Here is a 126,298-nt window from a genome sequence, read left to right as displayed (position 1 = left end):
ATAAAAAACCAGTGTCTAAGTAGTGCCCTATCTACTCCTCTTCACTATTAACCTCAGTATCACCCTCCTCTATAATAAAGGCATAGTAGTCTATAATATACGAAAGTAGTACCTCTATATCGCCTAAATACTTTTGGATATTGGTTAGAACTATAGTCTATACCTCTAATAGAAGAGGAAGCTTAGGAGTAGTGCCTGAAAGTAAAGATAAAGAACCAGTAATAGTAGGGACAATAAGCGACAAACCTATAACAATACTACTATTATAGCAGAAGCATAGTATATAACCAGTGTAGTTAGTACTAGTATAGTAGACAACGACCTTGACAGACTGGGGCTGGGGGGCAGCAAAATCTTTAAAAGTATATAAAGCAGTATTACCAATTTTCTAGACCTTTTTCTCTAAACAAACAACCTAAAGAAAAGCATTGTAAATATGAGAAATATATAGCTAAAAGTCCCAAAAACATTTTTTACTTATATCCTTACTAGTAGAAGAGAACTCTATATAGTTAAAGGCTTTTATAAATTAGACTACTATATTCAGTATATCGGAAGGGATCTAAAAATAGTTAGATACTGCTAACAAGTACTATAGAAGTAGTATAAAAGAAAGGGGAGAGGAACTGCTAGTAGATAGATATAGTTGTAGTATATATAGCGGAAACAGCAAGTACTAAAGCTCTTTTAGTTCTTATAGCTAGTAGAAGGACCTTTCTTCAGTATATAGTGGAGGTATAAACGGCAACTATATATAATTAATAGGCAGTTAGTAGCTAAAAAGGAAATACTTATAGGATAATATAGTAGGTATCTTTAGTAAGCTTGTTATATGCCTTAGGGGTATTAGCGGCAGGTAGAGAGGACAGAGCGACATTGTCTTCAGCCTAGAGATATAGATTAGAACTAACGAAGGCGAGAAAGGAGAGGACTAGAAACCTACTAATGAGCTAGGAGATATAGAGATAGCCTTAGACTTCTTAGAAGGACTACAAGGCTCTTTATTATCTTTAGCTTAAAAAGGATCAGTATATATAAAGACTCTATAGAAGTAGTAAAGGTACTATTTACAAAGTATTTATCTGATATAGTAGACTAAGTAGAGAGAGGTAGAGTATAGAGAGTAGAGTAAAAAGAGTAGAATAAGAGTAGCGAAAGTAGGAACAATAACTATAATATACTGGATAGTTAGTAGACCGAACTATAAAAGTGTAAAATAAATAGTAGAGAAGTATAGGAGATATAGATAAAGAGATAGAGAGGTAAAGGAGTAAAAAAAGTATAACCCTATAAAAGCAAGACCATAAGGAAGAAAGAGAGAAAAGGAACTAGAGAGAAGAAAATCCTCTTTATACCTAGAACTAAAGAGACCTTACTTTTCCCGAAAATAAGACTAAAGACTAGTATAAAAAGAGATTTAAGATCGTTTAGCTAGAATAACTGTAAATAGTAAAAGCCGAGCTACCTTTATACTATAACTATATAACCTAAATGCAATTACCTTATATCACCAGCTCCAACTCCTTTTCCCTAGTAAAAACCGTCCTTTTCCCCTACTTCTAAGTTATTGAAACTATATATATACATTATTATTAAGACTAAAGGCAGGTAACAATATACAGCTAAACAATCACTATACTATACAACGTAATAACTCCGACACTTCTATACTTATAGCCTATAGTATATATATAACTACTAGTTCCTGTAGCTATAAATGCTTATATAGTAAGGAAGGCAAGGAAAGAGAGATAATACGGCAGTAACTTGAGGACTATAAGAAAGTACTATACACGGTATCCCAATAGCCAGTATCTCGAGCACTATATAGGACAAGCAACTATATAGCTAGTCTATATAAGGCCTATAGACAACATGTCGATAGCATCATCTATAGAAAGGTACATAGCTCAGATAGCTCCTAAAGGCAGGAGCCTAGAAGAAGGGAAGCTCTATATAGACTAGCTAAGTGGGGTCGGCGTTAACATAGGATAGAAGCTCCGAAACCGCAGCGTCGGTAGGGTCGTAAAAAGCAATAACAACGCTAAGCCAGAAGAGCATAGATATCACATCAGAAGAGCGTCGAAAAAGCGTACAAGCAAAGACGATAACATGGCAGCAAATAGGGTAAGTGAGCCTAGACACTGTCATCGTAGAGCATAAAGAGGAGGGCAGAAGACAGGGTTTAGGAGAGAGACAAAGTTCAATAAGACCACCATCCTACCCCTAACGAGTACTCTACTCCAACATTGCACGTATACTACTGTACCTAAGCACTCTGGTCCTACTACCTTAGATCCTCGATCCTCACAATCAACAAGTAATAGGAAATAAAAGTAATAGACGCTAGTAAGTTGCAAAGAAAAGGAAGAACTTATATAAGAATCTAAAGACTTCTAGTATTCGACATCAGATTCGTTTACTACCTCCACTTCCTCTTCTGTCTCTTCGACTCCCAATTCTATAAGAAATATTTAGAAAGAGATATCTATAAAATTTAGGTTCTTTAACTAATTAAGTGAGTTTGTAGTTAATTTAGCTACATTATAATATCTAATTTACCTAGTGTATTATCTTTATTAATCCTAGTGTTATAGCTAGTTTTTGATAAGATTGAGATAGTTTAAATGTAAGGGTAGCTGTCAGATCGAAAATTGGGATTGCTGTGAGAAAAGGAGAGTGAAAGGATGATTCGCATTGAAGGAGCGGCGTCTGCGCAGCTATCGCTTCTAAGGAGGTGGTAGGTGACAGTGTTGAACTCTGAACGTTCCAAAACTTCCGGCGAAGCCGGTAATTTATAGGCCCCTGACCCTGGCAGTGCCCCGCCTGCACCTGACACCCTCCTGCACCTGACAGTAGCTAGGAGTTAGATAGATTACATTATCTAGGCTATAGATCTTATTAACGCTTAATATCGAACTATCTCTATATTCTCGAATCTAGATAACATTTACCAAATTTGTATATACTATGTTAGTATATATAAAGTACCTATTCCAAAATTATCTATAATACTCTAGGAGTTATTGATTACGAATTATATAATAAAACTCTAGAACATATAGAAAATAATTCTCTAAGGATTATTCAATGGACTCTTGGAGTTAGTATAGTTCTAGCCTATTTTATATCACTTTAGCTTCTGAAGTTTTAAGAAGATTATAGTCTTAAATGTTTGATATATTAGCTCCTAGGTTAGAAAAAGTACTTAGCTTAAAGCTTTCTAGATACAGTTGATAAGGTAAATGCATTAGTAAGATCCCAATTACTTTATATATTTTAGAATACAACTTAGTATAGAAAATAATTATATTATACCTATTTTTTAAAAATCCATTATATTATACTTTAATTTACAGTTTCTTGGTTTATTTCTATATCCCTAGTGCTATTGGTTGAATAGCTCTAGTGACTTCTTCGGGTTTTTATTGCTACTCTCTGGCACTGCTAGGCTTCTCTCTGTAGCAGCTAATTCAACTGGTGGTCTAGGCGGCTCTATGAGCTCTGCCGTTTCACCAAAGGATGATGCATCGTAGACAAAACCTGGTGTATCCAGCGCGCCAAAATGGCTCTGGGGACCAACATTTTGTCAGTAGCGTTCGTAGATAGGAGAGTGGAACACAAAGTGGGGAACGTACCCTATACGCTACCGGTATCTTCTTAATCCAGCCCGTTGCCCTTGACGAGTCAGCCCATGCAATCACAACATGCTCTTCATCAGAGAAGCTCATGAATGACATGGCAAACGAATCCGACTTCGTTGTCAGCTCTTTGGATGATGCAATCCTACGCACGTCCATCGGGCTAGAATTAAGATTGGAGACCTGGAAGACGTGACCCTTGTCATTGACCATGACCAATTCATTCCCCGACTGAGAAAACGCCGCGCATTGTATCCGGTTGCCGAGTTTGCTCTGTTTGCTAGAGATGTCTGTTCTGACTTCGCTCCTGTGCCCATCCTGGGGCTGGATCAAAATGGGCGTGCCAGACTGTGTCCAAGTCGTTATGCAGACCAGGTTCTCTTCACCGTTGTGACCGGGTCGGAATATCGCTGACGAGACCCCATTGTCTTCGGATTCGTGAAGCGGGACGGGATATCGGCACAAGGTGAGTTCCTGGAATGTGTGAAAGGGGAAACGCCAGGAAAACGTTTGTATGAGGCCGGTCCTCGGATTTCTAGTGCTAGCAAGCAGAACGAGTCCGTCGTTAGAGAAGGACAGCGTGTCCACGGAAGGGCAGTTTTTGCATTCTTGGTGGTAAAAGGCGTGAAGGCGATCTTCCCGAGGTTGCTCTACGGTCCGTGCATTGAAGAAGCGGACTGTAGCGTTCTCGAACCCAACGACTACGTAATTCTCTTCCCTATCGATCGCAATGCTCTTGCACCAGAGGGAGGATGGTATGCGGTATTCGACCGCAGGCGCTGACGGCTGTAGCAAGTTCAAGATCCGCAACTGCAAAGTGCCTTGTCAATGAATGTAACCACAGACAGAAAATATGGTGCAGGATCCTATTCGATAAGCCCGGTGGAAGGGGGAAAAAAAGGGGGGGGAGGTAAACTTACCGTAAGTTTCTGGTCTCTGGTACCGATGATGTAAGCCAGGTGTACCTTAGCTACAGCAGCGAGAATGCATGTGCTCTCCGGTAAGATAGCTCGCACCATAGTGGGAGGTGAGGTCCCAACATCCCACACGTGAACCACGAGCTGGGTCCAAAACAAAGCGAGCGTGGAGCTCTGGGAGAGGTGAACATTGACACTCTTGGATGGTTTCCCTCTCGAATGTGACTTCTGTGTACCGAGGAGTGCAGAAAGTGACACCTCATCGAGCTTCTGGCCCTCCAACGTTGTGGATGACAGTGAACTCGAGTCCGCTGCAGTCACCGCGGGAGCCTTTTTAGAACCAGTAAACAGCCTCCATTTGGACTTTCCCTTCTCAGATGACGTGACTAACGGGACGGTTCTAGGGGTATGGATCAAATGTGTTTCCTCTGGAGCTAATTGCCTGCGGAAGCCCGGAGAGTCGTGCGAGAACGGCGGCGGCTCCGTCAAGAAACTCTGGTCCAGTGGGGCAAAGGTGGGTTCTGTTTCTTCCATGACTTTTCTCTTTTGATCGACGGATACATCGGGACGGGAGGGTTCGCTACGGAGATGTATGGATGGCTGATAAGGGTTGGGAGATTGGGGAGACACCGGCCCGGGATACGCAGAACCAGGCAAATCCATGAATGTGGGGCTTCCAAGCGCTGGTTTGGGAGGATGCGGAGGGGCAAAAACCACAGGCTCTCGCGATCTCTCAATCCCAGTGCCAGACATGCTGGTATAGCCAGGAGGGAGCAAGCCTGTGTTCTCCGGTTTCGGTGGGCCGAGTTGGAACTGGGTCGGGAGATGTCGTTCCACGTTGATTGTGTCTGCGTCTGGTTGAAGAGGCCCTAACAACTCCCACGTTTGCCTCGCGAGTGGCACCTCGCGAGCAAGAGTGATGATCTCATTGCAATATAGACACCTCGATTGTGGCGGAAGGCGCATCTCGGACTCGCCCGCGGGATCGGACTTGGAGGGGAACATTAGCACCACTTCGCCAACTTCGCGGTCCGCGGATTCGCCATTCCGAACCGCGCCACAAAGCCAAGAACGGGGAGAAAGAGACGCACCGGAAGCTTGAAGCCGGATGACCTGAGCTGTGAGGCTCCAGCCAGATGGCATCCGGGACAGTTCACTGCATACAGCCCCGGTTGGGCGGGAGCAAACCGGGCCCCGGGGTCGTCCTGCAGAAGAATGTTCCTGACTACTTGCGAGACGTTGTGCACCATTTCCCTATCGCTAAGGCGATGGATGACCTGGCGCTCTTTGAGTTTGGTACAGAGGGCGTCGAGAGCATCCAGTTCACACTCGTCAACACGGGGTCCGGACAAGTCGCGCCGTGAAAGATCGAGCGTATCAGGGAGTATAATACGGAAAATGGTGCTAAAGGCCGCCACCATGTCCACCTTGGACAAGTTAGGGGGCATACGTAGGTTGTCAAGGGCTGTCAGAACAGCATTCCGCGCCCGGGCGGACGAGGCCTGAAGGCGAACATCGCGAGTCTCTCTGTTTGCGGCATACTGTATGGAAGCGGCAACGACAAACTGTGACACGTCCCGGAGCGCCAGAAACTGGGCCAGCCAGTTGGCGAAGCCGCCGTAGGGCGCAAGCTCGGAGATGGAATCGGGCTGCAGGCAGGGGGCGAGGGGATACTAGTCATCGGGTCAGCTAGTGGCCGGGATGCGATTCGTGCACATGCCTGGCTAGAGGAAGCAGAAGAAAAAGGTGGCCCGCGTCGCGTACCAGTTCCGACGCCAGGTTCGGTAGTTCAGACCTCAGCTTCATAGGCAGGCCGAGCGTGTCGGGGTCGACGTGCAGCTGGTACGTCACCTCCTTACACACCTCGAGCAGGAACGACTTGGGCCCAGGGTAGCTATCGAACACCTGCTCTAGCGAGCCGTGGACACGCGCGAAGCGGTCACGACGGTCTCTCGCACGCTGGTTCGTGGGCGCCTTGGGATGGAGCGTGAGGACGCGGAGGGCCGAGAGGAGAAACTCGGCCAGGTACCTATCACGCAGCTGCCGATGTTCCCACAGGCTCTCGCGGCCTTCGGTCACGACCTGGAGGATAAACTCGACAGAGCGCAGCGCCACCTCCCAGCTGACGAGGAAGCCGAGATACCAGCCCACATGGGCGTTCTCGGCCGGGATGGTTAACCGCTGGAGATCGAAGATGGTCTTTAGCTGGGAGAGGAGAGCGATGACAAGGTTCTGGTAGGCCTCTCGGTCATTGGCGCAAGCATAGATCTTCTCGAGCGAGAAACGGCCGAGCAGCTCGAGCACAATGTCATCGACATCGCTGCGGAGGGCTAGATGCCTCCATGTGTTGGCTAGTCGCAGGAAGAGCGACGAGGGCGTCGGGGCGGCCATAGCACGCGACACCGGGGCGCGCCCCTGCGATAAGGTGCAGCGCTATGCTCGGTAGACACTGGGTTGGTTGCTGTGGCTTTCGCGTGTGGTCGAGGTGTCGATATGGGCTGCGGGGTTGCTGCGGGGCACCGCCTGTGTGGTGCTCCAGGCCCGATGATTGCTCCAGTCTCTTGTTATGTGTATTTCTTGCCTCCTCGTGTGAGTAACTTTTCTTCTAAATCGTCTTTTTGCCGGCTTTGTGGGTCAGTAGGCAGGTACCAGTAGCCCGCCAGTAGGGAGGGGCACAAAGGGTAGGCAGTGGTGGGCGGCGGTAATTTGGAGCGAATGGTGGCGCCCAGAACGCCCGGGACTCTGGTCTGCGTGTTTTTGTCGAGGGATGGATGCTGCGCGTGCCGACAAGCGGCAAGCGGTGCCAGGTTTGAGCAGCAACGCAAGTTACATCCATAATAAACCTCGTCCTCCCCCATCAATTCAGCCAAGTTGAACTAAAGGCACGCAGGCCCGGGAGGGGGACTGTTTTTATCGGCTCTCAGCCGCGCCAGCGGCAGCTTGGCCTGTTCGGCCAACGGTGGCTGAGTGCCGGTTGGCTTGCGAGAAGTGCTACTTAGAATCGCTAGGGCACGAGAAAGGAAAGAATCGGATCTCGAGCAGCGAGTGGCTGAGCCCCACAGGATCTCCGGGTAGCCGAGTCATAGGCACCGCATAGGTGCGTTTGCGGGACTAGCATGCACGGCACTCGATGAACGGTGCGGGATACGGTGGCTGTCGAAGGTGGGGTGCTGCCCGGGCCAATCGTGGAGAGGCATCGGGGAACGACAAGGGGAAGCCAAGCTTTGTGTCCAAAATAAGGTTACACTAGCGGTGGGGAAGGAAACCGTCAGAAAGTGCCCGCGCAGATCCGGGCCACCCTTCCCCCATGCCCGCCCAAGGTGGCTGCGGATTCCGATGGTTGTGCCGGCGTGGCTGTTTGGACTGGCCGCAGACGAGCAGCAGAATGAGCCATAACCTGAAATGCGTCGACCCTTTAATGATGGACTGCTTACCTGCCTCGTGCTCAGCCAAGGGCCAAAGCAGACCTCCTTTGCACGACACCCTTACACATGGAAGGTATGATTGTCTCATCGATGTCTTGGATCCCCTCTCGATGGGCAACCGCGTTACTCAAGCCCACTTCACACAGTAGACATTCTGGGATGAAGGCCCGATGCAAGCTGCAGTGTATGTCGGTGTATGCAGTGCGCGCACCGCATTCAGTCCAATGTCTTGCGTTTCTGACCAACCGTTGCCGCACATACCAGGCAACGTCCCTAATGTCTCTCCCTCCGCCAATGTCTGGCTTATCTGCCCGCCCGATACTGTGGTACATCTACTTGATCTAGTTTGCATATTGAAGCCATGCATGTGGCAGGCGCAGGGGTAAGAATGGGCCATTGTTCCGCCGATTGCCCTCGCCTTACCCGCACCACATCAACGGTAACGGCACGCGAGAAGTCGAGATGAGGGGTGGGCGCACCTTCCGCCACACTTTTCCATGCAAGGAGACGGCGAGCTGAACTCGGCAGTGAGGAGGGCCCCGCGTGGCTGGCCAAGTCGGACGGGCTGTCTCGCCATCTGATTAGCTATTATTTTTACCGCCGGTCTTGATCGCAGTGCAGTACCAGGTATCGCAGGGTTTCTCTCGAGGCAGCGCCGAGAGGCTGGCGGAGACCCATGCAGGAGGTCGCGATGCATATAATTATTATCTCTCCCCCAGCCCCGCCCCGGTCGGTGTGTGCCCCTTGTGCTGTTGTTGTCTGCCACTCTGCGGCTCCGTTAACCCACAACTCCGCACATGTCAATGTCGAGCTCGACAATGGATTACGAGAAGCCCGAAGCCTTACACCCGCAAATCTTTCCACACCCCGGCCACCAGAGCCCGCAGCCCGATGGCGAGGCAACTTTGCACGGATTCGACGAGTCGGTCGCTCCGGAAGACCGCCGCGAGTTCCGTGGAGATAGTCTATGGTAATGCGAATTTTCCATACGTCGCCTGCCACGCCTCGATCGCTGCAGTATGTTGCTAACTAGTGTGTTCGCATAACAACAGGCGAGTGTTGCATGAGCGGCACATCAACGTGAGATAATTATCCATTTACCGTGGGGAATGCAATTACTAATTGGACATTTCGCACGTGAAGATGATTGCATTCTCTGGGTGAGCACTCTACTTAGCGAGACTCGTCCACCTGCCTCGGCCTCTCTTGACTGACCGTTTCTCTTCCTCTCCAGAACCATCGGAAATGGTATGACCCATGCTGCATCCCTGGATATCGTCCAAACATTGGCTTATGCGCTGCGTGTAGGTTTGTTTCTAGGGTCCGGAAGATCGCTCGCCGGTGCCGGACCGGGCGGCGCAGTCGTCTGCTACGTGCTCATGGGAACAGGTGAGCCACTAGTTATCTAACCCCATATAATACGGCAGCCGGGTGCTGATGCCGCTATTTAATCTAGTCATCTCGTCGGTTATCAGCTGCCTGGGCGAGATGACTGCCCTCATGCCCGTCAACGCTCCAGTCATGGAGTTCTCCCGTCGCTTCGTCAGCCGTGGTGTCGGCTTCGCTGTCGGTTGGGTGTACTGGTTAGGATCCCGTTCTTTCTCTACTTATCCTTCGTCCCGGGTGCCTGGTGTCCACTACTGACTGTGTAAAAGGTTTGCATACGCCGTCCTCGCCGGTGAGCAGTTGGTCGCCGTGTCGAATGCGATCAAGTTCCGGTACGAAGATGGGACAACCTCCCTAAGTTGGGAAGTCGGCGAGCGCGTCGACAATGCCGTGTGGATCACTGTATTTCTCATTGTGGTGGTCTTGCTCAACATGCTCCCCGTTCGGGTACGTATGCTGGTTGGAGCGACATGGGGCATGAGGTTCGTCTCTCGCGTGATGCTGATTGTTACCTTCCGCAGGTATTTGGAGAGCTTGAGTACATATTCGGTTGTTTCAAGCTGATGTTCATCACAATGCTCATCATGGTACACTTCACTGGCTGCTAGACCAACCCAGGTACCCCTGCTGACACACTGGGTAGTTGATGTTCTTCTTATCGATTATCCAACGTTAGTGACCTTCCCCTCGGGTGTTTCAACGGCCCGGATAACTAATAAATCTTCCGCGTAGCGCTTGAAGGAGCATACTACACGGAGCCGCTTGGGACGCGCTGTGCGTACTCCTCCTTGTGCTGGGTGGCTAAACCAACATAAACTAATGTCATTTTGAAAGACTGGAACACGCCATTTTCGTTCTTCAACCAAGTTTACACTTCCAAGGACGAGAACCTCGAGGTCAAGCATATCATCACTGGCTCCCTTGGAACCCTTCTGGGTATCTGGTGCGTCGGCCGTCCTCTTCCGCAATGGCACTACCACCCCCGGCGAATCACCTTTCTGCTAACCTGCGCTTGCACACCAGGACAACATTCACAAATGTGCTATTCTCCTACATCGGCATGGATATTGTTGCTGCAACGGCGGCAGAAAGCAAGGCCCTTGCCGACGTTGAGAGCATGAAGATGGCGGCCCGCAAAATTAACCTGCGTGCCGTCACCCTATACTCCCTCGCCATGCTAACATCATCGTTCGTCGTGCCGATGGACCACCCTTTCATCAATGGCAAAGCGACGTCAGTGAGCGCACGCTCCGTCTTCATTATTGCCGTTGTCGAGGCAGGCTTGCCAAAGCTGGCCCACTTCTTCAACGCCGTCTTCGTATTCTCGGCCTTTACTTGTGCTATCAACTCCATGTACATCGCGACTAGGGTTTTGCATACACTTGCCTTGCGAGGCCAGACGGGGCCCGAATTCATCACGAGACGCCTGCGACAATGTCGCTCAGGCGTGCCGGTGAGGTCGGTCCTGGCCACAGGGGCTATCATGATGCTGGCTTATATGGGGCGCAATGGCGCACCAGGAGCGGTGAGTATAGTGTAGTCCTCTCATCTAGCGTCTCTGGTCGTACTGACTGTATCCTTTGCAGCGGCTGGACGAGCTTGCAAACAACTGTACCGTGTCATGCCTCATCGTCTATGCAACCATTTGTGCGACATATCTCTTCTTTTTCAGAACGTGGGTCTTGCTATCTTCCGCTGTACTCCTGGCAGCCGGGCGTCTAGCTGACAGCTTGTGGACGCGTAGACTCGAAAATGCTAAACTGTACGGGAACACCTCCGAGTCCCAGGCAGCGAGCTACGACCGAGACAACCCGCTGTACCCGTACAAGTCTCATGGCCAGTGGTTGAAGGCATCCTATGGCCTTGTTGCTTGCATAATCCTGATATTTTTCAATGGAGTCGGCGCGTTTGTTGATCCTTTCAACGTCCGCAAATTTGTGGCCGCGTACATCGGTGTAAGTCCCTCTCTTCTCCGGTGGCTGCTTTTCGCAGACTACGCCACCTTATATCTTCCACTCCCGCCCTTTCCGTTCAAAGAATTCATGAACAGGACCGGCCTAACATGTATCGGATGCAGATACCTGTCTTCGTGCTGCTTATCCTAGGTTATAATCTTCGCAAGCACAGATTGCGCTTCGCTGACTGGTGGGCCGATAAATCTGGCGACTTGAGCAACACAGTACAGGCGGGTAGTTTGAAGCGAAAGGGAAGGCTCGAATTCCCAGACAATGGGGTTACAAGGGAGAACTTGTATACTTTGGTCCAGTGGATTTGGGTATGGATGAAGTAAGGCGCTTGGGGCTCCGAGTTTCTATTCTTTGGTTTGGCATGGGCTGGCACGGTTTGCAATACCCAACTTGGCGGTAATGGCTTAATTTTTCTAATAACGGAGGTGGTTTGGATTTCCCTCGGGATGGTGGGGGTACTGCTGGGCGGGGTGAATAAATATGTACCCAAGGGGCACAGGGCTTGTAATTTAGCGTTTTAAAAGCATTGTTTTATTAGCGGTGGACTGGGCATCCTGCTGATTAACTTTGGTAGACGCTGCTGACCGTTAGGTATATTTCGCTTGTCTATGTATGGGAGTATTGAAAACGCTGTCGATATACGCTGGGGACGTTGTACTTTCCCGGGGCGGTTAGCTTAGCTTCATTTTGGTTAGCATGGAAAACTTCGCGGACATGCTTTACTGCTCTGTCTTTCAGGCGGTGATGGCGGCGAAAAAAAAAAAAAAAATTGAACGCATGGGACATGGGCGATGAACGGCCGTATAGCAGAAAGCTAGACGTTGGCCCAAGGCGTGCACCGGCGGCGGAGAGGTATTCGTAGCATAAGTTCTAGTGTGGCTTTGTTAGCTATGAATAACCTGTCGGTGGCGGCGGCAAATGTTAGTCCGGGTACCGTTTGTCACCGGGAATTATGACAGCGAGCTATTCCACATTCCAGGACCATTGACATGTAAAGATTGCGAATGGTTCACGTGCTCAGATGATACTCGAGGCACAATTAAGACGTTATGTCTCCACAGCGTGTAGTAAATCAAGGTCCAAGGTCCCAATATAAACGTCACGATATGCGTACTGCAGCATCGCGTGAGCCCGATCGCTGTAACCACCATATTGGTTTCTATTTGCTCTCAAACTCCGCCTTGAAGCGAGTGTCTCGGGGACAAAATGTTGGCCGCTGTGATGTATACAATGTCTGTAAGCAGGGCTTATTCTCATTGTGCTTCGTGCCCTAACCCCAAGTCATGCCCTGTTCGCCTACTTTCTCTGACCAGCTCCCTTGATATACCTATATGCTCCGCTCACCGGCGGCCTCTTTTATACGTTGCAACTTCACTATACAGCAACTACTGGTGCTCAAAGTGCTTTGGCATTCAAAGAGCCAACAAATACGAATACGTACCCAATAGCAACTACCCACTAGTTAGGTATGATGACATATATTGATTTGCTTGAGTAGGTAAGGTAGATCCTATGAACTCCGTGTACAACAAGTATATACCAATAGTGCGAGTTGTGGTAGCTGGTAAGGTAAGTCGGCGTTTGTGGCTATTCAACCAACTAGGACAAATGGGCCCAAATCACCGCTATAACCATGGACTTGTGATTACGGGCTAGCTTAGCTAGGAAATACGTCCCTATGCCTGTTCTAATACTGTCAGTTCCCAGCATGCTCAAGGAACCAGCTTCGGAGGACGGGTGTTCCGCTTGGTGGGAGGTCTGGAAGTTGTTGAGAGAGCCGACTAGTCCTGCAACTAACCTATGGCACTGCCCTCCCAGCGAGGATGCAGTAATTCATGCGCCCCATCATGAAATATTTCTACACAACCAATCCTGTTGTCCGTCTTCCGGACTGAAGTGCGCTTTTCTCCATCGACCTATTGGCTCAACCCATTTAGGAGTTGATGTTGCTCCAAGATACGTCATACGTCACTATCAACGGACCGACGACCGCATCTCGGATGAGGAACCGGGATGTCTTCAACACCGCAGCAAGCCCGGTGGAGATGCCATAACAAGTACCCCTAGGACGTACGGCCCCCACCAGCGACAACCAGATCCACACCTGCCTATGGCTGGCGTTATCAATAATGCAAGAAGGGACAATCAGGCAGAGAATAATAGCGTGGCGGTGAAAACTTTGCGCATCATTGGAAAACAACATGCCCATATCTAATTGGAAACGCCTTCAGGATGCACTGTGCCAGTGGAACGTTCTCGGTAATATACATTTAAACAGACGGGCGCGGCTACCCGCACCCCCCTTCCGTCGCTGGCTGCCGACCTGCTACGCCCCCCCTCCCGCCACGGAGACCCGGAGATGAAAAGATCCTTCACAGAAGCATCTTTCGCGGGTCCTCAATGTACTCCTTGACCTTGATCAAGAATTGGACTGCCTCCCTGCCGTCCAGAAGCCGATGGTCGTAGGTGAGTGCAAGGTACATCATGGGCCGAATCTCGATCTTGCCATTGACGGCGATGGGGCGTTCCTTGATGGCGTGGAGGCCAAGGACAGCGGTCTGCGGAAGGTTAATGATAGGAGTACCCATCAGGGAGCCAAACACGCCCCCATTGCTGATGGTGAAAGTTCCGCCAGCCATATCCTCTATTGTGAGCTTGCCGTCTCGGGCCTGTATTCAGTCGTTAGAACCAAAACATCGGGTCAAGCGTGGGTCCTGCGGAGCCATACCTTCTTGCCCATATCGGCAATAGCCTTCTCAATGCTGACCATGTCCAGGGACTCAACGTTGCGTACGACCGGGGTAACAAGGCCCTTCTCGGTCGCGACGGCAACGCTGATGTCAACGTAATCCCTGTAGACAATCGTGTCGCCGCCGTTCGGCCCCTCGATCGACGCGTTGACAATGGGAAGATCCCGCATGGCCAGCACGCAGGCGCGCGAGAAAGCACTCATGAAACCCAGTTTGACACCGCTCTTCTTGAGCACCTCATCCTTGTACTTGCTGCGGAACTCCATCAATGCCGACATGTCAACCTCGTTGAAGGTGGTCAGCGACGCGGCCGTGTTTTGGGACTGCTTGAGACGCTCGGCGATACGGAGGCGCATCCGGTTCATCTTGACCTGTAAAGCGAGTCAGTGCGAAGTGTGCTAGCCCAGAAAAGAATGCAAGACGTACTCTCCGCTCCTCCCGGCTGCCCAGGGTGGCGGGGGTGTCCGTAGCTGCCTTTGCGGGCTTGCTCTCCTGCTTGCTCTCCTGCTTAGGCGCGGGGGTCGCCTCCTTTGCAGGAGGGGCCGGTGAAACTGGCTTAGTCTCCTGGGACTTCGGCTCCGGCGCCGCCTGCGGTTCGGCATCTTTCTTTGGAGCGGGCTCCTTGGGTGCCTCCTTCTGCTCGGCTGCGGGCTTGTCCGCCGAGGGTGCTCCGCCGAGCTCGATGCGCAACAGATCCTGACCAACAGTAACGGTATCCTCTTCATTAACCAGAAATTCCTTGATTGTACCCGCTTCAGGGGCGTTCACGGCGACATCGATCTGACGTGCCACAGTGTGTTAGACCAGACTACTGAGGGACCATAATATCTCGCAGTGCAGGCGCTCGTTACCTTGTCGGTCTCGATAGTCGCGATCTCCTCGTCCTGCTCAACAAAGTCGCCGATAGACTTGCTCCACTGCTTTAACGTGCCCTCGCTGATCGACTCGGCCATTGGCGGCACCTTGATGACCTTGTCGGCGTAGGTCCGTACATGCTGGAATTGCACGGGCAACTGCCGCAGCGCCGAGTTGGTGTTGTAGAGCGCGAGTTTGGGAGTGGCGCGAGCCGCAAGGCGGAGTCCTCGATAGAGCATCTTGGCGGGGGTGTTGAATGCTCAAGGCGAGCTGTCAGAAAAGGGTGTTGCGGGAATTCGTGGGCGATGCGGGAAGGCTCGGCGGTAGGATCAGCAGGGAGAGGAGCGGCGCTGGAACACAGAGACGTCCCTCAAAATTACGCACAATTGATTGAGCCTTCAGGGTGGAAGGCCAATGAGGTTGGAATATGGATGCGAAAGGAGAAGGGACACGAGAAGCTATGCTGCGAATGCGCCGGTGTGACCGAGTTGGTCTCTAAAATCCAGATGGGAAAAAAATAGCCACAGCACCCCGTTGGGAGAATCCGAATCCTTGCACGGAGCACGCAGCTGGGAGCGGCGCATCGTGGTCTCCGCTGCAATTGTCTGGTGACCTCAGCTTGCAGCAGCTTTGACACACGGACGAAGGTACCTTGCCGAGCGTGCCAAGGATAAGTATGTAATGTACATGGGGCTTCGCCTGGCTCGGCAATATGGAACGGAACGCGAGAATCTTAGGCGGGTACCAGGAAATACCGCGACGGACACCCTCGCCACCTCACTGAGGCCGGGGCTCCCGCAGCCAAGGATGAAAGCTGATCCGTTCCGCTGCTCCAAGACGGGGACGGGACTGGACCCGGACGGGACCTGAACGCCTAACCTACTGTGTAGAATGGGATATTGAAGCCTGAGGCAGCAACTGCTCAGGCGAGGAAGCTCGCCAATCCACTTCGCCAATTGCAGTGAACTCAAAACCGACCCAAGCACCACCACGTCGCGACACCTGCCCAGATATCCTCCCGCGATTGGATCGGGACCTCCGCGAAATTCGGTATCCGGGGCTGAGCATCCTCACTCAACACGGTGATTGAAGCGGAGAGAGAGTTCAATAAGGGAGCGCACAACTGACCAGCCCGCCAACGATGTCGACGAGACAGGCTGCACTGTCAGTAACCACCTTGCCTATGCGGCATACATCCATACCGACGCACCAAGCAACTGCTGACGTCGCTCTAGGTCGCTCTACCGCCGCTCTTTGAAGCTCGCGCTCGACTGGGCGGTGCATCGGAACCTCTGGCGCGGCCAGGCGCTCTACATCCGCTCCCTCTTCGAGAAGAACCGAAATGTCTCCGATCCTAGATTACAACGGGTGCGCAGAAACTGCTCTGGTGATGGGGGGCATGAAGAAAATGGCGTGGTTGGGAGGCTGACATCGTGAGAATTGCTGCAGGCACTGCTGAAAGAGACGGAGAAGCTCTTGGAGAAGTGGAAGCATCCCGACCCATACTGCCACCCGACTGCTCCTGGAGGTGCGATATGCCATGAATATACCCGCTAACACAGTGGCCGATTGATCTTTGAAGCTAACAACCCGTTTAGGATCCAAGTACGAGAGAAACCTGCCGGCGCCCAATCTGGATCGTGAGTGCCATCCTCCCTTACCTGCTTCAATTTTGCTGGCTAACGTATTCACTCATAGCTCCTCCGCCGCTCAAATTCTGATAGGGTTCTGGGGATGGATACGGCCGGTATATGAACGGAGAACAGTCATTTTTGAAATGGCGCTATTTGGGACACCATCTGGTTTAACTGCACCCCAAACGTGAAAGTCACATGTGGACTGTTAGATGCCGAAAGTCCTGAGATGGGAAGTAGACCAAATTTGTGATTCTGTCAATATTGAGGTTAGACACGGAGGCTGCATGGACATAGATCACTGCAAGTTTGGCACCAGAGGTAGTTGTTCAGAAGGTATTCTCATTCGTGACCATGACCATGCCCATCATGGATTAATGTACAACCCAAACAGGAAAAGCAACCGTTGACCCTAGACCGTGACCCCAATATCATGAACCCAACGTGCCGACCGGAAAAAGCAAATGAACGAAACCGCCAAAATTAAAGCTCCTGCGACAAGTTCTTGCCGGTCTTGCCTGTCTTCTTGGGCAGCAGGTCTTGAAAAAGGTGTTAGCGAGATGTGAGCGATTCATGTCCAAGAAGCAACTTACTCTGGTGAATGTTGGGGAGGACACCACCCTGGGCGATGGTAACGTGGCCGAGGAGCTTGTTCAGCTCCTCGTCGTTCCGGATGGCAAGCTGAAGGTGGCGGGGGATGATACGGGTCTTCTTGTTGTCGCGAGCGGCGTTGCCAGCAAGCTCGAGGATTTCAGCCGCGAGGTACTCCAGGACAGCGGCCAGGTAGACGGGGGCACCGGCACCGACACGCTGCGCGTAGTTGCCCTTCCGGAGGAGACGGTGGACACGGCCGACAGGGAAAGCGAGACCAGCCTTGGATGAGCGACTGCAAAACAACAAGGTTAGCCAACTGCTTTGGATGACTATACGCGTCGAAGACGTGACGAGCAGCCGAGCACAAGACCTGAGTCCGGAGCCAGAGTGGACGGGAGTTGACGCGATCGGGGAAAACTCACGATTGCGCGTTCTTGGAACCGCTCGCCTTGCCACCGGACTTGCCGCCGCCAGTCATTTTGATGGATTTGGGGAGTGGGAAAATGGATCCGAATTAAAAGCGTAAGGAGACTCGAAGTCCTGAGTGCGGCGATTGATGGAAGAGCGGGAGTTTGTTGATGGAAAATGTGATGGAGCGGGAGAAGTTGAGCGCTGGTGGGGGAATGTGTGAGTTAAGTAGTTTTCGCGTAAGGGTGCAAGATCACGGATCACTCGCGCCTTCAACAATGTTGATCGGGGGTATATGGAGCTAGTCCCGAAGCGGCGATTGGAGGGTAGGCTGCCGCGTGCAGAGGGAAAAAAAAAGGCAGATAATACGCCGCGCCTCATAATTGGTTGGTTTTAGGTACCGCACCTCACCCGGCACCTCTGTTTAAAATCAGGCCCCTTCCCCAACGGAAAGGAAAAAAACAGGCCCAAATCGATCCATGGCCCCTGCCTGACTGTCGCCGCATTTTCTGAAATTCTGCACGGCGCGTCCGCCAGCCATCTCCGAGCTAGGCAACCTTTTTTTCCCTTTTTCTCCCTTCCTTACCGGCGTGGCCGGGTCAAGGGAAAAACGGACATGCCTCAGTGATTTGCATGTTGCAGTTGCATTCATTGTTCTTCGTCCACCTTGGTCAACACTTGATGGCTGACTGCTTCGATTAGCACCTGGATCTGATTCTATTCGACGCTCCCTCTACTCCCAGATGCCGAATGCAGCCAAAGCCTGATCACTGGATTGACCGGGTTGTCTTTCCAGCTTGGTCGGTGTGGGCTGGCTTGTCAGAAATATTCTGTCTACATGTGTGGGATGCGACCGCATTTCGGGTCCGACCCATTTTGCCCGATTGCCATGGGTGTTGGATGGTCTAGGCTACGTATTGGCCTAGTATCATCAAATACGATAGAGTTTTCTCTTCACAACATGCCCTGTCTGTTAATATTTCGGTTTCAGGACTCGAGGATGGAGTCTGGAAGGCGGTTTTAGGTTCATTTGACCAAGGTAAAGGCACCTGGGCACACGGAAGTCCAAAATCTGTATACGGATTTGGTTTGGGTATCGGGCCATATTCTATAGCTTCACTACTTGGGTGTCAGACCCCATGTCCCATCCAGATCGTGCGAAACCTAGTACATGATCTGCCACGGCATCCGTACCCTCGGGCCAAGCAGCCGGCGGCAGATCCGGAGTGTGCTAGGTACCTCTCCATGCGGCTCTTCCCGCCGTGACAGACCTTGAATCGTCCGTATTTGTCATCTGCCATCAGAAGCGAGTGGCTCTTCCCCAGATCTTGGGAGAGGATGGGGATGCAGTTCAGCTGCCATCGGCCAATCACATTGTGGAATTCGACATGGAGACTGTAAGGCTGATGGTGTTGAGACACGCCTCGGCGTGCTGAACCGATCTGCCCCAGAGTCTCCATCAGATACAGTACGACACTTACAATTCCAGTTCAAGATCGCATTATCTCCGCTGTGTGTAGCCAGCCATGCCCTAGGTTTCTTGGCTATCTGTGTCCCTCAAATGTGCTTCCTCAAAGGGATGCTCTTGAAAATTTACTGAGGGCCGGAAGTCTGGTCTATACTACTACGTGGGGAACTCAAGAGGCCCTTCTCTCGCGAGCGGAGGAGAGAAGACCTGAGCTGTGCCCTGCGGGTCCTGAGAGGGGTTCCCCCGGGCGGCGGATGCTGATTATGATGGATCAGTATTTTGATAGTGCCAATCCCCCCCCCCCCCCCCCCCACCCAAAAAAAAAACCAGCCACCAAAAAATACCGAACGCGGGTCTTGGGTTCGCGGGTGAAACTCTCTGATAACAAGAGTTCCCGTTTCGGACGTGTTGTGGCGCTTGGGCCATCGCGTCACCTCGCTGGTCTATTCGTGCCGTAATTTTTCGCCAAATCATGTCGCAGCCCGGCAGAGTCCCCACTTTTCGCGCAGTCGGCCCAAGATCAATCGTCAAATCAGCAGGACCACTCTTGCCTGTCGCGTCCAGCTACAAAAAGGCCATTCCCCCTCGCCGACTGCAATTCTCCCTCCATCAACAACTTCTCTCCCGCAACATCAAGGTCATTTCTCATTGTCGGATCCATCTCTGACTCTCGAGTCGTATCGCATTTTTTCATCGTCACTTCTCAATTCAAACCGCAAAAATGCCCCCCAAGGCCGCTGACAAGAAGCCCGCCTCCAAGGCCCCTGCGACTGCCTCCAAGGCGCCCGAAAAGAAGGATGCCGGCAAGAAGACTGCTCCCTCGGGCGACAAGAAGAAGCGCACCAAGGCGCGCAAGGAGACCTACTCCAGCTACATCTACAAGGGTGAGTTTTCTTGGGTGTTCCAACGCGGTTGGGTCGCGTCAGGCGATATGTTTTGCCTGGCCGCACACGCAGCACCATTCCCCGTCCAGTTCAGCATCGCTAACCCACGTGGCAGTCCTGAAGCAGGTCCACCCTGACACCGGTATCTCTAATCGGGCCATGTCCATCCTCAACTCTTTCGTCAACGGTGAGTTCCAATCCGATCCCATCCGGCACGTGCTGCCTTAATAACTGCCTTTACTGACTCGCCTTCAGACATCTTCGAGCGCGTCGCGACCGAAGCCTCCAAGCTCGCCGCCTACAACAAGAAGTCCACCATCTCTTCCCGCGAGATCCAGACCTCGGTCCGCCTCATCCTGCCGGGTGAGCTGGCCAAGCACGCTGTGTCTGAAGGCACCAAGGCCGTCACCAAGTACTCCTCGAGCACGAAATAAGCAGTCTAGTTTTGGGTTTTCTTGTTTTTCTCTAGGGCATAGGGTTTGCTTGGCATTTGGGAGTCATGACGAGGCTGGCCAAGGCACGTGCGCCCCTTGGAGTCTCTTAATGCAACGCGTTACGGATGGTCTGCTTTACTGGGGGCAAATGTTTTTCACGGTTTACGGGGTTTTGCGGTTGTACAATACATGCCTTGATATCAGGGTTTCGGGCGAAATGAAATCGTGCATATGATCACTTCTGGTGCCTTCGAACCGTGATAGACAAGGAGAATTGCAATCGACTCCGCTGCGAATGCCAAAAGCATTAACGAAAACCATTGACCAAGTCCGAATAAAACCGGCCTCGATCCTGAAATGCCAGCGCGACTATCAAAAGTATTTTCAGCAAGGTGACAGGATGCAGCAGAATCATCTCGATTAGCGCCCGTCTCAGAGAGGTGGACAATGGCGACAAGGCGATCGGGACTCTGGGTATCGCATTTTATCCCAGGCCGGCCTTGGAATGCTTCACAACCTGTGCCACGGGTTCCAGGATGCCTGGATTATCCGTAGCGCCGAGCGACATTCCCTTGGTCCAACCCATCTTCTCCAGCATTGCCCGTCCTTTATTCTCGTGGCTGAGCTCGGGGACCGACGCTCCCACGATTTCTCCTTCACGAAGTCTCAGACCCTTTACACCCCTGCCGCCTCCGGCCGTCGTCCTCGGCGACGCAGTCCTCTTGTTATTCATATCAACACGGTGGAAGTATTTACGGTGGATGCGCAATGCCGCCTCCTCAACATGGCTGGTTGCCTCTTGAACCCGGGTCGCGGCGTAGCGGACAGTGCGGCTTGTACGATAAAGCACAGGCCGGCGTTGGTCGCCTTTGCCTGTGGATTGTGACTTGATGTTGAACTTGCTGGCGAGTTCGTGGAGGACCTTGCGCGCATGTTTGTCGAGCGGAGGGAAATCGAGGCTGGATAACGTCAGTTTGCCATCGTTGCAGTAGCAAGACCCAGAGCTACTCACCGTTCCCCGGTGCCGAGAAGAAACGAAGTTATCTCCGTCTTGAAATCATCTAGAGTCATGGCCGAAGGATACTTGATGCGTAAGTCGTCCCGGTCGACATTCTTGCCCAGCAGTCCCTCAGAGCGGAGCGTTTCACGGTCCATTTTGCGTTTCTTCTTCCGCTCTCTGTCTCGTCGCCAGGCAGATTTTAGCGCTGCTTCAATCTCTGAGTCGGACACGTTAAAGTTAGGGGGCTGTTTGCTGCGCCTCTTGCGAACGGGTTGGCCGATATCCAGACCATCGAATGCGTCGGCGACCGAGATAGCATTGGCAAGCTCATTGAGGGGCCGGTTACGTTCCGCACGCGTCTTTCTACTGCCAACTTTTGTGTATGGACTGTTGGAAGCGAGCAGAAGCTCATCGCCTCCAATGCCCAGTTCCCCTTGTTTGGCGAATAGCCGGGCAAGGATTTCATCGTCCATGTCTGCGTCCATGGTCTGCTCATCTTCATCCCTCTCCACCAAGTCATCTTCGTTAGAATCACTAATGGCAGAGCCCTCTGAATCCGTCCTTTTGTTGTCCGTTGAGTCGCTATTACCGGGACACTTCTCGTCTGCGGAACCGAAATTAACAGCGAAGTCATCGCCGCCGAGATCCCGACGGCCAGAGAGCGACTGGAGATGACGGTCGATGAAATCATCATCAGAGTTTGCAGCCATATTTGCAATGTAGTCCGCCAGTATTTCATCCTCATCATCGTCTTTCACAGCCTTTGCACGCCCAGAGCGACTGCGATGTGGTCTCGACAGCTCTTGGAGAGGCTGAGACGGGGCCGTTATGCGCCGGGATATTGGACTCTTTGAGGCCACGTCCGGCGCCTTCCTTCCGCTTCCAACCGACGTCGCCGGTGCCTGGGTTGGGACGCTCTGGCGAGCAATTTCAGGTTTCTGAACAGCACTTCGAGTATTGGCGGACCGGCCCCTGAAGAGAATAACTTCCTCGCTCGAATCAGAAGCACCAAACGAAGATCTGGGACTTGGGATCTTTGGTGGGGTAATAGAAGGACCATCCATAGCTTGATCGCCTTCGAGGTCATAGAAGAAAAGCTCCTTCGTGTCGTTCCCTTGCGCCTCTGTGAGTTGATTGAGAGCGTCACCAGATTGGCCCTGAGAAGACGGCTCGGAGGCGGCGGGGATGTCTTGTTCCACGGTTGTCACAACGCTGATGACTTCAGTTGTCTGCACGCTGACTTCCTTGGCGACGCTCCCCTCGACTTCAGTGTTGTCAGCGCGACTCTCCAAAGCGCCCTCAGCGGGCTCTCCGACGATGGTGGCGTCGCCGGCGTCAGAAAGCTTCAAGTCCTTGAGAGGCTCGAAAAAGCCGGCCCTCACGAATGCGACTGGCTTCTCCCTGAGTTTTGAACCCCAAGCCAAAGTCGACTGATGGGAAGCTGTGTTTCTGGCCTCGTCCTTCATTGAGAATCCTGCCAGAGTTAGATATTGGGGGTCCATGGATATTAGGGCTCAACAGCGGCCCGTACCATCTGAGGCAGCTCTAGTGGGGAGATTTGTGGATGACCAGTATCCGAATATTTCTTGGGCCACTGCGGGCCGAACTCGAACTGAATTCTGGCCTGCAGTTGGCCGCTTGCCCCGTCTAGGCGGCATGATAGCTGCTGCTTGCAAATAGCTAAAGAAAGGTTGAAAAGGACTTCGCCCAGACCGACGGGAGCGCTCGGGGAAGATAGAGCGCGGGTTACATCTGTAATACGTAAGAAGCCTTCTGTTGGTAACCGACCGAATCTTCGATCTTAAGCTCGTAACAACTGGCGGAATGTATGTGGTTTGCCTGATGGCAGCGCTTTCCCGCGTTTCACATGGATCTGCTTGTGTTGTGTTGTGTTGTGTTGTTAGGAGTGGCGACTGAGGCTCTAAGGTGAGAAAAGTCTCTGACTGCCCAGAGCGGGAAGGACCCAAAGGCAGGCCTCAATGTCTCCTAGCGGGTTAGGGTTACCACACAGAAGCAACAGGCCAGAGGCGCCTCGTTCCAGGGCTGCCTTGGCCTCGTGGACAAGGGGGACGCCATGCCACTCATATGACATACTTGCATAGTTAGCTCCGTCCCTCTTAACAACAGACACTTCCGCCAACAATCAAGCAATTAGGCCGCTTCGTATCAACGGCGATCTCCCTACAATCGAAACATCGAATACCGCGCGTCCGTCCTGGATTGCCGTATCTGCACTCGCTGAACCTGCATATTGATCTGAAGCATCGCCGCAGCCGGGCGTTGCCTCGTCGTGAGCCTCGCACGCGCCCTCTCGTCAGAGCAACTCATTCTCCACGCAGCATCTGCAACCGGTCCACTTCAACTACCACTAACTGAACGGATTCTGATGACGCCGACAAGGCCAGGTAACAATCCCTGGCAGTCCGCCGTCTCGGGAACATCTCCCAAGCTTGCGAATGCCGTCGAAGTTGCCATGGCTGCCAGCGCAGAAGTTGGCCGCGTAGGTCGCCGCATCTTCCAGAGGATCTGGGATCGAGAACCGATCAATGACCGGAGCTCCAACGAACCGGTCTGGTGTCTGGGCTGCTCATATACACTCGGCACCAAATCATACGGATCATCATCACCGCCCCTCACCGCTAGCACCCCACCTGCCGACACCACCATCGATGCAGCCGCAGCAACGGCAGAAACGGCAGCAACAGCAGCAACAACAACACCCCCGATACCCACCGGGGGCGGCGGCCGCCAGCAGGTTCTCAACACACCGCCGGATTCGGTCGCGAGCAGCTTCGACTCGTCGCTCGCCTACGATGATCCCGGCCAAGACAGCGGCTGGCCACCTGCCTTCCTCGACGATTTCGAGTCGCGCATATGGATGACGTACCGCACTGGATTTGAGGTGATTCCTAAGTCGACGGATCCAAAAGCCGCCGCAGCCCTGTCGTTTGCCATGCGGCTCAAGTCGTCGTTTGGGGACCAGACGGGCTTCTCGTCTGATACAGGGTGGGGATGCATGATCAGGTCGGGCCAGAGCCTGCTGGCCAACGCGATATTGATCGCTCGGCTTGGGCGCGGTATGTGTCCAACTCAGTTTCTCGTGGATGTTCTATGCTGATCTCCGTGTTTGCCAGATTGGAGACGGGCCACGGACCCTGATGCCGAGCGCGAGGTACTGGCGCTGTTCGCTGATGATCCTCGCGCCCCTTACTCGCTGCACAACTTTGTCAAACATGGAGCAGTTGCGTGTGGGAAATACCCTGGAGAGTGGTTCGGGCCATCGGCTACGGCACGGTGCATTCAGTAGGCATCAGCTTATTCTCGAGCCTAACTGCGACGTTGGAGCTAACTCTTGCAGGGCTTTGGCGAACCAGCATGACGGTTCATTGCGCGTATATTCAACCGGCGATCTTCCTGACGTCTATGAAGACAGCTTCATGGCTATTGCGAAGCCTAGCGGCGAGCAGTTCCACCCGACCTTGATATTAGTGTGCACGAGGTTGGGCATTGACAGGATCAATCAAGTCTACGAGGAGGCTTTAATATCCACATTGCAGATGGAACAATCCATAGGTATTGCAGGGTAAGCACCCTTCTCCCAAGTGTCCAGTCGAGCCTTGTCTGTCAACTGACATGCTTCAGCGGCCGCCCCGCATCATCCCACTACTTTATTGGTGTGCAGGGGCAATGGCTGTTCTACCTCGATCCTCATCACCCTAGGCCAGCGCTTCCGTATCGTGAAGTTCTAGAAGACTATACGGCCGAGGAACTGGATTCCTGCCACACTCGGCGGCTACGGCACCTCCATGTCGAGGACATGGACCCCAGCATGTTAATCGGCTTCCTGATCAAAGATGAAGATGACTGGGAAATGTGGAAGAGTTCTGTCAAGCACGTGCAGGGCAAGGCAATTATTACCGTCTCGCCACACGACCCTGCGCGGGGCATGGGTTCTGGCCGGGCCGAGGCCATTGACGAAGTAGAGACGTTGAGCGACGATGATGACGACACAGTGCTCGAGGCATAGGGCCATGCAAGGAAAAGCATTCTGCGTGCATCAGATGTTTGGGGGCGGCAGGCTGCGATCTGTAGTTCTCGAGTACCGCTGTTCCCCGGAGACGAGAGATGGGATTACTCTCTGCGCCCCTAGGTGAGGCGCATCGTGCTGCATCGAACCATGCTGTTTCGTTGTGACCTTCCATCGAAAGCTAGGGTGCAAGGAAGGCCGGGAAACTGACACTACAGTTGGGACTATAAAGATACTTTGGTCCACTTGCCTGTGGGCGCCAGCGTTGTGCTCATAAGTCGCCATCAGAGCCTTTCAGTGCCGTTTCTTCTTGCCAGCCTTGGCGTTGGGTACAGGAGTAGCATGGTTAAACTCCTTGATATGGGAAAAGAGTTTGGTCCGGGACATGAACGTCTCCTTGCATACGGCGCATTTATGCTAGAGTTCCGAGAGTAAGAAAGTTGGATCCAACACGGCGTGTATACAAGTAGGAAACTATGAGCAAACTTACAGGACCTGGCGCCTCGGCCTCAGCGGCTTGGCGGGCAGCCTTCTTCTCCCGTTTCAATTTGGCTTTGCCAATCTTTTTGCCGTCCCCTTTCCCCTCGCCAAGTGCCAAATCGCTTATACTGGCAGCTGCGGAGTCCATGGTACCGGTCTCTTCGTCTCGTTCCGATAACGTCGTCTCTGGGTCTTTGCCTTTCCCACTCAAAATGCGTTCTTCGACTGCCGAGCGCGGAGCGTACTCATCGTCCTCCGTGTCGGATGGAGACAGTGCGCCATTGCCTATGCTGTCCTCTTCGATTGGAGACCGAGTTTCCTGCTTTTCCACGCCATTCCCTCGGGAAGTGGCGTCCGGGTCTACACGCGCGCCATCCTCCTCGTCTTCCGATTCTTTACTAGCAGGCAGAGCCGGTGAAGAGGCGGCTTCTGTCTCTTCGAGGTCAAAATTGGCATTTTCCTTTCTCATCTGCCTCTGTAGCTGCTGGACTGCCTTGACGTGCTTCTTGCTCTTCTCGTGCGCTTCGAATTGCTTTTCACTCTTGAAAGTCTTGTTGCACACTACGCACTCGATCTGCTCGACTTCGGACTCCTCTTCCGACAGGGAGAATTCATCGTTTTGTTCCTCATCATCTCGGGCTTGCGCCCAGTCGGGCACCACATATTCAGCCAACTTTTCCTGATTTGCGGCCCGTGATCTTGCTGCCTGAGCTGCCGCCGAGTTCCGCAGAACCCGCTGCCTCTCGGCTTCGGATTGCTTGTTGGGCACGTAGCGCGGGTCTCGTTTCTTGACAAAGGCAACCAGGGACAGGACGGCGTCGTTGAACTCCCGGATACCCTCGTCACGGAACTTCTTGTTCTCCTTCTCCATCAGGCGGCGGATCCGACGATCCGGCGCCTCCTGGAGACGGTACTTGTCCCTCCAGCTGAATATCTTTTTGGTCGAGAAACTCGCCCATACGTTGTAGAAGGGTTTTGCGACTGCATTGTAGTCATCCTTGGCCCGGCCAAAGGCGGGGTATTCTGTCGGCGCAATGCCGGCCCACTCACAAGCAGCAGTCTCCTCTGCCGCGAGCTGATCGAAGAACTCGTTGAGAATACCGAAGAAGCCTCTTGGGCTATCGTCCATCGCTACGCTCGAGTTGAAGCGGCTCATCAGGGCGAAGATAGCCTTAGCCGAGGTGTGGCCGCTGCGGGACTGCTCGGCGGGTTCGGCGCCCGCAACCTCCTCTTCGCCGCTGAGGATCGCATCTCGATGGGTGTCGTACCAGGCGCGTTCCTGGGGGTCGGACAGGATCTCGTACGCGGTTTGTACCTCTGCGAATTTCCTCGTTGCATTCTCGATGTCGTTGAGATTGCGGTCCGGATGCAGCTCGAGCGCCTTTTTCTTGTAGGCTTTGCGGATTCTGGCACGAGATCAACATTGGGCCGAAGGAGAGAAGTCCTTGAGGGGAACACAACTTACTCTTCATCGGGCACCTGGCGATCTACTCCAAGTAATTCGTAGTAGCATGTCTTCCGCGTGGCCGCAGCTGCAGCTTGATTGCCGCTGCCTCGCGGAGCTGACTGCTCTGCTCCCATCTATGAGCCCTTTTTGGATTAAAAGTTTTGTGGTTTTCCAGGAACCGTATCTGTAGGTAATCAATGTCGTAGGTGGCTGATGTTTCTGCTGCCGACGTTCGAGATCGGGTAATTTCAATACAAACTATAGCTCTATTCCTTGGCAGCGCGTTTGACAGGCCCGGTAGATCGGCTGCCTTCTGCCGGTATTTCGACGGTTGCGAGTCAGAAGAGAGAATTCTGGAGGCGGCGAAACCGGGAGAGTACGACCGTAAAATTTACTGTATTTGGATAGCAAAACATTTAAAGTCGTGGATATGTCAGTGCGTTTGTGGAAATAAACTTAAAAACTACGATCTTTGGCGGGGGTTTGGCGGGGCTCTGTTCAAGGGTGGCGGGGCATATTCCCTCATGTGGGGCACTGTACATAGTCAGCTGGTTCTGTTAGCAATCGGAAAGTCTTGCCACTGGCGCGCAGTGGGAGAGTGCAGAACCAATAACCAAGAGAACTTTTCCGATAGTGCATGTCTTGCAAGGACCTGCTTTACCAAGTGGGCCAACCGAGAGAACGAAATCGGCATCCAGTCGCGTGTGACAGGGGCACGGCTTCTCGGGGCTCGTCATTAAGTGCTCCATCTCCAAATAAGGGCAGCGGTCTGGCCATTTACGTAACTGGGCGCGGCCTGGACTCTTGAAAACCTGGAATAGGAACTTGGTTCTGGGTGCTACCTGTTGTCAAGACTGCTGGACCAAAGACCCAACGAAGGGAGTTGTTATGTAAAGGGCTCATTGCCGCTAAATTAAGGGTGGCTTGAGTATTTAATCACATATGAGTCCCAAGAGCGCCACTGTTCGGACGTGCTTAGCGCAAACAACTTCACCGAAGAACCTAATAAACCTCAACTCCCTTATCGGGATATTTTCCGCCCGTGACCTTCGCGCCAGGCTTTCCTGTGTTCGGCACAGTGAATAAATCCCTTACGTCCGGCCCAGGCGCTCGATTCACTCGACTCCGGCTACAGTTTCTCGGTTCGGCGACACATGCAATCGCCTCACGCCATGCACACGCCCTCTTCGGCTCATGAACCTGTCTGGTCGGTGTTCCTGTTGCGATGAAATTCGGCCACGCGTTCCAAGAGGCCCTGAAGGCGGACAGCTATCCGCGGCACTGGGTCGAGAAGGCCGTCCCCTACCGCCAGCTTAAGAAGATCCTGGGGAGGGTCCGAGAGGAGCTCGTTGAGAATGGCTACGGCCCCGACACGCTCCACCGGCTCCTAGCCGACCACAACGCCGAATATCGCCTTGAGTCTGACGATTTTCGCCTGCTACGGCCCAAGCTAGTTGTGCGCCCACGACTTAGTGCTATATCATTAGCACAAGGAGCGGAGTCCGGGACGCCGGCAGAGCTGACTTGCTCGGCACCGGATGGCGCTAACCACGGGCTGCTCCGACGATGCCATGATCCGGATGTGCTAGATGACGACGAATGGGTCAGGATTCCCCTAGATTCTGATGCCAGGTTTTTCAAAGTCCTCCAGACCGACGTCAGTGAACTCGATACGCTCCAGGAGCAAGAGAGGCACTCGATGCAGGGCAAAATCCACGCCCTCGGAGCCGAGATTTCGGGGCTGGCCCGGCCGCGCAGAAGCTTCGTCACCTTCTCCAAGTCGGACCTCTACCGCTGGCGCGAGATCTTCGAGCTATACCTGGCGGCCCAGGTATTCTTCTCGACAGCTGAGGCCTCGGGGGGTTTGCAGGGCAGCGCGAAGGCGCGGAAGCAGCTTGTCTGGTTCCAGGACGAGGTGGCCAAGCGGCAACTCCTGCAAAAGTTCAAGGTCCAGTCCAGCGCAACCGCGTACGCGAGCTTCCTGGCTCTGAATGCGACGCTGCTGCAGAATCTCCAGTTTCAAGAGTTGAACCAGACCGCCATCACCAAGATTATCAAGAGTATGATTGACCTTCCATTCCCCCTTTCTCTGTTCAGCCCCTTAATTCATCTACTAACCTGGTGGAACCAGAATTCGACAAGCAAACTTCGCTCGGTGTAAAGACGACCTTTCCAAAGCTCATGTACTCGGCCCAGTTTATCTCGGAGAGTATCTCCAAGGACATTTGCGCCCAGCTCGCGCGCGAGGTGGTCAGTCTTGTTCCGCAAGTCGTGGACTTCAGCTGCTCTATATGTGAGTGTACCCTCTTTAAACACCAACCAACGCAGCACGACCCGCTGTGGGCTGACGCTCTTTGCTCCAACCCACAAGGCCTCTCAATATGTTGGCTGCCCGTCCGACTAGACTGCGACCACCTTTTCTGCATCCGGTGCATGATCAAGATGCAGCATGCGAACAAGCGGTATTGCCCGTTGTGCCGCGCCGACGTAGTTCAGCGCGCCAACGAGAGTAAGTTTTTACCGTTACTCCGCATCGTCTCTCTCTTCCTCCTGACTGAACGCTTTGTGTTGACTACGTCTAGATCATATCGACAATAACCTAGTGCGCTTCCTCGAGAAGTGGTTTCCCAAAGAGACCAGAGAAAAGCAGGTGTACAACGAACTCGAACGTCGCAAGGAGTTGTTGGGTGAAGCTTACGTGGATAATACGACGGATGGGTGCGTGGTGATGTAAGTTCTATGGCATGAGAGCGAACGAATGGACGGGCCGATGGATGGATGGATGGATGGACGCGCTCCGAGTTACGGATCTCCCCGACTGTGCACAAATAGGAGGAAACACCCAGAAACGAATAATGATACCTCGTATAGTAACTTGATAATCCTCAGCAACAATCCCGAAGCTACTCCGACTTGCCACTACCTTTCTCGGCCATACTGAGTGCATCCGTGAACACGCTTACGATGTGCTCCGTCTCCTCCAGGCCGACGCTGATTCGGATCAAGTCACGGTCGACACCAAACTCCTCAGCCCAGTCAAGTTCCTGGTAGTGAGCCAGTAGCACATAGGGCGAGGTGAGGGTAAAGTTGGTGCCCAGACTCGGCCCCTTGGCCGTGTCGACAGCGTCGTAAAATGCCACAGCATGCTCGCGGCGGTGGAAAACCACCGACAGCAAACCGCCGTATCCCGCGCCCGGCACTTTGCATGTCTCGTAGTTGGCCCTTGATTCGTTGCATTTCGGGTAGAAGACAGCTCGAATCAGGGGGCTATTCAGGAACACGTCGCAGATAGCCTCGGCGTTGGTGTTGATCCTGTCGATGCGTGACGCAAAATCGCGGCTATTTCGTTCCATGAACATGACGTCCTCGGGCCAGTACGTGTCTTCATACTCTGCTTGCGCAAACTCCTTTAGCACCTTGTAGTAGCGGCCGTTGGGGTTGAAGATGGCACTGCCGCCCATGACATTGCAATCGCCCGAGAAGATCTTGGTCAGGCTGCTGACAACAACGTCGGCGAACGGCAGTACATTGATGTTGGCAAAGGTGCCGATTGTCTCGTCCACCACCACGGCGAAGTCGTGCCGGTCCGCCAGCTGCCGGATGCGCATCATGTTCGGGCATGTCAGCAGGGGGTTGCCTGGGAACTCACAGAAGAGGGCGAGGAATCGCTCGCCGCCTTCGAGACGCTTCTCTAGATCATCGAGGTCCGATTCCGATCCGTGCCCGTAGAAGACGGCGCCCGGTCCAAACTTTTGCAGGATCTTGAGCGTGTCAACGTACGGAAAACCAAAATTGATGCTCTTCAAATTGCCGCGGGCACCGAGCAGTGCGCGGTGGGTGTTGAAGATGGCGCTCATGCCACATGGGAACAGATGGATGTCCTCCTCCTGGAGGTTTACGATGCCCCGTGTGTTTGACTCCATCTCGCTGTCCGGGAGGGGCGTCGTGCTGAGTTCACGGTCGCTCCGCAGCGCGCCGGCAATCCGCCTTTTGATGGCCGACTTGGCAGGTTGGACAAAGGAGACGTCCAGATTCCTGCCGAAGCGCTCCTCTAAGTATCGCGACGTCTCGTGGATGTCGGGCCCAATACCTGAGTCTCTGCCCGGGCTGATCTTTGGCGTTGATGAGGGCGTCACTTTGGGTGTGTCGAATGATGACAGTCGCTGGTAGCGCCTGGGACCCCTACACGGCTTTGGGCTGGCGGGGGTTGGACTCGCAGGGACCGAGTTCTTCGTCCCATCGTCTAGGCGGAGCAGGCCCTCCTTGAGCAGGGTATGGCAGAACTCGGCCCGGCGGCTGGAGGCGCCATCGCCCGTGTGTTGCCAATACTGCTTCACGAGCGGGAAGGCCTCCTGTGGGAAAAGCACGGCAGAGATGGCGGGGGACAGGGACGCTAGGGCTTCAGTAGCTGGTTTCGTCGTGTCAAGGACAAGGTGGACAGTGTCAAGCAAGTCTGCAACTGCGGGAGGAGCACGGGCCTTAACAAAGTCGACGCACCGCGCAGCGATTTGGCGGGTCGGGAAAAGCAGAGCCTTGAAGTCCTTGATCCCATACCTCGCCACAATGTCATTGGCCAGGCCCTGGATGCTCTTGTGAATGAAGAAGCTGTCATGAGTGTTAGTTGCCGAGCAGCTTCGATAGAGTTGACATAAAACATAGCTCACCGAGGATACCCGGTTGACATGCGGCCAATTACCCAATCCGCGCCCTCTTCGTAGCCAATGTTCGCTTTCCATGTCGGTAGCGATACGCTCACGGCCTGGGAAGCCAGGTGTTAGTCATGGCACTAGAGGTGTATGGGGCAAGGACATCCGATTCTACGCGAGGGGAGAGGAGTAGAAGGGTAGTAGTCACTTACATGGGCTGTATCCGGGGGGATGGACTCCCCGATGTCGAAATTAGGCATTGGATGGGGTCGACGTGTAGAGATGCGGTCTTAGCTTTCGACTCACACTGGTCTCTCCTCTTGTGTGTGCTCTATAAGGCGTGATGACGCTGGCGTACTCCGCAAATTCAGGAATTGGCTGAAACTCTCGGCTGGAAATGCAAAAGAGCTGGCAATGGTTGGCTGGCTAGGCCGCCGCAGGATTCCAGGGCACGCTGGTTTCCGTGTGTCGTCTTGTCCCGGCACGCACGTCTTGACTGGGTTACCGCCACATACTGTATTCGGGGAGGGGGCAGAGAGTGGGTTGAACCGAGATGTCGAAGGAGGACATTCCGACCATCGGAGGCAAAAAAATCGCTTGTGGAAAATTGGAGTTAACTTCTGTGGTTACCTACCAACGCGATATTGGTGCAAAACATGGGCAACCGCACAGTTATCCTACTACACACGAACACACATACAGGCAGAAATCCATGACATATGGGCATTGTCGGTCTGATGGAAGAAGAGAGGTGCATCTGGAGTGCCAAGCATTCCTATTACGGAACACGATTGAACCTCAGCTGGAGGGGTAACAATCCCGCGCCAAGTATCCCACGTGGTGTGTGCCTAGGAAACCTCCGATTGCGCGGGGTGCATGCCGGTGAACACATTTTAATCCTCCCGGTATGTCAGACGGCTATATCCCCGCGTCCTCTGATCAGGCCCGTGTGCGCCGGAACAGGACCTTGGAGCTCCATCTCGGAAACGGTCAAGGGCGGGAGCCCAACCAGTCAGAAAGTCGGCCCTCTACATCTATTGCTTTTCGCAGTTCTCCCTATGTTCCCACGAAATTCGGAGCTGTTGGAATGCCATGGCAGATGCTTGGATGGATTTCGTCGTAAAAGAGTTTAAAGACATATATGGCGTATATATACATAACACAGCCGTCTTCCGTGCCACCAGAGATTCGTAGCTATCATGCAACCCAATACCCATCCATTAACCATGTCACTTTCCTCCTCATAAGACGTCAACCCAGCCAGTAGCTTTCACCCAGGGAAGAACAGGCCCGACCAATTCTCAACCATCCCGAGACCCGTGCACCTCCTAGATCCCATTACTTGATGATATGCCCACTCACCAAGTGCCAACCATAAAAAACAAACCAAAAAAATAAAAAAAAATAAAACGAAATGGATCACAGATCGCTCTGTCATAAACCAGATCTCTTACCGCTCGTTCACCTCAACCCCCAAGCGAATCGTCCCCGTTGACCGTTGCTCCTTGCCAAACAAACCTATCATCGTGCACAGTTCACCACAAGCAAACCCAGAAATTCCCCTCAACTCCGGCACTCCTATCAGTACCGCGACCGCCCAGCCCTCCGACTGCCTACACAGCTGATACTGTCACTGGGCGCCAAACTATCCGCATCATCATCATCGACGTCATCGTCGTCATAGACAACGACCTCGTCCTCATCCCACCGCGCATGGCTGCTGCCAGCCCCGCTCCCCGGCAGCGGGACGTGCCGCGCAGAGAAATACGTGCCCGGCCGGCTCTCCGGCAGGGGGATGTCCCGCGCCGATAGGTACGTCGGCGCTCTGCTGTCGGGAAGCGGCACGTTGCGCGGGGATATGTAGCTGCCCTCTCGGCTTGTGTACACCCGGGGGCTTTCGCGGACCTTGTAGGTTGTCGTCGTCGTCGTCACGCGGGTGGTGGTTGGCCTTGAGTGCGACAGGTACGACGTCGACGACGGCGTGAGGGGTTCGGCCGGGGATGGTGTGGCGCGGAGGGTGCTGTTGGATCGGTGGCTTCTGGCTGAGACATAGCTGTCTCGGTCCGGGGTGTCGTACGTGTAGCTGCGTTGGACGAGCGGGGGGTGTCTTGAGCTGCGCGAGCTCGTATAGCTGCGGTGTTCGGGCTCCAGGGCAGGGTAGGGGTCCCTGTTGCTGGCGGCTTCGCTGCGGGTGCGTGTAGAGGTCCGCGGTCTGGAGGAGGCGTAGCGGCCCCGGGAATCCTCGTAGATGTCGTCCACCTCCCTACTCCGTGGCGAGCTGACCTGGCTGTACCGCGCAATATACTCGGGAGGAGGGCGACGGTAGTCAGAGATGGGCGGATAGTCGTCTAGGTAGCGCACCTTCTCGACAGCCCGCTCCACGTCGACGTAACGGGGCTTGCGGTCTGAGTACGAGTCGTACTTCTCCGGGTAGGTGGATCGGCGCGTGAAGGACGGCATGTCGTACTCCTGGCGTGGAGCGCGGCCCCGGTCGCTCTTGACCATGTTGTACGTGAAGGCTGCGCCGGCAGCAACACCAAGGAGAGTACCGACGACGGCGCCGGCGCTTAGGCCGTTGGAATTCTCTCTGGCAGACGCTGCGGGTTCGTAGACGGAGGATCCAGCGGTTGTGACACTCCGTCTAAGAGCGGGATACCGCTGGTCGTCGTCGTCCTCGGGATACGATGCGTGTGAGCGGCGGGGGCCGGCGCGGGCGGACCCACTGGATGCGGAACTGGGGCCGGCGTAGGACGGGAGTGACGAGGTCGCAACGTCGTAGTTCCAACCTAGGATACGGCTTGCCTCGTCGCTAGTTGACTTGGTAAGGCGCACCGTTGAGCCGTTGTAGTGCGAGGGATATTCGGGAGGCGGGCGGTAGACAATTTCCATCATGTTGCCGTCAAAGTCAATTATAGTTACCCGAGTCCCGCCACTGCTCGTGCCTGTCCGGTTGGCGGACACGCCACTGGCCGCAGTGTACGTCTCGGTCGGGTGGCGCAGCCGCGAGTCCCGAACGCTGGGATTGGCCCGTAGTGCAAACTCGTAGGCGTCGTCGGCCGCGGCCGCCGAAGGAGCGCTGAGCACAATGCGGGAAGCTTTCAGGGGACGGCCTCTGCTGGCGACCACCTGTCGGATCTGAAAAACTGGGGTAGTTCGTAAAGAATCTCCGTAGGTGATGGACGGGAATGGGCCGTCCTCAGTCGACAGGTAACGCAACCCAAGAGGCTGAATGACGGCCAAATAGAAGGACGAAGACGAGGGGAGGTGCTCGACCTCCAGAAACGGGAGCATTAGTACGATATAAGCCCGGGTTTGCCAAAGAGAGGCGTAGCCTTGGGCAGGGGGAAAGCAGTGCGGTCGCGCTACACGGGTTCGGGTGTGATGGGCCCGGAAGAGTCGAGGCAAGAGCCTGAAGAGCCTTGAGGAAAGTCAAGCGCAGTGTGGCGTGACGAGGCGGGCGGGCAGGGGTATTCTTGTGAGCTGAGGACCAAGCAAGCGGCGCCACGAGGGCCAAGGAAAACAAAGCCCAACTTTAACGTGTGGGTGCCGTCCCTTTACGGCCGCCGAGGGGAAAGAGAAGGAAAGTTCTCGCTGGGCGCGTTTGCAGAATGTTTGGCTGGGCCGCTCGTTCGCCTGATACCAGAAACAAGGAAACGCCGGTTCCGTTGCCCGCCTCAGGTAAGGTAGATATGCAACGTCTTTAGGGCCAGTTGGATCCCAGTGTTCGGGGCACCTTGGAAGACGCAAGAAGCGACTTGTGCAACAAAAGGCCAAGGGGAAATATGGGGAAAGGGGTAGCAGGCCGTTTGAGTGCGTCCCAACCTCCAGGCAGAGAACGGTGGTGCCCAACCTGGAAGCCCAGGCTATTGATACCCTGGGCCCCGCAGCAATCCAAATCCAAATCGTCCATCGCAGCGATGCAGAGCACCTGACAAGGCGCTCGGATGACTAGAGTACAGAGCCGATCTTGTCTGAAGTGCATCATCGTCATCATCATCATCATCATCATCATCATCAACAACAACAACAACACACCTCGGCAGTCGGCACCTGAGCTCGCGGGACTGGTCCGGGACACCAGCGTTGCAGAGGCCGCGGGAGAGGCCATCTGTGCAATGTGATCTGCAAGGATCCGTAATGGGAGAACCGGGGAGAATGTCGGGAGTCCAGCGCCTCGCCCTCGCGGGCATGGGGCTCAGCCGGCAGGCTATGGTTCCATTTCTGGGTGTCTGGGGGTGGCTCCCAATCGCTTAACAACTCCAGCTCTGCAGCATCTGCATGTCACAAAAGCTCGATCTGTGCTCAGAGCCTGAGAGCCTGCCACGTTGAAGTCGACGGCAAAATCTCAGGTCCAAACCGTCCCACTTTTTCCCTCACCTCGGTGCCGCTGGCCAATTGGTTTCAGCAGCTAAGCAGCCCTGCAACTCTCACCCGATAGAGCAGCCCGCTTTCCATGCACGTAACTCGAATGAAGCAGACTTTGGTGACCAAACCCACGGCCTCGGAAATATTAACAGGCCACTATGCCCCAGCGACGGTGACGAGAGCCGTTCACGAATTCGGGCAGGGAGGGCGGGCAAGAGGTGAAGGCGCCTGAGTTTCTTGCTAGAGCACGTATTCCTGAGATGTGATTGGTCGTACTGTTCCGAGACGTGATGGCTTGCAGGGCCGGTGCGAGGCCGCCTGCTGCGGGGCAGGTTCATCGAGGATTTGAGGACGCGATCAAGAGCGCTGTGGAACTAGCTTGCTCCGCTTCGAGTTTGAGGGCTGCTGGGGTAGGTCTCCTCCAATAGTCCTCCGTCACATCGCGAATGGCCGTTTACAAACATGCATGCATGCTCAGTAAACAGTAGATGTCGTGCAACTGACTTCAGTGTCACCTGATAATTGGATGACCTCAGAGTTGCCTTTGAACCCCCTTGGGTGTCTAAGCAACAGCCGCATGTCGTGTTTGAATGGAAGTTCACGAGCGCAACCGAGTTCTTTCTACATAGGATCTAGATAACCGCCTAACCCCAGTGCTTTCCTCCTTGATTCCTAACGATCCTCTAGGTCCACATGTCTCGTCCCGTCACTCCAGCTCAACACCAAACCGTTCTTGCCCTTCCCACGCTCACGCAGCCTCCGAGTACCCGAGTCCAAAGGATTCATTGTCGATGGTCAAAGATTGAGGTAGTGGTTGGTTAGTAGTATCGTCAAACAATGAAAGAAGAGAAAAGACACTCCAAAGGGAAAAGCAGAAAGAAAAGGAAATTAAGGAAAGGGGAAGGCGTGGACCAAGTTGAAGTGGCACCGCGCAGACGACGAAAGCGTCTTGGGATCCGTTGTTGAATGCCCTATGTTTTGGTTGCAAAAACACCGACAGCTCAAGCACAGAGGTCCCAAGTTCCGGAAGACAATGGCCGTTAGCCGCGATGTTGTATCACGCAACAGACCAAAGCAACCGCAGCTCCTCACATAAACAGAGAGAGGCTGACAGATCTTTCCATCTAATCCCCTTTCCTTTCCGACACAGGGAGTCGGCCCGCCGGTAGGAGCAGCCTTGTCGCAAAATGACAGTGGCGCGCGCCGCTACCGACTACAGGATATCCCAGGCATCCTCAGCGGCGTGACAGAACTTGCTACAGGCAACGCTCGCCGATAAGCTGTAGTTGCTGATCGAGATCTTTTCGTCCACGTAAGCGTCAGCGAAGTTGTCCGGACCCTTTGCCATGGCGCCGACAAAGACGCAGATGCTCTCGTTGGGGCCGAGCGTGTCAACGTAGTCGCGCACCCGCACAAGCGGAGCGTCGAAGCTGAGCGTGATCTTCCGGCAGTTGGGCGGTAAGTGGTCGGTGATGGGGTTCTGGATCACTTTCAAGAGCTTCTCCTGCGAATTGGCGCCCTTGATGGAGAGGCGGTGGAGGAGCTGGACCATCAGACCGGCGAACCGCTTGAATGTCCGCGGGATACGGACCGAGGGGGAGACCTCAATAAGCACCCCCTTTGCCGTCTGGATATAAATCTGCAGCCTTCCAGCCTTGTTGACCGGCGAGTCGAGAAGGGTGAGCAGGCACTGCGATAACAAACCCTGTTAGCAGTGGCACCGCGAGTGCCCGAGGCAGTGTCGGTCCATCCAAACCTGATGTGTGATATCCGGCCGCGCGTCGCTGATGTCCCGGTTCATTTTGCGCATGACGCCAATGTGCTCGTCGCTGTTGAGAAGCGAGTACTTCTCCTCCCTCTGCACACCCATGCGGCTAGGTCCTCCGTGCGATGCCTTGTAGGTTTCAAGGCTGGCATTAGACAGCACGACGATGAGTCGCTTTGTGTCCTTGTCAGTCGGTGGGATAGGCATATGCTGTTCGGCGACGAGCTGGGGCAGCGCCGGAGGGGGGAGCGATTGGGTTCCTGCCATTGGGTCGCAAAAGTCAGAGGACTACTGGCCAAGACGGTTGTTGAAAGCTTCTTGGGCTGTAGTCTGCAGCGTGTTTGCAAAAACTTATCAGGTGGTTCAACGGTGAAAAACCCAGCCACGATAGCTAATTCGAGAGCCGCCCATTTCAGCTTTGTTGGGAAGCGCTTGGGTTGGTTTTCAACGAAGGCGCCGAATGTGGGGGTTCCGTGACCAGACGGGAAAAATTTCCCCTCCAAAACTTTCCACTGGTGAGGTGGCTTGTGCTGACCCAGAATGTTCCACCAAACACAAGGGGAAAACGAGACATGTCCCTAACCAAAGAAAACCAGCAAGTTGTTGGAGAGACATTTGAATAGATTTCCCAGCTGCGCATGCGCTTGACAGGTAACATGGATTCCACCATCTTAACAAAGACGACAGCCGGGGAAAAGGGAGTAGTCTGCAGTCTTGCAACTTACTGGGCCGCTTGCCTGCCCGATATTCTGGTGAAGAGGACATATTGTAGCAGGGCTCGTATTAGGAGTGAATGTCGGTAGCGTTTCCGCGAGGAGGTTCACTCGGTGGATTTCTAGAGAGCCTTTGGGTGAGCAATGGGCAAGAGACAGGGTTGGTGAGTTTCGGGAAACTTTTCGCGGAACAAGCGGTGAGATCAGAGGGGAGGGATTGTGGTTTAAAGAAAAAGAACGACAAAGACCCAGCCCCTTCCTTCGGGTAATTTTTTTCGGTTACTGGCTTACCTCTCCGGACCAGAGTTTCTCTGCGGTTACGGAGCCCTGGCTTCGGGCTCCGAACCTGATGCAACCGGAGCGAGTCCCTGACTTTTCCGACCCTACAACGCCGAACCAGCTTCGGAACCCGATTTTACTTAGTGCGGGCTCTTTTCCATTTTGAGTTCATGTATTCGCGCCCCATGAGCCCGCCATGCAATGGAAGCCAGGAGACGGAAATCCTTTTAACCCGGAACGTTTCGCCAATATATGATTTCCTCTGACTTCTTATCCTTTGTATTTATTAATTATTCAAGGAGGTCTTACGAGTGTTTCGCCGTGCTAATAACCTGGAAGCCTCTCCGGTTGCTGAAGAATTATTGGTTGGCCTTCATAAGATATTCCCCTTATGTACCCAGGGTCACGTCCATCAGGATTCTGCAGGCGCGGGCGATCCGGCCACTCTCAAGTGATGGTTGAGGGCAGGCATGCTTAACGGCTGCGCTGATGAAAAATATACCTGACCTGACTCGTCTGACCGTGTAAGCAATAGATCATGGGACTTGCGGGGGATTTGTTGTCAAGACGCGGCGAGGGGTTCTTGTGCAACATTCGGTGAACACGATGATGACAAGAGAGGAAACGACAACGGGCTGAACCAGAGTAACACAAATCTGACTGGGATGAGCTCTACTAGAAGGTTCCCGAATTTGAAGTGTTATCATAGTGAGAGTGAATTGCCCAGGTGAGGTGCCATGTACTGGTGCTGACGGGTGCTGCCAGGGGAAGATTCGATCCCTTTCCAAGCCGGCAGAATCCTGATATTTGCAACCAAACAGCGACGTGAATTGTACCTATCAATCCCCACCTGTTAGCGGCCCGGCTTGACTGTGCCGCACTTACCTTCGGAAGTTACACCATCGGGAGCCGTCGTCCAGGAGCCCGTACGCCAGCGCAGCCGAATGATGCGAAGCGTTTGGTTGATGTCACCCCTTGTTCACTACCAGTCGTGGACGACACATACTGCGGTAGTCAACGTAGGTATCTAGTCATATTGTATGCAATTCTAGCCGTTTGTTCTCAAAAATTCACGGGAAGTTCTCGGAGTGAATTGACGGCGTCCAAAGCCCAAGAGAGGGTATCATGATGATACGAGGCAGCTCTGTCAGCCTCATCCGCTGAGCTGTGCTGTATACTCCCTCCGGATGGAAAATCCTAGCGCATCCAGCGGCAACTATTCTGGGTAGTGTATTTATGGGATGGTTGTGACGGCTCGCCCCGCTATGAATGGTTCGTGGACTTCGTGCTTTTCATTAAACCTCACGATAACCGTCTACGCTCATTGATGAATGAACTGTAGTTCCCTCTACTTACTCACGAACGGCTGCACGGCCACACATTTTTGTTGATCTAATTGAACCAGCTCCTCTTGAACACATCCTGTGCCTACTCCGACTTCACGAGCCTGTCTGATGTTTCTGTTGGGCTGACCGCAGCCGCCTCTTATATCTGATTGCACTAATGTCGCTCCCTACTCTGGTATTACTTTGTGTGGGTAGGAGGAAACAGCAGGGAACTGTAAACAAACTTTGACGTGATTCAGTTTCGCTCGTCCACGGATGGATTAGCGCTGACACGTTTGCAAGCACCTAATCTTAAGTGGAGGCAAAGGTAGAGGGCGATAAAGGTAAGGACAATAATAATACAAGGAGGTAAGGAAGGGGAAGTGAAAAGAGAAGCTCAAACACAACGGCAATAGAAAGAATACCGGCCAACAACAACAGCGGCAACAACTGGGGTGGGAATGATCTCCTAGGGAAGAGACGCTGGATGAGACTTCTGTGGTCTCAAGTATAGTGCTTGTGCATCGTGGCCAACAAAAGGATAAGAGAAGGGAAATGGAACGTAAAGGGGGTGAAAACACCAGTAACCTCCATCTGTCTCGCTACTGCTCTTGGGTAAGTTACCTGGACTATTAGGTCGTTAGAGAGAGAGGAATGAGAGCTTCGCTCGGCTAATGCCTCGATACTTGTTTCCTGCATCCATCCAGTATGGCACTAGAGTTGTACGTCACAAATATGTGCGAGCATTTAGCGGCAGCATGTCCTGTACGACGGACATCTTTGGGAAAATGGGAATGACGAGGTAAAGTGACAGACTTGGAGTCAGCCTGCCATGATGCCAATCTCCCGATTCACCAGTTGGGATATGCAGACCTGGTCCCACTCTTGACGTTTGGACGGTTGATGAGCAAAACATCAGACATCGCAAGCCCGGGGTTCGACTGGACGGTCTGTCATACATAGAGAACGCGACTTCTTGGCAAGCCACATGTCTGTCGTCCTCTGACCTCACCTCGAGTCCCTTAAAGGAGGGGTCTTCGTCGCCATACGTCATTTACCATGAGAACCCCCCTGTTTGTCCGCACTTTCGGGAAACAAAACTTTACGTCAAAACCATGTTCGTTTTTCCTTCTTTTCTGTGAACCTTTCGCATGATCCTCCCCTGCTCCATTTACAGCTTCGATGCACAAGTCCATTCGATATGCAAAGCACCTTCTACTCAGAACTTGCGCATTGCAGGTCGCCTCTTGAAGTTTGATCTAGGACACAACCGCCCGAACTCCCTTTGAGCAATTCCCATCATCTCCTTGATCGTATTATATTTTTAGCAGAGATCCTGATCAGCGCGCCAACGTACCCTGCCCCAGCCTGAGCACAAGGATCACAGGGTCCTAGCTTCTACGTTAAATCACCCTTAAAGGGAAATCCCCACCAAGAAACAGCGGCAGACAACAACTTCCGCATCACTACGAATCGTCGCAGCGCTATTCTGGCTCCCTCCTGCCGCCTGCCTCCGACGCTACTCCACTCTCAATAGCACGATCTTCTCGCTCCCCGCATCGCCTGCTGACGTCTTCAAATTGCTGAAACACACAAGTACGAAGAACGCGTCCTCCGCGTCCTAGAAGCAGCCGCCCACGTCGCATGTACGTCAACCTCACAGTCACCAGGTGCACGCCATCCAGTACCACGAGGACTAACAAGAAAACAAGCGAGTCGGCCCAAATTCAACAGGCGGTTGCCATTTATGACGTATCCCGACATTGGCCATGTTGTCTACTACTAAGACTACCATGACTGCCACACCTTCTCCGCAGCCCAACCACGAGCGCGGGTATGGCGTGACAGGCTACTTTCCCCAGCAGCAACAGCAGCCGAGCTATCATCCAACCGCCCATGAGGTCGAGACGCTGTCAAATCCATTTCCGAATCCGCAGGGTGACTATGGCAGTCACCTGGTTGCCCCAATTGCCACGCGCCCTGCGAGGTTCACCGAGGAGTGGGATGCCAGCCAACGAGGAAGCTCTATAATCGACGGTGCGGGGACGGGCGGCAACATGCAACGATCGAGCGTCATCTCCAATCCTACAACTGGCATCACGGGCGATGGGGCGGGATCGCTGTCCCGTGGGAACACACTGAGGAAGAAGGCATCGCTGCGGAGGAGCACAAGTTTGAGGCGTAGCGGTAGCCGTCGGAGCATGAAGGCTGGGAGCGTTAGGAGCCTGGCCCTTCAGTCAACCACAGATCAGGATGAGATGCACAGCGCCTTCTACTGCCCCGTCCCAACCGCAGGTAGCCCGACCGAAGTTCTTGCCAACCGGTTTCAAGGTTTGTCCTCCACTCCAAGCCTGAGTGCAATACCAGGTGATGTATCAACTGCGGGTCGTAACCGATAACTGACTACGTTGTTGCAGCTTGGCGCAAAATCCTAAAAGACCTTATCACATACTTCAGGGAGATCCAGACACATTACGAGCACCGGGCGAAATCACTCCTCAAACTCGCAAACGTGCTAAACAACACCGCAACACCCCCTGGGTTTCTTGCATCTGGTGGCCTGGACGACGCACTGCAGATTCTGCGGAACTACAATAAGCAGGCAATAGCAGAGGCAAACAAGGCGAGGGAAATTGAGGAAGACGTCATCCTGGCGCTTACCGGGCTGCGAAGCGATCTCCATCAGAAGATAAAGGAGATCAAAAACCTAGCCGGCGACTTTAAGAACTCGGTGGACAAGGAGATGGATAGCACGCGTAGGGCCGTGAACCAACTCCAGGACGTCCTGGGTCAGGCAGAGCTCGACACTGCCTTGACAACAGGAAAGCAGGATCCTTACCTCTTGAGAATTGCCGTGGACCGGCAGCTCGAGAGGCAGATCGATGAAGAGAACTATCTCCATCAGGTATGTTCCTCCGTGCCGAATCGCTTTGAACACCGGATGAGGGAATGTCTGACGGTATAAGGCCTACTTGAATCTGGAGAGTTCTGGGAAGGAGCTTGAGTCCATCGTCGTCGGCGAGATCCAGAAGGCATACAATGCCTACGCCGGCATCCTCAAGCGGGAATCGGATGCTGCCTACGGCGCCATCGAAGAGCTTCGTATCGGGCCTATCACCATGCCCAAGGACACCGAATGGGTATCATTTATCCAGCGTGACGATCGCTTTGTGGACCCGGATCTGCCCATGCGATCGGCCGAGTTCATACACTACCCCGGCCGCGACCATTATGCCTGCCAAGAGATACGAGCCGGCCTTCTGGAACGTAAGAGCAAGTACTTGAAGAGCTACACGGCCGGATGGTGAGTTCTCCCAGCCCACCCATGCTTGTCAGGTAACACGCGAGCCACACTCCGGCTAACAGAGTTAGGTATGTTCTTTCTCCTACTCATTTGCATGAGTACAAATCGGCGGATAAGACCCAAGCGCCCGTAATGTCACTCTATCTCCCGGAGCAGAAATTAGGATCCCACTCACAGGAGGGCGGTTCGTCGAATAAATTCGTCCTCAAGGGCCGGCAAACCGGAACCATGCACCGTGGCCATACCTGGGTCTTCCGTGCCGAGAGCCATGATACGATGATGGCCTGGTACGACGACATCAAAACCCTGACGGAGCGGACACCAGAGGAGCGCAGCAATCTCGTGAGGGGAAATAGCCGGAGCATCAGCCGAACGTCTCAGCGGTCATCCATCAGTAGCGACGGGGTCGCCGATGATGATGAGGATCCTCCGTTTGCGGCAACCGTGGCCTCAGTCAACCAGCAGCCAAAACAAGACGCACTCTCGCGACGTCCTTCAGGTGGGCGCTTCCCATCTGACCTCCAGGTGAACGCACAGAGAGGCTTACAGGTCCCAATTTCGCCCCTTAGTGTAAGCTCCGGATATGGTGAAACTCCTGATGATTACTTTACCACGGAAAGCGCTCCTCCGGGGAACCAGTTCGGCCGGCAACCACCGGGCACCCAGGAAGCAGGCCAGGCACCCAGGACCCAACGAAGTGATTTACAATATGCGACAAACATCGACGGTCACAGTGGCGGAACAAACCAGGTTCCTAGGACGGTCGGTTCCATTGACAACCCGGCGCTCACCGGCGCGAACACGTCTACGATGTACACGAACGGTGATGGGCTTGCCCGGGCCGGGCCTATACCCGTTCCAATACCGATAGCAAAACAACCACAAATCCCTCTGCAGGATGATGGCTTGGGCGCTAGGAAAGGGGAGGCTCAAGCGGCTCGGGACGGAGAGAAGGCAACAGAGTCTCAAATGAATGGCGACGCAACCGGGCAAGGGAAAAAAAACCGGCCAGGCGGCACGGCCCGAAATGATAGTGTCCCGACGATTTCACATCTTCATATACCTGGTGAATATCCGAGGGGCTCTAATGCCGGACTTTGACTGTATCAATACTCAGGCAATGACGTTGGTAATCCCACCGCCGTCATTTGATATAGCGCTGGTTTCACATTGTGGCCAATGGATTTGAGTGTCTTGTGCATCCACATCCTTTGATGTGGTTTCTTTGGGTGATCGAATGATTGGTTCTAATTATCTTGTGAGAACGAACATTCAGAGGTGCTAACAGAGATTGAGATTCTGGGCGACAAGCTGCCCAACTCCGACAACATGAGATCTTGAGGTCCCATTATGCCACTATCGTACAAACCCCCGGTCCAAAGGAGTACCCGTGCAATTCCGATAGATGCAAGTGTCCACGAGCAGCTTTTGCTCTCGTTTGAGTGTTCCTGATCCGTATCCACATCTCTCTCTTACCGCCCAAGCCTTTTCTACGGAATATGAAGAGGGATGCCAACAAACTGGCCATATAATCATTTAGTCCCTAATTTGCTAATCTCAGGGGTTGCGGTATGTACTATGCCGTCTAAGGCATCACAGCTCACCGCAAGGGTTTCTTGTCCCTGATGTCTGCCGTCTCCCAACAGACACCTGGTTCGGGCCCTGTCATGCCTCTTTTTCGTCCACATATGGGGAAACGAAAGGGAACCAAGAAAGCAATGACGACTAAACAGCATCAACACAGTTCCCAGCCTGCTGCATCCTCTTATGTACACAAGCCGAACTGCCCAATATTTTAGCGTAAAACAAAGCACTAAAGACCCAAATGCCCTCCCAGAAACGCCGGTGTAGCCAGTCCAAGTCCCAAGACAACTCCGCCTTGACATGGTGGCCTCGCCCACATCTGGGGCTAGCCCCTCCCTAGTGACACCTCGACAGCCGTGATATATTTCGCGGTGGCATCGGGTGTCTAATGTCGGCAAGAGCCCTGCGGTGGGATAAACGCCTTAAAACCTGCCTCGACCACCTCCCCTGCCGCCCCTCGAGAAACCGCCGCCACCTCTGCCACCCCGCGGTGTCCCCCCACGACCGCCTCCGAAACCGCCTCCGAAACCGCCTCTTGACCCGCTGAAGCCCCCCCTGCCGCCGCCCCTGCCGCCCCTCGCGGGACCTCCCCGACCACCACGGGACGCGCCGCCCCGGCTCGGCTTCTTGACCTTGCTAACGGTGCCCGGAGGGGGCTTGGGTTTGGGGAGGAACTTCTCGAGCGGGAGCAGCTTCTCGCCCGCAATATAGAACTTGTCGCCGTACTTGAAGGACGTCGCCTGGATGCCTTCGGAGGGCTTGATGGTGAAGTAGACCTGGTTGATGGGCCCGAGAACCTCGTCGACTTTGCCGACTGATGTCTGTGATGCGGGGCCAGTAGGTAAGTAGCCGTCTAGAGGAGGAAGGCGAAGAGGGCAAAGCTACCTTGTTCTCGAGGTAGATGGGCGCGTTGAAGTGGGGGATCTTGGGATTGGTCGATTCGACCACCATCTCACCCTCGCAAGCGTGGATGAACTTTCCCATCTCGAGAACGGTGGCCGGAGGGCCCATATCGCGCTGCTGGAACCCGCCACGTCCTGCAATTTTGCGGTGTCAGTTTTGAAGCATTTTTCTTTTCGGTGGTATTGATGCGAACGGCATCTTGATTGCTCACCTCCTCCTCGCCCGCCGAAGCCGCCACCGCGGCCGCGTGGAGCCCCTCTGAAAGACATGGTGGCTAGATATCCGCCGTGGGAATTGTTGACGGCGGCGCCTTTTGTAGGGAGGGGTGGTTGTCTCGGTGTGCGACCGTCAATTGGAGAGTCGACTTCCGAGGATCGCGAGCCAGCTTCGATTCGACAATATTTTTTTTTTTTTGGTTCGACATGCAAAAGCGGTCAAAAAGTTTTGCCGTTCGCTCGTCTGCCCCACATCCGACCGCCTGCTTGGAATCCAACCCCACGCCAGGGAAGCATCGTGCCGTGCACTGTGAAGCCGCACCGTGAGGGGCAGGTTGGCGGGATGGGCTTCGCTAATTCGGCAGCCATCCAGCGAGATTTCCGAAAACAGCAGTGGCCAGATTGCTTGCTTGCTCCCTCGCCGCTGTCCTTGAATTCCAGCGCCGACAATGGCTTGATCTCTTTGATTCCACGTTCTCTACCGGTCGGTGAGATCTTACAGCGCTGCAATCATATCTAGCAAACTGCGCCTCGGCAATCCAGTTTGGCTATTTACGCGCTCTTTATTTTTAAGCGGCATATCTCGCTGTCGCCGAGTAATCTTCAAGTTCCCGATAACACCTCCTAATTCACAGCGTCAGAACTCACATTCTCGTCATCTGCGCCGCCATGTTGGTCCGCCTATCGACGCTGGCGTTCGCGGCCGGCATTCTGTCTACCCCATCGCTAGTGGCCGGCCTATCTCCGTCTGACATACCCGCCGATACCCCCGTCTCGATTCTTCTCGAGTCGGCCCAATCCCACCTCTCCAAAGGCCAGACCGGCGATGCCCTCGTCTACTACGATGCCGCCATCGCCAAAGACCCCACCAACTACCTGACCTTCTTCAAGCGCGCCACCACGTACCTCTCGCTAGGCCGGACGTCGCAAGCCACCGACGACTTTGAGAAAGTGCTCTCACTCAAGCCTGGCTTCGAGGGTGCCCACGTCCAGTTGGGCAAGCTCAAGGCACGCTCCGCAGACTGGGACGCCGCAAAGGAACACTACGAGAAGGCCAAGAAGGTCGAGGAGCTCGCCAGTCTTGAGGAGGCCAAGGGGGCTGCGACGCTCGCCGAAGCGGCCGCGCAGGCTGAAAGTTGGGAGGAGTGCGTCAAGCAGGCCGACGATGCGATACTGACGGCCAACCGGGCTATACATCTCCGAGAGCTTCGCGCTCGGTGCGCGTTCGAGCGGGGAGCGGTGGAAAGGGGGATGGGCGATCTGCAACACATCTTGCAGATGAAGCCCGGCGATACGACGCCGCATGTTAAGATATCGGCCATTACATTCTATGCACTAGGTGATCTACAGGAGGGTATGGCGGCCATCCGGAAGTGCCTGCATTCTGACCCTGATTCCAAGGTGTGCAAGCGGCTACTTAAGGAGGAGAAGATGGTTGAGAAGGTAGTACAAAAGGTCACCAAGGCCCTCGAAAAGAACCAGCAGATGACGGCGGTACGGCAGCTCGTGCCGTCTGGGGAGAGCGAGGGTTTGATCAACGAGGTCAAGGATCAGGTGCGGATACTGAGGGAGGACGGCACGATACCCAAGGCGGCAGGAAATGTTCTACTCTCAAGATTGGTTGAGATGGCGTGCCAGGCATACTACGAGGTAAGTCAGGTGCCAGCTAGTAATCCACAATACGTGCCCATCTAACCCTCCGAAACAGTCAAATAGCAAGAAAGCCAAGGAGTACTGCGAAGAGTCCCTCGAACTAGACGAAAACTCCTTCTACGGCCTCCTCCAGCGCGCCAAGATCCAGCTTGAGGCGGAAGAGTTCGAAGCCAGCATTAACACGCTTCGCAAGGCCGCTGAAGCCCGCCCGGGCAAGGACGACATCGTCAACCCGCTCATGCAAAAGGCCCAGGTCGCCCTTAAGCGTAGCAAGACAAAGGACTACTACAAGGTCCTCGGCGTCGCCCACGACGCCGACGAGCGCCAGATTAAGTCGGCCTACCGCAAGCTGTCCAAGATCCATCACCCGGACAAGGCGATCAAGCAGGGTCTCACCAAGGAGCAAGCTGAGAAGAAGATGGCTAGCATCAACGAGGCGTACGAGGTGCTCAGCAACCCCGAGCTACGCGCTCGCTTCGACCGGGGCGACGACCCCAACTCACACGAGCAGCCCCAGTTCCACCACGGAAGTCCGTTTGGCCACGGGCACCCGTTTATGTTCCAGCAGGGCGGCGGGCAGCAATTCCAGTTCAAGTTTGGATCTGGGTTCCCCTTTGGTGCCTGAGAGAGGCTTTGTCTTCCTGCTTAGGCTTGTATCTATTTTTGGCATTGGAGGCGGGAGTTTCGGTGTTATTGCAAAAGGGGGAAAATGACCCGGTTTACGGAAAGATTTGGCTTTCGTGCTCAGCAAGCAGCAACAGCATATAAATTATGCGTTCCTTTTAGTGAGACTGGGGTTGGATCTGTATTTTGTGGGGAGAAGTAGGCTGCAAGAGAAAGCCTCATCTGATCCTGGAGTTCTGATACGTTGGGTTGCCTTGTAGTTCTTCACTATGAGAATTACAACGCAATCTTTACCGGGTCGAGCAGTCGCAGCAACGGCTAGCTTGTGCGAAGCGCTTTATCAGCATTGCCCTAAATATCCACGCACTGAAAGGACTTCATTTACTGTACATATGAACATTCAAGCGCAAGCGAAGACGCCACCTAGGTAGCCGGGCCCAAAACCCCGGAACATACCAACCGCCTCGCCAAAACCGTGTCCTTATGAAGCCTGCCATTTGAACCCTCCAAACCCCGATTCATTCCGTACATCGGCCCTCCCTCGTCACCCGACGTAACCCCCCGGAGAGGGAAGGGCACCGCAACCAACCAGCGTTTCCAGCTCTTCGGACCCGAGCCGTGATTCCCAAAGTGTCTAACGCCAAGCAGCCGTAACCAGAAAACGAGGCGCACAGCTAACAATCCAAAAGGACAGAGAGCTACTGCTGTGTCTGTATTAGCGCGTGGGGGTGGGAAGGGGGTGGGTTGCAGTTCAGGTCGCCCATCCGTAATCGGAACCAAGAGTCTCAATAAACCGGACCCCAAGAGGCAATGTTGATCGATAGAGGCAGACGGCACGCGCCGTCCAGTTGATACTATACATAGCAAAACATTTTGATGATGTCGAAAGCACATGACAGACAGCCAACTAATTCATGCATCCCCGTGTTTTTCGGTATGTGTGGTATTGCAAGGCATGGTTGTAGCTGTGTTGCTTTCAGCGCCCTCCCCCACTACAGAGCAAAATCTAAGAAAATAACCGGGGACGACGATGAATGACAACAAGAGATTATGTACACGATGCAATCATGTCCGGTTTCGGATTTACCCTCCGAGACAACACATTTGCATACAGCTTCCCCACCGTCCCCCTTGTTCATTGCCAGATGCATGCATGGCAAGAACGACAGGAGCTCTAGATTGGATCTCGCTTTTTGGTAGATAGGCCGAGCTATCCTAGCTGTCATGCGTGCACAAGTTTAGTGAGCATTGGGTAGTGTATGGATTGTGAGTGATGAGCATACCTTAATTTGAATTAAGCCCTCCGGTCATGATGACGACGAGCTGGAATTGTGGTGGATAAAGTAGGCCCTGGTAAAGAGAGAATGTTAGCACTCTTCTACGCTGGCTTAAGGCTATGACGGAAAATACGCACTTGGACGCCTCGTAGGCAGACCAGCAGATGGCGGTGCTCGGCATGGTGGTCAACACCCTCGGCCGCACGCCCTTGAAGAAGCCACGGGCGCCCTCCCTCTGGTACAATAACCGGCAGCCGGCCATGAAGCCATTGACCGACCTCAGCTCGGCATCGGCCGCGTTACCCCTCGTCTGCAGCATCGTCTTGATCACGTCCATGGGCGTTGTCAGGGCCGCGGCGAAACCGCCCGCCACGGCGCCCGCCAAGCAGTGCGTGAGCGGATCGTACTTCTTGGTCGGGTTCATCGACGTCGAGATGGACTCGTAGGCGAGGAACTGCAGCGCCGTGAACGGGACCGTCATGGAGAGTGTCGTCGGGTACGAGACGTAGAAGGCTGCGAGCCCCTCGTTCCTGTACACGTACTTGGCGCAGTCGAACATGGAGCGGTACATCTTGGCCGAGTTTTGGATCTGCATTCTTTGCTTGATGACTACCGAAAGGGGTTAGAGGATGGTGCGGAAAAAGGGAGGGTGACCGCATGTTGCCTACCATCAAAGGGGTTCATCAGCGCATCGCTGGCAATCGTCGCGCATGCCCCGCTGGTTGCGGCAGCTAGCGGATGGTGGACACCAGCCTTGTTCCCGCCCATAACGTGCTTGACAGCCTCATATGTGGCAAAGTAGACCGCATGAGCCGGGCCTAGAAGAACGCAATGTCAGCCGAGAGAGGCGTCCCCAATGAACCCCTCAAGCTCCCCGCGCCATTCACTCACCAGCCCCAACTATCACGCTGGACATGCCGCGCCATAAGCTTAGGATGCCTTCGGTGCTCGCCATCCGGTAGGTGCCTTGGATTACTCCATTGTAGACGGCCGAGGGGGTGGGGTTGACTATCTGCATCCGTGTCTACGCGTCAAGATCCAATCCGTCAGCGCCGCCGCTTCAAAAACCGATCCGAGGGGATGTCGGTAGGGGCAAGGAGACAGTGTGCCCGCTCACCTTGATCGCGTCAATAGGGTACACTATGTCTGGTCAGCGTCTGGTCGGGGCGGCGGGGGCGAACCCCCACATCCATGGGTTGGGGAGACCGGGCGCGACTCACTTGTGCAGTGCTCGGCGATACCGGCGAAAGCGCCGGCAGCCATGTTCTGCAACAATGAGAAGTTAGGCGGGAGGGATTCATAGCTGCCGTCTTGTCAGCGCCGCTGTCTTTGCCCCTGACAGAAGATGCCGGGGATCCGATATAAAAGCCCACAGCTGCGACGTACTCGTAGTCCTCGACCGGCTCGGCATTCGGCTGAGCCATTGGGGAAGCCACAGCTCCCGGCGCTCCTAGGTCGAGAGCCAGGGTGACGATTGATTTTGTTTCGGGGTATAGATGGGCGGGCGACGTGCGGTGAAGCTCCTGCGCTGCGATAGCAGAAGCAGCCAAGTGACGCAATGCAAGCAGAAAGAAGCTCGTTTGCCTCGCTGGCACTTAGACCACCTCGGAACCAACGTGTTGACCCGTCTAGACCAGGGTTGCGCCGGATTCGATGGCCGTGTCCTGTCGTCGCTCGCAGCTCAGGAAGGGCAAAGGGCGCGCAACGCAGGCTGCGAGCAATTGGTGATGGCGATGGTGATGGTCAAGCCGACTATGGGCCAGGCGGTCTCCGAATTTTTCTGCGACCGTTGTCGGCAAACTGCCCGCAATGCCTAGAAAAAAAAATGGAACCCGGTCGGCCGCCGTAGAGATGTCGGAGGTCGGGGATTTGAGAGTCTTGCAGGGGTGGCAAGTTGGCTTTCTGGGCACCCCGCAGCACAGTGGTTAGTGACTGGTTAGTGAGATGGAGAACGGGGGGCGCACCTCGGAGATGCCCAGACTGATCCCAGAGATAACTGCGTAATTCTGCACGCAACAAGAGCTCCTCGGCAAACAATCCTTGCAGCCGCTGCTTATCAGATCCGCGCGTCTCCGCCGGCGGCCGAGGCCATTCTCTTAACCCTTTCTCCGAGGCACCCGGCAAAGGCAGCTCAATCAAAATGGGACATTTTGCCCTGTCATTGATTCTTTGCATGCACGTTTGGCCAGCAGGGAGTTCGATAAGGAAATTGTAACCAAAACCCATGTGCGCTATATGTCAAGTGCTGTAAAGAGGAAGACGTGTTCCAACCGCGACGTTTCCCCTTCTCTCCGGTCCAAATCAACCAACTATTATATGTGCATGTCTGCTTAAGACCCAACAACCTGGTATGCCCGTCTACCTTGTCTTGCGTTCGCAACTGTCAGACCCTGAAGACCGTAAACGCCCAGAGACCCCACCCAAAACGCCTTTCCTCCGATGACTCCTGTGTATGAAAGGGATGCCCGCGACTTGCAAGCTTGATCCTGCGAGCGCCGTGACGCTCCTCGGGTTGCGACGGGTTGTCTGCCTTCCGCTTGCTCATCGCACACCTCCTGGCCTGCGGTTAAGGTGGGCCTGGTGGAGCTGGTATACCATGTGCACGACTCCAGCATCCGGCGCGCCGCCGCCTTCAGCAGCGCTGTTTTCTCTGCTAATTGTCCTCGCCGGCGATGTCTGCCATGCTGATTCGTCTAGGGCGCCACCGCTCCCATAGGCTTCCTCGTCGTCTTGCCGCCTCCCGGTATCGCTCACCTGGCCATCGTATTCCATAGACTCTTCGATGATGTTACTCTCTCCTTGATAGCCGCCCCGTTGTTGACGTGGTACGTGGGTCGTCCTGCTTCCCGGGTTTGGATTCGGTGGTTGGTGGTGCGGATCAAGCAGGATGGACGCCATGGGCGAGAATTGCGGCGCGACAGGGCCGTAACGAGGTGTTTTAGCGGGCGCATTGGTCCTCCCCCGCTCGCTTCGGCCCATCCGTGAAGCCTGTAAGTCGGTCGCCAGTGGCGGCTCGGTCATACCTGGCCACGCTGGCGGAGGGTGAAATTGATTCCGCATACCCGGGGGGAGGTGCGATGCCGCACCCGTCTTCGGGTTGAGGGCAAAATTGCCGTAGTTACCCATGAAACCATAGAAAGAGGCCTCCATCTTCCCATGCTTGGTCGCATAATAGTCATCCCGAACGTCTGCCGCGTTGTTGTGCTTCTTCCCAATGCCCTTCTTGAAGTCGAACTCGGCAAAGGAGCAGACATAACCCAGTCCATCGACGTGAATAGTGAATTCGCGGAAGAAGTCAATGATCTGGTCGCTGCACTTGGGGAGACTGGAGAAGAGGACGAATGGCGTGGTCAAGATGCTCAGGATCTCCTCGATGAAGATGACGATCTTGATCTTGTACAGTTCGGCAAACTCAAGTTTGACGTCGAAGCTGTGGAGCCTGTCCTTCCAATGATCCGGCTCATAATGTGTGTATTCAATGACATTACGCAGGGCATATTCCGGGTCAAAGACCGAGTTGTCCTCGGAGATACTGCCCCGAGCAAATGCCCAAACGCTACCAAAAACGGCCGTGTAGAAGAGAACTGTCCGGTCCGGCGTGATCTCAAAGCCTAGGAATAATTCGGGATCGACCACTGTGGCAACCGCCAGCACTGTGGCGAGAGCGCCGGAGATGAAAGCCACCGTCCGGGCAACCATCTCGGTCTTGGCTTTGGGGAACTGGTCCATGTAGTGGCTGGCGAACGGATGGGACATGTCTAATCGCTTCCGGAAAAGATGTGGCAGTTCGTTGAACTCGCGGAATTTCCACTCTGCAAGGGGGGTATAGGTCCGCGAGGACAAGACGGAAGGATTCTTTTGGATTTCCTGCAGATGGGTCAGCATGGGGGAAGCGCCACTCATTCAAGACGCCGGTGGTGATTAGCCTTACATGATAGTACATAAGGAAATAAACAATGAGGAGGTATCCGGCTACGAAGGGTGAGCAAATAAGGATCATGACGCCGGCGAAAACAAACCTCCCACGAAGCTTGAGGCTGAGTTCGCCTCGGCGGTCCGATTTCAAGAATTCTTGGTTGACCTGGCCTTTCTCATCAAAGACGAAGTCAAGAATGCTGAACATCAGCATCCACTCCAGAGTCCGGGATAGAAGTTGGCGACTGCGCAGGAAAGGCAGCGGAATCGTCAGGTCCAAGATGTCCTTGTTGATCAGAGCAATCAAGTAGTTCTCCCGCCTCATGAGACGGTTGGCGATATCAGATGCATCGAGTCTTTCCTTGGACTGGCTGCCGAGCCAGCGGCGTTGTGCCGGGGTCAAGCTGGTCGCTGTCTTAGGGTTCTGATCTCTCAGAGCCATGATACGGGCAACAACCTCTTGCCACGTGATAGTTTGCATATCTTGGTCTGGGATGTTGAGGAGGTAGAGGTAGAAGTCGCGGACGTGGACCAGCCGCCGGAGATCCAAGAGGTATTGAATCGACTTCCAAATGAAGTAAAAGGCAAACATCCACAGACCGAGGTTCCAGAGTCCCGACATATTCCTCGTGCATTGAGGGACGAGGATCTGAGAGAGCTTCTGGCTTCCACGAATTTTGTTGTAATCCACGCATTGTGTAAGGAATGTCAAAAGGAAGGCCACGAAGGCGACGTTACTAGGTCTAGTCAGCAGCCATGCATCTGCATGCCGGCAGCGCGGCCGTGGGACACAGAGCTTACACTAGGTGCAGAATCCTCTCGACCAATATACACCACATGCCGCAGCCAAGGTAGTAGTCGTAAACGTCCTTGATGAAGTTGTCGAGATTCGAGACATTAGCCCATCTCCACTCCGCCTTCTTCTTGGCGTTGCCCGACACCACACCAGTGAAAAGTGAGTTAGGCAACGCCGCGCCGCGCCGAGAAGGTCCAAAGACATCGTCGTTGTGTAGCCTCTGGTGGGCCTGGGCAGTTTCCCACTGGGCATGAGCCCTGGACGATCCTGGTATGGCGGCCGCGCGGCTCCCACCTTTGCTCCGTGGAGACCGCCCTGACGTGCCCTGTCCATCTCCCCCGTGATGTTCTACCAGCAGTGAAGCTGGGACGTCATTGTCCCCGTCATCTTCATGCGATGGCCATGCAGCCCGTGTGTAATCTCTTTGAACTCGGCCTCGAGAGGGTCGACGTCCTTGAAATGTCGGACTCGTCACTCCGCCCAGCGTGGTGCGGCTTTCCTCAACCCCAAGGCCCTCAGCATGATCTAAGTCATAATCTTGGAAATTCTGATTGAGATTTTGTTCATCCAGCAAGCCCGCGCGATCTTCAGCGTCATCCTCTCGGGTCCTCAGTTCTTCATAAAAGGATCTGCCAGTTCTTGTCGGGACGAGCCTTGAAAGCACGTTCGACGCCATTGCGTTAATGGCTCTAAGGTAAGGATTCGTCGGGAGCGTTTGCGGTCATCGAAGAGTTGGTCTGGGGAGCTGGTCAGCCACAGCTCGCTGAGCGCCGGTGACGCTTTCTTTTCCGGCGATCGCAGGGGGCGACTCGGTAGAAGAGAGAGGAGATACTTGGATAGATCACAAGGTTGTTGCGGCCGGAGAAATTGGTCAGGAGACACCGCCCTCAGGCAGACTGCTCGTGCGTGTCAAGGCACATGCTAGTGGAAGTATGTATGTGCAGTGTCGGTATCCGTACCTACGCTTGGTATTGGCTGCCTTGGATGCTGAATCCGATCTTGGTTCAGCTGACTGCGCCAGAATGACGAGAGGTCCGAGCTTCGGATGCTTGCGCTAGCTGCTCTTAGAAGGCGGTGTGAACTATATGGACCTGCCAAGACCATTATCTGTTATCGCAAGGTGGACTCCACTTGACTCGACATGTCTGTCCCGAAACACCAAGGATGGAAAGGGTTAGGGTTGGTAACGTTTCACCGAGCTCATGATTATTAACTCCTTAGGCAACTCTACAACACCATATTCACTATTTGCTCGTCCGCTCGGTATACTCGGCAACAATCCTAATCTGCAGTTCAATAATATTGTGCCAGACATCCCGTAAAACAGCTGCAGCGCCGAAACATAGAGTATCAGGTATCACTCTCTCTAAAGACAAATATAGTATGAATAAAGTACGGCAAGGTTTTCAGTTTTCTTGAGAGTAGTTGGTTGATTTTGATGTCTCAAATAAGAGGTCAACAGGCCTCCTGGTCCTCAGATCAGGCACCGGCAATCAAACAGAGACTGGATTGTACCGCTATGAGGGTATTCATACAGAGGCAAGGGTTCTGATCCTATTCTCGGTCCACCACTCAAGCTACAGTGTTGACGGCTTGAACCCACATATAGCCGCCTCTACACGTAAATGGTCAAAGGAATATGCAAAGTGCTTCGACGTTGCACTACAGAAACTGAGAGAGGCGCAGAATACAAGGGCCTAGGGTCCGGAACCATCAGAACTGAATAAGTGAGACGGCCAAGCGTGTAGTGGCTCTGGCTTCGTCCTGAAGGGTAAAACCACTCCCATTCCCAGTCGCTTTGTCGTGATTTGAATCTGCATTCCCCGTTCAATCCCGTCACTACCTCGCATGCTTGGAACCCTAGCGTAGCTCACGATGATGAGCGAGGCTCATCATCCGACAGACACGACCGCCTCATCCACATGGGATTTTGATTACACCGCGAGCAGAAACAACCGCGGCTCCGAAGCTGTGCTGTTTCAAAGACGGGACCTCACAAGTCAAGTGCGACAGCGGCTCAACGTGCAAGTTTAACACTGACATCTACGCCGTCGGCTGCTGCTCCGACGACGACTGCGACTGGCGCACAACTTGTTGTGAATACTTCCCCGAAACGGCGCGTATACCGACTTGGGGGACCTTCACCCCACGCTGCGGAGGCGCCAACCGTGACTTGGTTGGGGTTTGGTTAGTGTTGCACCCCCTGAGCCATAATTAGTAGGAATTTGTTTGGACTCACCACATCCCCCTCAGCAAGACACCCAGCAGACCCTATTGCGGCATGTATCGGTGGAGGAATGGATTTACATCGTATTTTTGCCACAGTGGTGCCGGCGGGTTCCATTCCAGCATGTACTTTATTTCGGCCGGAGAGACGGCGGCTAGGCTAGGGCTGCCGCGCTTGATGGGGAACAATGGTCCCGCCTCTGCTTCGTTGCAGACGACTCTGACAGTAGGAGTAGCGGAAACGGCAGGAGTCACGGAGACGGCGACGTCGACGCCCAACGGTAGCGTTTTAAGTCCGGCCGTGGTCGCAGGAGCGTCGTGGGCGGTGTGGCGGCCGGGGCGTTGTTGACGGTTCTAGCTTTCGTGCTGACGTGGTACTGGAAGCGCCGTACCAAGCTGGTTCCGCCACAGCCAGAGCCGAGTTACTCGAATCTGAGCGTATACCCTGAGTCGTCCGAGCCCCCGGCAACGCTGGCTTCGCCGCCGGTATTATCCCACTTGTATGGTGGGTACATCCTTGGTCCGTGGCGTGGCCAACACGAGCTGTTGATGGGAGTGGAAGGTGAGAGATGTCGGAAACACGGCACCTCTGAATCTTAGGAAATGACAGTTTAGGATTTTTGTGTGTCTTGTCTTGATTGTGTTGATTGTCCCTTGTTGTTCTGCCTTCTGTCCGTCTATCTTTGCTGGAGAGTTTGCTCCTTTTATAGACGAGATACGCGTACAGGATGACGTTCGTACCGTGGCGCAGTTAGCTGCCAGTCTTCCTTAGCTCAATAGAGTACATGGGCTTGGCTCCCACACTAGATCCTGTGATCCTGATCCTTTGGCACATGATCCTTTTGACAGCTAACATCGAAGTTGGAGAGCTATTTTGATGGTTAACAATGCGAGTCTTAATAAGCGTCGACTGCGACTCAGCTTCTCGGGGGTTGTATGGTGTCTGGAAGACCCAAGGTTGTGTTGTACTAGGCCGTGAGGTTGGGGGTGTTGGTGTATGAAGCTTTACATCCAGTGTAGAAAACACCCTCTCTGGATCGTATGGTATAAGGCCAGCCCCTGTAAAGCCATCCTGTATATTGCTCTATATTATAGAGGCAAACAAGGCGTCGCAGAAGGTATAGAGGAACTCGAGCTTGGTAATGTGGTTGATATATATACGTATCAGGTCCTCGATTTGGCGACTATACGCCTGCTTCAGTGGTCTAAGTAGCCAACATCGAGTGGCTGGCATTTATAGGAAGAGTGCGGAGGTATATAGAGTATAATGATGTTGTTCTGCTTACAATAGAGCTCGAACTCAGTTGAGTGGTGGCTTTCGTGGCCGTCGAGGATTAGCAACCGGTATATGCCTTTTGTACGAGATTTTGTATAGTAGTCGAAGTGCTTGATCCAATCTAGGCCTACCGCATTGGTAGTCCAGCCATTGTCAGTGGTTGCGATACACCAGGTAACTGGGAGATTGCATTCCCGGTACTAGTTAGCGAGGTAGTAATGCCCAGCTAGGATAATGAATGTGTTACGAGTCAGACGTGCTTGGCACGGTGGCACGTGACTAGACTGCCCCGTTGCGCAGAATGACCACTTCGCGGTCATTCTGCACTTAGTTAGAAATGGACAGACTTAACCACACTTTTGATGCTCATGCTAGGGTTCATGAAGTGTCCGCCACAGGGCAGTCAAGCCTGACCTCCCTGTGGTCTCCGCTAGCGAGTAGCGAGACACTCGTAGCAGAATGGTGGAATAACCCAGCTAAGGGCATTGACACCTTGGATCACCGTTGCCCACTCGCGGTTGCCAGGCTGGGCTAGCTTTACCTTGTTACGGCCATCCGAGGTCGTAACAACCATACCTGCAAAGATAATCCCCATCATAAACCTGGTCTCGTCGAAGTTATAGACATCGTCATCTACAATACCGTACTTGGCTCTAGTATTCCATACTAGTATAAACCACACGCCAATAACCTTTGGATCTTCGCACTTGGCCCTCTGGTAGTCATATCTACGTATATAACGCGTACGGAGCTCTGGCTGGCGTTTAACGAAGTTGTGAGCCCAGCGTTTACCGACAGGAGATATATTGTATTCGCGTAACAGATGGTTGGCCATATCTTCTACACCACTCAGTCTAGGTGGGAATGCGTGTGCAGATAGCTCAATTATATATTGAACTATCGTCTTCTCTTCCAGATCCGTAAGCTTACGCGAGTTGGCTGGAAGATCGCGTCGTGCAGGCTTGCCGGCGCGTCGGCGCGCTAGGGTCTTACGGTCGACCCCGTAGATCTCAGCTGAGGCTCGTTCGCTTAGATTCTTGTCGTTTTGGAGAGCTTGGAGGGCCAAGATTATCTGGCTTTCTTTTGAAGTAGAGGGCATCTTGGATAGTAGAGGAAATTCGTTGTTGAGTGCAAAGGTGTTGTGTCGCGTAGAAAGTGGGTCACTCGCTTGTCTGGGTCACTCGCTTATCATGTATGTTAATGTTATTGTCAGTAAAGATATAACGTATTTGTATAACGAGTGGGCCACTTTCTCCCAGCCCCACCACCTCTAGCACTGAATATCACTTTTCTCTGTCAAAAGAAGAAATGGAATTGTGACTTGGTAGGAGCCCAGATGGGCCAGAGGGTCAGGATTCCAGGGGTCATGTGATCCCAGGATTCTGGAACCTTCCCTGGGCACTGGCCCATTCCTGTCATATATTACTGGGCTCCCCGCACTCTCTGATATAGCAAGATAGAACAGAAGAAGATTTTGACTTTTCGCATTTTCCCACGCAACAAATATCTTATCCAATTACACTTGTACTGAAGACTTCCTTTTACCACACATCTCTCTTTGAATTCTAAGTTAAGTATTACCTATCTCTGATACCATTGATTCTTCAGCAGTGTGAAGAACAGCATGCTCTAATTAGCGTTAGCTGTCTTATAGATAGATGGGGCAGACGTCTGACATTTCGGGGAGTGTTGGAGTTCAAACTCAAACTATATAAAGAAACAGGAACGGACTTACATCCCCTAGGTCTAATACCTGCTGATAATGGAGATGAAGGTAGGCCCTCTTCGCAATTTGAGATGGGAACAACGCAAGAGAAGGAGGAGGAGGCATTTTTTTCAATGTCTTTGAAGTCAGTGGTGACATGACCGGCAAAGAAGATTGGATCCACATCCAAGGATCTCACCACGGAGACTAACCAGATGAGATCGGATGTTCTCCACAAACAAACTCGGGCATAGATCGTAGGGTTGGTGCTAGTTAGCTTGACCTAGGTCGACCTCAGTTATTGTACAGGAACTTACTGCGGATTGTTCGCTCCGAGAGTAGACGAGAGCCACGATAGTACTTGTGCTTCTGCTTTCACGCCCCAAATAGTCAACCAATCCATTAAGGCAGGGGCTGATTTGACACCGAGACCTGACAAAATCCTGGTACAACACTTTCAGCGGTCGATATGTCTTTGGGGCCGGTTTCGGTAAGCGGCCTTGAGGGGGGAAGGTGCGTACAAACAACTTTGGGGGAAAGCGAAAGAAAGAATAAAAAATTGTGCATCCGTTCGACACGCCGGAAGATGTCGACAGTCGGACGAGTGAAACATCGGTGCTGGTAAGAGTTGAATCCGTCCGGCTGTCTCACTTCAGATTTGGCGGGAGTCGAAGAGATGGCATTAGCGGTTCAACAGATTGAGGCTGGCTGGAAAGCAAGGCCGGTGACATATCTTTCGCGCCGCAGGACTCCTGTGCGACCCATGGCGAGTGCTTCCTCCCAGTTTCCATGGACAGAGGCCGCCAGCGTTTTCCTCCAACTTTACAACCAAGGACGAGGAGACAGAACTGTGCATTTTCCATGTCACGCTCAACGAACACAAGGAGTACGAAATACTAGACGGGTCGCTCAAGAGGATCGTCAGCTTGCCAGCCATATCGTCAGATATGCCTAGAGCATCCGACCGTGCCTTTACGGACTAATCCCCGCTTCTACCTGAATATTAAGGAAGTTCCGTCTCGCAAGCCAATTCTACTCGGCCAGACCCCTTCTTTACAATTTACGTCAAGAAGCACTCTAGGAATTTAGTCAATCAACAAATTAATCAATCAAGCTGTGATAATAATCAACTATTACATTGTCGCGTTTTCGCCCAATTTGTCCAACGCGGGTTAGGCAGAACCCAAGCTGTAGGCCTCAGCGCAGTAGCGGGACGCTGAGTGAAGTTTTCTGATACAACCTTGAATTATCACTGGAACAAGGAAAATAAATTATAGAGCCGCTAAGGCCAAACACGGCATCTATACCCTTTCATTCATTGAACCGCAAGCTAGCCACAAGCCTGACATTCAGATCAAAGCTTGATTTGCTCGATTAAGGCCTCTGATAAGCGGTGACAAGCCGCGAATACAAATACGCCGACTTCCCCGCCTTTTGCTTTCTCTCCAGGTTTCCGACCCCACGCCCTCACATTTGTTCTCGCAGGGAATCTCATGGCGTGGGAGGACTATGAATGCTACACCTGTGGAAAGCTCTTCCCAGCTGGTTGGCAAGCTCGGGAGAACCACTGCCGCGCAACGAATCATGAGCCGCCGCAATTCGAATGCGACACATGCCCTCGATGGTTTAACAGCCAACGGGCTTGCAACCAGCACATGAACGACACGAACCATTACCTGTATAAATGTCGAGTCTGTGATGAGACCTGGCAGACGGAACGGGATCGAATCGTTCATGAGAACGATTACCATTACTACCGCGCCGGTTCCAATAGCGGTTTTCGCGGAAATCGCATTAATACGGTTCGTACTATCTCCCATTATAGTTTAGCCTTTAGGCAGCTGAGTAATCTCTCCAGGTGGCCTATGAACAGTTTCAGGCTCAAGATTCCCGCGGTGTCATCTTAAACAGGGATTTGCCTAAGAAATCATGGCAGTGTACAATCCTGTAATTGGGATTGCGTGCTATGTAAGGTGGTGGCAAGTAGACCTGATCATAGTGTTACTGTTTGATGAAGTTCTCGGCATGCGTATTGCCCTCAATCTGCATGGTCCTTTCGTAGTTAGCAGTGGAATGCGTATGTGTCTGGCAGAGAAGCAATCTTGCAGGGGTGGATTAGCTGGCACGGGAGGTCGTGGTTGGAGTTTTTGTTGGCAGAGTGGTCGTCCGGGCGATTTCTTGTATCACCTGGGAATTGGTAGATTGTGTCTTGAGTGAAAGGAGAGGACGGAGACACCGAAGTCCCAGTCGATCTTCGACTGCCAATTGAGTGTTTGGTGGCTTCAAAAGTGTTAGTGGGGATGGGTGGAGGCAATTGCATTATGTGGCTGCGACATCTATAACATTGTAGTTACCCCTTTTCTTTTGAGCCTGCCTTTTCGGACTGTAGTGTAGTGTCCCAGGATACTATAGCCCCACATAAATGGCACGACACCGACATCTTCCATATATAACCCCAACCCTGACACGGCCAAATGGACACGACAATGGACGCAAGATGCCCATTTCAGCGCAAAAAGTCCACTAAATACTGCAATTGCAATTGACGCTGTTAAAGTACTTAATTCCCCTCAATTTGTTGATATCTTGTAAGGCCTATAAGTGCTGTTGTCCTACAGTTCGACGGCCTAGTTGTCTATCCGCCTGTCTATCTAACTATCTGACTAAGCGCCTCCCCTACTTCTACGCCCTCTTCTACGCCCTTGTCGCAATCGTTATAGCGCCGCTTGACTGGCGATACTCACGTTGTTGTTAACATTGTTGTTGTCGTTATTGTTGTCTTCCTAGGGACCTGCACCCAGACCTCCCCTGCTTCTACGCCCTCTTCTACGCCCTATTCGTTACGATCCTCGTTACCTGGCGTTGTCGTTCAAGTCTTCCTGCGCTAGGTCGATGCCCTCCATCGCGACGTGTACTGACGTTTAGATGGCAGTAATCCTGTCGCCTCAGAACGCTGGGTGCCGTGAACTGAGCTCGTCGTTACTCGCGACATCGAAGTCGAGGTTATCCGCATTAAAGGGGCTAGCGGGCTGCTCGCGTGTAGCCATATCTACCGCAAATTAGCACTAGAAGAGCGCGCGAAAGCGTATACTTACTGGACGTTTAAATTCGCTCTATTGTGTACGAGATTGAGGCGACTTCAAAGCTCTTGTCGACGTTGTGGTAGGTAGGATAGAAATGAAAGAGACGATGTATGGTGGCGGGATAGGAAAAAGAGGTGGTATGTGCCGACAGTATTCAAGTTGGGTGGGGCTACAGTATCCTGGGACACTACACTACAGTCCGAAAAGGCAGGCTCTTTCTTTTTGGGACATATTCTTTTGAAGGAAATCATTCGGCGGGCCAGACCGAAGACGACCTTAACTGGCCAACTTTGATATGCTCATTAGTACCGTTCGGTATGCTGCTTTCTGACTTGTGGGCGGCTTCATTAGACGTAGATTTAGTTTCTTCATATGCCCTATTAGCAAGATTTCTCACGGCGAGGTTTCGGTGCCTACCTGTCCCGAGTCCTGTGCCGAGCCCTCATCCGGCTCACAGGCAGTGTCATTAGTACCTTGCTGTTCCTAGGTGCCGTCTAAATTGTCGTGAGTGTTACGGAGGAGGTCTCAGCCTCCTTGAAATGGCGTATCAGACAAAGCGTTTGATATGCTGGTGCCAGTGCTCATTTGCTGCTCTGACTCTTCATCTGGCTTGTCCGCAGTATCATCTGTTGATGGTTCGGGTTCCGCCGAAGGTTTGGGCTTCCCACATCCCGTACGGGGTGCCGGTACTTCCTGAGCGATTGGGTTGCCAACCGGGCTTCTTACCTAATGTCATCGTAACAGTATGAATCTAAGGGGTGCCATAATCAGCCTTCGCTTTTTCAGGGTGCTAGATCGCGCGATCACTCCATCGCCGAAACAGTTGAGTAAATGAAACAATGGACGCGCTACCCAAGGCGTTGAAGCGGACAAATTCTTCTGCAGCGGGAGGAGGAAAGAGGCAAAAACCGCGCTCTATATTCAAGTTCCGATTTCTCGATAATTAACGCATAGGAGCGCCGATGAGAAAATCGATTACTTTCGTACAGAAATGGGACAGCGAAAATAGAAATGTATTTCTTTTGATGAACAGAGATGTCGTGGAGAAATTGATGGCAAAAGTCAACTGAGTGCGAGCTTTGCGGCAATCGAGAACCTCGAGCGAGTAATCGCCAACTGCCTAGACAGACAAGACAGACAAGACAGACAAGACAGACAAGACAGACAAGACAGACAAGACAGACAAGACAGACAAGACAGACAAGACAGACAAGACAGACAAGACAGACAAGACAGACAAGACAGACAAGACAGACAAGACAGACAAGACAGACAAGACAGACAAGACAGACAAGACAGACAAGGTCAAAATGACATTCGCAGATAGAGCCCCTTCTAGTCAGAGGGAGACCACTTTGCACGCAAAGATAGCTCCCGCGTTGAGCCTGCAATTGATGCGAAAGAAGGTGTGTAATTGTGTCCTGGCTAAGGAACGTTAGCGCAGACGACCCTACTTAAGGTGCGAGGAAAAAAGATCCCTGGGGCCAGTTTTCCCTAACTCACTGGAAGCTCATGGTTTCATGAGATCCCAACCTTCACGCTCGCAGACGGTTGTAGGTATGGAGCATAGAAACCTTGCAGCTTGGTTTAAGCCAACATTCTATATTATGGATTACAGAAGTAGATATCCTAATTGAAGATTCCATTGCTTGCGTGACACAGAAACCGCACGTGATGTACGGTTAGATAACGAGATAAGATAATAAGGTAGCACGTATTACAAGCTCTATCTACGGCCTGGTAGAGACCTCCACACGGAGTTCGGCATCATCCCCACTTCCACACCTTTCGTGATACCGTGCCTTATCAGCTGGATGTGCACTCGGCGCAGGAACACCGGGGCCATCTCAGAAACAACTACAGAGAATCCCCCCACTCGTTCCAGATATTTCGGGGTCGCCGATGGTATTTGCACCGGTTTGAGGACGAGCATCAATCTGTGGGCGGGGTTCGAAATGGAACCTTATCCAACGTCCAAGTTTGTCTCCCCCCCCCCCCCCCCAAACAGCCACTTTCTCGTCCCGCTTTCCGCCCATGGTGCCGTGCGGCGACACAATAGACCCGGAAGGCGATGCCATCCTCACCCTGGAAAATCCGAATTCGGAGTTCGACCATCTGGTACTGTACGAGGCGACAGCCCTACGAACCCCAGGCACTTCAGCACCGGAACCCGTGACATTCTGCGTCTCATCTCGCCACCTGAAACTAGCCTCCCCGGGATTTAAAGCGGCCCTTACGAGGGATTGGCTCGAGAATATTGTAGGAAAAGAAGGCTATCGTCAACTCAGCACCGATAGTTGGGATACCGAGGCACTCAGAATCGTCCTAGCAGTTATCCACGGCCACAATCACCGGGTCCCACAAAATCACCACGCTCGAAATGCTTTGCAATGTTACTGTTCTAGTCGACTACTACAAATGCCGCGAAGCCCCCAGCTTTTGCTGCAAAATCTGGGTTGACAACCTACGTAAATCGCTTCCCAGACTTACGGCAGAGATTTGATTCTTTGGCTGTGCATCGCCTGGGTGTTCCAGGTCGAAGGCCTGTTTGATACCATCACAAAGATCGCGATAGAGAAAAGCTATGAGAAGCTTCGATCGTTAAACAGCTTCATCTTCCTGAGATTCTAGCAAGTCCGTCGCGATAGATTGTCCGTAGGGACGCATATTGACTACATTTATAGGAAAAATTGATATACGAAGAGAAGAGACACTCAGTGTCATCAGTGAATCTTTGCACGCCTTCAAGTACGAATTGATCGAGGGTACCGAGGGATGCTCGTATGAGTGTCGATCGATGGCTCCCGGTGCTTTAGTCATATGCGCGGACAAGCATAAGTTGTTGGATACCAAGACATCATTCGAGGGGGTCTGTGTTCTAGATGCTGCTCAGACCCTTCGGGATATTAAACATCCAGGTTGTCGCTATCCTTGCTGCTTCTGTGAACGAGGGTATGAAGTATGCTCATTCGTTGCGATTGAAGGACTACCCCCTCTCTAGTAGGAAAACATGACAGCCAGTATGTACTAAGAATGGTCTGGCGGTAAATTGGCTTTCTAGGTGCACTAACCAACAGCCAGGTGAGTAGGATTTAATCTCCTACGGGGAGGAACTCAGGTTCCATACACTACAGTTACTTCAGGTGTGACTCAAGGTTCTCGCCGCTTAGCTGCTACCATACATGATGGAATGGAAGTTGTCATTAGTCAAAAGAGCACAGAGGGCCTGAGATCCTGGGGACAGTTTTCCCCGAATCACTGTCTTTCCAATTGCTTATTGATATAGGTTTTTCACCTGGCTTATATAGTGTAGTTTTCCTACGTACTTATATAGCAGTAGAAAGACTAGTACGCCATATTTTGTAGAGCGGTATTGGAAGAATAATAGCAATATATTAAAAAAAAAAAAAAAAAAAAAAACCGCAACAGTGGAGCCGACATCCTCTTCCTAACCGGTATAAGGGGAAGGACTGCCGCCGGCCCTGCTCTCGACCGTCTCAGCCGCGTAGCCAGAGACTGTGACTGCTTTTGAGCCTACGGCAAGACCGAGGATGACAGGAGAGGAGATGATCATGCCGGGACGAAGCCTAAACTTGAAGATCTATACCGAGAAAATGCGACGAATAAGTCTTACCATGATTGATCGATCCGGGCTCCCGGCAGTCCGTCCATTACCGCCAGCTTCGTTCCCCCGCAGGAAGTTGGGCGAAGTTGAGCCTAGCTGGGACATACCGATGGGCACACTATATTGGTGTCGCAGTGGCATGTACCAACGCCATCCAGCATTGGCAGTTGACCACGAAATTAACCAAGAATTAGTTCAGGGCTTGTTCTCGGACCGAAAACTCCATGAGATAGCCGATGGAGTCATTGGGAAGGTACCTGTTTGGATGTCGGGGCCGTCTCGGGGGTACTCCGTCGGAGCCGTCTCTGACTGAGACTCCTGGCTGAGCGGACCAAGAATAACTCGGGATATTCTGCTGCTTCCCAAACACATGGTTGGCCATGGCTTTGAGCAGCAGGAACAATTGATGTGAAGTATGGCCACGCACGACGCTAGTGCTATGCCAGCTGGAACCAATGTATAATTTGATGAGGTGGGCAGCCAACTTGTATGGGAAAGAGTACAAACTTGGGCATCGTGATACAAGGAGGTGTCTATCTTTGTGGGGCGAAACGAACAAGCGTGCAAGACAATACGACAATGGAGGTAGGGATGGACTCTATTTCGCAAGATAAAGGCCGCACGGATGTAGCTTTCCGCCAGGATGACTCACGCCATCATGAGGCCGCGTTGGGTGTTGTTGGCGACGTTATTCGCTAAGGATTCGGCATGGACGTTAAGAAACGGCAATACGGCGGCGATACGCCATTCTCCGGGCTAGGTACCACATGACGAGACAGAGGGACATCCACATGGCAGTCCTGGCTCGAGGATTCCTCGATACACTGGCAACACGTTGCCTGCAGAATCTGATGCCCGAACCATACAATCACGCCAGTAAGTAATGTGGTTGGAGTCTAACGGAGCAAGCTACGCACGGCATTATCCGAGCTCGGCGGATCCCGAAAACATCTGATAGGAGGGCCCCTGGGTAGAGCCTCACCTTGATCGAACGCCGATAAGTTGAGTTTCTGATAGGTGTAGGCAGCAATTCAGGTAGCCCTAGGTGCCAAAGAGGTTCGGCCTCAATTTTACCATTTCAACTCATCGACTATCGTTAAGGGGTGTTTCTCATTGGCCACGGAGCTGGAGTCGCTTCTATATTGTTGTGCACAGCCCAGCCTGTCTAGCCATTGGTAAGATGCTGGCCAAGGTGAGCCCTCCTCAACATCTGCCTGACCAACCGTACGGCTTAAAATTCTCGACACCGCTCAGACAGTATTGCTTCTGGGTGGCAGAGTAAGCTCTTACAAACACCACTACTTACCTTGACTCTGTGCATCGGACACGAATAAAGTGTTGGAAGAATCCGGCCATGGTACTAGTATTAATATACATGTCTCTCCATTCCACACGGTTTCCGAGGGTCCCTCCCACCACAAGGTTAGCACAACACGACTTTGGTCACACTTGCGTTCGAACATGGCACAAGAGGCTCCCGTTCCGTCCCCCAGTTACCACCCAGCCGGGTATCCGCCGACTGGCCAAGTATTGCGTTACACTGATCTCATCGGCTGCAACGGTAATCTCACCACCCCATGCAGTACTTCGGACCAGCACCGGTTTGTGACTAACAAATCCGGCCCTTGCAGGCAGTTTCTCGCCAGAGGATTTCACGGATGTGTGTCGGCGGCACAGCAGAGGTCTCACCGACGTGGCCTCGGCAAACTGGCTGACGACCACTAATTCGACATGTACCGGTCCGCCACGGTCCGTCCACCCCTCCGGCGGGCACGGGTATGCCGACATCCCGATTGACCTCCTCGGGGTTGGTTCATGGGCTAGATGATAGACCCCTTAGTTTCTGGGGGGTTGTCTCGTCGTTGCAGGACGGAGTTGATGCACATTCGCTTGCGTTATTGGACCGTGTGTGGATAAACGGATGGAGGTCATGGCAATGCGGCAGTTTTCTGCCCTTGGTGTACTGTGCCTTACTCTGTTTTTCCTTTGTGCGCAGTATTTAGACCATGAAAATATGTCGAAAACTCGGGGCAAAGCAATTGGGGTTCTCCACGTGTGTGACAAGGCTGTTGATGTGTCTCGAAATTCCCAAGCCACATGCTCATCGGCCCGCACGTTAAAACGTCGTCTAATTGGCCATTGATCCGGAGATGCAACCGAGGAACTAGGTGCAACCATAGGTGAAACTCGAAATGATGACACGACATTTCCGACTGTTTTAAGAGCCGACATTCCATCAAGCCGCCGTAGATATCTGCCATTATGGATAGCGCCGCCTCCGTCGCCAAATTCTCGCCTACAGTTCCAGGGCCGCGCAGCTGTCAAGTTATCGTCGCGGGACGGCGCACAACTAATGCTACTCACGGCCGCTGACATGTCGACCATTTCGCGGACCATCGCCTTCACTGTCTTCGCCGGATGCACCATGGCCCTTCTTCTCAAGTACGGCTTGGCCGTGCTGCCCATGGCGTCGGCGCCGTCGATTTCGGCGCGCTCCTGGAGAGAGGTTGTGGCCGCGAAGCTCTCCCTTGATCATGCCAAGATCCCGGAGCAGTGGAGGCTCGACGACCATGTCATTGCGAGGGCGAGGTCGAGGAAGCAGATTGCCGGCCCTTTTATCGAACGTCTCCTCGACCCCCAAACACGCCGCATCACCTCGTTCGACGTGCCCGACCTCGTCGCCGGCATGGCGAATGGCTCGCTCACCGCCGTGCAGGTCGTTAGTGCCTACTGCAAGCGAGCTGCCGTTGCCCATCAGCTTGTACGCCTTTCGCTGTCTAGCCGTCTTGGCTTCCACTGACTGGATCCTCCCCAATCAGAGCAACCTCTTGCTCGAGATTGGCTTCGATAGTGCCTTGGCGCGCGCAAAAGAGCTGGACGACTACTTCGAGGTAAATGGGAAGCTCATCGGACCCTTGCATGGTGTTCCCCTGACGCTCAAAGACCAGTTCCACGTCAAGGGACTCGAGACCTCCATGGGCTTTGTCGGCTGGATCGGCACTTTCGAGGGTAGGAAGGGCACCGGCAAAGAAAAGAATTTTGAGAGCGAACTAGTCCGAGAGCTCTGGAGTCTCGGAGCGGTCCCCATCGGCAAGGTGACACATCCCGCATGGCTCCTGCGACCCCACCGCGATGCTGACCGAGGATTGTAGACCACGCTGATGCAGACCCTCTGGGTGAGATGGCCTGCCTGCTTGATTTCACCGGGATGAGCCCTACGGCTTGACTAACCAAAGGCAACCAGGCCCCTGAAACAAACAATAATATCCTCGGATACCTCTGGAACCCCTTCAACCAAGGTCTCTCCAGCGGTGGCTCCTCAGGAGGTACAGCTTTGTCATGGTCCACCGGACTGTCCGGCTTTCACCGCTAACTTGTTCCCAGGAGAGGGCGTTATGCAGGCCTTGCGGGGGAGCGCTTTCGGTATCGGCACCGACGTCGGGGGTTCCGTATCCATGCCAGCAGCTTTTCAAGGATTATTCAGCATCAAGCCCTCCTCCGGCCGCATGTCATTCAAAGGCGTGGCTAATACCGTAGGAACCAGTCGTTTGTTGTGGCGTCCATGGATATATATGGTGTAACTGACGAGCGGCTCTGCGTTAGGGTCCGGGGCAACAAGTCATGCCAACGGTGGCGGGCATCATGGGTCACTCTGTGGCGACGCTCAAACTGGTCTTCAAATCGCTTCTGTCTGCCGAGCCTTGGCTTCATGACCCGTATACGCTGCCGATTCCCTGGAGGGTTGAGCGTGAGTATGACGCCAAAACCGAGCCAGACTACAAACCTGCGTTTGGGTTTATGCCGAACGATGGCATTGTTACACCCCACCCTCCAATCTCGCGTGCATTGAGCATCGTCCAAACAGCACTGGAAGAATCGGGCTACCAGGTTCGTGCTGGGTAGAACAAAATCCCGGATGCTGAGCTTGTATCTGATTTTGTTTGACTATTTAGCTTCTCGACTGGAACCCTCCGTCCAACAACGAATCTGCGCAGATCCACGCAAGTACCCGCAACTTTGGTTTTAAAGTCAATGGCGCTGAGCTTACAGATAGGGTCGCATCGCACGAGGAGACGGCTGTCCCGATGCCTACAATGCGATCAAGATGTCGGGCGAACCTTTCGTTCCTGAGATCGACAACGTGTTCCCCGATGGCAAGCTGCGCCCGCCAATCCCTCTACCAGAGTATGAGAAGGCTGTGATCCACATGAGAGAATACAGGGACCGCTACAACGATTATTGGATGTCGTCTGCCACGAAGACACACACAGGCAAGTGACAGTGACCGTGGGCTGATCGCAAGTACTTACTATGGCTTGATTTACCACCCATTAGGCCGGCCGGTTGAGGCAGTCATCGCGCCTGTGACCCCGTATGCTGCGGTGCTGCCGGGGAATTTCAAATACTCTCGTAATCTCTGCTCATATCTCCCACCCTTGAGACGCAACAAGCACTGACACCTCAGGATACACGAGCTTCCTCAATGTCCTTGACTTCGTCAACATTGTCATTCCCGTGACGTTTGCGAACAAGGATATCGATCAAGTCAGCTCCGACTATAGACCCCTGACTGATAAAGACAGAGTTAACATGGAATTATGTATGGTCTAGGTCCTAGATGCTTATGAAAGCCTATCTATGCGTATATTTGCTCACGGCGAGACAGACGATACGGCAGCACACGACGGCGCCCCTGCGGCCGTGCAGATCTTTGGGCGGCGATGGGACGAAGAACGATTGTTATCCATGGCGCAGCTTGTTGTAGATGCCCTGGAGAAATACACACAGAGGCACGGCGGGAGAATTCCATAAAGACCTGCGCGGCAAAGAAATGGAATAGCACTTCTATTTCTACCATCAAGTCTCGATCGTCCGGCTTACCTATCTAAGGTGTCTTAATTCAAGCGGTGACAATGCCTTCGGATAGTCCGGGCCTCTGTAATGGGTTGTTCTACCACACTAAAGACTAGGGCCTGGGCTGACGAAGCAGAGATCATCGCGAATAAAGTCAAACACAATATGTCATTACCCTCGCGATTACGTACATGAAATAGGCAGGTTTGGTCCTTTGCTGTCACTAACACCCTCAAGTTCACACCAGCCATCCCGCACAGCCAACGCCTCAGTCATTGGCTCCTGGAATCAAGTACTGTGTAATTGGTGAGCATACCCCGAGATAACCGGCCCATTTCCAGAGGCAGACCTCCCTGCCGCGATTGCCGCCTAACAGCAGCGGACGCCCGTGGGGAAACCGGTTGTGACACGCAAGATGCCTGAGTTTCTGTTTCTCGACATACCAGGCTGTTTTGCATGCGGTGAGTCATTGGAACTTACTCTCGACTTAACTAATCATCTCGAAGTGGCGCGCGCAGTCAGGCCTAATACGTGGTACGATAGGGACGTTCCACGACGACTGGAGGCGAGACGCATACGGCGAATGCAAATAAAGACTTCCCGAAGGAGGATACGTCGTGCCACAAAGGCGTGGCGGAGCCCGACACCATACTGGCAGGCCTTGCAGCGTCAGGTGCCCTCCGGCTGAGCATTGAGGCTCAACATCCTTCAGGTGGAGAAAGTGTCGCGGATCCAGAAGCCTAGTGAGCTCGGATATTAAGGAGTCTCCCGACATTTGGAGGAGAAGGCTCCGGAGTCTGGTGTGGTACCAGTATCCTTCTCACTTCCCGCCTGACATATTCTTACTGGAGTGATTCCGCGTGATCCTATCCACCTACTGAAACCTATGCCGAGTTGCCACAATGGCACCCACTGTTGCTGTTCTCCCATCCACGGATCTGTTCGCCGGCACCGCCCGCCTCGAGGATTACTATTCGCCGGGACTCCGCGCGCGCTTCCAACTCGACGCCGCCAAGGCCGCCGCGCCGTCTCCTCCCAAAGAGCCGTACGCCGACATCGGCTACCAGGTCGATGAAGATGCGTTCCGGCGGCGGACGGCAGCCCGCCTCGCGGCAGGCGGCCTAGCCAGCTCGGTGCCTGAGGGATGGCCCACCCAGGTGGAGGGACCCCTGGTCTGGACGGGCGCCGACTTTGACGGGGTAGACGAGTCCACCTACGTGTATTGCTTAACGGCGGAGGACAAACAAGAGATTGATAGCGCGCTGCAGCACTTCAACAGTATGGCCACCCCTCCGTTAGTTGAGCATTGATGTGGGCTGACTGCGTGTGGACGCCGGCGCTAGCACTGGGTCTTGAGAGCAACGAGGTGTCGCCTGCAACCTTCCCGCTGCCTACTCTAAGCGCGAGACTCTCACAAGTCTGCTCAGATGTGTACGAGGGTCGGGGTTTTGCCATAGTTCGCGGGCTAGACCCAGATGCCTACCCCTCCATCGAGGACCTGACCATTGTGTACCTCGGCATCTCGAGTTACGTCGGCGAGCGTCGAGGAAAGCAGGACCAACGTGGGTCAATGCTAAGTGAGTGGGTGCGGGATACGCTGGCCAGACAACTGCTGACCGTGGTTAGTGCATGTGATCAAGAGGGACGACCTGACGCTCGACAGCGAGGACAAAGTAAGCCAAGCCACAAAGAGAGAGAGAGAGAGAGAGAGACGTTCGGGTAGGGCTGACAATCTCCCCACCTTCTCGCCAGCCCTTCCACACCGACACCGTGACCGACTGCCTTTGCCTCTTCAGTCAAAACCTTGCCAAGACAGGGGGCCGGAGCGTCATGGCCTCGGCCTGGACCGTCTACAACGAGCTGGCGGCGACGCGACCGGACTTGATCCACGTCCTCTCCGCGCCCGACTGGCCGTTCGACACGTAAGCCTACCTCACATGAGATTCCAACCGTGCCTCTCTCGTCTCCTAATTCCCGATGTATTAACTCTCCCCAGCTTCTTCCGCAACCCAGACCACTACACCCGCCCGATCCTCTTCCACCACCACGGCAAGATCATCATGTCCTTCTCGCGCCGCCTCCTGGTCGGCCACCCGCCGCTGGAGCAGCGTACGCCGGGGATCCCCGGGCTCACCGAGGCGCAAGCCGAGGCCCTCGACGCGGTGCACTTTGTCGCGCGCCGGCACGAGTTCTCGCCGCGCATGGAGCGCGGCGACCTGCGCTTCATCAACAACATGGCCGTGCTGCACCGGCGCGAGGCTTTCACCAACAGCGACGACGGCAACGGCGACGGGGGGGCAGCAGCAGTAGCGGTCCGGCACCTGGTGCGCGTCTGGCTCAACAACGAGATGATGTGTTGGAAGCTGCCCCGGCCGCTGCGGATCGCGTGGGCGAGGATCTTTGAAGACGAGGAGAGAGAGGAACGGTGGGACCTCGTGCCACTGAGGGCGGAGGATGGCAAGATCCTTCGCGTGGCAGGGAGCTGTGACTGAAGCCTAGCGTAATTTAAATTTTTTTTATCTTTTTTCCCCCCTCTCCAATGATACTTCTGCTAGGCTCTACGATGACTTTTGCGACTGACAGGACCAGCGGCTGCCAAGGCTGATCTTATCCCCTCGTCTTTGCTCTGTTTCCTTTGCAGTTGATCGATGCACAGTCTGGGAAGGGTTCAACGAAAATAGTATTTTCAGGTTGTCGAGATATCTGGGCGTTGGAATGTATGCGCTATGACTTACCGAGATTGCAATGATACCACTACCCCCTTTCCAAGTGCAACGTAGATGTGCGTCAGGCCGCTCGCAGTTCAAGCGGTTGGGCCTGGCGCCCAGTTTTCGTCGTAGAGTTGTGCGACCCAGTACAGGTCATGGTTAAGATCCAGCTTGGATCTCACGGATTGGAATTCAGCCACTGCTAGACTCGTCAGGATCGAGACCAAAATTCCCATGGACGCATTTTTAGCCACGGACCTCTTGGGGGTTCCCTAAGGAGATGCGAGGTGGATTCGACAAAAGAGACTTGCTGCGGTTCGAGTTCGGCAGCCTTGGAGAGCTCGCGGATACCGGCGGCATCGTACGTCAACCGGAACGGCAGCACCCCTTTGTTGAGGTAGTGGAAATGAGCTAGCATCACATTCATTCCGGTCTAGTGCTTGGAGATACTTTCGTGGTTGCAATATTCCTCCTGTTTGGACTGAGCATTAGTACTAACAGGCGGGCGCATACACGTAGCTGCGTAAAGACAATCCCACCTGAAGGTTGTATTGCCGAGCGGTTTCCCAATCTCGCCGCGAGATCATAGAACAGCTATGAAGCAAAATGAACATTGTCAGGTAGATGGTCAGCCAGTACTGGCGTTTGTTCTCCTTCACAAGTTCGTTGAGTTGGCCCAGGAGCTTTCTGTGAACTGGTCGCAGCACTTTGCTGTAAAGGATGCACTCCATCTGAGCGATTATGATGACTGGCATGGGGACGCGGTTGTGGAAAACGCTGCCCGGATCGTCAACGGCGTTGCCCCCAAGCTTGTCTTCGCCGAGGATATGTTCAGGGTTGCTGGTCTTGCGGCAAGCGACCCAGAACCGGAAGGCATTGAGGACGAGGTCTCTCTCTGTGGATGTCTTGGCAGTGAGAGGATAGTTAGATGTGACTCGAGAAGATGTAGTGGAATGTTGAAGACACGCACCTTTGCCTTAAACGAGTGCTGGAAAGCAAAGGAGTAGGTTTTCCAGATCAGCTCATCCGACTCCCCCACGGTGCCACTGATATATGTGCCGATGCTTCGTTGAATGAAGGCTTGCAAGACCACGGCAGACTTCCCCATGTCGGCTAGGGCGTAGCGAGGGATTTTGTGGGTTTTGACGACGCCATTGCTTGTCCATTTCTCCTCGAGCATGTCGCCCTCCACCGGCACAAATTCCCTTACTTCGACCTCGTACGGAGCGTCAAGATATATCTGGGACAAACGAATATTCCTGGTCTCGGTCGACGCCCAGTCCTTGATGTCGACCAGATCCATGGTCTGCCACCTCCTGGAGAACATCTGATATGGCCTGCTCTGCTCCCGGTACAATGACGAGTCGGTGATGATCCAGCGAAGACACGGCAATTTGCACATGATAGGACCCGTCACTTGTTTGCATGTAAGGCATGAACCACCGAGATCGAACATGTCCGGAGAACACTTTGGTAAGTCAGTCAGATGGTTCAAGATGGGCGACGCGGATGGAACATAGTAGTTACCCTTATTCTGAGCATCCGACATCGAACGCAGGATTTCAACGCCCTTGTCAGCGCCGTCTCGGTGCGCTTCTCCACATCTTGGAAAGGGCCCCGGCGGCGGGGCGGTCTCTTCTCGGTAACCTTGGTGATTCCGTTTGGATTTTTGGGCTTCCGTTTCTTGCGCGTTTTCTGCATCCAAAACGATCAACGACTATGGCGCGTGGTAGAGAGGGTGGATCGAAGAAAGGAACCAACCTTCGGGACAACCCAAACTTTACTACAGGGACCGAGCAAGTTGACCATTCCCGTGGCGTCATTCTCCGGTGTTGACCGTGAGCCGCTGGGGAGTCGATTGGAAAAGGAGTCATCCTCACTCGAAACTGGCGTCAAGACAACCCGCGAGGATCCGGCACTCGACGTAGAATCCTCCGCAGGGCCGGCACAGGGATATGGGTGTTGCTTTCCGGACGCATTCTCGAGTGAAGGTGCGCCAACTAAGCCAAGCGCTGCCTGCAGATGCTCCGCCGCGGGTTGCGGTCTAGGAACATCCTGGCCTAGGGCGGTCGGGACGCCATCATCATTGAGCTCGACAATTCTGGGAGTGGTTGTATCGCCAGGCACGAGGGAGCCTACTTGACCGTAGTCGACGTCGTTCCACGAACCCTGCCAGAGCAGCCCGGCTTCGTCAATGCTCTGGGACCAACCGTGGCTCGTATAGTCAATGTCGATGTGTATGCCAGTCAAACCGTGAAGACTGTCGATGGGGAAGGGCTCGTCGCCGGGCGCGATGGATGTCGTCCCATCGAACTCATAGCCGGATGGCCCGAGGCCAAGCACGCCCGTGCTGTCGCCGGACGCCTAGGTAGGGAGATTTAGCGCTGGAACCGCCGTCGTTTTCCATAGGAGAGGTTGTGCAAGTCAAAAAAAGAATTCCCAACTTCAAGTCTCCCCGGATGTTGGATGGTCGTCCAGGAGCGCTTACCATCTTTTGTTGCGCAGAAGCTAGACTGCGCAACGAGGCAGCGAGGACCAGCTGAGACCCGCTCTGAGGCAGGGGTATCGCGTCCACTCGTCGACCCTTAGCCCTCTAGTTTGTTAGCGCGAGTCCTCGTACAAGGGGCCCTGGTCCGGAGATTCGCAAATCAGAGCCCCATAACCAAAACAGATATTCCAGCGTAGGAAAATTGTGTGCCATGGAAATACCTAGCAGGTGAGACTCATCTTGCCCGTCTCCCGTACGGTAGGGTTTTGTCGTCCTGCAGCCGCTAGTGCCGATATTCTCACCGTACCGTGGTACTCCGGTCTTTGAGACGCTAAACAAAACCGGGGGTGCCACAGTACGACTATTCCAGGATGTTAAAAGTCAGCGTGTCAAGGGACCCACTGTTTGGCGGCGCTATTGTTCTCAGTAAACACTAACAGTGGGTTTCATGCCGCGCTAAGTTTAATATATTGGAATACGTGGACCTGAGGGTCTGTACTAAGCAGAGGGAACTTTCACGGTGGGTGTTACAATATCGGACTTAGAAACATCCACTTCCACACTTCATCCGGGATACGTAACGTTAGCGCGGCAAGGGGCCCACTATTCGGCTGCACTATACTATTTCCAGTAAATACTAACAGTGGGTCCCTTACCGCGCTAACGTTACGTATCCCGGAGGAGGTATAGCTCCATTAGCGTAGTCAGCACTTCCATAGCATCACCAATCAATCAAGGATCAATCAGCTATTGACAGGCCATTTGTTGACAGTGGGAGCGGAGTCCGCCGTTCTCTTCCCGCATATGTGTTACCTCCTCACACGGACATCCATTTGGGCCGCAAGGCCACTAATCACGAACGATAGGAAGAGACCGGTGAAACTCGCTAGTATGCTGGCCATCACCCCCCCGACAACGAATGACCCCGAGGTTTGGGCCTCGATCACAAAGTAACCGGTGTCACGAACCGCGCCCGATCGGCAAACGCGCTTGAAATTAACTGAAGCTCTGTGTTGGCTCCCGCGCCTGGGAGGCTGTTGCCCTCGACCAGCACACCCGACGCAGTGACTGTATGCATTGCAAGCTTGCAGCCGTCCAGACGGTCTGGTATTTGCTTCAGAAGCAGATTGCAACAGCATTACCACGCGAAGTCATCGAGCTGAGCCACTCGCTTGTCGATGCCTCCTGAGACCAAAATTCCTGAGACCAAAATTCCTGCTCGGGTTAGAACGAGGCCACCTCGGTCATTGGCTCCATCGCTCCACCTGCCTCATTGGGTCTTCCTCATGGGAGATCTCGCACCTGAACCCGAAGAACCGGGTCAACTCGCTCGAGACTGTCGACTCGGGATGGCGAGTGGACGGCGGTACCATCTCCGGAACGCGTTTCTTCGCCGTACCCCTCGGTCTCCTACCTGATCTGCCGCCGCTGGGCATCTTCGTCCGGGTGCCAGACCAGACCAACTTCCCACCCGCGCTCCGGTCAACTCCCGATGCCGCAGCCAGCGTACCCTTGCGCAGCGGGCCTGTCATCGCCAGCCTGGGCATTTCACGACACATCTTGCCGTGCCCTCGGCCGCCAATGTGACAGGGACCGGAGCATCCAGCAGCGGGTACCAGAAATTGCTATTTGGATCAGAGCTCATCTTCAACCATGTCGTACCAGACCCATCGATATGTCCCTAGCCATGGTGCCCAACTACGACTTTGAGCGGAAGACTCCTTCTCTGGACGCGCTCCGCACGCGCTGGCCCGACATCTCCATCAACGGTTTACCAGACGCCTTTGACATCTCGTCACTACGCTTCGTGAGTCCACAACACTGTTTGTCCCGTAAAAGCCCCCGAATCTCATGGTGGCAAGCTCGTGGTCTTCAAGTCGGCCATCGGCTCTGTAGATCACACATACCACGAGTTGCGGTTTCTCCTCACCTTCCCGCCGCACCCGCACGTCATACCGCGGCCCGTAGACATCGTAACCAAGCGTAACACACTCGACGGCAAACGCGGCGTCATTAGCTTCCTACTTCTACTTCCCCGCTAGCTCCCTTCGTAATATCCTCCTGGCCCGACAGTAGGCTAGAACGCTGTCGGACTACCTTAAGATAAAACAGTGCTGCTAAATTGTAAGCAGTTATCTATATCTGCGAGGAAACGGTAACGTGACTCAGGGTCTCTCTGGTCAGAGGGACACAGTTGCTAGGATGGTGCCGCGAGGGCTGGAACTTGCTGTGGGCCTATTTTCCTTTCGTACCATAAGTAGGGCCGTCCTGGCCATTGCTCTTTAGATAGGACAATGAATTCAGCACTCTTTTCCACACCCGTTGCAAGGCTCAATTGGCGAGCTTTCTTTGCGTGCAAAGTGATCTCACTCTGATCAGAGGGAGCTCTATCTGCACATGTTGTTTTGACTTTGTTTAGGCTGCAGGGACCCAATATGTGGTGGTGTCGCCTGGCCTGTCTTGTCTACAGGTATCTTGTCTGTCTGGCATCTGGCCGTCTCTGCCCTCCCCTTTGTTTTGGTGGGTATGTGGGTGTAGATGTGTGTTTCTGCACCATTTCAGTACAAGCAGTATATATATAACGTAGAAGTAGAGTGCTCGTTAAGGGTATTATTGAACTCTATCTCCCTTCTAGGATCTATCTCCCGCCCTCCTTTTTATGCCCCGTGATGACAGTGCCTGGGCTTACTGATCTCGCTTGCTTCCCTGTCTTCCTTCTTGTTTGTACGCTCCTTCGACGCTTATCTGACGCGATATCTACGCCGTTCTGGTTTAGCTTAGTTGTTGCTTTTGAATCCCTGTCTGCGCTGCGGCTCTAGGGCTTCCGGCTAACACCAACGCCGACCCTACCCAGCCGGTTCTCACCACAACCCTCGATCGACGTTCAGGCGGACGCCGCCATCAAACTTACTTACCAGAACAGAAACAACATTCTAACGGCACTCATCCGCCTGATTATGAATAGTAGACTTATATAAATTAATAATGGTACCGATACATCTAACAAACCCCTGATAACTGCAGCAAGACTCCAGAGAGGATCGTACGCGCTACATCTCCTCCAGGAGTTTAGAGGTTATTGCGAACTAAGATTCCTGTTAACGTTTCTTTTAATCTCGCACTTTCTAGGCCTTACGCTTTCTATACCAGGAGGTACAATAATTTCTTGTCACCTTAACCTTTAAACCTCCAGAGGAGGTATGCAAGCAACACTATTTGGTCTTCGGTTGAGTATTAAATGCTCTGTTCCAGCAGCTCATGTTTCTCAGCAGCTCAGCGAAGAGCTTACGCCCCTTACCACATTGGGTGGTAAAGTGCCACCCATCTCTAACTCCAGCTCCATGATACACCCAAGACCTAGCCGTCGGTAGTACTTAACCCCCAGTCCTAAACCCGAAACCCCGGTATTGCGATAAAGACTCGATACATCTGGTACAGTCAAATCCCGTCACTCCTTGATCAGCCGAGCGGAGTATCGAAGCATGGTGCTTATCCCTTCTTGATAATGTCTAGCTTGCACTTGTCACACCTCTATTTTATCTGGACACAGATAGAGACATTTTCAAGATAATTGACAAAATAAGCAACATGACCGAATATATTGCAATCATTAGCAGCAGCAGCAGATTTTCTGGTGATTTTAACCCTCCAGGCAAGCTATGGGCACTCCTGAAAATCCATGTGGATCTCTTGACCGAAATCCCACATGGCCGGTTCAGTGCTACAGGGTTCTATCATGAGAATGCAGAGCACTTCGGAGTCGGCACGCCTGAAGCTCTCTTACACCATGACCACGGTTAACCCAGGATATACAACAATTGTGACGAAGGTCTGCCTCCTTGATGATGAACCATAGGCCTTTAAAAATGAACTTTTCACTATCAGTGCTAGAGAAGCTGAATTAATGGCCCGTAGTGGTGTATCATATAGAAATAGTCTATGGACCCATAAAATCTATTAGATGCTCGATCCCATAACTTAGAGACTCGATGACTAGCGTGTTTATATGTCAAATGTCAGATGATTATCGAGATCTTATATTCCGAGATGTGGATTGCCTCACTCAACATACAGGGATAGGCATTCCCCGTTCTGTACTGGCCAACCGCGTACTATTTGTCTATAACTGGAGAGATCGCTCCGCAAGACGACCTAAACAATTTCTTCAACTCCGCGAAGCAGATAATCACTTGGAACGTGTCTCCCATCTCAACTCCCGTCGAAATTTCGATTTGAGGCTGAGACATCGTCATCGAGGAAATGAGGTACGATCTAAACGATGAGGTTCAAAGTTAGCTCGAGTCCGTTTTAGGTTGTTCCTTCCTCGCTGTTCTGATATACTTGCTCAGATGGTGCTTAGCCTTTTTACATCTGTCTTAACTATTCAAACGACATAGACCAAAAGATTTCTGCCATCTCAACAACAAACGGCTTAGCTATCGCAGTGGCCTCTCACTATACCTTTATCTATAAGGGCATTGCAGGGGCCACCAAGACACTCCCACCTATATTGATAATCATAATGTGCGAAAGTATCTTCGACATGGTGATGAGGACTCGAGGAGGTCACACGATGCCGCCTTGGCTGCTGAGCTGCCAGTGGAGATCACAGTCGAGGACGATGAAGGTTAGCCCTTAACGTACGCATAGATGAGCACTAGAATAACGCAGATAACGAGCTAGACATAGTATAGATATATAAGGTAGGATAGGCAGTAGTTGTAAGGCAAGCTGAAGTCCTCCTTCTCTCTCTAAGTCAGATGTCAACCCCCACAATTTTATTAATATTACGTGCATTCAAATAGGGCCACTGCGTAAAGGTAGATCTTAAACAGTTGATTCTAGTCATATATGGGTGTAAAAGCTAGGATAAGTACTACATTAAGTGCAAGATCAGCCGAAGTCACTCTCTCGATAGAGGGAGAAAATTAACTCCCTAAAAATTAGTCAATACTCTCTATACTTTAATAAAGACCAGTGTCATTAGAAAGACCATAGAGAGAGCCATCTAACGGTATAATATTATCTATCATTCTAGATATCTTCTATCTTGCTGTGACGTGAGGGCCGATCTTGTGAGATTTGCCAATGCGATTTGATCGGTTTGTTGAAGTGGAGCTACAAAAGTGGGCGAAAGCTGAGGTACAAGAGGTACCTCACAGTGTTCGGTTAGTCAGCGCTACCCGAGGCCCGCACACCTCATCTCCCATCAAACGGATCAATTTAGATCACGCCCTGTTGTAAGCTTGTGCGATAAGGCATGAAGGATAGTGGACAGCGCCAACATCCACCCAGAATGTTAGTTGTTGTAGACTGCCCGAGATGACTTCGCCACCGTCAATACGGGACAGCGCTGGCCCTCTCCCATCGCAGAGCGCCGCAGCAGTACCATCACCAGCAGGCAAAACCGCGAACCCACTTTACTCAAAGGTCACAACCGTCCTCTCGTCGTCTTATGCGGACACAGAATTCCGGGAGGCCCTTGCGCTCCTGGACGAGCGGGGCGTGCTCAACACGCCAGAGACGCGCCGACAATTGCGCCTGGACCTACAGAAGGAGGTCATTGACAGCAATGGCGAGATCATCGATGAATTCGCCAAAGTTGCCGAGGTACCGTTCTGCCGCCATACATTGTCTGGGCTCATGGTTTGGCTAACACGAGCATAGCAACTTCGGCGCATTGGCACCACCATCACGAAGCTGAATGAGAGTTTTGACGAGATGAAGACGCAAGTTGGTGCCGCCCACCAGTCCACGTCATCGGCGCTCGTGGATGCCTCTCATCTCATGACCCAGCGGCGCCAGATCGAGCAGAAACAGGCCTTGCTCAGTGCTTTCAACGCTAATTTTATCCTTTCCGACGACGAGGCAGCGGTCCTGACGATGATCTCGGAACCCGTCAACGACCTCTTCTTTGCCGCCCTCGCAAAAGCGAAGCGCATCAGCAAAGATTGCGAGGTTCTCCTTGGCTTCGAAAACCAGACTCTCGGGCTAGAGATCATGGAGCAAGTGTCCAAGAACCTTAATCTGGGGTTTCAAAAGCTCTACAAGTGGGTCCAGAGGGAGTTCAAGACGCTCAATCTTGAGAACCCACAGATCGGTTCATCCATCCGACGCGCCCTCCGCGTGCTAGCGGAGAGGCCAAGTTTGTTCCAGAATTGTCTAGACTTCTTTGCCGAGGCGCGCGAAAACGTCTTGTCCGACTCCTTCTACACGGCATTAACGGGAAGTTCAGGTTCTGGGGTCGAAGATGCGTCGGTCAAGCCTATCGAACTCGTGGCTCATGATTCCTTGCGATATGTCGGGGACATGCTTGCCTGGGCACATTCGGCCGCTGTCGGGGAGCGAGAGGCGCTGGAAGGCTTGTTCATCGGCGAAGAGAACGAGATTGCCAAGGGTATCCAGGCTGGCCGGGAGAGCGAGGTGTGGCGGCTCGTCGCTGAGGACGGCGACGACTCGGCCGATTTTGACGCTGTCAAGACATTAAACGGGCTAGTCGACCGCGACATGTCTGGCGCAGTCCGCATCCTACGTCAGAGAGTCGAGCAGGTCATACAGACCAACGAGGAGACAATCCTGGCCTACAAGCTTGCAAACCTGCTCAATTTCTACAAGGGCACCTTCGCGAGAATGCTCGGCTCTGGTTCTACCCTTGTGGAATTGCTAGGAGCTCTCGAGTCCGAGGCATTACGGCAGTTCCGCTCCCTGGTGCGGGATCACGTTGCGGCGCTCCAGGGGGATTTCCAGCATACACCTGCCGACCTGCGTCCCCCGGAATTCCTCGTCGATGCCCTGGAGCAGCTAACAGCTATTATGAAGACATACGAGACGTCGCTAACATCTGCGAGCGACCCGGAAGCGGAATTTGAGCCCGTGCTAGCTGAAGCATTCGATCCTTTTATATCCGGATCATTCAACATGGCTAAAGCGCTGACACCCCCCTCCAACTCGATCTTCTTGATCAACTGCGTCCTGGCGGCCCGGAACAGTCTCTCACGATTCGACTTCACACGGACACGTGCAACCCAGCTACAAGCGAAAATCGATGAAGAGCGTGCCCGTCTGGCCGAGAGCCAGTACCGTTTCTTCCGCGCCGAGTCCGGTCTGGATGCATTGATCGCATCACTGGCGGAACTCGGTGAGAGCAACGAAGATGTGCGGAAGGTATCGTCGCTCGAGGCGATCCAAGCCCCCGCACTCACGCAGGCCAGCCAGATGCTTGACCACTTCTTGCCATCTGCGCTGATGGATGCGGTGGAGAAGCTGAAGCATCTGCAGGACTCGAAGCTGGCACAGGATATTACTGAAGAGGCGGCGGAGAGATTCTGCGTCGATTTCGAGCACGTTGAGGAGATGCTGATGAGGGCAGATGAGATGGCCGAACAGGAGCACAGCGAGTCGGACGAAGTCCAGAGCCTCCGGGCCCTGTTCCCCAGGACGTCGGGCGAAATCCGCGTCTTGCTGTCGTAGAGGTAAATATGCGCAGGTCCAACTCATGTGTTTACCCGATGACCGTGGACATCTCATAGCTGGTAATCGTCTGATGTGTTCTTTTCTCATTGCGTTGCCAACAACGCGTTACGGAGGTAGCATATGTGCTGCTGTACAACACAGTACTGCATCTGCTATGTAGTGTAGGAGTTGCAGGGGCTGCAGGCCTGTCTCGCATGCCATACTCCTTCGACGCCACAGCCCCACCTCAGAAGCTGAAAGAATCGCCCTGCGCACGATCACTGCAATATTGTGACATGTGTGTGTATTGCCGTGTAAATTACCGCCTTTAACCCACCCAGCAGGCCAACGGCAAGTGGGATCCTTGTCGGCTGCTACCAACAATCTTCAGCCTGCAGGGTCGCAACACCCCACTCCGAGGGGGTTCACCGTCACGCTGTTGCCGATAAGCTTGAACGTCGTTCGACCCGTTCGGTCTGATTGAACCCGCTGGTCGGCAATCCGAGTCTGCGTCGGGATGTTCACACGCATCGATAGCCACCATGTTTGGCAACAGGACCGCGACTGCCATGTCCGTCCTGCAAAAGACGTATGACGAGAGCTACCTGACATGCTCCACTGCCGTCTACTATGAGAGCCAGGTAGATAGCCTGTATAACCGCCGGCATTCGGCCAATACAGGGCAAAAGAATAGCTGCTGATCTGGGGATTCGCAGGGCAACGAGGTCGAGGCCATGCGGTGCTGGAAACAGGCACTCGAGCAGATATACGATCATCATGCCAGCAGAGTCCTTCCAGACTTCACTCCTCGGTCAGCAACAGAGAAAGCCCTGGTAGACAGCCTCCGGCAGTTGGAACTACAATGTAAAGAACGAATCGATCTCCTCGAAGCGCTCCGCCTCTCGCGCCACGAGGCACTCCAGCATAAGTCGTCCTTGCCAGCCGAATCCCAAGACACCGCGGTACGGGGACAGCAGGAACAGGGTTGGATTGGAGGCGGTACCATCCCTGCCGTTACATATACAGAACTATCACGGCCGGACCTGCCGAGGCGAGCGTCTGGACGCGCCAAGTCATCGCAACAGGCCGTCGCAAGAGATGTTCGGCCGCAGACGGACGATGTAATACCGCCTTCACCTTCACCAAACCCGCTTAGTTCGGCGCCCTCACTGCCCACGCCAGAGAAAAGGACATCGAGAGCGTCCAGTCCAGAGAGACATACAATGCGAACCACTCTACGGGCAGGTCGACTGGGGGAGAAGATGCCAAAAACTTCTTCGCGGCGACAGCCTGCGAAGCTAGACGACGGTCCCGGTGCCAGCAAAGCGGCGATACTAGCATGGAGCTCACTAGGCCAGCGAGACACAACGGATCAGGCATCGGGGGGCAGCCAGGGGGTGCAACGCCCGCTTCTGAATCCGCCAACTCAGTCCGAGCAGCCACGTACAAGTTTAGAAGCACTGCAAAAATGGGACAGTAACTCGCGAAGGCTAACTACGCCTCGGACGAGGAGCCCAGTCAAACAGTCTGACAGGAGGGCAAGTGCCGAGTTTCGGCCGGCTGACGGGTATTCTTACTCCCGGCCTTCTCCCATCTCGATTAGTGCTGCATCAAGCGCGCTCAGCTCGGTAGCGCTGAGAGAAAACACCGAGTGGCAGTCACCCCGTCGGGAGCACATTGCCCGCCAGAGGACTGCTCCGCCACAGACACCTAAAACGCGGCTATCGAGGGACTTTGCTGACGCAGACCTAAGCTTGTCGGGAACTGGAGAAAATAAGCTCCCGCGGAGAAAGACATCGTCAGATTCCGCCATGGTTTCACAGAGATCGATAGACAATACGTCCTCTGTGAACCTGGGCAAGACCACCCCTACTCCCTCTGGTAAAAGTGCCGGCGCGGGGCGGGTGAGAAGCAAGAAGAGGGAAAACAAGCACGCGCGGGCTTCCTCCCCGCCCAGCTCTGACACTTCGTCTTCATTCGAGACGCTGGCGAAGCCGTCCCGACACAAGGGGATAGTGACGCGGCAAGGGGAGGCCTCGCTCGTAGCAGACTCTCTGGCCCAGTTATCCGACAGCTCAACCGAGGACGAGCAGACCAAAACCGCAAAGTCATGGAAAAAGCGCAAGGCAGCAGTCCTCAAAAAGCTCCCACCAGGAGTCGACGAGCACGCGGCTAAGCAAATCCTCAACGAGATCATAGTCGAAGGCGACCAGGTCCATTGGAACGACATTGCGGGCCTCGAGGTGGCCAAGAATGCACTGCGCGAGACGGTCGTCTATCCTTTCCTCCGTCCAGACCTGTTCATGGGCCTGCGCGAGCCCGCACGCGGCATGCTGCTCTTCGGGCCACCGGGGACGGGCAAGACGATGTTAGCACGCGCTGTCGCCACCGAGTCCAAGTCAACCTTCTTCTCCATCTCGGCCAGCAGCCTGACCAGCAAGTACCTGGGCGAGTCGGAGAAGCTCGTACGCGCGCTCTTTGCGCTAGCCAAGGTGCTCGCACCGAGCATCATCTTTGTTGACGAGATTGACTCGCTGCTCTCGCAGCGGTCCGGCGCCGGCGAGCACGAGGCTACGCGCCGGATCAAGACTGAGTTTTTGATCCAATGGGGCGACCTCCAGCGCGCTGCGGCGGGAAGAGAGGCCGGTGAGAAGGATAAGGACCGGGGAGACGCCAACAGGGTGCTTGTCCTTGCCGCCACGAATCTGCCGTGGGCGATTGACGAGGCGGCGAGGCGGCGGTTTGTGAGGAGACAGTATATACCGCTACCCGAAGCTGAGACGAGGGCGGTGCAATTGAAAACGCTGCTCAAGCAGCAGAAACATACACTGACTGATGCCGACATTGAGAGGCTTGTCGGGCTGACTGATGGCAAGTCGTGGCCTCTCTCGTCCCTTATCGGAGACACTTCCATCTAACCTGATTTGGTAGGGTTCTCGGGATCGGATATCACGGCACTGGCAAAAGATGCGGCGATGGGACCGCTCCGCTCGCTGGGCGAGGCTTTGTTACATATGACTATGGATGAAATACGTCCCATTGAACTCTCGGATTTTATTGCAAGCTTAGCAACCATCAGACCCAGCGTTAGCAAATCAGGGCTCAAGGAATACGAGGACTGGGCCAGGGAGTTTGGGGAAAGAGGCGGATAGAGATGGCATTTATACCGGCGCATATCTCGTTGGGGTAAATGGTACCTCTGGAATATATAGCAATAGCCAAGCACACATGGTTAACCTTCCATCTCGGCCTCCGATTCTAGGATACAATTATCATGGCGTACAGCGGCGATCTCTCTGCTGAGTCGCGCCGAGTATATATATACACACAGTCCAACGACTGAAAAGGCTGCTCTGGGGCCTCGTTCTTTTCTTCCGGTGCTGTATGTTAGCGTATTGATTGCTCTTAAACGCCTAGCATTGCGCTTCTCGCATGCTACAAAGCTTAATTCAAGTATAGGTACAGGTGACACATTGGGTTATTCCACCCTCTTCAAGAAGATCCTACACGTACACTGGGTCAGGGGCGAGGTGCCGTAGTCCATCCCTTTGTTCGCCTCCCCTCCTCTCCCCTCCCCTCCCCTCCCTCCTCCCTTCCCACAACATACTCCAGACTTCCCCTTCTTTCCCCGTTCCTCAACTCATTGGCCCCCGTTAGTAGCAGTAGCAGCCGCCGCCGCCCTCCTCGCGATCCCGTCTAGCACCCTCTCCCTCATGCCCACCTCCCCCCGCGCCTCCTTCAGTAACCTCGCGACCGCGCCCACCTTGGCCTCGATGCGTCGCACCTCGGCCCGCAGGCCCCGCCGCTCGTCCTTGGCCGTCTTCTTGACCTCCTTGGCGCGCCAGAGCTCCTCCCACGACGGGATCGGCGGGCGCTCCTCGACGGGGACGCCCGACCCGGCCGCGATGATGTGCTTCACCACGTGCCGCTTGCTCCGGGAGACGCGGAAGCCTGGGGTAATGGCGACGACGTCGCCCTGGCGGAGGGAGTTGTTGGGGTCGTGGACGAGGTGCGTTTTGGGGTCGTTGAAGAACTAGAAGACGAAGAAGGTTCGTGTTCTTGTTAATATGGCTGGGTTGCGCAGACTGGGGGTATGGTGTCGGCCGGCTCGGTCGGTAGAGAGATAGATCGATAGGTAGGCAGGTAGGTAGGTAGGTAGGTAGGTAGGTAGGTAGGTAGGTAGGTAGGTAGGTAGGTAGGTAGGTAGGTAGGTAGGTAGGTAGGTAGGTAGGTAGGTAGGCTAGCTAGGGAGGGTTTGATCGTACCTTTTTCACAAAACCGTTCCACTTCTGCCCGCCCACCCGTACTTTCACGGTCCTGTCCATCAAGCCCGCGGATACTACTACGCCATGGAGCTCCCTGAATGTCTTGTACGTTTGCTTGGCCGCGTCGGCCGCGCGCTGCGTCATGGTTGCCATCTGGGTGCGTGACACTGTCTGATGAGGGTTGAAGGTCGACAGATGTGGATGGTGCAGCGTAGGGACTGCACCCCTAAAGTTATTTTTCCGCACAGATGCTCCTTTACTATCGTGACGCCCAATTGTACTCGTGGGGGTTATTTGCGGGGTGTTGGACGCCTAGGCGTGCTGGTTCAGTAGTCGAGTTGCGGTCGTTTGTCTGGACGCATTCCCAAAATTTTGGAACAGTGAACATGCGGCCAGGCCAAGAATTCAAGTGGGGACCTTTGCGGTTTCCCGGTGGGGTCACGGCCGGGGAACGGGGACCCACCCACCGATGTACCATGCGCCCCACCCGGCACCTTACCTCCCGGTATAGAGGAGGATCTAGTGTGACGGGAGAAGGAGTAGCCTAGACACTTCAGATCACGGGAAAGGGCTGAAGCGGACTGACGGGAAATTAATCTGTTCTGCAACCTAGCTCTCTCCTACGTTGTGATAAATTACAGAATAGCGATGCTGAAACGCCTTTGCCATGCCCGGTTCCCCATTGCCATTCGTTGCGGCTGCAAAGAATATTTCCGATGCCAATACTGCCATACATAGAATTCACCAAAACAAATGGACTGGGCAATTAAACCAGCCCCTCTCTGCTGACGCTCCAGCTTGACGCCGGTAATAGGATTAGACAATAGACAAACTCGGGGGTATCGACCCAATCATTCCAGTGCCCAACTTCTTGGGCCGTCGCAAAAGAATGATAGCTGACTATCGTCAGTCGTGTGGATGTTCACGGGCCTTAGGAAGCAGGCGTCGATTCAGCGGCGGGCAGCGCCTCGGCCGTAGCTCGGTTATCACCATTCCTCCCGACTAGAAGTTTCGCCTTCCTTCGAGGCGGGGGGATTTTCGGCGGCAGCTTCTTTTGCCCGGCTCCGTTGACATGTACGCTGGTGATTGTGGGATGAACCACAGGCACGCCGTGACGGTGTCTGGGAACTTCCGGTAGGCTCTTCTGTGGTCTTAGGGCCCTCGGTGGCGGGGGTCTCGGCGGGCTGCTCCCCGTGTGCGCCGGCCCGTGTATCTGCTCCTGCCTCATATCTGCCTTGCGGCTCGGCGTCTTGACACCCGGCTTCTCGGACACATTCGCAATGACACTTACGGCACTGCCGGTTTGCGAATGTGATAGGCTCCCTACGGGGCTCGTATCTGGGGACTCGTCCTCATCTGCCAGCCATGGCGTCCTTGCTACGCGCTCGACTAAGCGCAAAGTCGTGGGTTCGGGGGGCAAGAAATGGACACTTCCGGAGCCGCGTAGGATCTCCAAAAGACTGAGAATCTGATCCCGCTTGTAATGAGGCGGTTGGCTGAGTTGTGTATGTGCGAGTAGCGGGGCGAGCACTCTCAGGTAAGTGTGCCTCAACATGTTTGCCTCGGCCGGCAGATCCAGCAAGTTCCGGATAATGACATCCAGGAGAACTCGGAGGTCGTTGGTGTAGAAGTACTCGTATGTTGCCGATGTGGTGAAGAGTAGGTACAGGAGCTTGAGGATAAGGAGCTGCTGCGATGTCTCGGTTTCTCGGTTCAAAAGCAATATGATGTTTTCGCCAAAGGTCCGAAAAGACGGCCCAGAAACGCTGAGGACCTTCACCACGCGATTTGTCAAAGATGCCGAGGGGCCTGCTGGGTCTGCTGCTGCTGAAGTGGATGCAACCATGTACTGCTCGTTTAAAACCAACTGCGTGGTAGTTAGCGACGGTTGTCCCTACTTGGGAGCGAGCAAGGCGACAAACCAGGACTCGAATCACCGGGTAGTGGTATGGGTCGCTAGCATCGTCAGACAGAGCCTCGATGAGCTGGAACAGGTATGTGACGAAGCTATCATCCACTTGCATCAAATCCTCGGGACGCAGGTGTTCGATCCGAGACATCTCGTACATCAGCTGCAGCAATAGTCGGTGTAGACGCGGGTCCTTCGACCCACAGCCCTTGATGAGCTCGAGCAACCGCAGAAAGCATCCCTCGTCTATCATGCGCCGGAACGTGGATTCCTCGGTGCGGCCGTCGAGCAGCAAGAAGTTGGCAATGACGTGGAGCGGCGCAAACTCGTCTTCCTGCAGAAGACTGTAGATGATCTGTGTCCGCACATAGTCGCGGTTGTTGCCAAATATTTCGCTATCTAGGAGCTGTTGGGAGCAACTCGCGATATCATCTTCGTTGTCGAGGTACTCGTCCCTGGCCTTGGAGACTAGCTGAAGCCACGACCGCAATGTATTGTCGAGAAGCTCGTGGTTCGGGCAGGGCGCAGAGAGGATCTCGGCCAGAACTACAAGGCATGCATTGTCAGTATTCGAGATGGCTGCATTTGCGGTCGTCGGGGGAGTCCAGAGAGGCCTACCATCCCAGAACTGGTCCTCACTCTCAGCCGACCAGCCGGCCACGGGGTCAGCCATCTTCTCAGACGAACAACACCAGCGCTGAACGTAAATTACTGGGCATCACGAATGCCGGGATGCAATTCGACATATGACTGGAGAATCGCACTTGCAGCTGGGAAATGTCTGCGGGACCCGGCACATGCGCAATGGACGTCGCTGAACTGGGGAAGCCCGCCTGCGCATCTGCCAGCAGCTCTGCCTTGCACGCAGCAGTGTGGAGGGGCTGGATGACAGTGGCATTTGTCCGGATGGATCTCATTTGGTTTTGGCCTGCCGAGACGCTTGTTCCGTTTGGTCTGCGTTTCGAATGCACGGGCCAGTTTAGAACCCTACAGACGCCGAATGACGTCGCAGAGCGCCGGTTCAGCGGCATGAAGCCGTCAGAAGCCGAAAGCCTTCAGCTTCGCTTGTAATTTTCGAAAGATCTGTGTAATTAACCGAATTAACCACAGGCCTTGCTGAACCCAACCCCCTGAGACAGCTCATGGAGCTGGGGATGCTTCGGTGGAAGATTGTAAGCTTTGTAATGTCCTTCCGACGTATGGAGGCAGAACAATGGCGGGTAACAAAAGTGCCCGGGTTCTCCTATGATCATGCGGATAAACGAGCATTGTTAGTCAAGGTCCAGCTGGACAAAAGGGGGTATCGTACATGACAGGTCCAAGTCTAAGACGCCATTACCGCCGTTATTCTATGAGAAAGCCAGCCCTCAAAACGCCCCCCCCCCCCCCCCCCCCCCCCCCCCGGTGTACAAATTAAGCAGCCACCTCATAATACATCCCATCATACATTGCTCATTCGTCCTCTTCTTCGTACACCCTCGCCCTCGCCGCGTACTCGTGGATATTGCTCACAACATAATCATGGATGGTATCCCCCCGGCCCGCCGCAATCCTGAGGATGAACTCGTTAAGATTCTGTCTGCCCAAGATATCGACGTGGTCCGCGGTCCTGGGCCCGCCCCGGGGATTGAAGCGCTCCGGTTCATGGGGCATCTCGACGACGGTGATTTTGGCCCTTGCAGGATTATACCTCTTCATCTTCCATCCCCGACTGCACATATAGCCCGTGCTCATGAGGTTCACCGTCCCGTCTCCCTCGCCCATAATGACGCCGTGATCAACCATTCCCCGAGTCAAACCTGTATCGATCGTCATGTTCAGGCTAGTGAACGAGCCGGGCTCCGGTGATCGGTAGTAGTAACCTCGTTCAGTCGGCTTACCCACACCGTAAAAGCAGTAAATTTTGAGGCTCGGCGCCAGCGGGAGCCGTGTTTCCAGAGGATTGACCCACTTTCGCGGATCGCGCTCGTTTGCTTCGACTTCGGCCGTCGTGTGCGCAACACCTTGCGAGTAGCTCCTCTTCACTTGGTCTCTGTACCAGTCCTCTGTCGTGTTGAGCAGGTACTCCAGAGCACCCTCCACTGTCATGTTTTTGTCGGGAGTTGTCCAGTTCTGGCCAGCCCGGAAATTCAGAAACGAGCCGAAGCTGTGCTCTTGGCCGGGTTGGTCGTCAGGAGCCCAATCGATATCTCCCCAGATGGCGTTGCCTCCCATGGGCAACATGGACGACACGCCAGGCATGGCCCGAAAGATTTGGGCTCGCTCCGCCTTGCTCAGAAACTTCTCCAGACCGTACACAGCAAAGGCGTTCAGCTGCGCAGTGTCGCGCATCTCGCCAGAGAGAATGGCTGAGACATCCTTCACGGCTCCGAGCATGCACCCGCTAACATTGATCCACGATTCGATGTGTCTCTCGACCCAATCATCTCCGCCTCGGCCACCCTGGTCCGATGCGACCCAGTGGAAGAAGTAGAAGACAACCTGGCTGCCCATACTGTGAGAGGCGAGGACTGCCTTCCTGTTTTGAAGCAGCACCGCCGTTTCAATATATGACTTCAACCTCGTGAAGTAGTTGTCCCGTTTTTCGAGGTTTGCGTAGCCCAACCGCCAGTCGTAGGCTGCTGTGAATGAGTTTGTTGGGTCGTAACCTATGGACGCTAAGTTTTCGATGATCTTATTCCAGATCCAATAACCTGTGATGAAGAAGTCTGTAGCATCGAAACCCTGGGCGGCGCGGAGCTTGATCCCTGGAGGGTCTAACCCGGTCTTCTTGTCAAGCATGACGTGCTCCTTCCAGGTCTCCTTGTCCAAGACCAATGCCCTCATCATGGTCCAGCTACCCCACAGCCGCTTCCGGAAATACGGGAGAGAGATGTTTGAGGTTCCCCAGGACTCAAGGCCAGTCGATATTACCCCAGGGACCATGATAATGGGGTGGTGCGCAGTGAGTCCTTCGGATCGGAACTTGAGGCCTACTGCGAAGGCGTCGTGGCTCTCGAGAAAATCGCGCTCGCCATTCTGGAATGGGGGAAAAGAATATTAGCTACGAGTTCTTTTGGTTTGGCTACCGTTGCGACTTACAATTAGGTCCCGCATGTCTTTCACTAGGCCTGCTGGAAGGACATCGAATAGACTATCCATGCTCAGCTCCCCAATCTCCGGGAAGTCTATTAGATCATTGCTTTGCGCGAAGAAGCCCGCAGCTATGATACCAAAGAGACTGCCTAACAGGAAGATAGCCGTATTCCTGCGCTTGCGTGTTTTTGGCCGGTGGTGGACGATCTTCACCTTGTCCCCGGGTTTCACGGGACTATCGTCGCGGGGTGCTGGCGTTGGGGACTCGGACGTCGTGTCGCTGTCGAGCACTCGGCGGCGTAGGGTGCTCGCCATTTCGGATTGCGGCAGGTAGCGCTGGATATGGGCGCGCTCAACTGCAACGACTGTTCTGCCGCAGACTGAGGGTAGCTTGGTTCAGCTACAATCGCTGGCGCGAGTTACCGCAACTGGTGTCCCATGCGCGTGACGCGTATTAGTCGGGTCAATCAGGTATAGGGTGCAGGTGATCAGGAGCCCGCTCCAGTTCGGTTTTGCTATAGTCAACCCTCGTCGGCCGGCTTGTGATAGGCGACAAATTCCGCAGGCCTTGACGTCGGTCACCCCGCCCCTTGACAGGACCCCACTACGGTGACCTGCCCAGAAACGCCGGCCAGGATTGCTGGAGACCTCAGCCCTACGAGATGTACGCAATGGCTAAGGTAATGCGCTCCATCCTCAGTTCTAGCGGACGGCGTTCGGTTACCAGCACCATTCCAGTCTCTTTGCTTACATCTGCCTCAAGCCAAGAATTGTCTGTAAACAGGAGTTTTCGCCACTCAACCCTGTCAACCTTGGCCTTTTCGGGAAGCAGGCAGGGGTTCTCGCGCACGGTCTGCCCTCGCAGCCTGGATCGCATGGATTGCATGTGAAAGCGCCATGGCGGACCACACCACAACCAGAAAGCCCGATCTCCGATCTCCGATACCCACCCCGTCTTACACCGCAGGTCAACTTCAGCATCCGTCTTGCGCAACATCCTCAGCAGAATCTCGGTTATTTTACGGCCGTGGGTCCAGACGAAAAGACTTGACTCTGCGGTCGATTTTCCCCCCGCATCTGTCGCTAGAAACCAACGGGGAGACATGGCGCAGGCTCGTGTGGGACAGCTCCCCGGTGAACTCCAGTATATCCAATACCAACACTCTCTGGAGGCTCAATACCTGCCAGCGATCAGAGCTCTCATTTCGAAAGATTTGAGCGAGCCATACAGCATCTACGTCTACCGGTACTTCCTCTACCAATGGGGCCATTTGTGCTTCATGGTATGTATCCCCACCCCCTCCCGTCCCATGCCATCCCCTGCCATTCCCTGTTCTGACCCCTTTTCCCCCTTTCCAGGCACTCGACCCGTCCGATTCCTCCCTCATCGGCGTAATAATATGCAAGCTCGAGATGCACTCGTCCCACTCCCCGTCAACGCTGCGAGGTTATATCGCCATGCTCGCCGTCTCCGCTCCGTACCGCGGTCATGGTGTAGCCACGGCGCTTGTGAGGAAGGCCATCGATGCCATGGCGCAGCGCAACGCCGACGAGATTGTGTTGGAAACAGAGGAGACAAACGTACCGGCCATGAGGCTGTACGAACGCCTCGGCTTCCTGCGGTCGAAGAAGTTACACAGGTATTACCTCAACGGGAACAGCGCTTACCGGTTAGTCCTGCTTCTCAAACCGATCGATGTGGACGCTGCTACGGATTTGGCATTGGATGAGATCGATATCTCTCCCAGGTAGAAGGAGGGACGTTTCCGTTCCGCGGATGTATGTCACAAGGTTGGCGGCGCGGCGGGTAATTGAGAAGCCCCGGTTACGGATGATTCCGAAAAGCCGCCAACCTTTCGGTGACTGAGCCGCTTGATTTGGAGCTGTGCCATGGCTTCATGGAGTCTAATTAAACATCTCCGATCCCCGGTGATGGCCGTTGTGCCGTTACTCGCCCAGCGTACCACGCCACGGGTTAGAGGGACATGGCAGCTACTCATGTGGAGGTTATGCAAGTCGAGAGCATCGGGGATTGAGCCGTGCGCCATACCATGGATTGTCTGCAGTTACACGCGGGCGGGGCAATCACATGGGAGCAGATGTACCCCGATACAACGTTCACAACACACCCGCGTCTTGCTAGAAGAGAATTCGGAATAAGATTGGTGGTGTAAAGGGATCGATCACACGGACCCTAGATTTGTAGAGATGCTGTTGTAAGGGTATATGCATCTCAGCGTATGACAGCAACGAAGAAAGCAACTTCTAGTCCCGCGGATTCCAGCTGCTCACGCACGCTGTGAGCCAACATTCTTGATGTACGAAAATATCTCGTTCGAAGAGTACTGCCCGCTGTCAGTCTTCGCAATACACATATCCACGCAAGGAGCTTACCATTGACGCCCCGATGCCCCAAGGGTTTCCTCCATAAATTCCCAACTCCGTCCAAGCATCTGACCACCAGGATAAGTAAGAACTCTTAAACTATTCAACCAAAACACTGACGGAAGAAACTGACCTGACTTGTAGTAAATCTGCCTTCCGCCAGGCCTCACCAACTCCAGCTCCCTCATCCTCTTCAACACCCTCGCCACATCGTCCTTGTCCCTAAAGTCCCTCGTATAAACACAAATCAACCTCTCCTTGCCCGCCTCCGCCTTCGTCTCAACCTTTGCCGCAGTCCCAAGCTCGTTGTCGGCCGTCGCCCTCACCACCTTGGCCCAAACACTATTCACGTTCTCCGGCTCCGGGAACAGCATCCACTTCCCCGAGATCAGGTTGCACCCCGAGGCGAGCTGCAGTAGGTCCTCCACCGCCTCCATTCGCTCCTTGGCCACGTCCTGCTTGATCACGAACTGTGGCATGCCGCTGCGGTTGGCCATGGTGGTGAACCGGGAGAGCAGGGCGAGGCGCTCCTGGCCGCCCTCGCGAAAGTGGTGGAGGAGAGGAGGGGACGCGCCCGGACTTTGAGAGAAAGGGTTGGAGATCCAGATCCAGTCGAGCCCCGGGCACCATTCGGTTGTGGCGGGGGGCAGGCGGGAAAGGAAGGCCTCAATGGATTCGGAGGGGTGACGGGCACCGGGGGGTGATGGGTGATTGCTGTAGCATGGGGTTGGCGGGGTGGGGAGTTCCTTAGGGGTGGGGAAGGCACGGGGGCCGGTGTGGTGGTTGAGCCACCAAGCGGAAAGGTCAAAGTTGTCTACACGGGCCTGGAGGTCGGTGACAGTCTCTTCGTCCCCTGTGGTGGGAGGTCAGAGTCCGGTCTGTTGACTTAATTTGGAGGAAGGAGAGGGAAGTACCGTAGAAATCGGAATCCGAATCCATTGCGCGGAGGTGTTTTGGATGGTTTAGTTCCTACTAGGGTAGGCGATGACAACCTATCTGTGGGTGGATGTCTGGTTTGCTCGTCAACCCAGCAAAGTGTGCAATCTCGGGGGAGATGTCTAACGTCGGTGAGACACTCGTTTGTTATAAAGTGACAAGGGCCGTATAAACCCGGAGATGTGCGGGAACACAGTATTCCGTAAATGTGTATTTTTACACTGCGTGATTCATAGGAGATCCAATACTTAAAACTTCTTCAAAGGGATCTTTGTACGTCAGTGAAGTAAAAGTAGGTGTGAATCGGCCTGACGATGGTTTTGGATTGACCAATCCGGGAGAGCCAAAGAATTGTTAAGACACCAGAAAAAGCAACTGTGACCGATGCAATCCTCCACATGACAACAACCCCCCTTGTCCTCTGCAAGTGCCCAGCTTTCATTTGCTGAGCCAAGCCACCCAAAGCGTCGCCAAAAAGCTGGCCATAGAGACTGCAGGGAAGAGCATGGATAGCTTTAGCAAGCTGATCCGGTCGCGCAGGTCGTTGGAGCTGGAACTCCCGCCGAGCTGCGTGGAGTTTTGTCCAGCCCACCCATCGTACTTCTTGGTCGGAACATACAGCCTCCAACCAGAGAATTCCGGCCCAGTAAGCGAAGATGCAGGTGCAGATTTAGGGACTGGCAATGAAGAGTCTCAGCCTGCGCAGCCCAAGCAACCGCAGAGCCGCAATGGTAGCGTCGTTGCCTTTCAGCTCATGGACGGGGAAATGTATGTGGAATCGTAGAGTCATAAGTTGGGTAGAGCTGATTCAGTCCTTCATAGAATCCATATCCAGACCGAGCCTCAGCCATCTGCTCTTCTAGATCTTCGCTTTAACCCCAATGATGGCAGCCGGGATATTTGTGCTGTCGTCTCGAGCACTGCTACTCTTACTCTTTTCAAGCTCCGCCCCGACAGCGGCCCGCCCCTGAAGCACTTGGCAACAATGGACATTGCGGTAATGTCCGAAGGTGTCATCAGCGTGCCGCGTGGGACCGAGATCCTATTTCTCTCATTTTGCTGGCATCCCTCGCAGCCGGACATGGCGGCCATCACAACCTCGACGGGGCATGTGTACTTCGTGCACCTGCCGGGCATCGACGGAAACTGGGAACTGCATCCAGAACCTATCATCACGCATCTACTTGAGACTTGGACTGTCGCCATTTCTCCTATTCCGATTATCTCGGCGCAGTCCAGTGGTCAGCATGAGGCGGACGAGGTGGCTTTCAGAGTGTATTCGGGCGGTGATGATTCTATGCTGCGCTTCAGGACTTGCAACTGGAGTGGTGCTACTCTCACCGAACCTCTTCCTGCACTCGAGTTGCGAGGCCATGATGCTGGAGTCACGGCAATTTTGCCCCTGTTTGAGCTAGAGAACGGTCATGAGATTGTAGTTACGGGCAGCTATGACGAGCGCATCAGGTTGTTCTCAGTCCCTAGCTTTGGCAAGGCGAGGAATCTGGCTGAGAGCAGCCTTGGCGGCGGGGTTTGGCGCCTGAAGCTCATTGACTTGGACCGAAGTCCCCAACGAGACTACAGTTGGCGGGCGAGGATATTGGCTTCATGCATGCACGCAGGTGCTAGGGTTGTCGAGCTGGTCGAGACGGCGGCTTCCGAGTACCAGTTTAGAGTCCTTGGCCGCTTCGAAGAGCACAAGAGCATGAACTATGGAAGCGATTTCCAGCCGACGTGGAAGGATAAGCTGTCAGTTGTCTCGACTAGCTTCTATGACAAGTTGCTATGCTTTTGGGAACTTGATATGTCCTGAATTGAAGTCAGGATGCATAGATAGTAAAGGTATTTATTTCTGTCAGTCCGGAACAAAATCAGTGTCCGAGACCAACTTCGACACACACCAAAGGTGTGAGGTGTGACGCAATTTCAAGCCCCACGATAAGCTCACCGCCCTGCAGCACGGGCCAGGCCGGACCAAGCAGTTGCCCCGCGCTAGTCCCAAAAGTCCAAATCCGTCGCGCCTGAGCGCGCCTGACGTGGTCCGCAGTTTAACGCTGTCGCGGTCACTTCTCCGTGCTCGGTGGATCCCGAGCGACCTAACATTAATATTATTTCTCGTGAATCTGCCATTGTTTCGTCTCGGCGGCGACATGACAGCAAGACAAGTAGTAGTTGCCTGTGGTTCTCCAGCAGCTCTGTAAAATATTTTGTCGCGCGAACGCCCATCCCCAAATCCATTTATACCCCTCTGGCTTTGTCGACCCCTTCTGGCCCCCCGCCTATCGCTTTCCCTCTATATCACTAATAATACAGTTACCCGGTCACCCCATTGTGCGATCCGCGACATATGATCAACGCCTAAACCGCCTGTTGCAACCCGGCAGCCACACGACTTTCCTGGCGGCTCTGGCAGCTCACGCGTAGGTGCGCGACTTTCCCTGGTTTTCAGCATGGCAACTATGCCATTCAATGGAGCAGCGGGAGCTGCTGCCGTTGGCGGTGGCGGTGAGGCCATCCTGACGGAAATCCACGAAGCGCTCAAGGTTGTCCATAGCCCCTACTCGACCAACCAGTCCCGCCAGGATGCCCAGGCCTTCCTCGAGAAAGTCAAGACGCTCGGCGAAGCTCCCTCCCACGGGTTCAGTCTGGCATTCAACAAACCCCAGGAGCCCATCGTCCGCCATTACGGCCTGTCGCTCCTCGAGCACGCCGTGAAGCACAGGTGGGAGGAATATAGCCCAGAGCATCGCGAATACTTGCGCAGCTGGGTCCTGCAGCTGGCCGAGACGGTTTCCGCCGAAGACCCGACATATCTGAGAAACAAGATTGCCCAGCTCTGGGTCGAGGTAGCAAAGCGGTGTTGGGTCGCGAGTTGGATGGACATGGACTATTTGCTAGTTCGCCTGTGGCAGATTCCAGATTCGGCCGTACACAAGCAGTTCGTCCTCCAGATCCTTGAGACGCTCTCCGACGAGATCTTCAACGGAGACGACGTTGTGGTCGCCCTCCGCGAGGGAGCATTGAGCAAGGCATGCGTCGAGATTTTTACGCCTGCTGCTGTTCTGACGCAGTCCTTTCCCAATCGCCAGGCCGGTCCCGAGGTGCGGTTCGAGAGCGAAGGATGGCTCGGTAGAGTAACACAATTCATCGCTGAGTGTCTCAACAGCGGTTTGGAGCAGAACGAGGACGTCAAGACGTGTGCTGTCAAGGCCCTCAATGTCCTCAACTCGGTCGTTCCCTGGGCAATCCCAAAAGCTTTGAGTGCTGTCGACTGCCGAAACGTCATGTGCAGCTGTCTCGCTGCCCCAAGCGCCCCGGTCCAAAAGGTTCGGGCTCCTTTCCCTATCCGCCCACGGTTTGGTTATATTGACTGTCGAAAGGCTGCCCTAGAGTCTCTGCATTCTCTCTACAGTCGCTCGAGTTTCACCGACGAGGAGTTTGTCGAGTTGGTGGTGCCCATGTACAGTGAGGCCATGGTCGACCTTTTCAGACGCTTGTTCGAATGGTCGGTTGTGGATGCCCAAGATATTGACGACGACAAGTACCAGTTCGCAAAGAAATTCTCTGAAGCAAGTAGCTGTCGCTCCTCCTTACTCTTGGTATCTACTAACAATCTCAGATGGTGTGCTGCCTGGGAAATTACCTAGACCGGAAGTTTGCGGCCATACCTCGCCAGACCAACATTCAGGGATTTCTAGAGCTGCTGATGCTCGTGGTACAGAGTCAGAGTCTCGTCGTATCCATTCCAATCATGTTGACATGGACCCGCCTTTTGGGCCATCGAGCGCTCGGTCCGGCGGCTGCCGATATGCCCTTCATCGTCAACCTCCTAGAACTGTGCTGTGCCCGCTTGATCCGTTATGAGAGTCTTCCGGAGGACACGGAGGACCCCGTATATGTGCTGCTTATTGAGGACACAGACACGATTCCGGAACGGCATGCTTTCCTCGGCAACTACAGACGATATAGCTGTTCGGTTATTGAGAGCATCGTTCATCTGAAATTGTCCGAGGCATTCTCGCACATTCTGCGCCGCGCGGAACATGCACTCAACACTCTTTACGACGGGCAACCTCCCCTTAATCGTAAGTTCAATGCCAGATGATAAGCTTGAATGTAATGAACTAACATGGATTAGCCGCTGATTACTCGAGGAGCTCCATGCCGGTGTTGACAGTTGATGCCCATGCCACTGTCATCGAGACGGCTCTCAAAAGCTATGACAAATGGAGGATGTCTCGAAACCGGACCCCGGAGGAAGTAAGCTCGACTGAGGGGCTGCTCAAGATCTGGCCTCTAACCATGGCGTAGAAACAAAAGGCAGCGACTATTGAGGAGTATTTCGAGAAGTGGTGCGGCCAACTCTTGGTGATGAAGTTTGAGGTGTGTTCTCAACGACTGATCTTCGATTGCTACCTCGCTAAGCATGGAACAGGATCCGCTCATCCGCAAGCGTATCCTCCAACTACTCGTAACCTTTTCCACCCGGGCGCTCGATTCGAACCCCGCTTTCATGCTCAAGGTGCTTGAGCACATCCTGATGACATGGCCAGCTCCACACCCCGAGTATAGGCTCTACAATGACGCGATCAGAGACTTGCAGACTGAGAGCATGGTTGAGCTGCAGCGGCTTGCTTCTAAAATGCCGGACCCGCTCCTTGTGAGTTACGTCTCGCTCTGGCCGGGAAACCCACGCTGACGGAGTATTGTAGGATGTGTATGACCAGTTAGAGGCCAAGGTCAAGGAGATGATTGCATCTGGGACCCTTGACGAGAAGCGCCAGATTGCATACCAGAGCTTTCTGTTCATTATCATGTAAGGCAGACGGGACACGCTGGCGCATCAAGGGCTGACATATCGTAGCCACCGAGCTGCCCGCATCGACCCGTCGGTTCGCCTTTCCCGGCTCGCGGCATTCATCGATCCCGTCAAGAACCAGTGGAAAGACGAGTCGCTACAACAAGCGCTGGGCTCTTACGATGGCTTTTGCCAGCTCTTAGGCCTTGACAAGGCTCAGAAATATCTGGCCCAGCGCCGCATCCATGAGATTGCCGATTGGGGCTCGGCAGATCTCGATGCCGAAGGGCTGACCCTGCAGGCCGAGCTCGAGCAGAGACAATCGGTATATACATACTCAACCCCTTTCCCCCGCCACCTTTCGGGATAATCTAACGAATCCAGATGCTACCGCTGCGCGTGACTAAGTCATTCCTGACATACTCGGTGGAGAAGATTGAGAAAAACTCGGTCCCATACCAGGCATCTTGCGCGCTCTGGCAGGACGGGTTCCAGCTCATACTTCCGGAGCTGCTCAAGTTTCTAAGGTATGTCGCTCGAGAAACTGGTGACAAAACTATTGTTGCTGATTTATGTATCAGCTATGCGCATGCATCTCATAATCCGAATAACTGGAGCTTGCTTCCGGCAGAAATGCAGTCGGTAGTGGGGCGGCTGCTTTCTGATCGGTTTTGGCAAGCCGGCATTTCGGAAGGCAGCAAGGACGACTTTTATGCCAGAGTGCTCGGGAAGAAGAACACGCTTGAAGGGCTTGCGTCGACCATCCGTGGGGCTGTTCGGTTTGTGCGGGAGACGTGCTACGCCATAATCTACTGCATGACACGACTCGACGTGCAGTTCTACGGCTTCGGGGAACTGCCTGGACCCCTAGCGAACGCGTTGTTTGCCGACTCATTCTATTTGTCGTCCCACCAGGTCATCAACCTGCTCACGCTGGTTAGGTTTCTAGTAGACCACTGCCCCGTGGATCTCAGGGACCACTTCGTACCGCCCATTTTGGCCACTTGTTTTGAGCAAATGGATACCAAGATCAGTTCCGAATGGGAGAAGCTGGGGCGGCGGCAAACAGTACAGGCGACTGGAGATGAACTGACCGAGGAGATGAAAGTCGAAAGCATTCTGAGGCAACTTACCTATTCCGCCGTGCTCATGGTTGCCGATGTCCTTGATCCGGCAAGAATCAGTAAGTCGCCAGGCGAGTCCCGCGCTTTGGAGAGTCTGGGTCGCGCTAATCATGAAGTAGCACCTCCGGGCGTTCCCGACGAGTCCCAGGACGCTGAAACCGGCGCCAAGTATCCTTCTCTCCGCAAGTTCTGCCTGATGAATCCGTCTATTGCTGTTCCACTGCTCGTGTTCTGCAGTCACGCCATCAGTATGCGCGATAGCAGATGCTGCGGTGTGGTGCTTCGCGTCTTCCGGTCCATCGTGCCCGAATTCCACACCTCGGAACTTTCGAGGATGCCCAAAGATCCAAGTCATACAGCACCGCTTGACGACTTCCAGATTCCGGAGGAGACAGCTAGAGAGATTCGGGAATTCATTTCGACCGAGGTATTGAAGGCGGCCATTTCGTCACTCCACGATCCTTACTTTGTCGAATCGCAGAAGGAGTTAGGCTCACTTATTGCTCACATCCTCGTCTATTACTCCCCGTTGACACCCACTCCCCGGAGCATCCTCGCGTCTCTGCCGAACGTCAAGGAAGCTGATATCGACCGCACGATCGACTACATCTCTAGGCCGGGAGTGCATGCCCGTCAGCAACGCGCCTTCGTGTTAGACCTGCTCGAGGACCTGAAGGGTGTCAGCATCTCGGAGATGGGCAAGCTCAGTAAGAGTGTCGGAGCCATCCCCGGATCATCGCGCAACAAAAAATCCAATCGGAGCAAAATGGCGCAGGAATTCATGACACCAAATGCTGGCACGGAATCGGGCGCGGCGGGCGCAGACGGCCACGGGGGCCGCAACAAGAGCCCTGACCTGGAAGGCGTGGCCGGTATGTTCAATGAGGCCGGTTAGAAGTCACAGGACGTCGTGTACAGGAGATGCCGAGCTCGTACCCTTCCTCGTCGCCGCGTCTTTTTACTAGAGGGGTGATTTGCTCTGCCCGGTGTACTTTAGGTGTGTAAGCGCTTGAGCTTCGACTTCCTGGGCAGCGGCGGCCACCCGGGAGAGGCTGATGCGCCAACATTCATAGCTGGCTGTTTCGTTTTTTTGGCTTGTTGTGGAAGAGCGAGGTGTAGCGCACGGTTTGGGCAGGTGAATGGATACCTCGAATAGAGAAACAGATGGTTTAGCGAAGACCGCATGAATGGCCAAGACAGATGAAGCTTGTGGAAGCCATTCCACTCGACCAGTCCGCTCGAGAGCGATGGTGCTGAGTTGTAACATAGTGTTTCGGGAGTTGCGTTTCCGGTGTGCTTGCTGTTTCTACTGATACTACTACAGCTGCTGTCATTGGTGCCTTTCGTAAACAGTTTGGATTTGTTCTGGTGCATCGAACACCTTTATGGCCAGGGCGTCTCTCAATTGCTGCGCGCCTCAAGCCGAGGCAATCCCCACCAGCCCCTCATGATCCCCGTCATCAAACCGAAGCCGAGTGGCCGAGATGCTCTGTGCCAAGACCGCCTGGGGAGAGACCAACTTCTTAGACTAACTCGTCTTAGCTCCCATGTAGCCAGAAAATGGATGGAAAGGTGTTGGCAGTCCCAAAGTCGAGCCTGTGCGGTGGCTGACAGTTTCTCTCGACATCAATCATAGGGTGTGTTTGTTTCACCGAGGCACGGGAAAAGGGGAAGCCGAGTTACCGTAACATCACACAGAAGATCGTCCTTGGCTGGTGACTACTTTACCACACGCAGGCTTCTCGGCGGTGTATTGCGCCCTGTGACCTTGGCCCGTACGCCTGGCTCCAAGTTCCGCATTTCCTACGGTAGCCCGACACGAGCAATCCCTCGTCCAGCCAAGTCCCAGTTTGACGTTTCATGCCGGCAGATGCACACCGGGCAGCTGCTCGGCGTAGACAGCCCCTGGGACATGTCCCGGACGCTTCTATGATCTACTTGAACCTCGCAGATCAGCAGGCTATCGCCGACTACCGGCACGGGTAGATTTTGGAGATCTTCTCGGCCTTCAAATCTTGGTTCTCGTCCAGGTCTCCCGTCCCAAGATACGGTCACCATGGTGTACTGCGGGAAGCCCTCCAAGGGTTGCCAGATGTGCCGGATGCGGCGTATCAAAGTATGTAAAACGGCCGTTGCATTTCACCTCCAGACACATTATTGACAATACTGCTCAAGTGCGACGAAACCAAGCCGACATGCAACAAATGCGCCAAAGCCAGACGGCAGTGTCCAGGCTACAAGGACGAGTTCGACCTCGTCCTGCGCAACGAGAACCAAGCGGCCAAGCGGCGGGCACTGAAATCCAGCAGTAAAAAGTCCTCCTCGAGAATCTCCTCCCAGTCAGGATCAAGATTAGCGTCCAAGTCAGGGTCCATTTCCACTACCACCGGCGCTAGGACCGCTCTCCCCACCCCGGACCCGACTCCCAGCCCTCCCAGAGTCACCGGCAACATCGTCAAGTTCAAATCCCCCTTTGAACAAGCCCTCATCCCGGTCATCCCCCTCCCCACCGAGCAGGTAGCATCATGCCATTTCATCTCCAACTTTGTGCTGCTGCCCCAGCAGGGCAACACGCGTGGAGGTTTCATGGACTGGCTGCCTCCCTTGTTGACGGACACCGCCGCCGTCTCTTCCTCCTCCGCCGCCGTTTCTGCCGTCAGCCACAGTAGTAACAGCGCGGGGGAGGGAAGCCATCTTCGGCACGCCTTCAATGCCTGTGCGCTGGCATCGCTCTCGAATCGCGTTGCCGGCGGCGGTGGTGGTGGGAGAGAAGAACTCGGGCGGATGGCGTTTGCAGAGTACAACAAGGCGCTGAGGGCCACACAGGCGGCTCTGAGGGATGGGAGGGACGGGAGATGGAAAAGTGATGGCGTTTTGGCGGCGGTGTTGTTGTTGGGCATGTTTGAGGTTAGTTTGTCGGAATTTTTTTTTTTTTTTTTTCTTTTCTTTTCTTTCTTTCATGATTATGGACCCCCCTTGATGTTTGGAGTCGTTCTGAAGGCGTCTCTTCCCGTTGGAGGAAGAATTAGTTTGTTATGGGAGACAGGCGGCAGCTAACCTAGAGTTGAATCCCTAGAATATCACGGCCAAGCAGCTCGGCGATTCGGCCTGGGGGTCGCATATCGAAGGCGCGATACAGCTCGCCAAGGCTCGCGGGAGGGACCAACTGCGTACCAAGGTCGGGGTTCAGTTATTTATTGCCGTTAGGACGCAACTTGTAAGAGAAGCTCACCCAGTCTTCCTCTCGGTTGTTGGGCAATCGGACGACCACTTACTGACCTGACTTTATAGATCATTCACACCCTCACCTCGGCCACCTCGCCGGAAATGGGTGTAGATTGGTGGCTCCTTGACGCCGTTGTCGACTCGACCGCCGCGGAGTGCCAACGCCTCAATCTCCTGACCGCCGAGTTACGCGCCGAGGTGACCCGCGTCATGGCCGGGGTCACCCGCACCCCCGACAATGTCAAGCGCATACAGGATCTAATGTCCCGCACGCAGGCCGTCGACGACGAAATTACCGCCTGGATGCGCTCCCTCCCCGAGCCGTGGCAATTCAAGACGCTATGCTGGCAGACACACAACGATATCCTCCCCCGAGGCGGCAGCGACTATTCCAAGGCAGAGGTGTTTCCCGGCCGGGTGGATGTGTACAATGACTTTTGGATTGCGGCCGTGTGGAACATGGTGCGGACAACGAGACTGATCCTCATGTCCATCAAAGTACGCTGTATTGCCTTCGTTCGGTCCCCTGTGGATTATCGAACAACACCTGAATATGCGACAGCCGCGAGGTTGTGTGTCGATACGATTTCGGATATATTGGCATCTGTGCCGTACCATCTGGGGTGGCATGCCAAGAGAAAGGAATTGTTTGCGGGACGGGAGCCATTATGGAGTTTTGCATGCGGTAAGGAGGAGGGTGTGAAAGGGCTATCTGGATACTTCTTGACCTGGCCGTTGGCGTGTTGCATGTCGCAGGATTATGTGACAGACGCACGTACGTTCCTCTTAAAGCCCTTACCTGTACCACACGCGATGGACAAGAAAACTAACAGTTGTCTGTCCAGAACGAGTCTACATCAAAGGCAGACTCAAGTACATCGGCGACAGCCTTGGCATAAAATACTCACATATCCTGTCACAAGTAAGCTTCCGTTTATGCCTACCTGGCAGCTTCTCAACATCTCTCTGACACAGGCACCGCAGCTCCAAGTCCGCCTCCCGTCAATGCTCATCCGCCGCGACGGGTTGCTGGCCAACCCCTACCCGATGGCACACGACTTTGAGAAGCTCCTCTCGTCAGCCAGGCGGGCGCCTCCGGTCTCGGGAGGGTCCACGGTGAACCCCCTATTGGAGAGGGAGGCTATGCAGCGGCAGCAGTTTGAACAGGGCCGGGGTGAGTTGTTAGCGAAGGCAACAGGGGCAGCCGGGGAGGAAGTGCGGTATGTGGCGCAGAAGTGGCTCTCTGTGTGATTTCTAGGGGAAGTGGTTTTGTAATCTTCGATGTGCGCATGGAAGGAGTATGGGCGCTGAAGGAGGCTTGAAGTTGGATACCCTGATTACAATGATAATTTACCATGAGCCCATAACTGATCTTGGCCAAGAGCTAGAAGAGAGCAGCGTAGAGATGATGCCGTTCCCGATATCTTCTAGAGCGCTTCCATGCCCGGCCATGCGTGAACCGGTCCAACCGCCAGCTTATCACGACTCCGTTGACTTGTGTCGTCCATGACCATGCCTACTCATTGATTAGTGCTCTTACAGCTCCTAAGCTCTCTCACCAAGCGAAGCATACCTCTTCCGTTTCGCCTTCTCGTCGCTGGTAGTGCCTAAACTCCATGCCTTGACGACCCAGCTCTGCGTCGCATCTAGGTACGACTCATTTCCGACGTCTTGAACGTTGACACGCACGCCGTCTCGCGAAAAGACGACGTTGTTGTCGCCCATCTGCTTTCGTGCCTGGGCCTGTATCTTATACAGCGACACGTATATCTGGTAGCAGACCCAAGCCAGAACGCTCAGGAAGACGAGCGTGACGAACAGTGGCAGGAGTTGCCTGTGGGAGACATTAGCATGCTTTAGGAAAGAAGAAAACGGCGTAGATAGGGCAAACTTTATTGTCGAGGGCGACGACGAGCTCTTTTCTTTGCCCCAAACCATGGTTGTTGTCCAAGATTAGAATTGGATCTTGTGTTTGCCAGTGAGGCCTAGCAGTCCGAGGCGATGTTTTGTTATCACAGGCGACAAGGCAGCAAGCCGGTAATTGAGTATCCCTTTAGCTTTAAAAAAGAAGCACAGCGCAGATCAGGTCAATCCCCAGCGATGCTGCTTATCAAACGCTATCAGATGAATCGCCGCTGGGGTCGCGAGGGGCCGTTGGACTACGCAAGCCCGATGCAACTTGCGAGTTGTCACAACTTGACATCAGTCAGCTGTACTTATCGCGCAGGGCGAGAGGGTGTGATAGAGGGTGTGATAGAGGGTGTGATCGACGGTGGCCTCCAGACCAAGGCCATTGGGGCTGGGCTCCCTGCATTGTGCAAAGCTGCTTAGCGGCAGCACGATGCAATGGTTTCCGCTCGCAAGGCGCACGTCAGTGGCCTGCTTTGTTGCACAGCCCAATAACCCCGCCTGTGGCGCTAGCCCTAACTACGCGTTCAGGCCGCTGGAGTACGCGGCAGCCACCCACGCCTTGGCATATAAGATATGTACCCGTGAGTAGGGAGCGTCATGCTATTTTATATGCATATTATTGACGTATCGAATAACCGATGCGGTGGATCACCGCGATTCACGTGCCAGCTGATCGGTTCCAGGCTGCTGGTCGAAATCTCCCACAAAATTCCCCATGGTCCAAGCTTCCACTGTGTGAGCCGAAGTCATGGTCAAAGCACCCCTGTATCTCGGCGCCGCATCCCACCAAACTTAACTGGTAAACCCTCGCTGATTGAGGCCAGTCTGTCATCCCGCAGAGCAGCCCCTCGCCAAGTGTCATCAACGTTGGGTGAGCCAGCTCCAACCCTGGAAACTTTCAATTCGAAAGCTTGCTCCACCACCCGCCACCTTGCACCTCCTAGGTTATAACATCCGACCGCTGCCCCCCATCTCTCCGTCTCCCGATCGCGCGCGCCGCAACACATCAATAATCTATCGGCTACCGTCCCTCGTGTCGAGGCTGCATTGCCCACACATCGTCTCTAGCACAGACACGCGCTGCAGCATCACACGGCCAGGCGCCTCCCAACCATGTCTGCTCCCCACGAGGGCTACGGCCAGTATCCGCCCCAACAACCCGGCGAGCAGCCTCCGTACCCCGACCAAGGTTACTCGGCCACTCCTCCGCCCCCGGCTGGCGGCGCACATCCCGTCCCGGACCATGGTAGGAAAAAGAAAAGGGCATATGCCGCCGGCGCCTTCGACGTCGCCCAGGGGGGTAATGCGGCTATAGGTGGCCAGATGCAGGGAGGAGGCCAGTTTGGAGCTCTCCCACCCCCTATCCGGGAGTACGGGGGGTACCCGCAGCCGGAAGCCCAACCCGTCCCATACGGAGCTCAGCCGCAGCAGCCGTATGGCATGGGGCAGCCCGGCGCTGCAGGTGCATACCAAGCCCCGGAGCCGTACTACCCCTCAGCAGGAGCTCCTCCGGCCCCCGGAGGTGTCGCCGGCCTTACCACTGGGGTCGGGGCCATGAACCTCGGGCCTGGCGCGCAGCAACAACCCCAGCAATTTCCTCCCCAGCCTCGGCCTGGACCCCTAAATCAGCTCTATCCGACAGATCTCCTCACTCAGCCCTTCAACGTTTCTGAGCTGGATCTGCCGCCGCCACCTATCATCCTACCTCCGAATGTAAGTCGGCTTTGGCCGCTGGGTTTAGTTGTAGTCGTACTAACCTGCCGTGATAGAGCAGCGTCACTCCGTCCCCGGATGCTAATTGCCTGCCGAAGTACGTGCGGTCGACCTTGAACGCCGTTCCCACGACCCATTCGCTGCTTAAGAAGAGCAAGCTGCCTTTTGCGCTTGTCATTCAACCCTACGCGGCCCTTCACGATCTGGACGATCCCGTCCCCATTGTCCAAGACCAAGTCATATCGCGGTGCCGGAGATGCAGATCCTACATCAACCCCTTTGTAGCTTTCCTCGACCATGGCCATCGGTGGCGTTGCAACATGTGCAACCTCACCAACGACGTGCCCCAGGCCTTCGACTGGGACGCTGCCGCGCAGAAGAGTGTTGATCGGTGGCAGCGGCACGAGCTGAACCATGCTGTTGTCGAGTTCGTCGCCCCGCAGGAGTACATGGTGCGCCCGCCTCAGCCGCTCGTCTACCTTTTCCTATTTGACGTCAGTTATGCTGCCGTGTCAACTGGCCTCCTCGCTACCAGCGCCCGCACCATTCTAGACAGTCTTAACAGGATACCGAATGCTGATCGGCGCACCCGGCTTGGCTTCATCGCCGTTGACTCGAGCTTGCACTATTTCTCGGTCCCCAAGGACACCGACGAGAACGGCGAGACCAACATGCTTGTCGTTAGCGACTTGGACGAGCCGTTCCTTCCGGTCCCTCAGGAATTGCTCGTTCCGCTCACAGAGTGCCGCAACAGCATCGAGAACTTCCTGACTAAGCTTCCGGAGATGTTTGCCAACAATCAAAGCAACGGCTCGTGCATGGGCTCCGCCCTCAGAGCTGGTCACAAACTCATCGCGCCTCTCGGCGGCAAGCTCGTGGTTGTCAGTGCGTCCCTGCCCAACGTGGGTTACGGAAAGCTCGAGATGCGCGAGGACAAGAAGTTGCTGGGTACTTCCAAAGAGAGCAGCTTGCTTCAGACGGCCAACAGTTTCTACAAGAGCTTCGCCGTGGAGTGTTCCAAAAACCAGGTATCGATCGACATGTTCCTCTTCTCGTCTCAGTACCAGGATGTGGCGTCCCTGAGCAACTTGCCGAGATACACAGGCGGCCAGACCTGGTTCTATCCTGGATGGAATGCGGGCCGCGCCGAGGATGCTATCAAGTTTGCTTCCGAGTTCAGCGACTACCTCTCCTCCGAGATTGGCTTGGAGGCCGTTCTCCGTGTCAGAGCCACCACGGGCCTACGCATGAGCACATTCTACGGCAACTTCTTCAACCGGAGCTCTGACTTGTGTGCCTTTCCTGCATTCCCGCGCGACCAATGCTATGTGGTCGAAGTGGCCATCGATGAGAACATGTCCAAGAATGTGGTCTGCATGCAGACGGCTGTGCTGCACACGACGTGCAATGGCGAGCGCCGCATCCGCGTCATGACGCTCGCTCTACCGACGACAACCAACCTCGCAGATGTCTACGCGTCAGCCGACCAGTGTGCCATTACAACATATTACTCCCACAAAGCCGTGGAGAGAGCGCTCAGCAACGGCTTGGACTCGGCCAGGGACCTGCTGCAGAGCAAGGTTACCGAGCTACTGCAGACGTTCAGAAAGGAACTGGCGGGCGGCAGCATGGGCGGCGGTCTGCAGTTCCCCTCCAACCTCCGTGGTCTTCCGGCTCTCTTCCTGGGTCTGACAAAGCACGTGGGCCTGAGGAAGTCGGCGCAGATCCCATCTGATCTCCGATCTGCGGCCCTCTGCCTGCTGTCGACCCTACCCCTACCCCTCTTGATGCAGTACATCTACCCCCGGCTGTACTCTCTTCACGACATGCCCGACAACGCCGGCGTCCCGGATCCCGAGACGAGCCAAATCGTGCTACCGCCTCCGCTGAACCTGTCCACCGAACGGTTCGTGCCGTACGGCCTCTATCTCATCGACGACGGCCAGACGCAGTTCCTCTGGATTGGCCGCGATGCTGTCCCGCAACTGCTCGTCGACGTGTTTGGGGTAGCGGAGCGGACGCAGCTGCACGTGGGCAAGGCGTCATTGCCGGAACTTGACAACGATTTCAACGAGCGGGTGCGGGCAGTGATCCAGAAGAGCCGCGACCACAAGTCACGGGGGGTGGGGAGCATTACCGTCCCCCATCTGTACATTGTCCGTGAGGATGGCGAGCCGAGCCTCAAGCTGTGGGCCCAGACGCTCCTCGTTGAGGACCGGGCGGATCAGGGCATGAGCTACCAGCAATGGATGGGCACGCTGAGGGAAAAGGTGAGTACACGGAACGGTTGATAACTCGGACTGGGTGGAGTGCGATGCTGATTTCCCCCGTGCAGGTTGTTCAATAATGAAGCCTTGCGATGGCATCATCAGATGTATGCCCTCTGTTTTTGAAGGGTAATGCTTGCGGCGAATAGATTCATGTTGAGCAAAACGTCTGGAAAGGAGAGCAGCGGAATTACACGTGCTAGCCAATATTACACGTCGGCAGCTACCAGCCATCTTGCTGACAAATTGCCAGCCGGTATCAATCGATATCATCATTTAGCTTGTCTTGGTGTTTTTATTCTACTACGCACACCGTAAGATACCGACGTTAAAATGCAACCGGTTTCGCTGTACTACGGAAAGGGTGAGGCGAGACCTCAACACCGCGACCCACGAGCCCGTTGACAGGAAGGGCTCGTTTTCGGGAAGCTAAGCTCCTTCCCTGGCTCACATCGGATGTATCCACGCTCGTAAAACAACAGTCATCATTGTGAAGCGAGCCTCCGGTTACTACTATTGGTTTGTGCCGTCATCACGCCTCTTCGTCTCGGGTCCGGCCTCGTGGAGTCAAAATGATCATCTGTCAGCCTTATTAGGAGCAGCTTCGACGGTCGTGCACTCGGCCGGCCGGCCGGGCGACAAGCGAGAGAAACACGGCCTTTCCGGAGGGTCCCGGCTATCCCTCTGATTTGCACGAAGCGCTCAGCCCGGTTCATATGTCTCCAACAGAAGTCGGTGTTGTTGCCGCTTTGGCGCCCAGAATAGCACCCCAATCCTGAGTGGCCCCACCGGGCCGCCATTTCTGGCCTCTACGATCACCGTCATGCATGAACTCTTGGGGCTCTTCGGTTGCTCTGCTTCCCAACATCCGATGCAGGTTCAGGGTTTAATCAATTCTGCACACGGCGGCTTGGTGGTGTCTCGGGCAGATTGTCAGTGATGAATGGAGCAGCAGGCGGGCTTGCACTGCCCCCTTCCCCCCCAAATCCCAGGGGCAGCGAGCGCAACGCTCGTATTTACTTGCTGCAATTGGTTGTTTGGGTTGATAATGACGAGAACCGCCCTGTGTTCCCGTTCGTTCCCAGGCCGTGAAACGGCCCATGGGGTTGGCCCTTGAAACAGTGGCCTCGGCTGGTCAACCATTGGCGAAACATGGAGGCTTTTGAGACACGCGCCGAGAACGGAAAGAGACCCACCCCCTCCCCTGCGCCGCTGCAGGTTGGGAAAGTTGGGTCTCGGGCGCCTAATTTTGAGCTGGCTGGTTTGGTGTGTATCATGCAGACAGGTCACCCCCCATGGAATCTTGTGTATCCTGGGACGCTATATACGGATTCGGTAGGGCGGATGCAGTGTGATGGGCTTTTCATGGGCGCGAGGAGGGGTGCAGAGGAGCCATGATGACAATGTGCCTCGCAGCGGACAGAGCGTAGAACATCAAGATTGTCCTCTTGTTATGGGACGTTCCCTAAGCGCCAAGGGTTAACGAGCCGACCCCGTCCGTCCCTCCCCCCCCCCCCGCCACTGACAGACGAGATATGGCGGGCGTCCGAGGGAGTTCGAAGTCCTTTGGTTCTGTGCATTTAGACCCCAACACCCTCTGCGCCTGGGTCGAGATATCGGCCTCGGGAAGTACTGTAGGAGGTGCTTTTGTTTCCATGAACAGAACATGTCCATCGAAAGCGGGCCCGGGGCTGCCTCCGCTGTGACCCGGCGTTTGAAGCCAGCCGGATGACTGAGCGATGGAGTCGCAATCAAGCCTTCGAGGAAGGCCTGGCCTTGGTGGAATGGGCAACGACCAACAGAATTGGGCAGCCCACGGACCACTGAGATGCCCACTGCAGTGACAGCGCCCACCCAGCAGCGACAGCTTGAACCACCCAACACCCTCTTGACCCCACCCACAATCCCTGTTCCCTGTCGCTCCAAGTCCGGCAGGCCTGAAGAGGAGGGACCAGACCCAGCCATCAGGTCGGTGGCCGGCTGTCGAGCTCTGATCTCTCATTAATCAGTACTTCTCTGGTCTCCCTTCTCCCCATTGACGAGTTTGAATCTCTCTGCTCGCGCACCCGTCAAGGCATTCGTGGTATCGACGCAGGAAACACTCTGCTCGACGCAGCTTGAAGGCCGAGCCAAGACGTTTGGCTCCCCCCCCCGCCATTCACTCCTATCGCAGAAGCGGGGCAATCTATCGTGCCTCCATCGTCGCGAGATACCTCCGTCCCCTCCCTTCCCTCTCGTTTCCACCAGCTTGTCAGCGGTCCTGTCTTTGTCGAAGCTTCCACGCTGCATTAGAAGCCGAGCAAGGTACGTACGATTGTGTGTGCTTGTGCGCATTTCATCCAAACTTGGCCCCTGCCCCTTCTCCCGGGTAGATCATTCAGGCACACACTGGCAACTACCATCACCGGACGACGCCAAGCTCTCAAAGCTGGAGTGCGTTGAGCTTTGGGGCCGCGTCCGCAACTCCTTGGTCAGGGGATCCAAGCGAAGCGTCTGATCGCCCAGATCCACGGACCACGACTCGTCCGTGAGCATCCTCTACGGTTCCTCCCTTCGAGTGCTCGCCCGACAGCCGCTTCTAGAAGCACACTGACCGGGAATACCCGTCTCGATGCCCAACAGCTGTCCGCAACTCCCGCCGTGCCCGCGCTCCCCCCCCCCCCCTGGGACGTGCACCACTGTACCTGACGCCTGATCGCCGCCTTCTAGCACACTTCGTGGCTGTGGTGCTCGCATCGTCCCGTCTGGCCGATGTGTCTCGGCGGTGGCCTCCCTACATCTGGGTCCCGGGTGCTCGAAAGCGCTGCCACTTTGAGCGACCAGCGATCACCCGCAATCGGATCCTCCACCGCCCATTATTCCGTGGCTTTAGTTGTTGGCTCTTGTTATATTTTCACCTAGCTAACTCGCAATTATTGTTTCGTAACAGACAAAAACCTTGACCCCAACCCCTAGCGCCACCAGTCGTCGAACAAAGAACACCAGCTTCCTACACGGCTCCGTTTCGGTCAGCTAAGCGCGGAAAGCGATAGCCTACTTCACCTTTACAAGGAGAACATCAGACTCAGGAACAACGGGGGACCTGCCTGAACCAGCGCCTCTAAAAAATCCAGGTCTTATCTTGCCGATTGACCGCTATACGTCCCTCTCTCAACCTGAGTGCTTGCGGGAGAACTGCGCCACGATTACTTTTAGAGAGAGCTTGGCCGGCATTGATAGCGATACTACCTAGACGCCGGTTACCCCCTCGTTTGCTGGCATTGTCCAGCTGTCTGATCCGGAGGGAGTCACGCGAGCTCGAGAGACCTTGAGCAAACATGAGCAACGCACAGAACCGGGGCGGAGCCCGAAAGATTTCCTTCAACGTGAGCGAGCAGTATGATATCCAAGATGTCGTTGGTGAGGGCGCATATGGAGTCGTTTGGTAAGTCTAGTTGTGGGCCGTACAGGCTCCCGAGCCTGCGAGGGTCTGACCGTGGGAAACAGCTCCGCGGTCCATAAGCCTTCCGGGCAAAAAGTCGCTATCAAGAAGATCACGCCGTTTGACCACTCCATGTTCTGCTTGCGGACACTGCGCGAGATGAAGCTGCTGCGGTACTTCAACCATGAGAACATCATCTCCATTCTCGACATTCAGAAGCCCCGGAGCTACGAGACGTTCAACGAGGTTTACCTCATCCAGGTATGGCGACCTCGAAAGACCCTTGCGCCTACTCCGGCCACTGACGCTAAGGAAACCAGGAACTCATGGAAACAGACATGCATCGCGTCATCCGTACACAGGAGCTCTCGGACGATCACTGCCAGTACTTCATCTACCAGACGCTGCGTGCCCTAAAGGCGATGCACTCGGCCAATGTGCTCCACAGAGACTTGAAGCCCTCCAACCTGCTTCTCAACGCTAATTGCGACCTGAAGGTGTGCGACTTTGGTCTGGCGCGGTCGGCGGCGTCTCAGGAGGACAACTCTGGTTTCATGACCGAATACGTCGCCACCCGTTGGTACCGTGCTCCGGAGATCATGTTGACCTTTAAGGAGTACACCAAGGCCATCGATGTCTGGTCGGTGGGCTGCATTCTTGCAGAGATGCTCAGCGGCAAGCCTCTGTTCCCTGGCAAGGATTGTACGTATCAATTGTCCCCCTCATACCCCCCAGACTTCGACTGACCCTTGTTTGCCTACAAGACCATCACCAGCTCACGCTGATCCTGGACGTTCTCGGTACGCCCACGATGGAGGACTACTACGGCATCAAGTCACGCAGGGCTCGCGAGTACATCCGCTCGCTCCCATTCAAGAAGAAGGTGCCGTTCCGGACGCTCTTCCCCAACACGTCAGACCTCGCTCTAGACCTGTTAGAAAAGCTGCTCGCCTTCAACCCGGTCAAGCGCATCACGGTCGAGGAGGCGCTCAAGCACCCGTACCTGGAGCCGTACCACGACCCGGAGGACGAGCCGACGGCCCCACCCATCCCCGAGGAGTTCTTTGACTTTGACAAGCACAAGGATAACCTCAGCAAGGAGCAGCTGAAGCAGCTGATTTACCAGGAAATCATGAGGTAGAGCTTCGGCTTTGGGCTTTGAGTGTGGAATTTGGTGATGTGGTTGGATAGATGGATATTAGAGAGCAAGCCAAAGGGGGTGAGGGGGAGGCAGGTTTGGAGGTTATTGATCAGTGGAGCGATGGTCGGAGTGAGAAAGCGTTTCTCTTTTATATGTTTCCTTTTGAGTAGCGGGGAAATGCCGGGACATGGAAAGGGGAGAAAGAAGAGTTAACTACATGCCTGGCTAGCCGAATGGGATATGTATGGATGCCTTTCCGTATTAGACATCTATCCGGGTACGGCCATGACCTCCGGGGTTATGTGGCTGACTGGGTCGGCGGATTAAATGGGGTATTGTCATCTGATGAGTATTTCGTCTCGCATTGCTATTATATATATTTTGCCGCTCTTGCATGCTCTGAGAGTGACGGATAGTAACACTGCTTTGAGCAGTTAAAGTAGCATATAGCCGTAAAGATAGCTCCAGTATGTTCTACCGGTCGCGGATGACTCGCTGTAAGTTTACAGAGTAGTGTAAACAACCAAGCAGAATGTGTTAGGAAGTCGGCAATCACGGACACCTAGTACGGTCCCTACCTAGGTGCCTTGGGCAGTCTCGATGTTTAACAGACTTCACATCTTGGAAGCTTAACGGGGCCACCAGTCTCCGGCAATTTGTTTCAACTCTGTGTTTACATGTCATGAAACTGATCAATGCTCCCATACTCGGGGCTTCTGTTTGGATGAGTGGTGTAACTATCTCGTCTCCCACCATGACTCTCTTGGGTATCTCCAGATTCCTCTCCCTGGCCGGTTACCGTCTCTCCTCATCCTGTATGGATCCTTTCCCCTTCACCTTTCCTTCTTCTTCACGGCAAGTTTCAGCCGTCGGCCATTATGAAAGGGAGGGCAGTGAACCTAGCGCAATACATTCCTTTCGTTCCCGCCCCTTTCCTTTTCGCCATGCTCTGCTGTGCTGTGCTGTGCCGTCCTATTTCATTCCGTCGTTTCGTTTTCGCCGTCGGTATATTTTCCCTAAACCGAGCCAAAAGACAACATGATTTGACCCTCGCTGCGTAGTACAACAAAAACGCCACCCCCGCGCCCCTTCCATGATAGGAAAGAAAAAAAAAAAAAAATAAGAAATAGCCTAGCCAGATCCAAAACAAGTTTCACTTTCAGTCCTTCAATTCCTCGAGACGAAAGGTTACCTAGGCACCAATAACCCACACCTCGACACCTAGCACGTCAAACTTCTCGCCTTCGTCGCTCAGCGGCTCGTTGCCAAACGTCTGGCTCATGGCGCTCACGCCCTTTTCTAGCCCGTCGTCTAGCCACAGGCCAAACTTGCCGTCGCCGGCGCCGAGGCTAAGAAAGTGGGCCTCGCAGAGCATGTAGTAGTCGTTCACACCCGAGTAGGGGAAGGCCTTGAAGCGGATGGATGAGGGCTGGTTGGATGACGAGCGGGATGATAGTTTCTCGGCGGCGATGGTGGTTGACCGCGCGGTGCTGCCGTCATGGTCGTCGATGGAGGACGGGGGAGGGGGCAAAGGCGCAAGGACCGACGCGCGCCAGAGGAAGCATTCGCCTGTCCCAAAGTATTTGGGTGCTGGGTGGGGATGGTCCGAGAGGTAGGCGCCAAAGAGCTGCGCGAGACCGGCCAGACAACGTTAGCAAAACGGCTCCAACTGAAAGAAAAAAAAAAAAAAAAAAAAAAAAAGGGGGGGGGGGGGGGGAGCAGAAGGGAACCGGACGGCTTACCCCTCCTTCGCAATCCTTCACGCACAACACAAACCCGACCCTCTTGCCCTGGTACCGCGCGCACTTGTCGTACAGCGTCGCCAGGCTCGCGCCGTCCTGCTCGAGACTGTACACCAGGTTCCACTCGTCCACGATGCTCAGCCGCGCCGGGATCATGATACGTATCTCCTCGGCGATGGCCGCCGTGAGCAGCCGCGCGCCGGGTCTGGTGTCGTCGGAGAACCCGACCAGCTGCAGCGGTTCCAGGGGCGGCGGACGCATGGGCGAGGCGGTGCGGTGCGTGTGTGGAGGCGTGTAGACGCCGTCGATGCCGTCGCCGTCGGGCTGGAATGACTTGGCGCGCGGTAGGTTTGGCGATGTTGCGGTCGACGGCGGCGGTTCGGTAGAGAAGCGACGCATCAAGCCGCCCCAGAAGCTCGATACCGAGGATGTGAGGAGAGTGGATGAGCTCGGGGAAGACGGACCGCCCGGCGGGGTGATGGCGCCGGAAGAGGACGCGGGCGACGATGAATACTCGGGGGAGAGCCGCGAGCGGAGGTGTTGTTTGTGGGTGGAGGTAAAGTAGCTCATGGTTGGTTTCTCGGCGTTCGGGAGAGGGAAGACTCGGATCAGGGACCCTTGTTTGGCGGATGCTCCGATGGGGAGGATCGGCAGGCGCTGCTAACTAATGTTAGAAATGGCTGGGGAATAAAGACACCCATCAATGTGGATGCCGGCAACGACAAGTCGAAGTTGACCGGTGTTTCCAGGGCGGGGATTGCCATGAATCGGCGTTGGTTGGCTGTTGAGGGTGGTTGTGGTGTTCAATGTTTGGTCCTTAACAGCTGCGATGACATAGCGCTAGGCCCAAGACAAGTGTTGCGTCAACGCAAGCTCGCATACAACGGGCATATAACTACTGGTGGCACACTGTGGGCTGATGCCAAGCTGGTGCCTGGTCCACGTAGCCGCAACAGGTAGATACCTGGCACCCAACGGAATGCGACGGCCCAGGCCTCAGAAGCCTGGGACGTTAGGTAACCCTTAGGTAACTGGTGGAACCGTCCAGGTACCTCTACTTTCGGATATGCAATTACCGAATGTGGCTGGCGGGAAACGATTGGCGTAAACCAGTTGACATGCCCGAAGCATGAACATCCGTTCCTCGCTGCTTGGATGTTCCAGACCACTGCGAGGAATCACCGCCAAGAGACTGGGCGCACCGGTTCATCATCTCACGTGCTGGATATCTGTCATGCAATGCGACTATGGAGCAGGCTAAAGAGAGTTTCATTCGAGATCCTTGCTGAAGCGGGTGATGCCCTGCCATACGCCCTGTGGGCTGGGCTGCTCAGCGCAGACCTCTGCCTCATATCCGAACTGGTCCATCAGATAATCACGGGTTGTCGGCCCAATGGTGGCAATAAACGTGCTGCGGTCCGGCCGCTTTGGCTTGGCCTTGCCGCTGCCCTCGTCAAGGAGACCCATGACGCTCAGCATGCTGTCGCACCCGCTGGGCGAGAACACGACGACCCATCTGCGCGGCCGGTCTGCGGTCTCTTCGAGGCGCCGCGCAAAGTCATCCTTGAAAGTCATCATTTCCCCGGTGCCGTACACGACCACTTCGTCCACCCGCCAGCCCGCCTGGGTCAGCACCTTGGGAATAATGTCCCGCCGCTTGTCGCCCACGAGGAAGAGCAATGGCGGCTTAGACGGGCGGTCCTTGTACCACTCTCCGTAGTGCTCGAGGATGAAGGGCGCCAGCTTCTCACCGATTCCCGTGTGCTCGCCAAAAACCTGTGGAGGGGGCTGTTGAAGGACAGCCTTCAGGGCACGCGTGGTTGCCGGCCCGACACTGTAGAAGGGCACGTCCTGGAGATGAGGCCATCCTTCCACACCTGCAGTTTGCTCACCTTAGCTATTTCGTTTCCGCCGCGAGACTGGAGTCTCACCTCTCCCTTCCTCAACCAGCTTGGTGAAGGCTTCGACGGCACGCTGGGATGTGAAAATCAAGCCGCCGTATGATTTGCCCTCGGCCGTGCCTATTGACTTGTTCCGGAGCAGGTTCCGCACTTTGGCCATGCCTTCCTCGAGGAAGGTGTGCTCCAGCACCGGAACAAAAGACGGTTCGAAGTCGAAGCCATTGGCAGGGTCTGAAAACAGTTCCTCATAAGAATCGCCAGGACTAGACTTCGTCTTGAGCAACAGGACAGGCGTTTTGGGGGCCATTGTCGGCCTGTTTAAGTCGCTGTATAGAGACCGGACGGACGGGAAGACAGGGGAGAGTTGACTGTGCCCCGCAGAAGCTTCGGCGTTCTGGATTTGTAAAGTCCATCCCACCCATCATTTATCGATAAGAGATACAGTGAAGATATGCTCCGCTCTACACCTGTTCGTCGCTGTTTGACCTCGGAATTCACCTGGAAATTCCCGGTGCCAGCTGCCACAAATCTCTTGTCGCGATTGAATGGTTTCCGCGCCGCGAAATCCACCATTAAGTTGCACTCTCCGTTCATCAAGACGCTTCTGACCATTTCAAAATGGCGGACGACACAGTAGAACCCCAGGCGACGAACGCGCCGGCCGCAGACAACACCGCTGGCGCCACAACCACCTCAGAACCGCCAAAAAAGTTTCCCAAGGGTGTGGTCCTCGGCAAGGACGGGAAACCGTAAGACTCAAAGACAAAGTCACAACAGCTTCGCTAACCGCAAACTAATTCTTCTGCCTCCAGTTGCCGCTCCTGCACGTCTTTCGCAGCTTGGGCCTCCCAAACCAAGTCCTCCCTCAAAGCTTCCTCGCAAGCCCCTTCCACAACCCCCAAAGACTGCCCCCCTGACGTCGAGCAGCTCGGCCGCAGCACCTGGACCCTTTTGCATTCGATCGCGGCGACGTACCCGCCCGCACCGACGCCGAGGGAGCAGTCTGACCTCAAAAGCTTCATGCGCCTGTTCTCGAAGCTGTACCCGTGCTGGGTGTGCGCCGAGGATTTTCAGCGGTACATGGACAAGCAGGAAATCAAGGCGGGGAGTAGGGACGAGTTGGGGAATTGGCTGTGCGAGGCGCACAATGAGGTGAATAGGAAGCTGGGGAAGCCCGTGTTTGATTGTCGGCTGTGGCAGGAAAGGTGGAGGACTGGTTGGAAAGACGGGAGTTGTGATTGATTGATCGATCCATGAATGGCGCATTGGGATGTTGTACGTTGTGCTATGGGATGGGCTGTACAAATACCAGCTGACTGGCTGGATAGGCGGGCATTAGACCGGAGTTCTTGGTTGGCGTGTTACTCTCTTCTCCCCTCTCTGATTGGCATGGGCGGCTCATCATCTCATCTCAGTTTTTCAGCATTGGCGACGGACAAGCGATAGAATTCGGAGTTCAATTCGAAACTGCAAGGTCTCTTCCCATGGTGCAAGGCAATAGTCGGCGGTTCTTGGCAGCGGTTGCGCCCGAGCCCGGTTTTGGTCCCGGCTGGCCCGGCCCCCTCAACGGCGCCGAGTGGGCCGACAGCCGGAGCCTCGATTACATCACTCCAGCGTAATTGCGAATAATCGAACCACGAATGCTTGCAAATCTCCGAGCCAATTCTGCCTGCCCGCTTTCGGCACGGCTCGGATCTACGAGTATACGACGATGTGTTGTCATGGTTGCACCGTCTGCGGGACAGCGGGCCCTATTCAATGGCATGATTGTGTTCCGCCATCGCACCTCTGCCGTGCCATGCCATCACTCAGCTACTTGCACCACCACAACCTTGGTTTGCAGTGAACTCCACCCATTTCCCGGCTTGCTGTCCAAGAACCGTGTCTCGAAGAAGCTTTGCCATTCCCTTTTAAGCACCTCTCTCTCAGCGACGTCTGTCAGTCGGATTTGCTCCCTATGGCGCGTATGCCAGACAATCCCCCGATGTCTGTTAGTATCAGAACGCAGGGGCTCCAGAAGCCCATCACCGTGGCTGAATATCTGTTTGCGAGATTATATGAAGTTGGCATCCGCTCCGTCCATGGCCTCCCGGGAGACTTCAACCTGGTCGCCCTAGACTACGTCTCGAAGGCAGGCCTGAAATGGGTGGGCAGCGTCAACGAGCTCAATGCAGGTTAGTGCTGCGTTCCCATGGCGGTTTCAGCAGTGGGCTCACCAGGACAACGACAGCCTATGCCGCCGACGGTTATGCCCGGGTCAAGGGCATCTCCGCCCTCGTCACCACTTTTGGTGTTGGGGAGCTGTCGGCCATGAACGGCGTCGCCGGCGCCTTCTCTGAGCACGTCCCAGTCGTGCACATTGTCGGCTGCCCGTCGACCATCTCGCAACGAAACGGCATGTTGCTGCATCACACGCTCGGCAACGGCGACTTCAATGTCTTTGCCAACATGAGCTCGCAGATCTCATGCGACACCGCCCGGCTGAACAAGCCAGCTGAGATCGCCGACCAGATTGACCACGCCTTGCGTAAGTGCTGGATCCGCAGTCGGCCCGTGTACATCATGCTGCCGACCGACATGGTCGAGAAGAAGATCGAAGGCGCTCGCCTCGACCAGCCCATCGACCTGAGTGAGCCCAAGAACGAGCCCGAGCGCGAGGACTACGTTGTGGATGTCGTGCTGCGCTACCTGCACGCAGCCAAGAACCCCGTCATTCTGGTGGATGCGTGTGCCATCCGGCATAGGCTCCTTCCCGAGGTGCGGGACCTGGTCGAGAAGACCAAGCTGCCCGTATTTGTGACGCCCATGGGCAAGGGTGCCATCGACGAGAGCTGGCCAACGTACGGCGGCGTGTATGCGGGGAGCGGATCCCAGCCTCAAGTCTCGGAGCGCGTAGAGGCGTCTGACCTAGTGCTCTCGATCGGCTCGCTCAAGAGCGACTTCAACACGTCGGGCTTCTCGTACCGCACCTCGCAGCTCAACACGATCGATTTCCACTCGACTCACTGCGTGGTGCGCTATTCCGAGTACCCCGGCGTGACGATGCGCGGTGTGATCCGCAAGATGATTGAGCGTGTCGACCCGAGCAAGCTAGCTCAGTTGCCGCCGCCGACCAAGGCTGCCGACGACGTGGCGGAGAATAGAGGCAGCTCCGGGACAATCACGCAGGCGTTCTTCTGGCCCCGCATTGGAGATTACCTGAAAGAGAATGACATTGTGGTCACCGAGACGGGCACCTCAAACTTCGGCATATGGGACACCAAGTTCCCCCCTGGAGTGACGGGCGTCACGCAGATTCTCTGGGGCAGCATCGGCTGGTCGGTGGGTGCGGCCCAGGGCGCTGCGCTGGCTGCCAAGGACATGGGCGTGGACCGCCGAACCGTGTTGTTTGTTGGAGACGGCTCGTTCCAGCTCACCGCTCAGGAGGTGTCGACCATGATTCGGCATAATCTCAAGGTTACCATGTATGTGTCACTCCCCCGCTGTTTCACTCGTCCCTTCCCTGGTTGGACTCACATGTAGGGTAGTTTCCTCATCTACAACGAGGGCTTCACCATCGAGCGGTTCATCCACGGCATGGAGGCTGAGTACAATAACATCTCACGCTGGAACTACACAGAAGTCCCGACGGTGTTCGGCGCGTCTGACAAGCAGGTCCGCAAGTGTGTAGTCAAAACTAGAGACCAACTCGAGAAGTTGTTGACGGACAAAGACTTCAACGACGCTGGTGGGCTGCAGTTTGTCGAACTGTGGATACCCAAGGAGGATGCGCCGAGGGCGCTCAAAATTACGACCGAGGTAGCTGCCAGGAATAATGCGAGGATTGAGTGAGGTTCCTGGATAGGGGCTTTAAAACGGATGAGAGATTCTTCGGTGTGCTTGCTCCTCGACCTAGAATGATATAGTTACGAGGGTGAAAATGTAAGCCCGGTATTTTTTATGGACTGTGCATCTCTGCGAACATATATAAAACGTTTCCTCATGCTCTTCTGTTTAGGGTGAGAAAAGGGGTTGAGAAAAAGGGGCTGTGACCACGTGACTAGGATGCTGTCATGACCGAGCGCCAATCTCTCCAAGAAACGACGGGTCCCCCATCTTCAAGCCGAGGACAACACAGCCTGCAAAGTTCTGAGCATAACAATTGCCAGCGTTCCAAAAACGGCATCCGCTATTGATATTTTTCTACGCTCTGCTAAGCGCGATTTTTGAACACCTGCCAAGCCACGGCAAAACCTTGTGCAAGGACAACAATGACGAAGGGGAAGAGGAAAACGGCGCCAACGGGCGCGGCCGCGCAGCAGTCCAAGAAGAAAAAGGCATGTTTAGACGGGTTTCCTTCTGGAAGTCATTTTGACGAGGCGCCCCATGCCCCTTGTCCTCGTGAACCTGTGCCGCGTCAAGCATGAGGTGACGCTAATAGACCCGTTTACGTACATTATGCATCGGATATTGACTAACCAAGGACAACAGACAGGAAATTCTGGCAAATGGAGGACGCCGCATCACCAAGCTAAGGCGGCTCTGCAGCAGGAGCCGGGCGTGCAGCAGGGCGAGGCGGGCATCTGGGTCACCTGCGCCAGGCACCAGGAGTCGAAGGCGGCTAGGGAAATTGGGGTGCTATTTGCCGAGGTGTGATTCTCTTTTCTGTTGCTGGGAGTCTACGGACTACTGGACATACCTGCTAACCAAGGTGGGGAGGGATTATCAGTATGCCGAGAAAATGTACGGCATCAAGGAGGTGCATGACGCTGCTGACGAGGGAGACGCGGAAGATGATATTGAAGCGGCCATCCAAAAGGAGGTGGCAGCTCTGAACTCGAAGGGGGCAGGAACGGGCACCGACGCAGCCGGCGGCCACAGCCTGACGCCCGTCAAGATGAACGTCGACTGCCTGCTGTTTGTCAAGACCAAACCGCCCATCGACCCCGTGGCCTTCGTGCGGCGGATATGCGAGGACGCGAGGACGTGCGCTGATTCCGGCCAGATGAGGTGCCGTTATGTGAACCGGCTTACTCCGGTGACGGCGACGGGTAAGGCGACCGAGCAAGGTCTCATAGAGGTTGCCAAGGAGGTGCTTGGCCCTTTCTTTGACCTAAGCGGGAAACGATCGGGTGCCGGGACTTCCGACCAGGTCGCGGAAGCGAATAGCGGACAGCATACTGCTGACAGTGCGGCCGATCCGAAGGCCCAGGAAACTGGCGAAGACAAGCGGCCTGCTTCGGTAGCAAAGGGCAAAGCGTTTACAGTGAGTATTGTTTGTCGTCTTTCATTTTTTTTTTTTTTTTTTTTTTTTTTTTGAGTCCCGGTACTGAAACAACATGGCAGTTTGCTATCCGGCCGAGCATCCGAAACCACAGCAACCTGAAGAGAGATGTAGTCATCAACTCGATTGCGGCGCTTGTCAACGATGACCGCCACAAAGTCAACCTGACATCACCTGACAAGGTGATACTAGTTGACATCTATCAGGTACCGACAGAAACCCGGACACCGATCGAGTATTCGCGGCTGCTAACCCTGCTGCAGGCGGTATGCGGGATGAGCGTCGTTGACGGCGACTGGGAGGCGCTCAAACGATTCAACCTCACGGAATTGTATGGCCAAGCAAAAGCAGGCCAAGCAAAAGCAGGCCAAGCAAAAGCAACTCAGTAGTGACACGTAGAGCAGAACATGGAGGTTTAGTAAATCCCCATGCAAGACCCTGGTGGGCATTTTGCGTGATGGCGGTTGGTAGGGGACCGAGGCGCAGCTGCAGGGGTCGGGCACTAAGCCCTATTCCAGATAAATTTGACGAGTTGAGCCCGCACGGTCCTCGAGATAGGCGTGTTTGACCACGGTGGGGTCGCCTTCAGAACACGCTAGCGTGGGTTCTTAGGTCCCGGCCACGCGGGACTGGCTCCGCATCACCAAGCCCTTGCTTAGTCTCTGACTTCACACGACTCAGGAAATGCTAGGCTAAGTGCCAATCATAAGGCCGGAGCGAGACTATTCATGGCATGTGATTGCCGTGTCTCATTGCCGAGCAGAGTGTTCAGCACACTCAGCCCTTGTTGCCGAGGTCTCGAGCACCGCAGGCCGCGATGGTTTCTCATGCTCATACTCCGTAAAACGCAGCTTCCACAGCTGCTTCAGAACTAGCGTACCTACGGTACGGTTGCGTAATCTTACTCCAGATGTGCAGCTAACGTTTTGGAGAGGCAGACGGGCCGATGGCTGCCAGACCCCTTCTTTCGGTGGCTTGCATGAGGACGAAAGTTCTGTTTCCGGGATTTTCGCTTAACGCTGGCCAATCACCAAACTCCCGGCTCGCTTGACGCCGGGGTCCTCGCTTCCATTCGAGAACTTCGATGACCTCTTTCAATGGGGACGACCAACAAACCAACAGCCTCG

At 54.2% G+C, this 126,298-nt stretch overlaps 40 protein-coding genes across 40 annotated transcripts; 21 read left to right on the top strand and 19 right to left on the bottom strand.

Moving 5' to 3' along the window:
- Positions 1–3,388: 3,388 nt before the first annotated feature.
- Positions 3,389–6,949, bottom strand: MFIFM68171_07523 (WD domain-containing protein; the record flags this gene model as incomplete). Its single annotated transcript, XM_071062943.1, has 5 exons — positions 3,389–3,571; positions 3,639–4,451; positions 4,562–5,548; positions 5,650–6,231; positions 6,323–6,949. The coding sequence occupies 5 exons, from the start codon at positions 6,947–6,949 to the stop codon at positions 3,389–3,391; spliced, it is 3,192 nt and encodes a 1,063-aa protein (XP_070919044.1).
- A 1,852-nt stretch (positions 6,950–8,801) lies between these two features.
- MFIFM68171_07522 (Proline-specific permease) lies at positions 8,802–11,659 on the top strand (the record flags this gene model as incomplete). The annotated part of the gene is made up of 14 exons (XM_071062942.1): positions 8,802–8,953; positions 9,036–9,063; positions 9,127–9,143; positions 9,218–9,372; positions 9,440–9,566; positions 9,639–9,816; positions 9,891–9,956; positions 10,013–10,040; positions 10,102–10,143; positions 10,204–10,312; positions 10,393–10,894; positions 10,956–11,044; positions 11,114–11,324; positions 11,447–11,659. The coding sequence occupies 14 exons, from the start codon at positions 8,802–8,804 to the stop codon at positions 11,657–11,659; spliced, it is 1,917 nt and encodes a 638-aa protein (XP_070919043.1).
- Positions 11,660–13,708: 2,049 nt separating this feature from the next.
- On the bottom strand, positions 13,709–15,180 carry KGD2 (2-oxoglutarate dehydrogenase complex E2 component; the record flags this gene model as incomplete). The annotated part of the gene is made up of 4 exons (XM_071062941.1): positions 13,709–14,005; positions 14,065–14,457; positions 14,513–14,866; positions 14,938–15,180. The coding sequence occupies 4 exons, from the start codon at positions 15,178–15,180 to the stop codon at positions 13,709–13,711; spliced, it is 1,287 nt and encodes a 428-aa protein (XP_070919042.1).
- Positions 15,181–16,082: 902 nt separating this feature from the next.
- On the top strand, positions 16,083–16,662 carry MFIFM68171_07520 (NADH dehydrogenase [ubiquinone] 1 beta subcomplex subunit 9; the record flags this gene model as incomplete). Its single annotated transcript, XM_071062940.1, has 5 exons — positions 16,083–16,105; positions 16,177–16,309; positions 16,391–16,469; positions 16,540–16,581; positions 16,640–16,662. 5 exons carry the CDS (start codon positions 16,083–16,085, stop codon positions 16,660–16,662), a joined length of 300 nt encoding a protein of 99 aa, XP_070919041.1.
- A 396-nt stretch (positions 16,663–17,058) lies between these two features.
- HTA1 (histone H2A) lies at positions 17,059–17,647 on the bottom strand (the record flags this gene model as incomplete). Its single annotated transcript, XM_071062939.1, has 3 exons — positions 17,059–17,114; positions 17,169–17,461; positions 17,592–17,647. 3 exons carry the CDS (start codon positions 17,645–17,647, stop codon positions 17,059–17,061), a joined length of 405 nt encoding a protein of 134 aa, XP_070919040.1.
- Positions 17,648–19,766: 2,119 nt separating this feature from the next.
- Positions 19,767–20,363, top strand: HTB1 (histone H2B; the record flags this gene model as incomplete). The annotated part of the gene is made up of 3 exons (XM_071062938.1): positions 19,767–19,929; positions 20,045–20,116; positions 20,185–20,363. The coding sequence occupies 3 exons, from the start codon at positions 19,767–19,769 to the stop codon at positions 20,361–20,363; spliced, it is 414 nt and encodes a 137-aa protein (XP_070919039.1).
- Positions 20,364–20,847: 484 nt separating this feature from the next.
- On the bottom strand, positions 20,848–23,021 carry SQS1 (squalene synthetase-like protein; the record flags this gene model as incomplete). Its single annotated transcript, XM_071062937.1, has 3 exons — positions 20,848–21,322; positions 21,376–22,837; positions 22,895–23,021. The coding sequence occupies 3 exons, from the start codon at positions 23,019–23,021 to the stop codon at positions 20,848–20,850; spliced, it is 2,064 nt and encodes a 687-aa protein (XP_070919038.1).
- A 728-nt stretch (positions 23,022–23,749) lies between these two features.
- On the top strand, positions 23,750–25,390 carry ATG4 (Cysteine protease atg4; the record flags this gene model as incomplete). Its single annotated transcript, XM_071062936.1, has 4 exons — positions 23,750–24,440; positions 24,498–24,666; positions 24,722–24,946; positions 25,006–25,390. The coding sequence occupies 4 exons, from the start codon at positions 23,750–23,752 to the stop codon at positions 25,388–25,390; spliced, it is 1,470 nt and encodes a 489-aa protein (XP_070919037.1).
- A 294-nt stretch (positions 25,391–25,684) lies between these two features.
- On the bottom strand, positions 25,685–27,451 carry MFIFM68171_07515 (uncharacterized protein; the record flags this gene model as incomplete). The annotated part of the gene is made up of 3 exons (XM_071062935.1): positions 25,685–25,807; positions 25,881–27,276; positions 27,336–27,451. The coding sequence occupies 3 exons, from the start codon at positions 27,449–27,451 to the stop codon at positions 25,685–25,687; spliced, it is 1,635 nt and encodes a 544-aa protein (XP_070919036.1).
- A 1,091-nt stretch (positions 27,452–28,542) lies between these two features.
- On the top strand, positions 28,543–30,051 carry MFIFM68171_07514 (SPX domain-containing protein; the record flags this gene model as incomplete). Its single annotated transcript, XM_071062934.1, has 4 exons — positions 28,543–29,377; positions 29,449–29,610; positions 29,689–29,826; positions 29,900–30,051. 4 exons carry the CDS (start codon positions 28,543–28,545, stop codon positions 30,049–30,051), a joined length of 1,287 nt encoding a protein of 428 aa, XP_070919035.1.
- A 169-nt stretch (positions 30,052–30,220) lies between these two features.
- On the bottom strand, positions 30,221–32,223 carry STR2 (Cystathionine gamma-synthase; the record flags this gene model as incomplete). The annotated part of the gene is made up of 3 exons (XM_071062933.1): positions 30,221–31,922; positions 31,982–32,076; positions 32,176–32,223. 3 exons carry the CDS (start codon positions 32,221–32,223, stop codon positions 30,221–30,223), a joined length of 1,845 nt encoding a protein of 614 aa, XP_070919034.1.
- Positions 32,224–33,544: 1,321 nt separating this feature from the next.
- MFIFM68171_07512 (VOC domain-containing protein) lies at positions 33,545–35,254 on the bottom strand (the record flags this gene model as incomplete). Its single annotated transcript, XM_071062932.1, has 1 exon — positions 33,545–35,254. One exon carries the CDS (start codon positions 35,252–35,254, stop codon positions 33,545–33,547), a length of 1,710 nt encoding a protein of 569 aa, XP_070919033.1.
- A 2,287-nt stretch (positions 35,255–37,541) lies between these two features.
- NEP1 (18S rRNA pseudouridine methyltransferase) lies at positions 37,542–38,858 on the bottom strand (the record flags this gene model as incomplete). The annotated part of the gene is made up of 3 exons (XM_071062931.1): positions 37,542–38,018; positions 38,085–38,353; positions 38,819–38,858. 3 exons carry the CDS (start codon positions 38,856–38,858, stop codon positions 37,542–37,544), a joined length of 786 nt encoding a protein of 261 aa, XP_070919032.1.
- Positions 38,859–42,203: 3,345 nt separating this feature from the next.
- On the top strand, positions 42,204–44,815 carry SLM2 (phosphatidylinositol 4,5-bisphosphate-binding protein; the record flags this gene model as incomplete). Its single annotated transcript, XM_071062930.1, has 4 exons — positions 42,204–42,741; positions 42,828–43,315; positions 43,377–43,714; positions 43,783–44,815. 4 exons carry the CDS (start codon positions 42,204–42,206, stop codon positions 44,813–44,815), a joined length of 2,397 nt encoding a protein of 798 aa, XP_070919031.1.
- Positions 44,816–45,720: 905 nt separating this feature from the next.
- On the bottom strand, positions 45,721–46,470 carry GAR1_2 (H/ACA snoRNP pseudouridylase subunit; the record flags this gene model as incomplete). The annotated part of the gene is made up of 3 exons (XM_071062929.1): positions 45,721–46,119; positions 46,184–46,335; positions 46,413–46,470. 3 exons carry the CDS (start codon positions 46,468–46,470, stop codon positions 45,721–45,723), a joined length of 609 nt encoding a protein of 202 aa, XP_070919030.1.
- Positions 46,471–47,085: 615 nt separating this feature from the next.
- Positions 47,086–48,694, top strand: DNJ1 (Tetratricopeptide repeat and J domain-containing co-chaperone dnj1; the record flags this gene model as incomplete). Its single annotated transcript, XM_071062928.1, has 2 exons — positions 47,086–48,066; positions 48,125–48,694. The coding sequence occupies 2 exons, from the start codon at positions 47,086–47,088 to the stop codon at positions 48,692–48,694; spliced, it is 1,551 nt and encodes a 516-aa protein (XP_070919029.1).
- A 1,306-nt stretch (positions 48,695–50,000) lies between these two features.
- On the bottom strand, positions 50,001–51,394 carry MRS4 (Fe(2+) transporter; the record flags this gene model as incomplete). The annotated part of the gene is made up of 7 exons (XM_071062927.1): positions 50,001–50,043; positions 50,108–50,579; positions 50,639–50,788; positions 50,862–50,994; positions 51,088–51,110; positions 51,191–51,273; positions 51,357–51,394. The coding sequence occupies 7 exons, from the start codon at positions 51,392–51,394 to the stop codon at positions 50,001–50,003; spliced, it is 942 nt and encodes a 313-aa protein (XP_070919028.1).
- Positions 51,395–52,511: 1,117 nt separating this feature from the next.
- On the bottom strand, positions 52,512–55,357 carry ATG9 (autophagy protein atg9; the record flags this gene model as incomplete). Its single annotated transcript, XM_071062926.1, has 3 exons — positions 52,512–53,837; positions 53,902–54,628; positions 54,687–55,357. The coding sequence occupies 3 exons, from the start codon at positions 55,355–55,357 to the stop codon at positions 52,512–52,514; spliced, it is 2,724 nt and encodes a 907-aa protein (XP_070919027.1).
- A 13,613-nt stretch (positions 55,358–68,970) lies between these two features.
- On the top strand, positions 68,971–71,408 carry MFIFM68171_07505 (amidase; the record flags this gene model as incomplete). The annotated part of the gene is made up of 11 exons (XM_071062925.1): positions 68,971–69,357; positions 69,416–69,691; positions 69,749–69,772; positions 69,841–69,922; positions 69,981–70,129; positions 70,200–70,484; positions 70,550–70,597; positions 70,651–70,867; positions 70,932–71,006; positions 71,062–71,196; positions 71,263–71,408. The coding sequence occupies 11 exons, from the start codon at positions 68,971–68,973 to the stop codon at positions 71,406–71,408; spliced, it is 1,824 nt and encodes a 607-aa protein (XP_070919026.1).
- Positions 71,409–72,352: 944 nt separating this feature from the next.
- MFIFM68171_07504 (Taurine hydroxylase-like protein SAT17 like) lies at positions 72,353–73,942 on the top strand (the record flags this gene model as incomplete). Its single annotated transcript, XM_071062924.1, has 5 exons — positions 72,353–72,728; positions 72,794–73,027; positions 73,077–73,123; positions 73,203–73,372; positions 73,447–73,942. 5 exons carry the CDS (start codon positions 72,353–72,355, stop codon positions 73,940–73,942), a joined length of 1,323 nt encoding a protein of 440 aa, XP_070919025.1.
- Positions 73,943–74,253: 311 nt separating this feature from the next.
- On the bottom strand, positions 74,254–76,649 carry MFIFM68171_07503 (Zn(2)-C6 fungal-type domain-containing protein; the record flags this gene model as incomplete). The annotated part of the gene is made up of 8 exons (XM_071062923.1): positions 74,254–74,360; positions 74,417–74,545; positions 74,609–74,630; positions 74,698–75,063; positions 75,129–75,626; positions 75,686–75,853; positions 75,920–76,522; positions 76,647–76,649. The coding sequence occupies 8 exons, from the start codon at positions 76,647–76,649 to the stop codon at positions 74,254–74,256; spliced, it is 1,896 nt and encodes a 631-aa protein (XP_070919024.1).
- Positions 76,650–78,138: 1,489 nt separating this feature from the next.
- On the top strand, positions 78,139–78,688 carry MFIFM68171_07502 (uncharacterized protein; the record flags this gene model as incomplete). Its single annotated transcript, XM_071062922.1, has 2 exons — positions 78,139–78,453; positions 78,509–78,688. The coding sequence occupies 2 exons, from the start codon at positions 78,139–78,141 to the stop codon at positions 78,686–78,688; spliced, it is 495 nt and encodes a 164-aa protein (XP_070919023.1).
- A 3,280-nt stretch (positions 78,689–81,968) lies between these two features.
- Positions 81,969–84,116, top strand: COG6 (Golgi transport complex subunit 6; the record flags this gene model as incomplete). The annotated part of the gene is made up of 2 exons (XM_071062921.1): positions 81,969–82,256; positions 82,314–84,116. The coding sequence occupies 2 exons, from the start codon at positions 81,969–81,971 to the stop codon at positions 84,114–84,116; spliced, it is 2,091 nt and encodes a 696-aa protein (XP_070919022.1).
- A 524-nt stretch (positions 84,117–84,640) lies between these two features.
- MFIFM68171_07500 (Adenosinetriphosphatase) lies at positions 84,641–87,250 on the top strand (the record flags this gene model as incomplete). Its single annotated transcript, XM_071062920.1, has 3 exons — positions 84,641–84,739; positions 84,815–86,969; positions 87,030–87,250. The coding sequence occupies 3 exons, from the start codon at positions 84,641–84,643 to the stop codon at positions 87,248–87,250; spliced, it is 2,475 nt and encodes an 824-aa protein (XP_070919021.1).
- A 488-nt stretch (positions 87,251–87,738) lies between these two features.
- Positions 87,739–88,507, bottom strand: MFIFM68171_07499 (mitochondrial 37S ribosomal protein uS17m; the record flags this gene model as incomplete). Its single annotated transcript, XM_071062919.1, has 2 exons — positions 87,739–88,131; positions 88,364–88,507. 2 exons carry the CDS (start codon positions 88,505–88,507, stop codon positions 87,739–87,741), a joined length of 537 nt encoding a protein of 178 aa, XP_070919020.1.
- Positions 88,508–89,294: 787 nt separating this feature from the next.
- LDB17 (pre-rRNA processing) lies at positions 89,295–90,945 on the bottom strand (the record flags this gene model as incomplete). The annotated part of the gene is made up of 3 exons (XM_071062918.1): positions 89,295–90,230; positions 90,286–90,818; positions 90,891–90,945. The coding sequence occupies 3 exons, from the start codon at positions 90,943–90,945 to the stop codon at positions 89,295–89,297; spliced, it is 1,524 nt and encodes a 507-aa protein (XP_070919019.1).
- A 779-nt stretch (positions 90,946–91,724) lies between these two features.
- On the bottom strand, positions 91,725–93,662 carry LRO1 (phospholipid:diacylglycerol acyltransferase; the record flags this gene model as incomplete). Its single annotated transcript, XM_071062917.1, has 2 exons — positions 91,725–93,290; positions 93,354–93,662. 2 exons carry the CDS (start codon positions 93,660–93,662, stop codon positions 91,725–91,727), a joined length of 1,875 nt encoding a protein of 624 aa, XP_070919018.1.
- A 788-nt stretch (positions 93,663–94,450) lies between these two features.
- naa30 (N-alpha-acetyltransferase 30) lies at positions 94,451–95,099 on the top strand (the record flags this gene model as incomplete). The annotated part of the gene is made up of 2 exons (XM_071062916.1): positions 94,451–94,630; positions 94,707–95,099. 2 exons carry the CDS (start codon positions 94,451–94,453, stop codon positions 95,097–95,099), a joined length of 573 nt encoding a protein of 190 aa, XP_070919017.1.
- A 536-nt stretch (positions 95,100–95,635) lies between these two features.
- Positions 95,636–96,671, bottom strand: MFIFM68171_07495 (DUF1917-domain-containing protein (Fragment); the record flags this gene model as incomplete). Its single annotated transcript, XM_071062915.1, has 4 exons — positions 95,636–95,692; positions 95,742–95,800; positions 95,866–96,585; positions 96,647–96,671. 4 exons carry the CDS (start codon positions 96,669–96,671, stop codon positions 95,636–95,638), a joined length of 861 nt encoding a protein of 286 aa, XP_070919016.1.
- A 502-nt stretch (positions 96,672–97,173) lies between these two features.
- On the top strand, positions 97,174–98,478 carry MFIFM68171_07494 (methylated diphthine methylhydrolase; the record flags this gene model as incomplete). The annotated part of the gene is made up of 2 exons (XM_071062914.1): positions 97,174–97,436; positions 97,491–98,478. 2 exons carry the CDS (start codon positions 97,174–97,176, stop codon positions 98,476–98,478), a joined length of 1,251 nt encoding a protein of 416 aa, XP_070919015.1.
- A 637-nt stretch (positions 98,479–99,115) lies between these two features.
- Positions 99,116–103,482, top strand: MSN5 (karyopherin; the record flags this gene model as incomplete). The annotated part of the gene is made up of 11 exons (XM_071062913.1): positions 99,116–99,991; positions 100,046–100,234; positions 100,285–100,750; positions 100,804–100,925; positions 100,977–101,048; positions 101,101–101,325; positions 101,378–101,481; positions 101,530–101,788; positions 101,848–101,990; positions 102,045–102,646; positions 102,707–103,482. 11 exons carry the CDS (start codon positions 99,116–99,118, stop codon positions 103,480–103,482), a joined length of 3,834 nt encoding a protein of 1,277 aa, XP_070919014.1.
- A 1,161-nt stretch (positions 103,483–104,643) lies between these two features.
- Positions 104,644–107,063, top strand: MFIFM68171_07492 (Negative acting factor; the record flags this gene model as incomplete). Its single annotated transcript, XM_071062912.1, has 6 exons — positions 104,644–104,703; positions 104,763–105,494; positions 105,664–105,804; positions 105,879–106,587; positions 106,658–106,734; positions 106,788–107,063. 6 exons carry the CDS (start codon positions 104,644–104,646, stop codon positions 107,061–107,063), a joined length of 1,995 nt encoding a protein of 664 aa, XP_070919013.1.
- Positions 107,064–107,357: 294 nt separating this feature from the next.
- MFIFM68171_07491 (uncharacterized protein) lies at positions 107,358–107,750 on the bottom strand (the record flags this gene model as incomplete). The annotated part of the gene is made up of 2 exons (XM_071062911.1): positions 107,358–107,646; positions 107,704–107,750. The coding sequence occupies 2 exons, from the start codon at positions 107,748–107,750 to the stop codon at positions 107,358–107,360; spliced, it is 336 nt and encodes a 111-aa protein (XP_070919012.1).
- Positions 107,751–108,836: 1,086 nt separating this feature from the next.
- Positions 108,837–111,727, top strand: SEC24 (COPII subunit; the record flags this gene model as incomplete). Its single annotated transcript, XM_071062910.1, has 2 exons — positions 108,837–109,436; positions 109,493–111,727. The coding sequence occupies 2 exons, from the start codon at positions 108,837–108,839 to the stop codon at positions 111,725–111,727; spliced, it is 2,835 nt and encodes a 944-aa protein (XP_070919011.1).
- A 3,293-nt stretch (positions 111,728–115,020) lies between these two features.
- On the top strand, positions 115,021–116,265 carry tmk1 (mitogen activated protein kinase; the record flags this gene model as incomplete). Its single annotated transcript, XM_071062909.1, has 4 exons — positions 115,021–115,127; positions 115,190–115,385; positions 115,445–115,826; positions 115,889–116,265. 4 exons carry the CDS (start codon positions 115,021–115,023, stop codon positions 116,263–116,265), a joined length of 1,062 nt encoding a protein of 353 aa, XP_070919010.1.
- A 1,192-nt stretch (positions 116,266–117,457) lies between these two features.
- Positions 117,458–118,577, bottom strand: OXR1 (oxidation resistance protein 1; the record flags this gene model as incomplete). The annotated part of the gene is made up of 2 exons (XM_071062908.1): positions 117,458–117,892; positions 118,008–118,577. 2 exons carry the CDS (start codon positions 118,575–118,577, stop codon positions 117,458–117,460), a joined length of 1,005 nt encoding a protein of 334 aa, XP_070919009.1.
- Positions 118,578–119,276: 699 nt separating this feature from the next.
- Positions 119,277–120,215, bottom strand: HEM4 (uroporphyrinogen-III synthase; the record flags this gene model as incomplete). Its single annotated transcript, XM_071062907.1, has 2 exons — positions 119,277–119,884; positions 119,939–120,215. 2 exons carry the CDS (start codon positions 120,213–120,215, stop codon positions 119,277–119,279), a joined length of 885 nt encoding a protein of 294 aa, XP_070919008.1.
- A 311-nt stretch (positions 120,216–120,526) lies between these two features.
- Positions 120,527–121,150, top strand: ERV1 (Flavin-linked sulfhydryl oxidase of the mitochondrial IMS; the record flags this gene model as incomplete). The annotated part of the gene is made up of 2 exons (XM_071062906.1): positions 120,527–120,657; positions 120,721–121,150. 2 exons carry the CDS (start codon positions 120,527–120,529, stop codon positions 121,148–121,150), a joined length of 561 nt encoding a protein of 186 aa, XP_070919007.1.
- A 715-nt stretch (positions 121,151–121,865) lies between these two features.
- MFIFM68171_07485 (uncharacterized protein) lies at positions 121,866–123,739 on the top strand (the record flags this gene model as incomplete). Its single annotated transcript, XM_071062905.1, has 3 exons — positions 121,866–122,082; positions 122,139–123,372; positions 123,436–123,739. 3 exons carry the CDS (start codon positions 121,866–121,868, stop codon positions 123,737–123,739), a joined length of 1,755 nt encoding a protein of 584 aa, XP_070919006.1.
- Positions 123,740–124,158: 419 nt separating this feature from the next.
- MFIFM68171_07484 (uncharacterized protein) lies at positions 124,159–125,560 on the top strand (the record flags this gene model as incomplete). Its single annotated transcript, XM_071062904.1, has 5 exons — positions 124,159–124,224; positions 124,379–124,537; positions 124,617–125,153; positions 125,234–125,377; positions 125,435–125,560. 5 exons carry the CDS (start codon positions 124,159–124,161, stop codon positions 125,558–125,560), a joined length of 1,032 nt encoding a protein of 343 aa, XP_070919005.1.
- Positions 125,561–126,298: the final 738 nt, after the last annotated feature.

This window comes from Madurella fahalii (genome assembly GCF_045866475.1).
Source record: "Madurella fahalii IFM 68171 DNA, scaffold_4, whole genome shotgun sequence".
Taxonomy (NCBI): domain Eukaryota; kingdom Fungi; phylum Ascomycota; class Sordariomycetes; order Sordariales; genus Madurella; species Madurella fahalii.
The sequence above is the reverse complement of the archived record's forward strand: the minus strand, read 5'-3'. Positions and strand labels throughout refer to the sequence as shown.